Raw genomic sequence first — 144,179 nt, forward strand, 5'->3', positions numbered from 1 at the left:
GTATTCAATATGCCAAAAACAATAACAATAAGTCTCACAATGGACCCGTTACTGGTGCCCGCTCAAGCAAATCGATGAACAGCGAAAGGACAGTGCTATAGTGCTATGCTGCTGAGAAAGAAGGTCCCAGTTACGTGAGCTCACCTGATTTAGACATGGTTAGACTTGAAGAGACTCATAATGTAACAAGTGCAAGGACTTCTTACATTATGAAGTCAGGTTGAAGATATAGCAGAGAAAAACCAGGCACAATGAACAGATAGATTGGCAGGATCACCAGGGAAATCTGATCCTTCATTCAAGATTAAGGCTAAATGTAAAACATAGCCCGAAGATGATCTATGTTTTCCACCAGAGTATTTTCTAAGCTTTGTAATCTGGGCTGGTAGCCACATGTTTTTAAAATCATGGTATATGCTGCATTCTTCCACTAGAAATTGATATGCCAAACAATTTCTCCTTGAGGAGCTATTAGGTCATTAGGTTTCTCATTATAGTAATTACTGTAAAACTGAGAAAATCATCAAGATAATTCAGGGATTTCCTTAAGCACTTTTGGCTACTAGCTAGATAGAGCAAACAAGAATGGTTTCCGGGTGAAAACTAAATTGGAGTATTTTCTTACGTCTTTATTGTGACTTGGCAATACACTCACAAAACAAAGCTATCCAGAGAGTGAGTTCCTGATGATGAGGTCTTTCCCTTCTTCCCCTCATATTTTTTTTCAGATTTTATTGAGGTATGATTTATTAATATAACTGTCTCCCACAAATTATGTACATTATGATAGTCCTTGTGGGGCTGGAGAGATAGTACATCAGGCAGGGCTTTAGCTCTGCATATGGCTGACCTGTAGCTGATCCAGGTTCTATGCCTGGTGCCCCGTTTCACGCTCTGAGCACCACCAGGAGTGATTCCTGAAAGGAGAGCCAGGAGTTAGCCCTGAACACTGCTGGGTATGGATATAGGGTGACCCTCCCCCCCAAAAAATTAAAATAAAATAGTGCCTGCCTATTAATTTTTTAATTTTGTCTGACTAAATACTAAAATGATAATATTTCTTGTGTGTGTGTGTAGTGTGTGTGCATGTGTGTGTGCGTGTGCGTGTGTGTGTGAGTGAGAGAGATGACATGACTGCATTGAAATAGCTCTCAGAACTCCCAAAACTATATATCCTTACTCCATTTTAGTTTTTTCCTTCAGTCTACTTAGTACTTTATTAAGTGGAATCCAAGGTTTGTGGCAGGGAGAGTCAGAGAATAAAATGGAGTTTCAAAGTAAGGGTCTAAGACAATGTCAAGGATATGTTACAGCTGAGTTCAATTTAAATGAATTTACAGTAAGGGGCTTGATATTTTATTCTTTACAGCAAGTTTAGCACTGAATCCATTGATTCAACAAATATGAAGCAAGAATCTTCTGTGTGTATTTGAGGGTGAAAGGGTAGGAAGGTTCAGAAGACAAAATTAGTACACAGAGACTGATGTTTAGGAATTTACACTCTGATTTTACCTTATGGTAAAAACACAAAAATCAATATGGAGAAATATTGGAGAAATAAGTAAAAGAGAGAGAGAGAGAGAAAGAGAGAGAGAGAGAGAGAAAGCGCAATATGACTGGTATTTAAGGAAAGATGGTCTTCACAAGGTTATTGTTAAGAGTCAAATGTTGGTTTTCTTAGTAGATACAATATTGAATGAATATAGATAGGACTTTGGAAAACTGATCAAGGAATAGAAAGTGATTTCACTTGATCACTTGACATCCCGTTACTCATCAATTTGCTCAAGCAGGCGCCAGCAATGCCTCCATTCGTTCCTGTCACATGCTAGTGTAGCCCAATGGCGTCTGCTCGATCTAGGAACAGGAAGAGCCTCAAACCAATCCTTCAGGGTCTTGACAAAGAAGTCTGACCATCTCGTAGGTGGGCGGCCATACAATCTTTTGACATTCCGTGGAATCCAGTCGGTACTGGCTCGAGTCCAGCAGTTGTCTCCAAATCACATTACATGTCCAGCCCATCTGATCTTTGACGACTTGGCAAATGACACAGTGTTCCTGATTCTCAACTGTCGATGGAGTTCAGAACTCTGGATTCTTTCTCTCACTTGAGTGAAGCATGATACTCCAAGCATAGCTCTTTCTATTCCTCTTTGGGAGACCTGAATAGCATTCTCATTCTGTTTTCGTAGGGCCCAGATCTCTGAGGCTTATGTTAATGCAGGAAGAACAGTAGAATTGAAGAGACGTGCTCGGAGCCAGAGGTTCTTCATCCTCTTAGCTATTTCTTCGATGCTCTTGAAGGTGTTCTAAGCTGCTCTCTTCCTCCTGTGCAACTCAGGTGCTAGGTCATTCATCATGTTAACTTCTCGACCTAGGTACACATAACTGTTGCATTTGGAGATGTTCATTCCACAGAGAGTGAATAGAACGTCAGAAACGAGACTGACACTCCACTACCTCCACTACCCAGCCACCGCCATTCTCCAGGACACTCTCCAGACGCTCTGGCCAAGACTCATGCACGATTGAAGCCCCACAGAACCAGGTAAGCAGAACTCTGTGACCTTGAACTCCAGGCTCAATGGACCCGGGAACAGAGAGCTTCTGCCTGCTCCCACCAATCTCTAGCGACCAAGGGATTAAAAGCAGAAGCCCCACCCTACCCTGCCCTGTCTGCTTCCACCAACTTCCGGGACCCAGATATTCCACACAGGAGACCCACCCTATCGGTACCAGATAAATACCTCATCAGCAGACCTCCCCTACCTCCACTATCCAGCCGCCGCCATGCTCTAGAACACTCTCTGGACCATCATAAGACACTTAATAAAAGATTATCACACCTTATTTGATAGGGTTCAAATATGGTTTGAACCATGCGAACACCTGCAAGGGCGATTAGAGGCCGCCCTAAAAGCCTCTATTCCTCTTGGAGAGCCTGGCAAGCTACCAAGAGTATCCAGTCGACACAGCAGAGCCTGGCAAGCTCTCTGTGGCATATTCAATATGCCAAAACTGGTAAATACAATGGGTCTCATTCCCCTGACTCTGAAGGAGCCACCAATACAGCAGCGTTAAGGATGAGAAAGGAGAGGCTGATAAAATATCAAGGCCAAACTAGGCTGCCAAAACAAAGGACAAAAATGACTGTCTGTACTTTCAATGCATGTACGCTGGCATCAGATGCATCCATCGAGGACCTGATGGTACAAGTGTGAAAGGTCAAGTACAACATCATTGATCTGACCAAGACAAGAAGGCATCAATCACATCACGCCATTTTTGACACTGGAGAAGAACTATTCCTCGGAACATACAACAAAAGTGGCATCAGTGGTTTCGGTGTCCTTGTCAACATGAACATAAGCATTGTTTCATTTGAATGCCTAACAACCCGATTACACTTGAATAGATGTAACTCACTGCCGGCAGTTTCTATCTTCGTTGTCTATGCACCAACATCCAATTACGATGAAGGAGAAATTGAGAAGTTCTACATGGAGCTGGAGAAGTTCTATAAAGAAGACCACATCTTCTACAAGATCATTGTCTGTGATTTTAATGCCAAGATAGCACTGAGAAGATCAGCCGAAGAACTCCACATTGGGACACATGGCCTAGAAAGTGATTTATTGTTAAATAAATTCTAACATGAATATAAACTCAGCTGAGGCAAATCAGAGACATTTCCAACTCCTATATAAAGTTCCAGACCAAGAAAAAGCAACACTAGTGGTAGAATGGTGTTGGGATCTGATATTTCTGAAACCCTATTATGAATAACTTTGCAAATCACAATTATCAGTAAAAATAATAATGATAGTAATAATAATTTTCGGCTGGAGCGATAGCGCAGTGTTTAGGGCATTTGCCTTGCACGTGGCCAACTGGGGTTTAATTCCTCTGTCCCTCTCAGCAAGCTACCAAGAGTATCCTTCCCACACAGCAGAGCCTGGCAAGGTCACGGTGGCATATTCGATATGCCAAAAACAGTAACAACAAGTGTCACAATGGATACGTTACTGGTGCCTGCTCGAGCAAATCAATGAACAACAGGAGGACAGTGCTACAGCGCTACATAATAATTTTAAAAATAGAAGTTCCAGGCCAAAATTCTTATTCTTATTAGATGTCTAGGTCTTTAAAACTCCAGAACTCTTCTCTGTCATATCTCCAAAAATGTAGTCATGAGTGTTAGGTCTGAAACTAGTAACTGAACTTAATAGTGACAAGAACTTACAGTCCAGTCAGTGCTGGTCTTTTTCCTATTCCCTGGACCTTCATTCCTTCACACACAAAAAGAAAAAAAGCCAAGGGCATTTGAGATTCTAGGATCTTCTTCAAATTCTTCTGAAAATGCAAAGTAAACATTATGTTGGCTCCTTTCTGCAGTTAATTAATGTATCCTTCTTGCCAGTGTCATAAATATAAGGGTTTTTTTTTTCAGCTGATCCTTCTCTTATTGCATACACATGCTATTGATAATTACTTGTTTCTGAGTCCTTAACCACTTGTGCATGGAAAGACATCTGAGGTTTAAATGTTAGGACAATTACATTACTAAATGTCTTATTTTATAAGTGAATCAGCCATCACAAGCCCTATTCTATGCACTCAAATTGTCCTCACCAGAAGAATCCATTTACCAAAGTAAAATCCTAAAACAATCAGGCATTCCTGTAAGAAAGTTAATACAACAGTCTCTAAGCCCTCTCTGTAATCAATTTCCTGCAGCTTCTGTATAAGGGCAGCTTAGGAAATTCTATGGTTTTACTTTATATGCTTAGATAAAACAATGATGATTCAATTAGAAATGCTTCATCTTTAAAATGAATTTGAGGGAAGTCCTGTGTGGGTCTAGAGTAAAGAATGACGGCACAGGAACACTGAGAGAGTGGAATAAGGAGGTCCAGAGCAAGCAGTGAGATGAAGCAATGCACAGATCTCAACTTCCATGTTACAACATTGATTCCTGTTTCTGCCCCGGTCATTGCATCATGTGGCAGACTATTGGTGTTGGTTTGACTCAATTATGGATTTTCTGTTAAAGCTTCTAGTAAATTGGTGCATTTAGCCCGTTGACGTTGAGAGAGGTTATGGTTATGGGGTTTTGTTCCATCTTTCTGCCAAAGTTTGATATATTTGGTGGACTTATCTTTTTTGTTTGTTTGTTTTTTTGGGTCACACCTGGCGATGCACAGGGGTTACTCCTGGCTACTCCTGACGGTGCTCAGGGGACCATATAGGATGCTGGGAATTGAACCGGGGTTGGCCGCATGCAAGGCAAATGCCCTACCCACGGTGCTATCACTCCAGCCCCAGTGGGCTTATCTTATCTTAAAGTAGCCCTTTTAGTTGCTCTTGTAACCATAGTTTTGAGTTTATCAAGTTCCTGAGTTGTTGTTTATCTGTGAAACTGTGTGTTGTTCCTTCTGATATGAATGAGAGTTAAGCTGGATAAAGCATTTTGGTTGAGACAATTTCAAGTACACATTGTAAAGTTTGAACCACCAACTACTAATGTTGTTATTTTTTTCCTATGATTAAAAAATATAAGTTAATTATTAATAAGTAACAGTCCTCTGACAATAAATACATCTTTTTTGCCTTATGCAGCAATTTCCCATCAGTTTCTCATGATTTGTTACATTTTTACTTTTGAATCCACTGGAGCTTGTGGTCAAACCTTTCTCCAGCATTCATTTGCTTAATAAACTCATACACAGATCAGGAAAAGATGAGTAACAGTCTAGCCGTTGGTTAAACTATTGACATTTATGTAACAGCAATAAGGCTGTTAGAACAGCAAATATGCTTTGGTTCAAGAAGGTGTTCAAGTGAAGTACTTCACGACAGATGACGGGCCATAGTTACCTTCATAAAGCACATCTGCTGTGTTTTAAACCAGCAGTGGCCAACACAAATAGAATGAAAGGCACATACATTATGTCACATTTTCTAATATCCACCTGAAAAGAAGGTAAAAAGGAACAAGCAAGATTGACAGCAACCCACTTTATCACCCAACAGAACCAAATAGTAGACCTTGTAGAGATAATCATTATAAACTTTATTGAGATGTTGCATGTCCTGTTTGCTGAAGTGAGGCTTCAAACTTTTTGCTTTGCATTTATTGCTCAAGGCACATCTGAATTCACCTCACCATGATCAAGTGTTAGGTGGTCACTGGCAGCTGGTGGCCGCTGCAGGGAAACAGCACAGCCCTAAATAATATTTAGTGTAGCTTTCCCAAAACAATGCTTTCTAGACCTATTTCTAGCTTTAATGTTAAGGCTTTCAAAATACTGTCCAAAGAAGCAATATATATATATATATATATATATGGGAAAATAAGATAAATTTGACCCAACTATCTTATTTGGTCTATCATTGGCTTTTGTTATGTTCTTTTCCCTTTCTCTTCCCTTTGTTATTATTGTGAGCACAGCACATCATCACAAGCACACAAGCTTGATCACGGTGCTCCGGAGGAATGCTGTGGTGCTCACACACATGCTCCCCAGGATCGCACACATAACCTTAGTGTTCGGGCATCATGGATCGTGGTGCTTGCACATCGCTGGCTGTGAGCCAGAGGCCACACAGACTATTACAGAGCAGGGAGTTCGCAGTCAGCAGAACCACAGGAACCCCATTTCCCAGCGGCACCAGTGTCTAAACTCAGTGGCCTCTTAAACGGAAGAAAAGCACTTCCGCCTCTGAGCCATCCCCTGGGCCAAATTTCTAACTTAATCTCCAAGAGGATTCATGGCCTGGCAGTGAACCTCATCTCAAGACCTGCGAGATAGTGCAGGCTAAGATGCTTGCTTTTTTCTTTCTTTCTTTTTGGGTCACACCTGGCATTATACAGGGGTTACTCCTGGCTCATGCACTCAGGAATTACTCCTGGTGGTGCTTAGGGGACCACTGGGGATACTGGGAATCGAACCCGGGTCGGCCGCATGCAAGGCAAACACCTTACCCGCTGTGCTATCACTCCAGCCTCCTAAAGGGCTTGCTTTCATACAACTCACTCCAGTTTGGCCCCGGGATTGCATGCATTCCTCTGAGTGCTGCCAAGAACGACCCGGGGGCACAGAGTTAGGAGTAATCCCTCAGCACTGCTGGGAGAAACCGCCCATTATTCTTCACTCCCTCCAAAATATCCTCTTTCTCTCCCCAACACACCATCTTTCCTTGAACTTGATACTCCAGCAAATTCTTTTGAATTTGAATGCCCCCATTTTCCTGCTGTGTCTCATTCTCAGTAACTCCCACTCCACTCTGCCTTGCTAATTATTCCTCAGGCTTCTGCTCAGATGAGCTCTCCCAGATCTGCTTGGACTCCAGCTGCCACTGTAAACGACAAGGTCTGAGCCTCTCTCTCCCACCTGTGTTTATCCTGCTAAGAGTCTCTGTGCTTATCCTTTAAATGATCTCTCTTCCTTCTAGATATTAAGCTCCACAATAGCAAAAGTCATGCCCTTTCCTTTCATCTGTTGCCTGCCAGACTTTAGCAGGCCACTGGGCTCATTTCAGTGCTTATTAAAAGCTAGAAAGTTAGTACAGTGTGTAAGACACTTGCATTACACACAGCCAGCTCGAGCCTAACCCTGGTACCACATGTATGATCCCTTGAGCATCATCAAGCATGATCCCTGAGTACAAAGCCAAGAGTAAAACCTGAGCACCACTAAGTGTTACCCCAAAACAATGACAATGACAACAAAAGTGATTACTAAATTTTGGTGTGAATACACAACTAAATTTTGATTATCACTAAATTTAGTCTTAACAAAAGCACTGTTGATGCAGTGATGAGCCATGCAGTCTCTCTGATGTTCAGCAACCAAGTGTACACAAACACCACAAGCCTTGGTCACTGCAACAACTAAAAGAGAAGGAGGAAATTGAAGAAAGGGCCATTGCTCTCGTATGGTAGGTAGACAAATCCCAACACCTTTTGTAAACATGGGTTATGTGACCTGTTTGCTTTAATCTGCACCCTTCTTTAATCCTCCTGTTAAAGAACCCACATTTGATTTTCTGTTTTGACTCTTCTAGTCCTGCTCTGGCTAAGTGATCAGTTTATTCTGGTGCTGGATGAAAGGGCAGAGACGATTCAATTTGATAGCTACTGACTCCTGAGGATTCTTAAAGGAAATTGGTCAGTCCAGGTTCAAGTCATGCTTCCTAAAGATATTGAAAGTGGAAAACAAAGAAAAGACAAAGTCAAATTGTGGGCTTATTTGTGGTGGAAGAAGTTCTACATGTTGTAGCCCTTGTCTATGTCATCCACACCAATTACTGAAATTTCTGTTTTAATCGTGTTCCTAAATTATGCTTTTCCCAATGCATCCCTAAGTATTGGTGGATGGGTTGTGTGCAAGGCAAGCACTTTACCCCATGTACTGTCTCTCAGACTGCCTCCCCGGAAGCTTCCAGAAGCTTCAGCAGCCACACCCATGTCCTGCCAATTGCCACAGTATAAGCTCTTTGCCCAGTTAAACATTCTGAAGGGATATCTTCAACCTTTACAATACTAACATCCTAGTAGGAGCACATCAGATTGGATGGAAATGTAATGCAGAAGCCAACTAAGCTCAACTAACAAAAACATTAACACAGAAGGCTCAACTAGCAACAGCAGCTTAGTAAACCCTCAGACAAAGACTTAATGTCCCCATGGTGAGATTCAATAATTTCCCCAATTTCTCTTTTACTGAAGTATTTTTAATCATTCCATTAGCCATTCAGTGCTTACAAGTAATAAAAAATAAATTATTGTGTGTCTGCTATGGGGACAGGCTTGAGAGGTGGTTGGGAAAATGGTGGAGGGAAGGTGACAGTGGTGGTAGGATTGGTGTTAGGATATTGAATGCCTGTAACAAATCATCATAAACAACTTTGTAAAACAGAGTGTTTAAATAAAGTACAGAGGGGAGAAGATGGGAAAAGCATGCCTTATTTCCCAACCTTTATTGCCTTAGTGAGCTCCATTACAAATTTGAGACCTTATAAATTCTGCAGTTGAGTAGCTGCATGGACTTGAATCAGAGACAAAAGTCTAGCAAAAGTATTTGAAAAGACCATAGATGATTTTTTCCCAAATCTGATGATCAAGCTTAGCATATAGAAAGGAATATTTAGCTGATCATTGGCACCCCCTGTAAGTTAATGCACATCATGGTTTCCAATGCAGCAGAGAATTACAAAGTACCCACAATGGGTCCAGACCTTTAGAGCCTATATCACAAATTATGGGTTGTGATGTTATACAGAATTGTATCACTGAATGTGAAGGTTGGGGAGAGAGAGAGAGAGAGAGAGAGAGAGAGAAGAGGAGAGGAGAGGAGAGGGGAAGAGAGAGAGGAGAGAAAGAGAAAAAGAGAGTTCTTCTGAGGTTCAGTTTCCTTGTTTATCCTATTTTAAAAAACTGAAGTAACTCATCTTTACCACACTGTTTCAGCTGGAAAAAAATTTTAATTATTCATTTTTAGGGGCACTCCATTTTTTGCCATCGTTAAGTAGGAGGGTTGGAGAGAATTCAGTAACTGAGCGTAAATGCAATCCTTCGGGAAGAAGAATGAACACTGAAATCTACCACCAGTTTCAGACATTCTCAGAATCAAGCGACACTCTCCGTGTTTAAGTGTGAGCTGGAGCCTGTGATCTCCGCGAGCGTATCTGGCTCCAACCTGTGCACAGTGTTAAGACTCTGAAGGTCAAAGGGATTCCGAGTCGGCCACCTATTGCTTTGTACTCTCCCTCTCGCTGCTTCCTGAGGCAGGAGAAAAATTCTTGTCATGAATCTCTCTCTGCCTGGGATCTTTGAGACCATCCAGAACACGGTGAGAACAGTCATGTACACACAGGGTATAGCCCTAAGATTGGAACAAAAATTTAAGTTTTTATTCATTTTGATTGCTTGGGAGGTGTGGGGGAGGGTGTTATATTTTTGGCTTTTTGTTTTAGCGAAGCTGATCTGAATGCCTCTTGTTTGTAATGAACATTACTTAATATTCGAGGTACAGCTTCTGCAAACAATACGGAAGGCAAAGCCCTTACTCTTTTGGAACTCAGAGAGAATTCAGGAAGGAGAGGAGAAGATGGAATCTACGTTATGTAAATAAAATGATCTCTAATGAAAACATTTTCCTTGAGGCGTGAGCAAGTATACTCACCACCAATTTGTGAGGCAGCAACCTTCCCCTCCCCAGCCCAAAAACTCACAGATAATGTCAACCTTGTATAAAGACAGCTAGATTTAGGATTTAAGAATCTGTCATTTCCATGGCCGGAGTGATAATAAATACAGCAGGTAGGGTGTTCGCTTTGCACGTGGTCAGCCCCAGGTTCCATCCCTGGCATTCCATATGGTCCCCCACGCACTGCCAGGAGTAATTCCTGTGTGCAGAGCCAGGAGTAACCCCTGAGCACCTCTGGGTGAGACCCCAAAAGAAGAAAAGCAAAAAAACAAACAAATAAACAAAAGAATCTGTCATTTCCTTGATCCCACTGAACTGATTACAAGCGGGGTCCTTAAGCCCTTTTACCAGGGGCCCTGTAACTGCTATGTGGAGTGTAGATACAAACCAGAAAATAGAACCTTCTTGAAGATTCTGTCCATTTACTTTATTCTTTTATTAGAAAAAATAAGGCAGTTTCTATCTACTTTCTCAGCACAGTCCCTGATGGTCAAATATGGCTCCTGTGTGGACCTTGTCAAAGCCTCTGGGAATTATCATTATTATCAGTCATGATGTTAATGGGCTGTCATCGTTGGCTGAAGTTGACTTATTCTAGATGCTTTGTTTACTCAGCTAACAAAAAGGCAGCTTGGAATTAAAAAAGGAAACGTGCCAAGCAATTAATCCATAACTTGGTCTGAATGCTTTGGGGATTTTCTAACATTTCTTTTATTGAATTTTTGCTTAAGTGCAGTATCCTTTTTTCCTCTGAAATTTCATTCTGGAGTTTTTTTTTATTACATGCCATTTCTGCAGGAGGCACATGGAGCCACTGGGACCTTCTGGGTAAATACCACGTGTTTTAAAATATTTATCAATAATGAGGCTACTTGCTCACACATTCCCTGAAAATGCCAGGCTGTGAAGCCAATTCATTGTACAGGTTTTAAAAAGATATCAAAATGCTCATGCCATAAACATTTTTGTTACAAGGCACTTTTCTTTCGAACAGCATGCCAAAACAATAACAACTAAAATAACAGCAATTAGAAGAATGAAATATAGCTAATTCTATAGACTATAAATAGAGGAGTTCTTGAAGTGTTAGCCATCCCACACAAACTATGGGAATTTCCCTATCGAGAGAGGGTGGTCGGCCTCTATGAAACATCTATCCTAGTTGTACTTTTTAATTTTCAAAAGAGAATGTCAGCTTTGTATTTTAGCTCTGTTGATTGATTGCCAACACATATGATTCTGTCCGTAACCAGCTGCACACTCAAAGAAGAAAAGAGAAACAGAAATCTCATTGCATGATTATTCCAGAGACTATTATCTTGAACTCTTTGCTGTCCAAACAGTTTTAGGAAAAACTTAGTTGTGAATAATCACATTCACAGTGTACTGCTTAAAGAGCACCTCTGCTGCCCGTTTCTTTAGGTAGTATAAATTCACCAGTGATTCAAACTAAACCATCAGGAAACTGCACATTGGAGTTGCATTGATTTGCATCCTAAACTCGCTTTTATTAAATTTTACTTTGGCATTATGCCAGTTTGCTTTGACGGTGCAAATACAATCATCACTGGAACAATGGAACAATGGGACAACGGGATAAAATGCATGGCAGCGTGGATGGTCTTTATTGAGGTTTGTGTTGAACTCGGCATCATTCTGTGTGCCCTTTCAGCCCTCAGAAATACTACATTTCTGGTCACCTAGTTTTTGCTTTGTAATGTTGGTTCTTTTGGTTCATTTTTCTTTCTTAACCTTAGAAACACTCTGTCACTTTGAGATGATCATTTTATTACTAACTGATCACATTCCTTCTTGTTTTTGAATGTAAATACTCCAATGTAGCTTAGTCTCACATTTAAACAAGTTGCACTATAAATATGACATAGTTAGCAAACGCTAACACTCCTCTTAGACCTACTTTTATTTTGTCCTCTTCTTCTTCCTTTGCCCTGATGGTCTCCTTTTTATTACCTTGGCATTTGTCTGCATCATCTTATTTGCATTTTTTAGCTGGAGTGATAGCTCAGCGGGTAGTGCGCTTGCCTTGCACCCGGCTGACCCGGGTTCAATTTCTCCACCCCTCTCGAAGAGACCGGCAAGCTACCGAGAGTATCTCGCCTGCATGGCAAAGCCTGGCAAGCTACCTGTGACGTATTCAATATGCCAAACACAGTAACAACAAGTCTCACAATGGAGACATTACTGGGCCCACTCGAGCAAATCGATGAACAACGGGAGGACTGTGCTACAGTGCTACAGCCAATTTAAAACAACTTCAGGAGCAAAATGGGGGACAAATCAAATCTCCAAAATGGGTCCTAGACAGGTTATGCATCCAGTGATTCGTAAAAATTAGAACCAAGAACCAAAAAAAAAGTCCAGGATTAGGAAGAAGATGATGAAATGAGCCCTAAGTTTGACAGAACTCATTCTGCGGACTGGAGCAAGGGGTATGACTCAGTGGTAGAGTTTATGATCCCTGATTCCATCCCCAGCTCTGCATGACTCCTGAGTACCACCAGGTGTGGCCCCCATGACCCCTAGACCCTGCCCAGTGTGGCCCCACAACAATGAAAAGCTTGCATTCCGTAGAGCCTGCTCAGGGCTCTCCTCCTCCGGCCAGCACCTCCCTCTGGGGGATGCCTGCCAGACTCCAAGGAGTGGTGCAAGACAAATTAGAGAAGCGGAATGTTCGCAGCAGAGGGCATGGCAGAAGTATGCTGCCAAGCAATCTTCCCTCCTCAAATCCTGTGCTGAAACACTCATCTGCTGGATTTGAAAGTAACCGGAAGTCTGAATGCTCTTCTTTTGTGCTCCCATTTCAGATCCTGCAGCAGCTATTTCCAGCCCTCCCTGGTCTACTGCCTGCCACCCCACCCCCACAGCACCTGCACCTTGGCTGAGGGGCTTCCTGGAAGACTGCACCTGTGTCTGACCAATTCACCCAGCCCGGCACATTTTCTTCCTTTGACAGCTCACAAAAATAGGCAAACACCAGTTCAACCATGCTGGCTGTCAAGCTTCACGCAGAAACTCTATACATATAGTATCTTATATTTCAACTATAAGGGCGTTCCTGTTCATTATCAAAGTAGTGTGTGCATATCACAAAAATTCTTGAAAAGTGGAAAAAATAGGACATGTGGTATAATTTTTATTTATCTTGGTGTTTAATATCTTGATGTACAGCAGCTAATCTTTTTCTGTCTATAAGCTTAGATATCTTTTGTGATTCATCTACTCCTTTTATTTCATTTTTTGAAGATTCACAGGCCTGGCTAGAGAAAGAGGAATTTGAGCTCTCTTTACAAATTGTTTTGTAATGAATCATTTTGCTTTACAGGCATCTCTCCACACGATTGAAGATAGCTTGATTTACGCAATGCTATGTCTGTCTATATATACGGTGTTCCATTGTATGGCTACAGAATAATATATTCCGTCGATTCCTTATTGACTGCCATGTGGTCTTATAATTACTGTAATTTAAATGATTGTCTTTGTTTCATACATTTTATTATTTTCATAGGAAAATTTTTGCCATTCAAATGAGCAAAGAAAGTGCATCTTTGCCTGATTATCATTCAGAATGACTGCATAATTTTCGCTCCCAAAACAGAGAAGGATATTGTCTATTTCCTGACACCTTTGCTAATGACAGGACTGATCTCTATCTTGTACAACATGACATCTTAACATTCTGTGAAAGCTCAACATTGCATTTCATATTTCCTCAGTCAACGGAGGGGGGACTTAGTGCAAATGTTTGTGTAAATTTCCCATTTTTATCCTTTCCCATTCTACTATTGGAGTATTTATCTTTAGCAGACTTCAATATAATTTAAAAATAGGGTTATATGTTTGATTAATGGATGTCTTCCCTTAACTTTCTGTTTGCAGGTAGTATTTAGATGATATAGTATTTTGTTTCTTATATTTCAGTTGTGTTCTTATATTGACTTTATATGATCAGACTTATAAATTTTTTAATTATTTTTGGAGGTATCAGGGCTTTTCTACCTTTGAATTAAAAACTATTATCTTAAATCTTATTCTGTTTTATAGCTTCATTTTTTATATATGGTTTCATTTTTATACTGAAAATCATTAGTCTAATCATAACTTAATTTAGGTAAACACATAAACTAGCATTTTAAATATCATTTAGTTTTAATGATGTCACATTTTAATAATTTTAATAATTTATTAGTCTATTATTCTAATAGGCTATTGGATGTCAATTACTAAAATAAGATCATTAAGTCAATGTCAATTACTGAAATATGATTATGCTATTATAAATTTTACATACAAGTCTGTTTCTGAACTATGTATTATGGTTTGTTAAATTTTATTCCTGACTCCACTCTCAATTATCTTCTTAAAATCATCCACTACACTTACGTTCTAACACTGATTCTTAAAATAGCATCGGATCAATTGAAGTATTTTTACTTTTCATCTGCCACATGCATTGTTTTACTAGAACAAATCCAGTTATCATATCTTGTTCATTTTAATGAAGCAAACTTGACATGAGGTTTCCTCTGCAAAGCTCAAATAATGCCATCAAACCACACTAGTTTTGATCCCAAAAATGTACTCATTCTCTTCCAAGCTTTTCCTTGTTTGGTTGCAACATTTTTAAAATTGAATCTTCTTGCTTATTTGGGGGGGGGCATTCCCAACAAAGGGGGTCACCTGGCATTGTTGCAAAGCCAGACAGTACCAAGAACCAGACCTAAGTTTTGAAAGTAGATACAAGGCATTTTCAATTGAGCCATGTCTCTGACCATCCAACTGTTCTAATATCAAACCTTTTTCTTTGTTTCTCCTACTCATCTGCCTAACACCAGACCTACCTGCCCCCTCCCTCAAGCATTCTTCTAATCTTGAAGATTAGAATTTAATTCTTATCACTTACCTCTTTTTTTTACATATATCCACACACACACACTGCACTGCACGATTTCTCTTCCAGAACCCAAGCATACATTAGCTCACTTAATTCTTCCATGCATTATCTAGCTTAATTCTCCCACTTAGGTCCAGGCAGCAGGGACCTATTTACCTCCTCCTGCAAGGAGAAAGGAACAGCTCAAAAACTACCAGCCTTCTCAAAATCCCAGAATGATGACCAGCAGAGCTGGTCTCTGATCCCAGGCAACAGTACTGCTAACCATTCCTTACACCACCCCAGATTCTAGCTTTGGTTCAGCCCGCCTGGGTCCAAATCTCACAGCTACTACTTACTAGTGACATCAACAGTGGTGCATCCCCCAGTCTTGCTAAATCCCAGTAAGACTGCTCATCTGGAAAAAGATGATAATTATCAATTCCACGTGGTTCTATCGGGAATAAAAACAGAGAGCTGAACAAATTCCCTTGTGCCTGCCTAACAATGAAATGTGGGTCATTAGGAGACAGTGTTTCACTACTCAGATGATCAAAGTTTAAAAGCAGCAAGAACCTCAAAAGTTCAACACACACACACACACACACACACACATATCTCTGGTTTTCAAACAAATATAGTAGGTGGGAGTGGCTTCTCTGGAAGCAAACAATAAACTGAATTGAAAATTTCAGCCATCAACGCCACACGTGGATGGAGAAATAGTTCAGTGGGTAGAGTACTTGCCTTGCACACTGCCAACCCACTTTCAATCCCCAACACCACAGATGATCCCCAGAGCCTGCCAGGAGTGATCTCTGAGCACAGAGCCAGGAGTAACCCCCTAAGCACTACCCAGGGCAGCCCCCAAACAAACAATAGAAGCCACATTCACATACACAAGGCTGGAGGATAAAAGTTGTCATGGGGGTGGGACAGAGCTGCCGGCTACCCCGGGGATCTGGCATCCTGAAGAATCACTCAAATAGACCCCCAAACACAAAGAACTGTAGCACCTTAATAGTATTATTTTTTTTTTCTGGCTTCCGAGTTTCTGCAGGAGATTTAAAAAAAAAAAAAAAAGATAAACTGAATCTCCTTGAGGGAGGGAGCCCTGCCCTTCTGGCCCAGAGACAAACTCCAAAGGAGTCTTTAAGCCAATCGCTACAATTTTCTGATGTGTCTGTTGCTGATTGCCCAGGTAGCGTACATTTGCATTATTAACGTGCCCCAAGACACATTGTCATCTTAGAATGCAGAGAGGAGAAATCATACATGTGCATTCTAACAATACAATCATGGAAGCAATTTATTTTGAACATTACTTTGGAGTGAGGCCTTTATGCAACCAGAGATTTAATAAATACATGGATATGAGACTGCATTTTTCACTTAGGTTCATCAAACACGGAGAGATTTCCCATTATGGAGAGAGAGAGTTTGGAATCCGGCTGAGGTTTTCCTTGCAGAGATTAAAAAGACAGATGGCAAGGTGCTGTGCTCGGGGAAAAGGCTTTGATAATCAAAGAATTAGAATTTATTCCTCAATCTGGCATTTAGGTTCAGGCTCTATGCACAGGGTCAACTCATATGCTACCAAAAGATTCCATTATTTCAATTTCCTGTGGAGCATCAAACCAACATTACCAATTCTGTGAGTCCCAGGGTAGATATACTTCAGGAAATTAAAATATCTATTTCAATAGTGTCTAATTCCACTGCATAGTTGTATGCATATAGAGATATATATAGTCAATAAATGGCACTTTCAGTCCAATAATTTAGCCCTAGAATGGCACATATATCTAAATATACACTAAGCCATTTTGACAGCTGTGTAGGCCATAACTGTCATTCAGATCTGGGCTGGTCATTTGTCTATATGGGCTATTGTTTTAATCTGACCATCTGAATTTAAAGCAACAACAATTCCTTCACCGGTTCCTACAAAATATCCAATCCTATATAATATTTGATATTTTAATATTTTGTACTTAGTTGAAAAGCACAGGATCTTGGCAAGGAATCACAACCCACACTATTGTCATTTATAAAATCAGGGAGACTGACATGTCCTCTTCCTAAGTTGACAAAAGATGCTAAGGATTTGTTTGGTATGATTAATAGAAGCAACATGAGATTCTTTGAAAATGTGGCCTATTATTAGAAAGCCAATATTTCCATTTTAAGGGTCACATGCACTAATAAAAAACCATAAGGAGGAACCAAACTTGAAAGAGAAGAGCATTTCCATGACCAATTCATTGTCAGTTCAGATGTCAATGATTTTATAAATGACAATAGTGTGGGTTGTGATTCTTACCAAGATCTGTGCTTTTCAACTAAGTACAAAATACTAAAATATCAAATATTGTATAGAATTGGATGTTTTGTAGAAACCTGTGCAGGAACTGTTGTTGCTTTAAGTTCAGATGGTCAGATTAAAACAATAGCCCATATAGACTGTGGTATACCAGTCTCTGTAAAATTGGGGGAAAAGGTAGTCTCTGATTCACAGGAGCCTCTAAATCTAGTTGGAGAAATTTTGTCCATATGCCCGAAATGTTTAAGAGTTAACATTAGTACAAGTTTGTCCCAGGTGATACATATGGCTGTACTAAAACATTACAGAATGACTGAATCCTGAAATCTACCAACTGCAGAAATCATGAGGGGTCAGAGAGAAAGCACACAGAAGAAGGCACAGCAGGTAGGGCATTTGTCATGCACGCTGCTGACCCAGGTTCGATTCCTCTGTCCCTCTTGGAAAGCCCAGAAAGCTACTGAGAGTATCCCGCCCACACAGCAGAGCCTGGCAAGCTCCCCATGGTGTATTCAATATGCCAAAAACAGTAACAACCAGTCTCATAATGGAGACGTTACTGGTGCCCACGCGTGCAAATCGATGAACAACGGGAGAACAGGACAGTGCTACAGTACAGTCAACTTGGGTTCAATCTCCAGCATCCCATCAGGTCCCCTGAGCACCACCAAGAGTAATTCCTGAGCACAAAACCAGAACTAACCCCTGAGCAATGTTAGGTGTACCCCCCCAAACAATCAAACATGAAAAGAAATGATGTATCAGTCATCCTTGGGCATGGGGAGCATTTAGATGGGTAAAAGAAGAAATGGAGGGGATACCTACCCACCTGGGTCAGGAGTGGTTCAAACAAACAAGAAATGAGGGAAAAACTTTGGAATGGAAAAGGGGTTCACAGATTGATCGTTCATGTCTCTTCCAGCTCCTCAAGATCCCTGGGGTTAAGGACTATGAAACCCACCTCTTCCAGTTCTTAGGTGTGCTGTTAAAGGACGTCTTATCCATATTCTCTCCTCACCAGTTGCCTCTGTTTAGCTATGCTCTTTAATACATCAATAGAGGTTACCAGGAAACCAGAAAACCTGGAGGCCATTGCCTTTGGCATTCTCTACTAAATTCTGCCTTTAAACAGCCCAATGGGACAGAGCAGAAAGCTGTGAAGAGCTTAGGAAAACGGCCACATCACATTTTCACACAGTCATTCAAAAACTATGCCTTTGGAACATAGTTAGACCCAAAGAGTTTGAACAATACCAAATGGCACCTTATACCTTACTATGCTAAAATGTCTTCCAGGGTTGTAATGAGAAGTGAAGAGAACAGCAGCTTCTCCACACGTGGTAAGTCTTCTTGCATCAGTAAAATGAAGTCTAATCTCTGCTGTGGGTTGATGGATGGTTGGAATCCTAGCTTCTCCTCTCACCTGCTCTTTGCTTCTGTTAGATGTTCCCTCAGCATTCCATACACTTGATGGTTTATCACTGTATCACTGTCATCCTGCTGTTCATCGATTTACCTGAGCGGGTGCCAGAAACATCTCTATTCCTCCCAATCCTGAGATTTTAGCAGCCTCTTCTTACTCATCTTTTCCCAATGATTGGAGGCTCTTTCAGGGTCAGGGGAATGAGACCCATTATTGTTACTGTTTTGGGCATATCGAATATACCATGGGGAGCTTGCCAGGCTCTGCCCATGTGGGTGGGATACTCTTGGTAGATTGCCGGGCTCTCCAAGAGGCATATATTTATATATTTTTCTCTATGATTTGTTGCCTACTGTCTGAACCCCATCAAATATGGTGTGGTAATCATGGAAAATGGGCAGGAAGTGTCACATAATGTGTCCGGAAAGCGGCCTGGAATGTGGCGGCAGTTGGGTAGTGGAAGTCAGCTGCTGGGAATGGGTCCCTTGGGGTGAGGAGGGCTCTCACCCAACCCCTTCTTGGGTGCCCTGAGTGAGAACAGCCTGGTGCGGAGTTGATGGTTTATAAACAATAGAAATGTATTTCTCACAGTTTTGAAGGCTGAATCCACAAGCACCATGGCATCAGATTCAGCGCCTGCTGAAAGCCAGCTTTCTGATGCTTTCAAGACTCTTGTCTCTCCAGTCCTCACAAGATATGATAGGTGAAAGGACTCTTTGGAGTCTCTTATTTATGGCGTGAATCCCTTTCATGTGGGCTTCTCTCTCATGACCTCGTAGCCTACCAACTGACCCACCACTGTGTACCATCACACTGGGAATTGCCTTTCAAGATGTGAGTCTAGATTGGATGCAAACCTTTAGTCTGTAGCATCTCAGGCCCTCAAAATATGACCTTGGTCTTTACCTCATAAAAGTAGGTTATTCAGGAGATTCAAGAGGACTAGAGTCCTGATCACTTAATCACTTAATCACTTAACTTCCCGTTAGTCGGCGATTTGCTCGAGCGGGTGCCAGTAATGTCTCCATTTGTCACTGTCGCGTGCTAGTGTAGCCCAATGGCATCTGTTCGCTCTGGGAACATGAAGAGCCTCAAACCGATCATTCATGATCTTGATGAAGAAGTCAGACCATCTGGTAGGTGGGCGGCCATGCAGTCTTTTGACATCCCGTGGGATCCAGTCGGTAACAGCTCTAGTCCAGTGTTTGTTTTTAAATCTTATTACGTGACCAGCCCATCTGATTTTCGACACCTTGGCAAACGAGACAGCGTCCCTGATTCTTGATCGTCGACGGATATCAGAACTCCGGATTCTTTCTCTCATTTGAGTGAAACGTGATATTCCAAGCATAGTTCTTTCAATTCCTCTTTAGGAGACCCGAATAGCATTCTCATCCTGTTTACATAGGGCCCAGGTCTCTGAGGCATATGTTAATGCAGGAAGAACAGTGGAATCAAAGAGATGTGCCGGGAGCCAGAGGTTCTTCATCCTCTTAGCTATTTCTTCAATGTTCTTGAAAGCGTTCCAAGCTGCTCTCTTCCTCCTGCACAGCTCGGGTGCCAGGTCATTTGTCATGTTGACTTCTCGACCTAGGTACACATAGCTGTTGCATTCAGAGATGGTCATTCCGTTGAGAGCGAATGGGGCATCAGGAACGAGGCTGTTTCTCATAAACATTGTCTTCGTAAGATTCAGCTGTAGTCCTACATTTCCACACTCACGGTCAAAGTCGGCCAGCATTTGTGCTGCTTGGTTGATGTTTGGTGTTATTAAAACAATGTCATCAGCAAAGCGGAGGTGGTGTAGTTGCCAACCATCTATCTTCACTCCCATTCCTTCCCATTCCAGTCGTCGCATGATGTTCTCGAGGGTGGCACTGAAGAGTTTCGGTGAAATGGTATCACCCTGCCGAATCCCTCTCTTGACATCAATGATTACTTCTTTGTAGAATGGTGAGATCCTGGTAGTGAATCCGCAATACAGCTCATGGAGGATCTTGATGTATTGGACTTGAATGCCCTGATTGGCTAGGGCTTCAATAACCGCTTCCGTCTGAACAGAATCAAAGGCCTTCTTTAAATCAATGAACGTTAAACAGAGCAGCATCTTAAACTCCTGAGAAACCTCAATGAGCTTGGTTATCATGTGGATACGGTCAATGGTGCTGAATCCTTTGCGGAACCCAGCTTGCTCGCATGGTTGTCCTTCATCTAGTGTTCTGCCAATCCTATTTAGGATGACTCGAGTGAACAACTTGTAGATGACAGACAAATAGGCAGATCGGGCGATAGTTGCCAAGGTCATGGATGTCTCCCTTCTTTAACAGTAGTACGGTGCTGCTGGTTTTCCACTGGGACGGAATCTTGCATTCAGACAGGTAGCGTGTAAAGAGCTGAGTCAGTGTATTGATGAGTACTGACGGCAGGTTCTTCAGGTGTTCAGGTCTGACCTTGTCTGGGCCGGGTGCTGTTCGTTTCTTTACTGACAAAATGGCGTTTCAGATTTCAGAAGGGAAAACATTGGGAACGACATATCCATCCTGTGGAATTTGGTATGTCGGCAAGTGGACATGGCTATAGAAGAGATTTGAGTAGAAATCATGGATAATCTTCTCCATTGCCATTCTGGAGGATGTGATGGATCCATCAGGATGTCGGAGGGCAGTCATCTTGGTCTTGTAGTTGGCAAAAGACAGGCGGGAATTACGAATACTTTTTCCGGCTTCTGCCGCATCTACCAGCACTTCTGCTCTTCTCTCTTTGAGGTCTTCCTTGATCACATCTCTGCACTGCTTTACGAGCTCGGACGTTAGCTTGCAGTTGCCTGAGGCATGCGCCAAACCACGCTGGCGAATAAGCTCAAGATTTTTCGAAGACAGGCGTTTTTTTGTGGCTATCTCTCTCTTGGCGTTCCTCGCACAATCATGGAGGTGCTGAACCTGTCGATCGTATTCCTCGTCAATGTTGTCAACAATGACATCTTCCCATGTTGCAGCAATAGTGCCAAAGAGGTCCCAGTTGGTGGTCATTCTGGGAGTTCTCTTTTTAAACTTTGCAGTCCTTTCTCCCCGCTCTGTGAAGTAGAATTTTGCATGAAGGAGAAGGTGGTCCAATCCCGTTAGGAATTTTGGGACAACAGCGACATCAGTCAGGCAAAACCGTCGATTGAATATAATGTGGTCTATTTCGTTGTGGAATCATCCACCGGGAGACTCCCATGTCCAACGTTTAGATTCTGCCTTCTGGAACTGTGAGTTACCATGGATGGTCTTGGTCGACTTGATGAACTCAGTCTCTCACCCTGTTCGTTCCATGCTAGGCCATGGGTCCCAATGTGAAGTTCTTCAGCTGATCTTCTCGGTCCTATCTTGGCATTAAAATCACCCACAATGATCTTGTAGAAGGTGTGGTATTCTTTATAGAACTTCTCCAGCTCCATGTAGAACTTCTCAATTTCTCTTTCATCATAATGAGATGTTGGTGCGTAGACAACGAAGATAGAAACTGCAAGCAGTGAGCCACATCTATTCAAATGTAAACATTCGATTTGGGTTGTTAGGCATTCGAATGAATCAATGCTCATGGCCAAGTTTGTGTTGACAAGGACACCGACGCCTCCGACACCTCTTTTATCGCATGTTCCGAGGAACAATTCTTCTCCAGTGCTGAAAACGGCATGATGAGATTCGTGCCTTCTTGTCTCGGTCAGATCAATGATGTTGTACTTGATCATTCGCGCTTGTACCATCAGGTCCTCGATGGATGCATCTGATGCTAGCGTACGTGCATTGAAAGTACAGACGATCATTTTTGTCTTCCTTCGTTGTGGCAGTCTAGTTCGGCCTTGAGATTTTATCGGTGTCTCCTTTCTCATCCTTCTCAGTGCTGCCATGTCGGTGAAGCCTTCAGGGTCAGGTGGATGAGATCAGTTGTAATTACTGGTTTTGGCATATCGAATACACAACAGATAGCTTGCCTGGCTCTTCTGTGCAGGCGGAATACTCTCGGTAGCTTGCCAGTCTTTCCGAGAGGGATAGAGGCTTTTGGGGCGACCTCTAATCACCCTCGTAGGTGTTACCATATTTAAACCCTATCAAATATGGCACGGCAATTCCGGAAGATGGGTATTTAGTGTCTTATGAGGGGTCCGGAAAGCGTCCTGGAGTGTGGCGGCGGCTGGGTAGTGGAGGTAGTGTTGGTAGTGGAGGTCTGCCACTGGGGTATTTATCTGGTCCCAGTAGGGGTAGAGTGGGTCTTCTGTGTGCAATTCGATCCCTGGGTCTCTAGTGGTTGGTAGGAGCAGACAGGGCAGGGTAGGGTGGGGCTCCTGATTAGAATCCCTTTGTCACCTCTGGTTGGTGGGAGCAAGCAGAGGATCTCTGTCCCTGGGTCCATTGAGCCTGGAGTCCAAGGTCTCAGAGAGTTCCACTTATCTTGTTCTGTGGGTCTTCAGTCGTGCGTGAGTCTCGGCCGGAGCTGCCAATGCGGGTCGGAAAGCGTCCTGGAGTGTGGCGGCGGCACACAGTGTCCTGGGTAGTGGAGGTAGGATTCCCCTGTGGCACTCCCCTTCAAACCGCATGGAGGGGGCCCCGGAGTGGGAGCAGGGCAGGGCATCAGGAGGACCAGGACGGGGAGGACGAGAGTCCTGATAAAAAGAAGAAACCTGGTCACAAATACATCTGCACAGAAGGAAAATGACAGGGGCATACCAGAAAATAGCTGTGTGATCAGAATGAGACTCCACCAGTTCAGGAACCCCTCAGCAATCAGAAGTGAGGTCCAGGTGGGGTCAGATCACTCCCTAGTGCCCACAGAGGCATTGTGGTACTGCTAAGGCTGGATTTTGAACATCTATTTCAACTCTCAAAATTTGATGCAAATTTTGTTCTTCTGACCCACCCAACATGTGATTGCAAAACCCATGGGAAGTGAATACAGACTTTCTGAAAGTCCTTCTGCCACCATTGATAGATGACTGCAGTCAATGAGGAAGACCATTTTTCATAGTTCTAATGCTGTGAGTTCTTTTAGGGAAACATTTCAGGAAGCCAGAGACGCTGTGTTTCACATCACTAGCTTAAATTCCATTACTCTCCACAACAGTAAAGGATGGATGTTTCCCTAGATTTACCTCAAGTGACTGCTCAGAGAAGAGAGAGAGAGAGAGAGAGAGAGAGAGAGAGAGAGTTCTTCTGTAAGTCATTATACTGTAAAGATATTTAGTATCACACTGATTACTGAATAAAAAGATCTGGTTACCATCACAGCTAATCCTCCAGAATGGAATTATATCCACTGCATGGCTTCCCCACTTCGTTTCCTCTCATTTCGCCCATTCAACTACCTCTGACTACATTCCAGCTTCTAGCAAATGCTGCTGAAGCTTCAGTTATTTTCCTTAGATTATACAATTTTCCAGAAAACTCTGAAGTTGATTTGCTTAACAATGTGTTCATTTTTCCTCTAAAGAGCAGCATTATTTTTCATCTCGAAGAAAGTAAGCTTTATTATATTTTCTCTTCAATGTAAAAAGAAGCATTAGCCAGCTTGCATTGAATATTTTTTAAAATGTTACTCCAATTCTCACCAGAGTGAAATATTTTCTCCATGTAACCAGAAATAGTGGTAGAAAATCTTTTCCTTTCACAAAATATTTGAGCATAATTGGTAAAAAGTCTTCAATTATGGAGTAGTCTTACAAGAATCAGTCTTTCTCTCAAGAAAACTCTAATACATTCAGATTTTATATGACTCTATTAGCTGGTCCTTCTATTTAGCTAATACTATAAAATGATTTTTTGCATATCTCTTATGAATTTCTCCAACCATTTCCTCTGCTCATTATAAAATTTAGATGTAATAACATTTTGCACCTTTATTCTGTTCTATAAAAATACTCCCAAAGCAGAAAATTACAATAGTACTCTACAAATTGAACTTAAGCTTGTTCATCTACCTAAAAGAGTGATGAGATAAATTAGTTTAAATAATTAGATATTATAAAAATGAATTGCTAACACAGAAACAGTCTTAAAGACTATTTCTTCCATTTTCATATTTAATAAAGAGATTTTGCTTTCAATAATGCTTAATAGGTTGTAAATTCTCAGACATTCAATTCAAGGAATTGGGATAGGGATTCTTATACAAATCATAGAACAGAGTTTTGGCTCTAACACTAATATCCTGCAAATTCATCTTTCAAATAATTTCATCTTTCCAGAGTACTTTTGTTCTAAGCCTACAAAATAGAATAATATGTACCTTACATTATTGTTTGTTTCAGGTGAGGCCACATCTGGTAGTGCTGAGGGCTTACTCTGAGTTCCACCCTCAAGGATCACTCCTGATAGGACTTGAGGGACCATATGGGGTGGTGGGAGTTGAACCTGGGTCAGCCACATGCAGGTGCTACCTTGCTGTGTCCTCTGACCCCACTAACAAAACTCATAAAATCAAATTCAATATCATAATACATACAAAACTGTAATACTGTTGCTTTTGTACACACAACTATGACATATGTACTTCTCAGGCACTATCAAAACCAAAGTATGTCCATAGATACACAATGAATCTGTGACACGAATCATTCTCAACAAGAACTCCTCCATGCAGAGACACAGAACATACTGATCTGTGTATTTTGAATTATAGGGTCTTAATTTTACATTCCCACAAAAGCAGAGCTTGTCCTTACAAAACCCTTTAAAGGATCACACAGCCATAGTGCAAGCTTGCGATAGTGGGGTGAACCTCCTTCACAGAGAGACCTTTCCTTGTTGGATTAACTCCAGCTAGGAGAAAGCTGGGCATTGTTGTTTTAGTTTCTTGTCATCTAGGTCAGTGCTCTCTAGAACAAAGTGGGCATCCCTGCCTCTTCATCTCCCCATGGTCTTGACATCGTAAGCCACACACATCATCACATCCTATATATGGCAGCCTGCTGAAGATTTATTGACACGAGTCAAAGACAAAATAATCGAGACTCAGAAAGACTGGGTAATTCATCCCAATGATGAAAGAACCACGATTAAAATCTGAGTCTGCAGACTGCACAGCCCATATTCTTGCCTCTTCATCTTCCTTCTAAGTCCTTCTTCAAGCCAAATACTCTTGAAGCTCAGTTCCTTTAGTCTTTCCTCATAAGGATCATGTCACCTTTCTTCAAACCTGCTGTACTTACAGGACTTTCCCAGAGCCTCTGTTAAAATGTGCCCCCAATCAAAACAAACCCACATCAAAATAAACCACATAGAATGACCAACACATGGGCCAAATTTCCCAGGCAATCATAACGTAGCTCCTTGGAAGAGTTGTTCCACTGTCTCTCCCCAAAATGATGCCATACTTTCTCCTTTTCAATCTGCCTGCAACTTGTCCACTTTTCTCTCATCTGGTGGCTATGCCTCAGACTCCTTTGAGAAAACCAACCAAACCCCACTAGAGCTGACCCACAATTCTGTCAGTAAACAGGAGCTTTCCTGCAGGGCCCACACACCACTTTCACCCCTCCTGGCTTCCCTGTATTCCTCTTCCGAGCTCTTAGGTTCCCAACTTCTCCTGGACTGCCCTCCTGAAATTTCACTTTCTCTCCTCTGTACTCTTATCCTCCTTCAAAACACTGTACAAAGCTCCTGTACTCTCTGCTTTAATTTAGATAGAACATTATATAGTGTCCCCATAGGCTTCTCTCCAAGCTACATCTTTTTTCCTTTCAAGCACCCCGCCCCAACCCCATGCCGCACTTTTTTTCTTATTTGTTTTGATTTTGGGCCACAACAATGGGCCCTCAGATGCTGCATCCAGCTCTGTTCTGCTCATGCAGAGCTAGGGATGAAAGATGGGCCAGTGCAGGCAATGCCTGGTGTCATCCCACTGAGCTCTCTCTCCAGCATGGGTGCCACATGGTAATCAGCCTCGTCCTCAGCAAGCCCTGCAAGGCCTCAAACCACTTCATTTATTCTCACACACTTTCCTCCCTAGTTCCTGTGCTGCAATCAAATTGGCTTTTCTTAGTCCCAAATTTTAAAAATGATCATGCCTCGATACATCATCTCATGATGCAGGTCTTCCTGGCATATTTTATCACAATCTCCATATTTCATTTTTTTCATCATTCTCCAAAGTTGCCCCTATATGTGTGTCTCCCTATTTATTCTATATTTTCCCACTAAAATGAGAACAGGAATCTTGCTTGTCTGTTCATGGCTGTATCCTCAGTGACTAGGAAAAAAACTGGCACCTAGTGCATGCTCAGAAAATATTCATGAATGAGTGAATGGGATCGACCAATTGACCCACCATATTCTGTCATTCAGTAATGATCTTAACTCCAGCCATTGTTTTAAGCTAAATCAAATAACTTTTCAACCCTTATTTGTATCATTAAATGAAATATAATTGAACTCAACACAGATGTATGCAGTATGTGCCCTGCATAAGGCACCATGATAGATGTTGCATGTCTCTCAGCAATGAAATAGTATTGCAGTGTCTGCAACTGTTGGAAAGGAAGAGGAGACAGCTATCCAGGAATAGTGGGGATATTCTTGAAAGTTGATTCTCATGGAATTTAACTTTCATTTAGAAGCTATGGGGAGTAGAGGTGACAAATAAAACAGAGAGTAGGGCTACTAGAATACAAAACATTATAAAAAGGATACAAAACATTATTTAAAAAAGAATGATGAAAAAAGGAATGCCTTAAGAATGCCTTCCCTTCCACCCAGGATTGGAGATATGTGCTGAGAGTAGACTATAGACCAATCATGATTGCCACTCAATACCTCTTTTGCAAACCACAGCACCCAAAAGGAGAGAGAGAACAAAAGGGAATGCCTTGCCACAGAGGCAGAGTGGGATGGGGGGAGGGGAGTGGGAGGGATACTGGGATCCGTGGTGGTGGAGAATGGGCACTGGTGGAGGGATGAGTATTCGATCGTTGTATAACTGAAACTCAAGCACAAAAATTTGTAAGTCTACAACTGTACCTCATGCTGTTTCACTAATAAAAATTAAAAGAAAAAAAAAGAATGCCTTCCTTGAGGAAGGTTTTGGTAGACTTTTTTCACAATTACTTGTTTTTATTGCTGTGGTGGGCCTCACCTGCAAAGTACTGCATAGGCGGGTGGGGGTCTAGCACCTACAAGGTCTGTGCTCTAGCACGGGCCACACAAACCACACTGAGACAACTATTCTTTCTTTTCTTACTTTATTTATTTATTTATTTACTTACTTACTTATTTACTGAATCACCTTGAGATACAGTCACAATCTCTTATGATCAGGTTTCAGTCATATAATACTCTAGCACCCATCCCTCCACCAGTGCACATTTCTCACCACTATATCCCCCATATCCTTCTAGTCACCTGTCTCTCTCTGTCTCTCTCTGTCTCTGTCTGTCTGTCTTTCTCTCTTTCTCTCTCTCTCTATCAATCATTATAGTTTGCACTACAGATACTGAGAGGCCATCACCATGATGTTTGGTCCTTTATCCACTTTCAACACACACCTACCATCTAGAAGGATCCCTTCCAACCATCATTGTCATGATGGTCCCTTCTCTATCCCAACCACCCTCTCTCCCAGCTCTTGAGGCAGGCTTCCAACCATGGACCATTTGTCCTGGACCTTGTTTCTACTATCGTGGGTGTTTGTCTCATACCTAGAGGTATACATTTTGTTTTGGCAAACTTATATTCTAAGAAGAGGGAGGAAATGTAAAATGCATAGGCAAAAAGGCAGTAGGGTATGGTCCTAACACTTTCTCAGTGACCTCCAATCTCTCTGCTCATGCATAATATCTGGTAGTCCGTGATCCTGCCCAGACCACTTCCATTTCTTAAATTATCTTTGAGAGGTTGGAGCAATAATACAGTGGTAGGGCATTTGCCTTGCACACGGCCAACTCAGGTTCAATCTCTAGTGCCACTTATGGTCCCCCAAACCCTGGCAGGAGTGATCTCTGAGCCAGGAGATCACAGAGCCAGGGGTAAGCCCTGAACACCACACCCTCACCTCCCAAACAAAATTTTAAAAAAAAACATAAATTGTCTCAGGAATTTAATCCAGATCCTGGAGATGTTTGGATCTAATTTAATTTTGAGTTAGATTCAGAATTTTCTCACTCAGGAACACAGTATTTAGCTAAACATTCTCAGACACACTCAAAGCAACTCTAAGCATTATGAAATATTTTGAAGCATTAACACCACTTTGTTAATAGGAAGTAGAGTTGCTTTTAAAAGAGTAAACCAGTTTCTGTGAAAGTGTTATTAAATGGCTCCAATACCAGGGATTTCAGAGGAGTAAATTCAGAGAGATGAAGCATAGTTAATGTAATTACACATCCATTTCTTAGGATGTCTGACCATGTGAAGCATTACTAATCCCAAAACAGATACCTGCCAGGAAGACTATGGTAAACAGCTGTTTGGTCCACAAGATATGAACCAAGCGAACTCAAAGGACAGCAGGAATTCAATGGACAGGGCCGGCATCAGACCCTGTCCACTAAACCCAGGTTTTCTGAGGAATTAAAGAGGATTCCATCAAAAGGTACATTGTTTCTAACATAAATCACCCTGCCAACTCATTTATTATTGAAATAACCTCTCTCAGCATTTCTATTATTGGAGAGGACTTCTTTTCAAATGAAAAATGGCGTTGCTGATTACTTGCATGGGACTGGGCGTCATACTCATTTTGGCTTCTTGTTTGAGGAGTGAGAAGGCCAAGGAAAGGCCTTTACATCCTTGCATGCATATCGATTACAGTTAATGGAGTTCATAGGTTTATTATGCGTTAGGGAGTTAAAAAACAAGAACTGTAATGACAGAAGCTGTATCGTGCCTACGGGCACATCCAAGAAAGCTTCAAGATTTCAGGCACTAAAAATAGTTAAAATTATCTCAGAAATTGTTTACGTTTAGCAAGGATAATCATGAGTCTATAACTCCTTCCCATCATATTAGAATACTTTAATAACCTATATTTTATTTATATCTAGTCGCTAAGTTTATTAGTGCTTATTATAGGATATCTTAATTTTATGTTTTACAAAACAATTTGAATAATTGGAATTACTTTTGTGAATCTTCCTCCACTTGCAATAAGATGAGTGAATTATAAAAAGCCATTTTCTAAACATGCTAACAGGTGCAGGAAAGATTGACAGAGCAATACGAGAAAGTATTCTTAATGTAGGCTTTCCAAGATTTTAAATGGTATTTCTTTAATGAGTGCATATCATTTTTAATGGGACTGGTTTACTATTCAGGAGATGCTGAACATAGGCTATAATGGTATATTTTATTTAACAATAACCATAATCAGAGTTACATGATATATAGAGTGTGTATAAAATGAAAACCAACTAGAATCAGAGATTAGTTATCTAAAAAAAAATTTAATTGGCAGAAAAGGAAGAGCAAAAGAAACTAACAATTTTGGATTATTGAAAGAAACTTCAAATTACAGGTATAGATAGAAGTGGGGGGGAGCACGGTGATTTGCGAGCCTTCTTTTGTAGCTATAATCAAAGCCTGTCACATATTAATTCATTCAACTCTTCCTAAACATTTACTATAGGTGAGGGATTCATCTGGGGCTGTAAAGAAGAGGAAATAAGGCACAAGTTCCAAGCCATGCGAAGTTCTGTACAAAAAAGGTGGTCAGACATTATAAACCTGATCAAGAACATTCCGGGTCTCCCCATTGCCCCAGCCCTCTCTTCTTAACTAGGTTGTGCCATTTTTTAAATCACTATGAATCATCAAAAATCTTTCTGATTTCTCCCCACAGACTTCCATGCTGAGTACAGTATTACCCAAGTAAGGTTCTCAGAACTGAACTCTGATGTGTCTCTAGGAAGTGAGTCGCCTTTAAGAAGTTCTGAACATAAATTGAATTACCAAGAACTCTATTCATTGAAAAACACATTATATTGCATCATGTCCTTTTCAAATAGAGTGAAACTTGCTTATATTAAATTTCTAGGAACCCAAGGAAAAAATTTGATATAGGATGGAATTTGATATACTCTAGAAATATTACATGTGCATGTAATAGACCTGGGTTTCCAATTTGATTGCTATACACAGGGATTCAATATTGGTGGGTTCAATATTTGGGGTTTCATTGAATTTGCATTTGTGTTTTTCAGGACATATATGGTGTGCTTCCTCAAGGTGAAAAAAAAAACAGATTGATCCCTTAGTACAGGAAGATAAATATTCATAGATCAGGAATTCTGGGAGGAATTTGACCAGATGAAAGTAGTGTAAGCAATCTAGTTTTCACTTCATTCCACTTTAATATTAATTTAATTGACTGGAGTTTAGACTATTGAATTCTGGAATGGCATCTTTCACACTCTTCCTAGCTTTATAATTCTCTGGCTCATAACCTCTTTATTCCTTTCTTTCATTAAACATTTTATATTTATCTGAAAGGAAGTGTTCAAAAGAAGAAAATTACCACACAGTTTCAACATGTGAAGAAATTTTTTTATTCCTGAGAATACTGCCAGTTTAGAAAAATCACAAAAGTCAAAAAAAGGTTTTATGAAACTGAAATTTCATTATAATAATGTTAATTTGAAAATAACAAAATTCTTAAATTATAAAACAAAAAACTAGTAACATTTTTTCATACATGCTTATTTGTTCTTCTATTTTGTTTGTTTGCTTTTAGTCTGAACCTGAACACCCCAATTTTAGAAATTCATATTTGGTGGGAAGGACTAATATTATATAATCCCCTTTCTGCATAGAAGATTCTGATACCACGTGTCCCATGCAATCAATACTCATCACTGAAAGACTAAATGGGTTAATTATACAACTCCATTTAGGAACTCTTGAATATTTTTACAATGTGCTCTAATATAAAAGAATCAAAAATAATATCAAAATTCTGTTACCATATCGCTTTATAATCACCTCTAAATTCTACTGATTTCATTCAATGTAAGCAAAATATAATGAAACAAAAACATGCTTTCAGAGTCATGCCAGAATAACTTATGAGGAGATGAGAAGCTGTGCTATTTGCCACTAAACATAAGACAGGTCACACAACACACACACACACACACACACACACACACACGCACACACACACATAGAAAATAATGCCAATCTCCACCTGAGACAGTTTACATAGTTGTCTCCAACGTCAAAAAGAGAATGTGCTAGTTTTTACACAGGGTCATGCTCCAGGATCCAGGAGTTTGTAGAGAAGGTCACTGTCTTCCTTATACCACAAAGGACTCCCACAAGGGAGATCAAATCAGTTATTGACTTAGCTGACTCACTGAAATGACGAGGCTTTCTGCATGAGACCTTGGTCTCAGTTTCAAGTACATCAAAAGGAAGCAAAATTGATGCTGGAGAGATTGTGCAGAGGTTAATGCACTTGCTTTGTACATGGCAGACCCGGTTCTGTCCGAAGCACTGCACATGGTACCCCAAGCACCACCAGGAGTAATCCCTGAGCACAGAGCCAGAGTAAGCCCTGAAATCTAGGAGATGTGGCCCAAAAATGTAAAACAAAATTTTTTAAAAAAGAAACAAAAGAAACATAATCAATACATTTACTTAGTATTTAAATTTTAAAAATTGAAAAAAAATAATTCTAGATCTAATGGAGATGTCACTGAATAAAAATATACAACCTGCAAAAATGAAGCTATTGAACAATAACCATTAAAGCAAGCCTTTAGCACCAATTTCAGGAGGTGCTCCCCTAGATTCTTAACTTCTCTCCCTCCTTTGCTTCCAACACCGCATCCCATCCCACCCTGACACCCACTCACTGTCCACTGCCTGACAGCAGCAGCAGTGGCTAAAATATTGTTTCTGGAAATGCGTGCATTGACCTAATTATCCTGTTTCTCACAGGAAGCTCTTAGGGAGGTCGGGGAGCCACATGTTCCACTGTGAGTAAGAGTTTGTGCTTTATTGTGAACAACATGTGACTTTGAATCTAAGGACACAGCCTATTGTGGCAACAGGTGGAGGGAAATGGGAAGAGGAAAGGTGATTAAGGAGATGGAAGGATGGAGGGCCATGGAGAAGGCCCAGGTTAGAGGCATTGGCGTTTTGTGGGTGTGCGAGGCTGTCTGCCTTCCGGAAGAACACAGAAGAGGGAGCAAGAACACACAGCCCCAGCAGCTCCGTTTTGCCTGCAATTGCTCTGCTGTCTGGATAAAAAAAAAAACCCTCCAGTGAGATCAGCCAAGTGTCTATGGTGAGTACCGGGGAAAGAGGGGCACTGGGACACAAGTGCAGAATGCCTGTGGGGCTGGTTTGGATGCAGATCTCTATGATCAGCACATCATTTTCATTTAAATTATATCAATGTTGGAGGTCAATGTGCCCCCAGGCTTCCTCTTTGCCCCAACCCTCCCGCATGCCTGCACACACACACACACACACACACACACACACACACACACTCTAACCACAAAGTGTGACAAAAGGCCTTTGTTCCCAGTAAGGGACAGAAGTGAGTGAGGTAGCAGCTTTAACACAAGCCCCATCACGGGGCTGGAGCAATAGTACAGCAGGTAGGTCATTTGCCTTGCACACGGCCAACCAGGTTCGATTCCTAGCATCCCGTGTGGTCCCCCAAGTACCACCAGGAGTAATTCCTGAGTGCATGAGCCAGGAGTAACCCCTGTGCAATGCCGGGTATGACCCAAAAAGCAAATAATAATAATAATAATAACACAAGCCCCATCTCCTGTGTCATTTGCTACATGACCAGCAGGGCAGCTGCGGATTCTGTCCCCTCCTTGCAGGCAGGCTGTGCTCTGCAAAGAACACTGTCAGGCTGTCCAGCTCATGGACTCCTCCTACTTCTTAGCATTCATCCTGGGGTACTTAAGGTTCCTGGGAAGGGTAGTGGGTAGCATCTTGGAGAAACCCCCCCCCACCCTGAAAGCCTGTTCCTTCGAGCATCCTAGCCCTAGTCTGCACCTTCTTCAGCCCAGACACAGGCAAGCACCCAGCTGTAGACTGTCTTTCAACTTCTTTAAGGAAACTGCATTTTCAGAAAATAATTTATCAATGAGCATCTCTGACCCACAATGCCCTGGATGCTTTGACAGTCACCCCTCCCTGGAAACAGTGTTTTTTTTTTTTCCAAAAGCAGCAGGAACTCAGCTCTCATGAACACAAAAATCTGTCCTGATAGGTACTACTCCGCTCTTAGCCTTCTTAGTCTGTAAGACTATAAATTGCCTTTTAAAAATAAATAAATTAATTAATTAATTAAAAACCTTGAGAACAAATTCTTTGCAAATACCCAAGAGCAATTTACCAAAGTACGCATTCCTTCCTAATTTTACCAATTAGAAGCTTCACCACTTCACTAGTATAAGTAGTGCTAGTAATTCCTTTTGTTTTCTTTATTTGTACATGTATATATACTGTTTAATTATGACTATTATTAGTCTCTTTCATTTTGTCCATTGATAGATTTGGGGGGAACTTTAATAAGTGGTGAGGGGTGCTGGAGGGCCCTCCCATTGGTTCCCAGCCATCTGCACTTACAGTTCAATTCCCTTCCATGGCTGCGGGAGGCCGTGCTGCTCAGACGGTGCCCGGGTGATGGGGGTGCTTCACCTGGTGGTGCTCCAGGGACTGTGTGTGCTTTGGGTCAGCTGCATGAGTGGACTCAAACTCCTGTACTATCTCTCTGGTATGTGCTGATGGACTCTTCATGACCATTAGACACTCTTGCCATTACCTGGTTTGTTCTATTGAGAAACAATCAGATAGCGGGACGGGAGCTATAGTACAGTGGGGAGGGGGTTTACCTTGCACACATTTGACCCAGGTTCGAACAACCTGGCATCCCATATGGTCCCCCAGTACACCAGGAGCAATTCCTGAGCACAGCCCGGAGTAACCCCTAAGCACCACCGAGTACAACCGCCAGCCGCCATCCCCCACCCCCAACCCCCCAAAAATCAGATGGTAGCTTTATGATCAGCCAGTGGTTTCCCTGCACACAGGCCAGAGAGGCAAAGCCCCCCGCCCTCCACCCCGCCCAAGGGCAGCGTTAGTTTCTCGCCTCCCCCTCCCCCTCAACGGTCTTGGCTAAGGTCCATCGCTTTTAGCACCAGGAGGGGCTCTGAGCAGAATGTGTACAAGCCCCAGCCTCCCCGAAACTTCCAGCTTCATTCTGTCATCCGTTATCGAAAGCCTTCGAGCCAGCTCGTGCTCGGAGCCTCTGGCTGCCAAGGCTGGGCGCCTAGCTATACTGATTCTGCAACGCAAGCCCCTGCCCTCACCTCTTGATCCCACGGCAAAAACTCCCCAAATGCCTTTCCGAATCCAGCAGTTTCCCACATCCTTTCTTTCCCCCATCCTTACTCCAGAGCGAAGCAGACCCTGCAGTACAGAGCCCCCAAATGAAATACACTAGCGTCCATTAAGAATCACCTAAAATGTCAACACAATTTGAAAGCAGGCTATTAACAGTGCATATGTGAAGTTGACAGTACTTGTGATAAGCAGGAAAAACAACAATGAATACTAATGTCTTATATTTGTATAGCACCTTTGAGTTTTCAAAGTGCTGTCATAACACTCTGTGGAGATAAGCAAAAGGGGTATTATTTTCCCATTTTTGCACATGAAAACACGTGAGTTAGGAAGGGTTAAAAGAATGAGGCAAAACAAAGAATCGGATTCAATTCTTGGATCCACAAAGTAACTATTCTGAGCTCTTTATGGAGGTTTCTGGGGAAAGCCATTTAGTAGGTAAAGGTAGAACAGGCTTGGAAAGTCGTCTTTGAAATACTTTGGGGAGGTATAGAGATAGCACTGGGGTTAATCTGTCAGACAGCACAGGGGATGGGGCCTTGCCTTGCAATCTAGACCCCCAGGGTTGGATCCCTCAAGCCACATATGGTCCCTTATGCCCCAACACCAAGAGTTACCCCTGAGCACCGAGCCAGAAATAGCCCCTGAGCACCACCAGGTGTGGACTCCAAATCCCAAATTTTTTTTAAAAAATCAAATTTAAATATAAATTTAAAAAATAGGGGCTGGGGCAATAGCACAGCAGGTAGGGCGTTGGCCTTGCATGCAGCTGACCAGGGTTTGATTCCCAGCATCCCATATGATCCCCTGAGCACTGCCAGGAGTGATTCCTAAGTGCAGAGCCAAGAGTAACCTCTGTGCATTGCCAGCTGTGACACAAAAAGAAAAAAATTTAAATAAGTAAAATGCTGTCATTCTCAGGGTGGAGGGGACACTTTGGTGATGGTCATGGTGGAGCATCTTACTCTTGAAGAATAGTGAAGGAAAAACAAACCCTCCTGAACCATACAAAATGTGGTAAAAACAATGCTACATTCAAAAAGTAGAAAAACAATTATGCAAAGAAATAATATTATACAAGTATCCCTGAGTTGTCAGTAGAATCTCCGGTGTGGTTTTGAACCACAAGCATCAGCCATGAGGGGCTACTTGACGCTAAGGCATTACCTAAGGTCTTGTGCCCACATACAGAACAGGAATAAGGATAGGATTTTTATTTTAGCTTGGGTTCAAACCCCTGTAGTGAGACAGGCAGAAAACATTTAGAGAAGGTCCCAGTTTAAACTTGAGTTTCTTAGTTACACCATGCAAAGTGAGGAAATGGGGGGAGCATTAACTCGGGCTCCAAGATGCAGACAATGGTCAGGAAGGCATTAAGTCCTCCTCCTTGAAGCCAAATAATGTTCAGAACAAGGCCACTAGGGACAAACTACATAGGATCAAACCCACATTCTGCCACTTGATGTGATGGTGAGTAAATCACTCTCTCTGTGACTCGGTTTTCTCATCTGTACAATGGAGACGATAAAAATAGGGAACTTATATACTTCACAGAGTTGTGAGAAGAAATGAGTGTATTGCACTCAAAGCACGCAGAACAGTGCGTAAGACAGTAATAGCTGAAGAAATATTGGCTACCAATCGCAAAGGACTCCCTTTTCTTATTCTAAATCTTGAAGCTGCACACATTGTTAAAAGTCTAGGACTTGCCATGGTATTTGGTACAGATTCGTTGAATAAGTACATGATATAGAACAATTCGCTTTTAAGTTTTCTTAACCCGTATGGACAATTAATTAAAACTGAACCAGATGGAATAAGGCATCTGCTCTTTGGTCCTCCAGACCAAGCCAATTTCCAAAACCTTGCAAGTGTGTGCTGAGGTGAGGCAAACTCCGTTCTGTGAGTTCGTTTCTTTTTGTTTGAACAAGACTTCCTGTGAATTCCAGATGAAATCAGCGTCATTATCCTTTCTGGAACAGAATGGGGAGCACTGCCTGCTGAGTAGTGATTGTCCTGAGAGCCCTAGCAAGCCTACTCCCCCTGACCTCTTCCCCCCCTCCCGTAACTGCAACCCAGTCTTTACAATCCATCTTTGCTGCCTTTGTCCTCTTAATTTAGCACCATCCCTTAGATATTTGAGAGAGCAATGAGCGAAACAAAATTCTCTAGAGGCTATTCGTTTGCTCATTGCTCAAATACTATTTAACTACAAAAGGAAGTTGATAACTTTTGAGTGTTTCTCAAAGTTAGTGCACACAGATGAGTGTACTCAACAGTATTTTAGTCATCTTACTGTTTGCAAAAGCATAAAGAAAAACTAGCACTCTGCACATGGTGAAAAATGGCAGCCATTGGGAGCCACCCATGAAGATGTTAAGACTGAGCTCTTGGAGAGCAGTAGATATTTTCAGCATGGGCAGGAAAGAGCAAGTTCTCCTAAAAGAAAACACATTGACAACAAGGGAACAGGTTTCTTCTATTGTCAATGCCCTAATGACTTTCTTAAATTAGCTTTTTATGGGAAGCCTTCCTGCATGCTTGATGACGCTCAGACCACCCAAGTTAATTTGATACAAATGTAATTTAAAAGATTCCATGTGTGTCTTAAAGAAGACTAGGGTATGTGGGGGGTTGAGGGTTTCTTGTCTTTCTCTTATTTTCTTGGTTTTTTTTTAACTTGCTACAGTTCTTTAACATGTACATATCTTTGAACATGAGGATTTTCTGCTTGATTATTACTTATCATGCAAGATAACATTTAAAGTAAATGGATTATCTAATCTTCATTAGCATCAAATTCAATAAAAAAGTTAGCTCTTCTGTTGAAGACATAATTTCAACTGTGGCTCATCGTGGTCACTGAGCAGAGGTCTTGGAAAGTAGATAACATACTCAGTGTTTTATCTTAGGCCAACCAAGAAAATTAAAGAGAGTTATTTTATAGAAGGTGAAGAAGGAATTTGAGTTGTTTAATTGCAACTTTTTCTTCCGAAGAATGAAGAAACACAGTCATCAAGGTAATACAGGAATTAGGCACTAGACTCACATGCAGTCAACCCAGGTTCCATCCTCTGGACCAGATAACCCCCCAAGCATCACCAGGGACAGTTTTGGAAGCCCTGAGCACTTCCAGAGATGACTCTATAGGTCTCAGAGCACCGCTAGGAATCCTCAGCCCTTTGGGGTCCAAGCATTACCTTTTCTTTGTCCCGTTGGGTTGGTTGGCTGAGAATCTCTGGAAGGCGCCCAAGAACTTCCTGAGCACTCAGTTTGGGAGCCCCTCACTCCATTAAAAAAAAAAGAGGAAAACGAAGACTACAACCATGTATCCATGACTCTGGCATCGTGACTTTTTTTCTGATAATTAAATATAATATTTAAATAGAATTATAATATCATAAGAGAAGAATTTGAGGACTGGTTTTGCTAAGTCCATTTTTATTCATTGCTTCCAACTTATTTTCTTGCATACAATCTCAAACTTATCATGCAAACATTAAAGGGGATAAAATGATTCTAGATTTTCCTGAATCTCCCATAAGTTGAAATGTGATTATCTCCTTGAAATAGTCAGAGAGAAAAAGAGGAATCCAGGTGGTGGAGTTGGTCATTTGAAGGTTCAAATCCGGGGCTGAAGCGATAGCACAGTGAGTAGGGCATTTGCCTTGCACGCAGTCGACACAGGTTCGATTCCCAGCATCCCATATGGTCCTCTGAGCACTGCCAGGAGTAATTTCTGAGTGCAGAGCCAGGAGTAACCCCTGAGCATCGCCAGGAGTGACCCAAAAAGCAAAAAAAAAAATGAAGGTTCAAATACTAGTTCTAACACTGCTTCTCTTTGAAATTCTGGGGTTTAACTTCTCCAGGTGAAAAACTGAAATAGAGTTATTACGAATCTTAAGTAAGTAAACTTTTTTGTTGTTGTTGGTTTGGGGGCCATACCTGGTGGTGCCTAGGGGTTACTCCTAGGTGTGCACTCAGCAATTACTCCTGATGGTGCTGAGGGGACGATATGGGATGCCTGGGATTGAACCTGGGTTGGCTACATGCCCTGCTTGTTGTGTTACCACTCTGGCCCTAACTTTGAGTAAACTTCGAGAACTAAATACATCATTTTAAACATATAGTAGTGGGTAAAGAGAGTATTTTCTGCAGAAATACTCACTTGTGCTGAGTTTCCTGAGGATTCCTCTCTTCCCCACTAATTACCCAGGTTGAAGCTTTTATTTCAATGTTTCAGAGCAAAAGGAAGTCAATTTCTCCACCAATACTTTAGACTACTTTAACAAGAACGAGATTGGAAGAAATAGGTGATCTCAAGAAACAGAGTTATGGAGAAGAGAGAACATCAAATTTGGAATTTCATAGTTTCATTTTATTCATTTTGAATGTATGTTTGTGTACAATGTAAAGGTCTAATTATAGATAACCAGTTTTTCCTGTACCATAAAAAGAAATTCTCCGTTCCTCACTGTGTATTCCGGGAACCTCTTTGAAAGTTCACTGATACAAATACTTGTATTTATTTCTGGACTCTCAATTCTGTTCTATTAATCTATGTTTCTTTTTATGCCAGCTTTATATCATTTTGATATAAAGCAAATATAGGAAAAAATAATCTACATCAAATAATCTACATTAAGCTTTTTCTACTTATGATCTCTACTTTCCCAAGAAATGCAACATGGTTGAATGATGCCAGAAACACCTCAAAATTATTACGAGTTGATTTTTTAATTAATTTTTGCTCACAGAGCAATCAGAAGTCATTTACTGTGGACAAATTTTTCACACCCCCCATGCTCAGTTACACAACTCGATATGGGGCCATGACCCACAATTTAAGAAGCTGGGCTTCACATCATTGATCAGCAGAAAGATGCAAATCAAAGCCACAAGGAATATCACTTCACACCTGTGAGGGTGTCTATTGTCAAGAGGACAAGAAATAACAGATACTGGTGAGGAAGGAAAGTAGGTAGTAGCTATTGCCAGAGCCTAAGGGATGGGTAAACTAGGAGATGTTGATTAATGGGTTCAAAATTTCATTTTATGAAAAATTTCTGAAGATCTAATGATGAGTACAGTTAATAATACCTGTTGTATTATAAAATTCCATTAGTTGAAATTTCCTGAGCCTAGAGTTTAAGCATTCTCACTAATAATAATAATAATAAAGAACATAGTATATTATTGTATATAAATTAAACCCAATAAATGAGAACATTATAATTACTAAATAAGTATCTCAGTAATCCAAAACTTATTTTCACAGAGATCATTTTGTTTCATATCTATGATTGACTCCCATACTGCTATTTAAATCCTCCTGACTCATAGCACAAAGGGGCATTAGTAATTCAATAACATACTAATATTTTCTCATTTTTGAAGCTCTTAATGCAAGTTGTGCCTCTTATTATAGATTTTTATTTCAATACTTTTTATCTATTTTAAACTTTTTTTTCTAAATTGTGTCTGTAGACTCATCTCTCTCTATGCTTCCTCTTTGCCTTATATCCTGACCCTTTCTGTTAGCTACATACTGACCACATCAAACACATCATTTCCAATTCATTTACCCCTATCTCTTATTCCGTTATTCGTTTGTTGCTCATTCTTGTTTTTGTTTTCCGGTCTTCAAACTTCTCAGTCCCAAAATCCCAAGACAATAAAAGAAACTGAGAAGGGGAAGTAAAATGAGGTGGATGGGAATGAACAGGGGAACAGGTCAAGAGTCTCGGGCATATCTGTCTATCCAAATCACAGAATCACCAACGCTGAAAGCGTGATATCCAAACTACAGCAACGAAACTTAAAAATGTGCCTGTAAAGAAGGCAGGCTGAGGACAAAGGGAACTTGGGGACACTGAAATTCAGCTATGAATAACTTTGTAAATCACAGTGAAAAATTAAATATGCATTCATTAGGATGCTAATGAGCTTTTGTTTATGTTGATTATACCTATCAGTTCTTATCATACTTAAAGTTAATGCAGAAAAAATAAAATAGTATTGTTATTTAACAATACAGTTAATAATTGAATGTTGAAATAAATACATTTGACAATAGTAGGCCAAGCTTTGCACAGTGGCAGTATCATAGCCAACGAGGTTTATCCAAGACTCTATTATTTCTAATTGAAAATAGTAGTCAAATCCTTTTCTACGTTAATATAAATCACTATACTCTCAAAACAAAAATAATGAAAGAATAATATTGTTTTAAATTTTTGCAAATATCTTTGGTGTCTGATTTAGTGAAAGACAACTTGAGTATCAGTTTCTACATTTAATCTCCTAAAATGTGTCATATTGCTTGATGTAAATTAAGAATATTTAGCCTTAAACCCTTGGAAAATGGGGAAGTGTTTTCATAGTTTTTTCAGATAAGTGTGATTTTCTCCTTTGACTTTATACAACACTTACCAAGTGTCGTTTTTTAAAGGTCAATTGCAACATGATATATTAAACTATCAGTCAAAATTTTATAATCTATTACATTAAAATCTATTGGTCTATCATCCATGTTAAATGGATCAAGCATCCAGGCATGAATTTATATTGTCAACGTTAGTCATTTGGAAAATATCAGTTCTCCAAGTTGTATAGATGCCCCAAATGTTGACACATTGAGTTATACAATATCAAAAAATCACATTTATAATATCATCACCAATATCATCACAAAAGTCTTTAAGTATTGTGAAGCTGTCAAGTTCATGGTGGTGGAGAGAAGTTTTCCAAAATTCTAATTTTCATTTGAAAGCTCAAATTCTTTATCATAGTCAAGAAACACTGTCAGTTGTTTCCCTTGAAGTGACAGGTTCTTTTTTTTTCCCATTTTGAGAAAGTGTCTGCCAAATACACAAATCTGAATAACTAGTTTTTCTGCCAGTCATTCTTTCAAGCAAAAACAGTTCCCATGAAAAAGATCAGTTCACAACTCAGTCTCATTAGTACTTTTCCTCGAGGTCACCATGGAACATCAGTAACCAGCAGAAGTACTTTTTTTCCCTTTGTTTTTTGTTTACGTTTCTTCAGTTGGGGGTGGGGCTACACTCAGTGGAAATTGAGGGTTTCTGCCAACAGTGTTTGGGGAACCGTGCAGTGCTTTACTTGGGATCAAACCTGGGACACTTGCATGCAAAGAATACGTTCAATATTCAAACACCAGTCCCACTGGCCCACTGAGTTCTCTTCCTATGAACTTGTCGTTTTGTTTGAATGCAATAAATATTTTAAATATATATCAAGTGGGGAATGGAGCAATAGCACAGCAGATAGAGCGGTTGACTTGCACGCCAACCCGGTTCGATTCCTAGTATCCAGTATGGTCCCCTGAGCATCACCAGGAGTAATTCCTGAGTGCAAAGTCGGGGGGGGGGGGTAACCCAAAAAGTAATTATTATGTATATATATATATATACATATATATATATATCGAATACGTCACGGGTAGCTTGCCAGGCTCTGCCGTGCGGGCGAGATACTCTCGGTAGCTTGCCAGGCTCTCCGAGAGGGGCAGAGGAATCGAACTCAGGTCGGCCATGTTGGCCGCGTGCAAGGCAAACACCCTACCCACTGTGCTATCGCTATATATATATATATATATATATATATATATATCAAGAGCCAAGATTTAATAAAATTCGTTTTTTTTAAAGTGCTCCATTAAAAACATTCTTCACAGAGGCAGGAAGGTGAAACCACTCCCCATCCCAAGGGACCTAGCCCCAGCAGCCAAAAACCTCCAGAACTCAACCACTGTCGTTCTCACGGCCACTCTCCACACGCTCTGACCAAGCCTCACCCACAAGTGAAATTTTCCTGAACCGCAAGGCTGCAAATGCAGCTGCATGACACTTCATAGATCACACCCTACCCATACTCCAAGAGCACTGCACCACATTTGATGGAATTCAAATTAGGAGGCAACCAACCTTAGAGGGAAATATTATATTTTTCGAATCTGCTTTGGGGCAGGGATTGGGGTTCAGAATGGAAAGACCCGAAATATGGTGGTGGAAGGTGTAATGTTGGTGAGACTGGTGTTTGAATATTGAATGTAATCAAATATTGTGAACTACTTTATAAAATTCAAAAAAAAAACCCACATTCTAAGGGGTATGGTGCCACCAGCAGGTCAATCTGTACCTGTGAGGCGAGTGCATCAGCAGCCTGATGGCACCATCAGACATTCAGATACTCCAAAATCGCTGCTGTGCCTTTGGCCAGACCCCAAAAATTTGGGGCAAAGTTTACCAAGAAAGTAAATGGCCAAAAGTTATGTATGTGGGAGACACACCCACAAACCACCTCCAGCTCAGCTATATAATTGGAGGCATGGCCTCTCTGGTTCCTGATCAAACTGCTTAATGGCCATGATCCCAGAGACTCAGAAACGAATCTCAGAACCCAAAGGCTTTTGGCAAAAATACGTCCTGTTCCTGCATAGGTTACTGGCGCTGGGCCACTCCAGGTGGGAATAGATTTTGTGCCTTGGCCTGTTCCCCTTGGCGGCCCGGTGACCACTATCCTCCAGAGGCCACAGGACAGTCAGGTTTGGGCCTGCAGTGACGAGACACACGGGGTCTCACCAGATAGGGGTGGAACTGACCCTTTCCTCCCCATCGCAGCGAGACCCCGAGTCGCCGCCTACAAACGGCCTCTCTGGCTCCTGATCAAGCTGATTAATGGCCATGATCCCAGAGACTCAGAAAAAAATCTCGAAAACCAGCAACTTTTGGCAGAAAAGTATCTGGACCACATACAAGGTGGCCGCAGCCTCAGAGCTTATTAGAAAGCCAGGTATGAGCCGGTGGTGATGGGGCAACTGCAGTCTCATGGGAAGGGGGGTTGTACCGGCTTGTCCTTCATGCCCTACCGAGGTCACGAGTTGCCCCCCACGAGCAGCTCTCTGATACGGCCATAACACCAGACACACAGAAACCAATCTCGTAATTATCTGGCTCTTTGCAGAAATCCAAAATTGCGGCCACATGAGACTATACGATTCTCATAACCAGCTATAGAAAACAAAGTATTTCACAATGCCTTTTCAGCAATTCTGATTGTTGGGGGGGGAGGGGGTAAATTCTAAACAATAGTGGTGCATCTTTTGTTGAAATAATGAATGTAATCAATGTAGAGAAGAGTTAAGTGTAAATCATCTGCCTCACAGGCATTGGGAGGGGTGAAGGGGGGGTATATTGGGGTTCTTGGTGGTAAAAAATGAGTGCTGGTGAAGGGAGAGGTGTTTGATCATTGTATGATCGAGACTTAAACCTGAAAGCTTAGTAACTTTTCCCACAGTGATTCAATAAATAAATACAAGAAGAAAAAATAAAATTATGAAAAAAAAGTAAGGTGGAGTTCATGCTCAATTCAATCAGCTAATCAGTGGCTGAATAAATAGCAGTACTCCTACATAAAAAAAAATTCTTCACTTGCCACAAGTGTGTGGGAGGTGGAGGGCAATTAGGATAGAGAAGGAACCAGTATGACAATAATAGTTGGACATGACCTCTCGGGACAAGAACTGAGTGTTGAAAGTAGGTAAAGGGATATATGTGATAATCTTTCAGTTTCTGTATTGCAAACCATAATGCCCAAAAGGAGAGAGAGAGAGAGAAACAGAGAGAGAGAGAGAAAGAGAGAGAGAGAGAGAAAGAAAGAGAAAGAGAACCTGCCCTAGTATAGAGGTGGGGATGAGGGGCACACAGAAGGGAAACTGAGGACATTGGTGGTAGGAAACGTACACTGGTGATTGGGTGGGTGTCGAAATATTATATGACTGTAATCCAATAATGAACAACTTTGTAACTGTGTATCTCGCTGTAGTTCAATTAAAAAATAAATTAAAAATTAAAAAAAGAATCTTCGGTGAACTGACTTGTTTTCCTCCATAATGCATGTGAGTAATAAATACAATAAACTACCAATGTGGTTTTGTTCCACTCTCTTAATTCCTGTTAGTGTCAACAGCATTTTCCATACTTGAGAATCACTGCTTCAGATGTCTCTACACACTTTTTAAAACCACAGTTTGCTTTCTTGATGAGAGCTTTCAGCACATAGATTTAATAAAATTGTTTCTACCTGCCTTAAACTTGTGCATATTGATATATCCCCAAGTCTCTCCAGATTTATATCTTGCCTTCATATTTTATATTTAAGTATTTATATGAAGCAGTTAAGGGATGTAAACTCTTGTTGATTACTTGATTGATTTTTTAAAAGCTTTGAAAATCAACTGCACATTTACAGATTAGAGTACACCTGGTTTAAGAGTTCTGAGTGGCTGACTCATTAAAGAGGATGCTGGAAAATGAAAGGGCATCCAGGATAGGTCAGCCACGTTAGCAGGATGACTGAACCCACACCTGACTACTACCTGTTGGAATAACTCAGGCAAAAGTTCTTTGGAGAGGAACAGAGAGGCTGCCAAGAATTGCGTTGTGGGGGCTGGAGTGATAGCACAGCGGGTAGGGCGTTTGCCTTGCACACGGTCAACACGCGTTCGATTCCCAGCATCCCATATGGTCCCCCAAGCACTGCTAGGAGTAATTCCTGAGTGTAGAGTGCAGAGCCAGGAGTAACCCCTGTGCATCACCGGGTGTGACCCAAAAAAGCAAAAAAAAATTTGCCTTGTGAGGAGAGGAACCAAAGCAACTTCCTAGTACTTTCAGGAAGGAACCTGAGAAGAACCACAGAATACAAACAACTTCCAGAGTGAGAACTCTCGTTTAAAAAAAAAAATTGACATATTTTCTAAGGATTCCCTTAGTCCACTAATGGAATGGGTTATATTGGAAGTAACAATCAACATACTTAATAGAGGGTTGGAGATATGAGGATATAGAAAAGGGGACAGAGATGCCATACAGAAATGTGTTCAAGTTTATGACACCCCTTAGGAGCACAGCAAAGACCCCCAGATGGGTGAGTTTGAGAGTCACGGACAACTTTCAAATTCTATCTTTCCATATATCTTAGGCAGGTCTCTTTTATTTTTTGTGGGAGTAAAAGAAAATGTGATGAATTAAAACCTAAGTGGCTCATTCTTCTGCATGACCAAGTTAAGGTCTCTGCTATTAGAAAGTGCAGAGGAAGGAGAGGCTCTCTGCTGCTCTGAATCCAAAAGGCTTCGCAGTGTGGAAGAAACCTGTGGAAATTGGAGTAAGCCCCTGAGAGATTTATTAACATGTATGTTGTCCCAAAAATCCTGAACTTCACTTGCAAATTATCCCAATGTGTTCCATCCCTATCCCCCCCACTCCACACACATAGAAAGTGAATAAAAAGTGACAGTTTTTAAGAAATAGTTGGGGACATTTCCCCTTGCAATAAAATTCTACCAGACCAAGGCTGAGTTTTATTCCTGTGTACTTGAAATCTTGCCTCAGGAAACTATTTGCTAAAAGAAGTGAGAAATTAGCTGGGCAAAGGAAATGTGGCTAATTCTGTGTGATTAACACAGTGTCTCATTATATGTTGTTTGATAAATTCACTCAGATTATCTTGGTTATGACTTGTGACAGGGACCAAAGAAAAAATGGTTTGAAGGCCCTGAGGGCCAATGTGACAGTAAATGGTCTCTGAGTTGTGAAAAAATCATGGGGTGAGATAGGGGCTATGGAGGAAGGAAATGGAGGCTTTATGGATTGATGTTTGATCTGGTCTTATTTAATATCTTCATTAATGATCCGGAAGAGGGGTAAATAGCCTGTTAATTAAATTTGCAAATGAGACTAAATTGGGAGATGTTGTAAACACACTCAAGGACAGAGAAGTAGCATGAAGGCACCTTGAGAAGCTGGAAGGATGGATCTGAAAAGAAAAGGCGGAAAACATGTGTGTAGTCTGGAAGGAAATGATGGGCGAGATGCAAGAGAAGTCCTCTGCAAGTGTTCTCTTGTGCCCGTTTTCCTCCAGGCATTTACTCCACATTTACTGTAGCAGACACAGTCAATGCCTCCTCTCCAAACCTAGAAGGTTACTCACTGATGGTCTTTGGGCGTTATTCTGGTCAAAAGAATAACCAGGAAGGTAAGAAAGGGAATGTTCCAGCTCTCAGTCATGAGGAATAGGAGGGTGGTGGAGAGATAATCTGCCTTTTTTTGCTCATTTGAGGTCATTCCTTTCTCTAGCGTCCACTTGTAATGGACGCACCTCCAAAATACTTTATTTTTACTTAAATCATTGTTGTGGTCTCCTTCTGGTAGAACCCAACCTAGGGCATTTATAAATAGCATTTATTTACTTTTTACGAGAATATAACATAAAAATATATCTCTATATGTTATAGAGATAAAGTGTTATCACAACATACTGACTACCAAAATGCCAATATCATTATCTGTAGGATTCCTTCCTTTCCGTCCCTTCTCCATCCCCTTAGATAACCTCAATTCTGTGATCAGAGTCCTGAGATCTGTTTTCATTGGCCATTATCCAATGTTTTATTTTAATATTCCACTCCTGAGAGAGATCTTGGGGTATTAATCTATCTTCATGTACCAGATAGGATGAGATCTTTGCCTTCATGGGCAAGCTTGATTGTCTACTTGGGTAGCAAATGTCAAATCCTCTCTCTGCCATAGGATAACAGGAAATCTTGGCTTGAAACGTTTGTCCACTCAAAAGTCACAGAATATTGCCTTCACCTCCCACTTCATTAAGTTCTCTGCTGTATTTAACAGTTTTCATGCTCTTCTTTTCCACGTCCACAATCATCAGAAATCTCTAGCCTCCCTAATACTTCACGTTTGACTCTGACAAAGTCTTCCAGTCCCACAATTTAATTTTCTCCCTCACCCAGCATTTTTTAAAAAAATGTAGCAGTCTTAAGACAGTACCTCTTTTGACTCATCATTATGTAACTCAACCACATGTCCCTGGCATCCTCAGCAGTCACTGGAAGGGCTAATTGGTTTGTTTCCTTGTATTTCTTATGCTCAAAAGAAAGGCATCATGTCAATGTCCCAATGTCCCAGCCACAGAACAAGGCATTCTAACCTCACCATTTGTCATGTGGCAAGCAACCAAATGTCACCTCAGTCAACATTAATGGAAATAAATGGACTAAAGAAACCAAAAACTCAAGGGATATATGGAATTATCCCAGACTTCATGAACAATGGGTGATAATGATAATAACCCTATGTTAGAGGGGAGCTTCTCAGAGAACAGAAAACATTTTACAATTAAGTGCCATGTCACTGCTAAATTTATTAGTGGGAATTGTATAGAACCTTAGCAAAGCTCAGGCTGGACAAGACTGCCCACAAGACTGCCCCTACCCTCTTCTTCCCATTACTGCTAAGCAAACCCCATCCCCAGTAGCATCGTCCGTGAGAAAATACAGCAGCCAGATCGAGGTTATCTCCATCACTGCAAATAAAATACATCTATCGTTCCATAGTATAGAAATATAATCCACATCCTAAGATGTATTTAGTTTCTTAGAATAACAATAGTTTCCGTGGGAGTGCTGTTTCATGCAGTGGAGTTCAAGCATCTTTTTCAAATATATTCAAAACTCAATGCCTAGGGCATTAAATTTATCTCTGTGCTTGATTCTGAGGAATGCTTGTGAAAAATACATAAATGTGGTTTAAAAGGTCCATAAGAATGCAAAACACGTCATTCTATTATGGTATGATATGAGAATGATAGAATATCAACATGATAATGAAGCAGAAGAAAAGGGTCCATCATCCCTGGCTTATAAAACATTTAACAAATGGATGTGGATAAAAACAGAACTGATTATAACAGCACTAGGAAATGAAAGAAATCACCCAAGCAACATTTTTGTTTTCCTATACCTAAGTGGTTAAATTTGGCAATTTATATTGAAAACTAAGAAAAAATCCTAGAAACTTTCAACTTAAAAATGGAACTGAATAACAGCTCAAGACCCAACGCTATCAGCCCTCTCACTAAAATACCTATAAAGATCCATAACAAAACACAGCAATAAGAAAAATGTGATTTGCAATGAAATCCTGGAGAATGTGTAACTAATTAAGAAGCAGATCAAACCAGACTGGAAAACCCACTTCATAACTTAGCATTTCTGTGTTTGATTGAAAAATATTCCCCTCCTGTCCATCAAGATTCAAGAATTCAACATCTGTGCCAATCATAAATAGGACAGCTGCCTTTCCATCACATCGGTCCTTCTTTACAAAGTTGGTAGTGTACTATTTCACGGCCTTCACTCCAAGCCATACCTGTCTTTAAACTTTCATTCAAATATAGCAGTAGGCATACTAACAATGACAACAGCAGCAGTTAATATTCAAAATATGTTATAATTCACTGTACTAAATGCTTTTCATTTCATTTTCTCACTTCAACCTCACACCACTGCATGGTTATAATATTAATATTACCAGTATTATTTATTACTATCTTAGTTTTAAGAAAGTGAAGATCAAGTACATGAAACAAAGTTTCCTAAACTGATCAGAAGTAAAACTGGGCTGTTTTATGAGACTCTCAGGAAAGTAATGATTACATGATACCACAGTCTTACAAGCAATTTTCCAAGAAATACAGAGATCACTAACAGTGTTACAGAAGAGTTTCCAGATTATATGGAGGACAGAGGGGCAGAGACCAGGAGAGCTTTTGTACTACAATAAGCTGTGAATTTTCATTTTTGTGAATTTCATCTTTTCAGGGAGTGAGGGTTAGGAAGCATGAAAAGAATTTCTATCTCAGTCCTGAAAAGTCTTCCTGGAGATGTACTCAGCAAGACCTCTGAGAAGATATGGTCAGCAGCAGAGAGGAAGACCAAGGACAAAGTGAAGCTTCTTTCCAATTTCAGGACAAAACCCAAAGAAAATGGCAAACCATGAAGAATAGTGGGAACTTGAATGAACTTGAATGGGGGAGGGGGCATGTATCATCATCAAAAAATTCAGAGAATGAGTAATTTGAAAAATATATATCATTAAAACTAGGATTGGGGAAAATGGTTTGAGATTACTGTCTCAACTGAGACTGTGTTGGCCTCTGTACAGCAAAACAAAAAAGTGTCTAGAAGATAAATAAGGTAGGTGAAAGATCAACAGGGTGAAATAAAAGTGATTCCATTGACAACAGTAAAAAAAATAATTGATGTTCTGCTCTTGTTTGTTCATTGCAGCACTGTTTACAATAGCTAGGATTAGGAAAAAATCTGAGTGTGCAAGAACAGATGACTGGTTAAAGAAACTTTGGTACATCTACACAATGGAGTACTATGTAGCTGTTAGGAAAAATGAAGTCATGAAATTTACATACAAGTGGTACCACATGGAAAATATAATGCTAAGCAAAATGAGCCAGAAAGAGAGGGACAGACATAGAAAGATTGTAATCATCTGGGGAACATAAAGTAACAAAATAGGAGACTAACCCCCAAGAATAGCTGTCATAAATACCAGGAGGTTCACTCCATGGCTTGGAGCCCAGCTGCACATTCTAGGGGTAAAGGCAGCTCAGATAGAGAAGGGAGTATCAAATAAAGGGTATTGGGAAGATCCACCCAGGATGGGAGATGTATACTGAAAGTAGACTATAGACTGAACATGATTACCACCCAATGCCTCTTTTGCAAACCACAGCACTCAAAAGGAGAGATAGAACAAAAGGGAGTGCCCTGCCACAGAGGCAGGGTGCGATGGAGGGATGGGGGGGGAGGGATACTGGGATTGGTGGGGGTGGAGAATGGGCACTGGTGGAGGGATGGGTATTTGATCATTGTATAACTGAAACCCAAGCACAAAAATGTGTAAGTCTACAACTGTACCTCATGGTGTTTCACTAACAAAAATTCAAGGAAAAAAAATAATTGATGTTGCAGAAAATCCATCAATAATATAGAGAACAAACTAGTTCTCCTAGAATTCTGACAAAAAATTAAATGAAAAAAATTGGTTTAAACACATAATAGAGAGCACAGTTTGGAACTTGAAACATCAAATATGCACAACATCCAAAGTGAGTTCAAATGAGAGTTAAGGAAACACTGGAGAGTGTCAAGGAAGAAAGGGGTGGTCACAAGGATGAATCCAAAGTGTTTATATATTAAGATAAAGTTTTAGGTGCTAACATTTATAGTCAAATAGAATGCTTGTTTATACACAAAGAAAAAAATCTGGCCAGCCTCATTATTATATAATACTAAATGTTGAAAATTTAGCAACAACTAACACAGTTTGAGGACAAAGTTACAAACCCTGAATATCATACCCAGCACGCCATGATCTTTCGCACATTGGAGAGATAAGGAGTCTGGTGATAGAATGCCATTTTCCTTGTCTTTGAAATTAGAACTAAAATTAAGAGTTCAACATGAGGGGAGCCACATCCTAAATGCTCTGATTGACTGTCATGTGTGATCTCACCTCAGAAAACTACCCCTGAACAAACCAAGGAACCCCCAAGAGCTGGGACAGGTAGACTTTCTTTCCCTCTGGACTGAGCTTCAAAAGATACTTTGATCACAAATTGTTACTACTAAGTCTTCACATTTGAGAAGACATAACCAGAAGATTGTTCATGTTTCAAATAAGTATAAAAATCCGTTATGCAAAAGTCAAAATAAAACAAATGACCAAGTAAAAAATACCCATCGCTTTCATTTGAAAGGAAAAGGGGGAAAGAAGTGTTGAGGTCATCATTAATGAATAGAATAGTTCTTTTATCAAGTACCACATTTCCTTCAGGAAATTCATATTATTTAATTAAAATAAGAAAACCAAAAGAGAGAATGTCACGTTCAGAATCCATCTGACTTCCTCTAAAAGGATCGATCTCGTTGGCTTTGCTCCGCTGGCTTAGAGCTTTCCAAGTATCTATTTTAGAGAAGTAGGACAGTGCTTCTGGCTGCTCCTGTTCCCTGCACATTGGATGGTGTGTGAAGGGGATTGGCTAGATGACCTCTCTGGTTATTATTCAAAAATGCAAAATGCAATAACTTTTCTGTTCCATGCAAACAGCAACCAATCCTGCTGGTCAGATTGGCCCTGAATAGCCAGTCCTGAAGACTGATGCATTTCAGAAACTTTCTTCCTTTTTTTTATTACTCTTTTTTTCTTAATTACATATATTACCATGCATGCCATGGAAAATTTGGAAAACTCAGACCTTAGGGAAGAAAATAGAGACTCTTCCTTTCTCTCGTGATTCAGAGTCCTGATTTTTCCTATCTGAGATAGCTGGAAGGCATGTGATTTAAAGGCAGGACATGAGTCCCAAAGCATGGTTTCCGTGACTCTGCTTTGCACAGAAGACAGAGGGGTCCGGGTGGGCGGATGTGAGAGGAACTGAGGGTGCACATACTGAGCAGTCCACACACTCGAGGCTGAAATAAAATCCACAGGATAACACCCACAGACACACTTTATAAACTCTCCAGGATTATACAAAAGGCGCTTGTAATTATTCTCGGGAGCAAACAGGTTGCTCTCTAGAAGTTGTTGTGATCGCACAAAGGGGACTTGGTTTCCAAGGAGTGATTTGTAACTATCCTGCCCTTGGAAGCAATGCTGCCAGTCTGGCTTTTCTGCATGGTGGCAGGCTGCTCTCTGGCACATTCATCTCCCACAAGGATCTGGCAGGGCCCATAGTTGATCCTGGCAGGCACACACCTTGTCTCAGGAATTCTCTGCGCTGCTCAGATCTGTTCTGACCCAAACAAGTTTGCACCACTTCAAATGCACCACTTTGTTTTAAAGCTCATGACCCGTGCCAAGACTTTCCTCTCAGAAGGAAGCAGAGTCCAAGGCACTGCAAGCACATGCCTCATGGCGGACAGACTTCCTTCTTTTATGGTGCACGTCACTTGCTCATTGCCCCATGGATGATGATAGAAACAAAAAATCTTGAGGGTGGGAGAGGACTCAATGGGCTGAGTGCATTTGGGAGGCCCAGATTTGGGCCCTGCACTGTATGGTTCCCAGAACATCACAAGGAATGACACAGAAGCACAGAGCTGGGAGCAGCTCCTAAGCATCATGGAGTGTGGGAAAGAAAGAGATGAGATAAAAGGGAGGGAGGGAGGGAGGGAGGGAGGGAAGCAGGGAGGGAGGGAGGAACTGTCAGGCCGTATGTGTTGGGGTATACTAGGGGGTTGTGTTTGTATGGACTCAGTTTGCATTAATTTTAGTGGAGTGTGTTATTGTAGCTGCTTCAGCTACTGCTGTGTCTGGGCTCATCCTTGTTGCAGTTCCAGGGATCACATTCATGCATTCAAAGCAGATGCTCTGCCAACTGAGCCACCTTCCAGCCCCCCAAGTATATAGGGAAATTTTCATCCCATCCCCGAGGTTCATGTCCCCAAATAGGACTCCAGATTTGTCATCCCTCTCACCCATTCTTCTGGGAACACTCTTCTAGAATGGCCCCCTCCCCAGCCATTCCTTCCTCATTTCTTTACTTACTCCTCTGCTCAACCTTTAAATGTTGGCATGGTCTCAGCCTACCGCTTCCAAAGAGCCAGGCTCTCATCTGATGAGTTATCACTGTACCCTCAGTGCAGGAAATAATGTCTGCCACTTAGCAGATGCTCACTAAATATTTTTGAGTGAGTGAATGAGTGAATAAATTGCTGACAAATCCTCTATTTCATTAACTCAAATTTCCACATACTTCTAAACAATTATTCTCATGTCCCTTGCCCCAGGCATAGCTGAATTAAATTCACGGTCCACCTATGACTCAGAACCGTGAACCTACATGGACTCTGGGTCCCTCCCTCAACATCAGCTCTCCACAAAGTACCATCTCCAAGGTCTTCCTTATTCTTGGGAATCCCTTGCAACTAAAAGGGTGAACATGTCTCTCTCTCTCTCTCTCTCAGACCTATTTGCCCAACTCCAGTTAAAGGAAGCTCACATCACCCTAAGTTACCATTCACTTTCTGGGAAAGTCTTCTAATAAAACTATTCCTGGTAAAGTTGCTCCAGATAAATTTGCTCCTGAAAAATTGTTCCTCTACTAGAAAACTACAATTTTCTCTAGCATGGAGTGGTGTAAAATTGCAAGTTTCAGAAGCCTACTGTCACCTGAGAGAGCAGTAGACTAGAAGGCGAATTCCTTTTTCTCAACCTTCTCTTCTCCAAGGTGGGTGTGATACAATAGAAAGGATTCACAGGCATGATACTGTAGAAAGAATTCATGGAAATACTGTACCACAGAAAGGCCTAGAGAAGTAGTATAGGTCTTAAAGTGTCTGTTTTGCATGTGGTATTCCCCATTGAACCCTTGGCACCACATATGGTACTCCCAAACATCTTCAGGAGAGATTCCTAGATGCAGAGCACTGCTTGGTGTCGCCCCACACACACCAAAAACAAATTTTTTTTAATAACACTGACTAATTCTGAATTTTACCATCCCCCATTTTCAGAGTTGTATTCTCCTCCTCTCTGGGAAGAGTACACAAAATACTAGAAGTAGGTTCAGAAGTTGTCTTTGGAAAAAGAATTAAAGAATTTTTGAATTGGTGGGAGAGGTAGTGTTCCCTGAGGCTGACAGCATCCAACATGCAGCCAGAGAAAAAGGGAGAGAAGATGGAAGACAGAAATGGTTGGAAGCTTGCAACAAGAGTGTGTGGGAGGGCTGGAGTGATAGTACAGTGGATAGGGCGTTTGCCTTGCACACAGCCGACTTGGGTTCGATTCCCAGCATCCCATATGTTCCCCTGAGCACTGCCAGGTGTGATTCCTGAGTGCAGAGCCAGGAGTAGCCCCTGGGCATTGCCAGGTGTGACCCAAAAAGCAAAAAAAAAAAAAGTGTGTGGAAAGTAAAGGGCAGTTAGGATAGAGAAGGGATCAGTATGACAATAATAGTTGGAAATTATCATTTTGATCACTAATGCATAGGAACTGAGTATTGAAAGTAGGAAAAGGGATATACCTGATAACCTTTTATTATGTGTACTGCAAACCATAACGCCCAAAATGAGAGAGAAAGAGAGAGAGAGAGAAGAGAGAGAGAGAGAGAGAGAGAGAGAGAGAGAGAGAGAGACCCTGCTCTAGTGGCAGATGAGGGAGAAGTGGGGCACAGTGGGCGGGTAGGAACCGGGGAACATTGGTGGTGGGAAATGTACACTGGTGAAGGGACAGGTGTTACAATATTACATGACTTAAATCCAATCATGAACAACTTTGTAAATGTGTTTCTCACTATGATTCAATAAAAAACAAAATTTTTTTAAAAAAAGGAGGAGAAGAAGGAAGACAGAGAAGGCAGCAGTAGGGTGTGATCTGTGTCTTCTCCCAGACCCTCATCCAGAGGAACCTCAGCGGGCTGAGAATATGTTTCCAGATGATTCCAGAGTCCCTCCAGAATTCTACACCTGGCCAGTGAAGTCGCGACTCTCCCAGCAGTCCCCAGCCTCTGGCAAAGACACTAAAACTCTCCTGGGCCTCACCACAGAGCACAGAGCAGCACCCACACCTTAGCCTCGAAGTTTCAGGATGCACAAGGGCCACATTCAGCAAAGAATGGGGGCCAACTTTCTCTCCAAACCTCCCGATGAATATTTTGTCACCAGTTGGCAGTGGAACAAATCTGTCCTGGGTTTGAGATTTCCCCAGAGTGTTAAATACGCTCCCCCAGCAACAAGGCACAGATGTAATTGCCTGGGAAATTCACAAAAGAACGCACCTGGCTTGGGCGGTCCACCTGAATGTAGGTAATCACCCAGATCACAACAACCTTTCAAATTAATGAAGATGGGGGTGCTCTGCGAGAGAAGAAAACTCTAGCAGAAGAGAACAGCTTCCAGTAAAGGACGTTATTAAGAACCAGTCACCCAAACATTAGGAAATAGAAATTTCCTCTGGGCCCCGTTCCTTTGTTTGATGAATTTCTTAAATATATGTCTTTGATGAGTGAGACTGGACTTAAAAGTTCCATTAATTATGAATTCGAATATCAGTATATTTAAATTCAAAGCAAGAGGAGACATTCTCATAGTCATGGTTTTCTTTTAGGGTGGAGGACAGAGAGACCCAGAGGTGTGCATCATTGCTTCAAGATCTCACAGAAGAGATGAGGTAGAATCCAAAGCATTTTCTTCCAGAGAGATTGTTTTCTCTGTCTGCTTACCAATTCAATATCACTCACTTCAGCATTCTTCTGCACATTCTTGCCTTACATTAAATGTAAATGGACGATCAGGGTCACTTGTCATAACTAAAAGTCCTCACACACATAAATTGAATTAAATTGAAACAGGGCTCACTTCTAAGCGCAAAGGTTCTGAGACCACTTCTGCGAAGAAAGTGTTGTTAGTAATGGAATAGCCCTTCATAAGGTAAGAAGGAACAGCGTCAGTGTGTCAAAGCCACTGGAAGGTCGTGTGCCAACTGCCATGCTGCTTCATTCTGGACACCACCGCCCTGCTTTTGAACTGGGCAAGCTCCCCTGCTCCAGGCGGCCCACCAGATTTGCAGGGAAAGGTGCCTCATTTGTGGACCAAGAAGCACTTTCTCGGAGCCGACACACTCTTTCTTATTGTCTTCTTTGGAAACTTGAGATCCATTGTTGAATTTTTGGTGAGAATGTGCTAATGGGACTAAAGACACATTAGGAAAGGAAACTCACTCTTCTGCCCATAGTGTCCTAGCTAAACATGGAGTCCATAACCAGGGAAATCAGGTTCCTATAAAAGAAACAAACCTTCGCTGGGAATAACTATGGTTATCGTGTTTCCTCTCCTAAGAGTCTTAGAAGGCAAAGGTGATTGACTCCCCTTCACATGGGAGAAAATTGAGTCACAGCGATGTTAAGGAACTTGCCTCAAGACACACAATCAATAATAATAGGATTCAAATCCAGATCTCGTGCCAACTCTGGGCTCCCGTGATAATCTTCCTGGAACTTTAATAATCGTCAGAGTCAGAGCTTCACATTGATTCTGTTAAATTAATCTGACATGGAGGCTTGTCATTGTTAGTCTTCATCCAGAAACTCTGACTTTGCACCATTACTTTTGTCTAGTGTTATTTGCACATCATGGTTTCTCTTATTTGCAAACTTTGCTTTCTTCGATTTCCTGATTAGTTTCCTTATCATTTCCTAATGAAATTACAGCAAGCAAAAGAGTCCAAGTCTGGAAGGAGTCAGAGCCGTTGCCCAGTGGTGGCGAGTGTCAATATCTCCGCACTGATCCTCTAAGAGTAGAGAGTCCTGGACCCCAGCCATTCTTCTGCCCTAATTCGGCTGAGAGAAGAGGCAAAACTCTCACCCTTGGTTTCCTCGTCCACAACTTAACGGCTTGGACTAGTCAATCCATGGGCCCCTTCGCAGCAGAGTATCTGTGACCTGGCTCCAAATGATCAGAGCCAACTACAAAGAACTGCAGGATACAACTATCTGTGTCTAACTCCTCTGCTTCCTACTTCATTCCACCACTTCTACTCTTGGCTGTTGGCTCAAGCATGCCCTGCCCTTTCTCTAATTCTCATGGTCTGTGTTGGGATGTCAGGTTATTTCAACTCTGGGAGCAGAGTTTTATGATGAATTTGCTCTTACTTTTGAATTTGCTCCTACTCAGTTCTAATTCCCTACAGGCTACAAAGATTCTATGCTATAACCATACCACCTCCCCCACACAAACCCTCCCAACCCCCACCAATCAATCTTTCTTAATATAGAATTGTTCACAGTGCAGGGCGTGACAAGTTCATGATCAGATTCATCCCAAATTTAAGCAAAAGGAAAAGTTCTAAGGTGTGAGGGCACACACACACACACACACACACACACACACACACACACACACACACACATTACACTTTTAATTTCAAAATTCTTTCCATAATTCCTTGTAGTCTTAATCAATTTTCTCTTACACATACTTAACATGGAACAATGACTTTTCGAATAATAACTCCATCTCATGGAATTCTTTTGTTATTGTTGTAGGACCACACCTGACAGTGCTCAGAGGCCCGCATGGTGCCATGGACTGAACCCAAGCTTCCAGCACACAAAGTGCATGCACTATCTCTCCAGTCCCACTGCCCTAGGCTTCTTTTATTTGTTTCTGTTTGTGCATTTGTTATCTTGATTCTTAGACATATGGGTCTCATGATACATCACCAAGAAACCAGCTAGAGAGATGCAGAGCACAGGCTGAGACTTCCCCTCATCCTATATCCCTGAACCTAAATGCGTGAATATTCAGTTTCAGAAATCAGAGCTAACGCCACGGGTTGCTATGAGCTGTTTGTTGTGCCTTTAGGGGACTTCCTGTCACTCGGGGTATACCTTGTCTCAGCATACACTCCTTTCTTCACCAGCCCCCAATCTCCCCAAGCTGAAACAGGCCTTGGAGAATTTTTGACATTAATTGTGAGGCTGATTATGACAAAGTGATGCTCAGGATTGTTTTGGAAATGACAGACTTCTGGAAGCATTTGAACAGTTCTATGTCCAGAGGAAGGAAAGACAAATCCAGGCTTTGCCAGAACAGAGTAAGGGGGGCCCAGCAGTTTTTTAAAGGAAAGGATTCTGTTGAACCCAATTTTGCAAACAGCTACTTAGTTTTCATAAGTTGCAGTCTTTTGAAATCTCCGAACATCAGTTTTACATTTATCCTTGTTGTTGCTGCTTTTTATAAGTGGAACGAATAATCAGACCTTCTAAGGCAAGTTTATTGTTCAGGATACAACTGTTCCTCATCCAACGCTGTACAACTACCTTCCTGCTATTAGATGGGAAGAAAAATCCTCGGTTCCTTTCTTTGTTCCTCCTTTGTCATAAAACCTTTGGTCTGTCTTTGCTTTCCAGAGAGAAAGGAGAGTGGGTTTATGGTTTTTGCCTTTATTTTTAGACTGTGTTCTTCAATTCTTCTAACAGTGTATATTGTTAAAGCAATCACAAGTTCTAATTTATTTATTGTTACAATGCTCATTATGCATTTGCCTTGTTTTTATTGAAACTGAATAAGTACAAAGTTAAACTAAGAAGGTTTCCAAAGATTCCATTGATGTCAAATCAAGTCTGGATGTAAAATGGAGTCTTAAGAGCTGAGGAGATATACAGAGGTGAGGGCACATCCTACTTCAATCTCTGGCACCAAGTCAGCCTGTGTATTCGAGGATGGCCTTGGTGGTCCCCAGAACTTCAGAGCTTGAGCAGCTCCACATCCTCAGGCCGTCACATTAAATTATCTGACCCAGTCAGCTGAGAATCACAAAGAGTGGTCAGGACATCCCCCACCCCACCCCCCCCACACACACACCACCACCACCACCACCCAATGCTAAATCTGCAAAGAGCATTCCCAGAAGGTCTGGGATTTTAGACCTAAGTGGTCCCTTTTGAAGGAGGCACCATTCAACACCATATAATATTATTGTACTGGTTGGTTTCTTTCCCCACTCCCTAAAGGGCAAATATTTTTTAAACAAATGAGATAGCATTGGTTTATAGCATTATGAAAACTTCAAGTACACAGTGTTACAATTCAAGACCTGAGCAACTCTAGCACCCTCCCAGCCTAAAGTCCACTTCCGGTTCACCACAAATATTTGACCCCCTTTACTCATTTCGCCAGTCCCTCAGTTCCCTTCCCTTCTGATTACGACGATCTGTCCTCTGCAACAAATAATTTGTTTTGACTTTGTTTTGTTGGTTCACTGACTTTGTGTTTTTATCTTCCACTTTTGAGTGAAATCGTAAAGCATTTGTCTTTCTCCTTCCTACTTCTTGCTATAGCCGCTGCTCTGAATAAAAGATTCTAGGGTCCTGGGACTGGAGAGATAGCACAGCAGGTAAGGCGTTTGCCTTGCACGCGACAGACCTGGGTTCGATTCCCAACATCCCATATGGTCCCCTGAGCACCACCAGGAGTAACTCCTGAGTGCAGAGCCAGGAGTAACCCCTGTGCATCGCCAGGTGTGACCCAAAAGAGCGAAAAAAAAAAAGATTCCAGGGTCCATCAGGATATGGCCTCATGATGCCCCACCTCCATGTGGACAGGAGCAAAGACAGCTGCTAGGGAAAGCTGGGATTCTGCAGCCTGGGCAGTAAGTGTCAGGGTGGCCTCAGAACCTGCAGGGTCCACCCACCGGCTGTCTGCTGGGCCACAGTGGAGGAGTTGAACAAAACTTGGAGGTTCTTCAGCTCAGTTCCCCAGCTGACACTGGTGAAAACAAAGGCTCAAGTATAACCACTGGGGCTGGAGCGATAATACAGCCGGTAGGGCATTTGCCTTGCACACAGCAGACCTGGGTTCGATTCCCAGCACCCCATATGGTCCCCCGAGCACTGCCAGAAATAATTACTGAGCGCAGAGCCAGGAGTAACCCCTGTTTATCGCTGGGTGTGACCCAAAAAGCAAAAAAAAAAAAAGTACGGCCACACAAAAGGGTGCCAACACTCTGTGAGATAGTCCCACACACTTGGCAGCTTTCTTGCCTCTCCAAACAGCTCTCTTTCCCAAGAGAAGCTGACCCTCAGGCACAGAGCAGCCAAGGGTGCTCGATTCTGTGCCTACAGGCTCTGAAATAACCACAGTGCCTCCTGCTTCTTTTCCCCTTGTTTATTTTGTGTTTAGGGCTGGAGCAATAGCACAGCGGTAGGGTGTTCGCCTTACAAGCGCCAACATGGCCAACCCGAGTTCGACTCCTCCGCCCCTCTCGGAGAGCCCGGCAAGCTACCGAGAGTATTTGATATGCCAAACACAGTAACAACAAAGTCTCCAATGGAGACGTTACTGGGCCCGCTCGAGCAAATCGACGATCAACGGGAGGGCCTTTACCTTTACCTTTACCTATTTTGTGTTAAGGGGCCACGTGATGACATTGATCAAATCCAAGATCTCACGCCCACCCGGCCTCAGCTCTACCTAGGAGCCACCTCTCTGGCCCAGCCTCTGTTTCTTAATCCTCTGGCCCATGCCCTGCTCTACCCATCTGATCTCATTTAACTCTCCTAACCAAGGTAGTATCATTCAGCTATTTCAACTATGAAGAGCCGGAGCAATAATACAGTGGCAGAGTACTTGCCTCGCACATGGCTAACCTGGGATCGATCCCTGACACCCTATATGCCTCCTACCCCCGAGCCTGTCAGGAGTAATCCTTGAGCACAAAGTCAGGAATGAGCCCTGAGTACCACCAGGAGTGGTCCTAAAACAAACAAACAAACAAACAAACAAATTCTTCAAATGTAAAGCCGAGTTAGGGAATTTGCTTTTTGAACTAAGGATGGTGAGCAACAGATCCTGAGTTCAGCTTTAGTTCTTCAATCTCCATTGCCCATGGTCCAGCCTGTTAGATGAACTATCTCTTGTTACAGCTTCTCTCCACTCTTTGTTTTAGAACATCAGCACATCCCACAGACCAAATAAATACTGCCTATTCATGCCCTTATTTCCTGACTATAGAACTCTGAGAATAGCAAACAGAAATCCCTAAATCCTGGGGAGGTGAGTCTCTCCCTGGCAGTGGGAAGTAAAATGATGATTGATTTAACAATTCATTGTGGTCCCATTCCTCTTCCCCCTTGACTGGTAGGATCTTTGTCTGATTCTGGACAATGAGAGATAAACGGAGAATTCTCAAGATTCTCTTCAATGTCTAAAAACACGGGACTTCCCTTAAGCTTCTGCCTTTTGTTTTGGATGTTATGATATCTGGAGCTAAGGCAGCCATAATAAGAACATGAAGTGACAATCAAGAGGTCAAGAAACCAGTACACTGAGGAAAGATACTGTCAGGAAAATTTTGAATCCTGGGTGTTTGACAACAGTTCTAAATCATTCTACTGAACTAAAAGTGTCTACCTACATATTTCTTGTTTAAAGAAAAACAATAATGACTTTTTCAGCATTATTATTTCATAGATCCCCATTGATTAAATTCTCAGTTCCTGGAAGCCAAAAGCACTTCTACCTGATAGGACGCCTTGGTTCAGAGACGTGGGATTTAAGGATCACAATCCCATGCACAATACCATGCCCAGTTTCACCTTCTCTGTCAAGCGTGAACTAACCAAGTGCCCGAGAACAGATGAGTGGATAAACAAACCATGGCATGTCTACACGATCGAATACTATGCAACTGTTAAAAAAAATGAAATCATAAAATTTTCCTATAAATGGATGAATATGGAAATTATCACACTGAGTGAAATGAGTCATAAGGAGAGGAACATATATAGAATGAGTGAATTTATTTGGGATATATCAAAAGTATATTTAATAGAAGAATAATATCAATGGCCAGGGAAAAAGGGGTTAGGAGGACTGGTTAATGGTCGGAATCTAAACAAGTGTGTATGGGGTGGAAGGTAGATAAGATAGAGAAAGGATCACTAGGACAATAATAATTAGAAATGATCAAGCTGGACAAGAACTGAGTAGGTAAAGGGATTACATAATAACCTTTCCGTATCTGCTTTGCAAACCACAACGCCCAAAGAGAGAGACAGACAGACAGAGACAGAAGAAAAGTGCCTGCCACAGAGGCAGGCTGGCAGGGGAGGAAGGTCAGGGAGATTGGGGGAGAAAGGAGGGAAACTGGAGACACTGATTGCTGGGAAGTGTACAATGGTAGAGAGGTGGTTGTTGGAACACTGTATGACTGAAACCTAATCATGAACAGTTTTATAAGGGTCTATCTCACAGTGATTCAATTAAAAAAAGTATTTAAAAAAATTTAAGTAAAAAATAAATTTTAAAGAAATACATGGGCTAACCAGAATCCTGCCAAGGTTTTACAAAAGGGTGTTATATTCAGATTATTTTCACATAAATCTGGAACCAATGTCATAATGCTAATTAACTATCATTTAGATATCTGGTATCTAAATGAAAATTTTCCTTGGACTAAGCCACAAGAAAAAACAATTCTGGTTCTTCAAATATTGAATTTAGACACATACCCAACCTAAGTGTACACAAAGTAAAAAATTATTATTTTATATGTTACGGTTTGGTCATGCACATTATTCTTTATTATTCAATAACAAATTCATAATGGTTCAAACAAAATCCAAATCTTAGTCTTTTGAGTTACATCTAAGCCATGTAAAATCTGTACACCTAAGTCTACAAATCAATCAATCAATCACCTACAGAAAGATTTCTTCAAAGGTGTGGTATTCTGTGAGGAAGACCTGAGATCTTACATAGGTCCTTTTCTTAGAATGTTCCCTGCCTATATCAACAGTTATTTGTCTTATTTAACCTTCCCCTCACTTTAAGTAGATTCTTGATTTTATTTTGAATACATTCATAGGCACAAATTAGAGTTACTTATTTTTATCTAGAAACTATATTATAATAGGTTCTGGCCTCTGAACCTCTTGTAAGATGCTGTGGTTCCACATCATCCCTACTTTGTCATTTATTTAGTAAACAAATTCTGATACATTCTTTATTGAGAACTTAAGAATCAGTTCTAAAAAAGTGGGAACCCTTCCCTCTAAGAACAGGAACAAGACAAGGATGTGCATTCTCGCCACTTCTATTCAATATAGTATTGGAAAAACTTACCATAGCAGTTGGGGAAGAAAAAGATATTAAGGGTATCCAGATAGGCAGGGAAGAAATCAAAAGAAACAGTGACTAAGATATGAAGACAGCCTGGGTCAAATGGAAGCTCAATTTTTAATTTTTTGAGAATTTTCCATACTGTTTTCCAAAAGGGCTGAACCAGTCAGCATTCCCACCAGCCGTGAAGGAGGGTCCCTTCTCACCACATCCACACCAACACCGGTTGCTTTTGTTATTTTGGATGTGGGCCAGTCTCTGTGGTGTGAGATGATTTCTTGTTGTTTTGATCTGCATCTCCATGATGATTAGTGATACAGAGCATTTTCTCATGTGCCCTTTTGCCATTCAGATTTCTTCTTTGAGAAAATTTCTGTTCATTTCATCACCCCATTTTTTGATGGGGTTGGATGTTTTCTTCTTGTGGAGTTCAACAAGTACTTTGACACCAACCCCTTGTCTGATAGGTATTGGGTGAATATCCTTTCCCATTCTGTAGACTGTCTTTGTTTTATGGTCACTGTTTCTTTTGAGGTGCAGAAGCTTCTTAGTTTAAGATAGTCCCATTTGTCTATCTCTGTTTTCATTTGCTTGGCCAGTGGCATGTCATCTTTGAAGATACCATTTGTTTCAATGTCGTGGAGGATTTTGCCAACCTTGTCTTCAATGTACCTTATGGATTCCGGTCTTATGTTGAGGTCTTTAATCCATTTTGATCTTACTTTTGTACATGGTGTTAGGCAGAGATCTGAGCCCATTTTTTTGCATGTAGCTGTCCAGTTTTGCCAGCACAATACCACTCCTGGGAATATATCCCGGAGAGGGAAAAAAGTACAGTCAAAATGACTTCTGCACTGCTATGTTCATTGATGCATTGCTCACAATAGCCAAAATTTGGAAAAAACCTGAGTGTCCAAGAACAGATGACTGGTTGAAGAAACTTTGGTATATCTACACAATGAAATATGTAGCTGTTAGAAAATATGAAGTTATAAAATTTACATACAAGTGGTTCTACATGTAAAATATCATGTTAAGTGAAATGAGCCAGAAAGAGAGGGACAGACATAGAAAGACTGCACTCATCTGGGAAAAGTAACAGAATGGGAGTTGAACACCCAAGAATAGTTGAGATAAGTACCAGGAGGTCTGCTCCATGGCTTGGAAGCCGGCAGCACATGGGGGGGAGGCAGCTCAGATAGAGAAGCGAACACCAAGTAAAGGATGTTTGGAGGAGTCACTTAGCATGTGAGATGCGTGCTGAAAGTAGACTATAAACTGAGCACAATGGCCACTCAATACCTCTATTGCAAACTACAACACCCTAAAGGAAAGAGTGAGCAAAAGGGAATGCCCTGCCACAGAGGCAGGTTGGGATGGGGAGGATGGGAGGATGGGAGGGCTACTGGTATTATTGGTGGTGGAGAATGCGCACTGGTGGAGGTATGGGTATTCAATCATTGTGTAACTGAAACCCAAGCATGAAAGTTTGTAAGTCTACAACTGTACCTCATGGTGTTTCACTAATATAAATAATAAATAAATAAATAATAGTAATAATAAAGACAGCCTAAGGAATGGTAAAGGTTATTCAGCCAGTATCCTTCTAGTGGGTATGGATGGAGGGTGATGGGAGGGAACCTGGGGATACTGGTGCTGGAAAATGTACACAGGTGAAGAGATGGGTGTTGGAACACTGTACAACTGAAATCTAATCGTGAACAGTTTTGTAAATGTCTCATAGTGATTCAATAAGAAAATACAAAATATTTTTTAAGCGGGACCCTGGGGTTTGTTCTTCTTAAGCAACAGCACAGGTCAGAGCAATCCCAACAAGAAGATGAGCCTCTCATTCAGTCCCAATAATTTCACCGCCGGCCCTGAGAAGGGAAACCACAACTGTTACTACTCTTTATTCTATCTGCTCTACTGCTGGGAGAAGAATCCATATAAGCAAAACATCTTGCTGACATACCCTAAGAGAATTGTATCTCCATCTTGACCTGGTCACTCTCCTGAGACTAGGACGGGAGAGAAAATTGGAAAGAATAAACTGCCTTCATCCTTTCTTGCCTTACCTTTTGCTTTCAGCTGGTCCTGTGCAAGAAAAAACAGATAATTATAAAAAGATGAGACAACATTTTGTTAAGACCCCAGAACACAGGCTAGTGCTCAATACAAAGCAGATAACAGGAAGCATATGAGTGTGTGATAAATAAATGAAACACAGTGCTTATCATCATTAATATTGGGTTTTTATTATCATTATCATCATTGCCATCATTTTAGATAGTAGACGTTAGCTTTGTACTTCATTAAGGATACTGTAGGTAAAGATATGTGATCTCTAATAAAACAGAGTATTCTAGGAGCGCAAGTGAAAGTATAGTGGTTAAGGCATATGCCTTGCTCTGGCTCCCAGAATGCTCTGTTTTATTAGAGATCAATTCCCAGCTTTCCATGTGCCCTGAACATGATCAAGAATAATTCCTGAATGCAGAGCTAGGAGTAAGCCCTGAGTACTGCCGGATGTGGCCCATTTCAAGGTCTAGCTACAAAAGCATCACAAAATGTAGAGCTATGTCTAAGTGAAATCTTGTTTTAAACTTGCATTTCAAAGCCATGGAATAATCCTCTAAGTCGGGTGGGTCTCAACCTGGTTGCGGGGAAATTATTAGGTCCCTAGTGAGTAGACTCTGCCGTGAACACACAGGCTTAAAGATGGATTCGTGATGTTGGGTTCGCTTCAAAGCCCCCAGGAGGAACAAGCCCCAAGACAAAGCACCTGATTTTCTGATCAAGCATTGTATTTGTCAGAATAGATGATTGGGGCAGCACTGACAGAAATTTTATCACATTTAACATTTGTTCATTTCACACTTCAGGCTCACATCTCGATCGCAGAATCCGTTTCATTGGCATTTGTCATATCTCGGCTATCTTCTCTCACCACTTTGTAGATGGTGGCTTTTTTAGGCGACTTTTTTCTGAGCTGAGGATTTTTTTTCTAGGATGCCAATCCAATCTGGTATTTCAAAATGCCAACACCATTGGCCCTGCTGGAAACCGATTAAACAATTTCTATGCCTAACAGCTCTTTTCAAGTTGCTGAGTTTTTGATTTTCATTTCTTAAGGCTAAATTTTCACACACACAAAAATTGCCCACTCTTTGCATGCAAATGAAGCAGTTTAGAAATGGAAATTCAAGCACAGTGAGCCCTGCATTAATTTACAAATCCATGGCATATTTAAAATATTTTTTCAAATTGCTTCACACGTTGGGGCTGTGTGACGCATCCATCGCCATTTCACTTAGTCAAAGTTATTTTACTGATAAACTTTAGATAAGTCTAAAGAAGGCATCTTCGGGGAAACTTTATTATCTATTCTCTTGCGCTTTCTCATTCTGATCAGATGGGATCAAACTGGGTGAACTAGTGCTCTGCAAAAATCAGGACTTGCTCACCCAGGTGAGGTTTGGGAAACTAGAGATTAGAGGCACACTGAAAGTAATGTCCTCGGGGTAGTAGCCCATGAACGTACAGATGTATATGTCAGCGACTTTACATTTCAACTGCTCCCTTTCTGGTTTCTATAAGAAGGGAACCACATGTATCTTCACACCTCTGTAGAGATAAAAATAGGTCATCACCACTAGTCTTCAGCAAAGTATATCCTAGCTTTCTGTTGTACATTTGCAAAAGAATGTACATTTGGCTCCAATGGGGCTATTGAAGGAAAAGACTTTTTTATCTTTTCATTTTCTTATGGTTCTCAATGCCAGCACATTTTAGATTTGACATTTCTGAGATTTTTGAATTTAAAAGAAGTCTTCTATTTATCTATCAGCCGAGTCCAGACCAATTCTGATTCCAGCCAGACTTGAAAACGATAGTGTGCCATACCAGATAAGAATAATTATAGAGTCGTGAAAAATAAGATAGTGGCACTGGTGCCGAGACAGAAAAATAGTCTGTGGAATGGAAGAGAGCCCTGACAAGACCCACACGTGTGTGGAAGATGTGACATTACAAATAAGAGCAAAGAATAAACCCTCCGATACTGGTACTGGGGCCGTGGCTTAGCAACACGGAAAAAGAAAAGAAAACATCTGCCACGCCCGCCATTCACTGAAACTGATTTCAGAGAGATCAACTGCATGAAAGAACTATTTTACAATATTTGACCCCAAAACAGAGCAGCAGCTTTTTTGTTGTTGTTTTAGGGCTACACCCAACAAAGCTGAGGGGTTACTCCTGGCTTTCCGCTCAAGAATTACTCCCGATGATCATTGTGTGATTGTAACCCAAACATGAAAGCTTGTACCTATCTCACGGTGATTCGATAAAATAAAAAAATAAATTAAATAAATAAAAGAATTACTCCCAATGGTGCTCAGGGGATGATATGGGATGCCGGAGATTGGACCCGGGTCAGCTCCTTGCAAAGCAAGTATCCTACCTGCCAAACTATCGCTCTGGCCCCAAAGCATCATTTTATGACTTCATAATAGGGAGATATTATTAAACCTCACAACATATGCCCCCATAAAGTCATAAAGAAAAAAACAGCAATTGCTGTAAACCCCTTACCCTCCATCAGGACACATAATAAAGCAAGTATAATCAGGGAGATCTCTGCAATTATTATGATTAATGAAGGATTACTCTTTTAGAACAGAAAAAACAATTAAGGGGAAAGAAATGTAACTGAATGACAGAACATTTGTCTTACCTGTGTGATGCTCTTGTTTCAATCCCCAACTCTTTATGATCTCGTGAGCACTGCAAGGAGTAACCCTTAAGCACCAAGTTGGAAGGAGCCCCTGAGTACTGCTGGGTGTAGTAAAACCGGGTAAGAAAGATAAGAGATAAGCAATATAATGTAGAGATATTATTCAAAAGCATCACTGCTATTTTTCTTCTTTATTTTTCCATTAGGGGCCCTCCAAAAAAAATATTACCACCTCTCTACCTTAACCCATTGTAGTTTCTCTTAAATATTAAGTGATTTCCCAAACAATGCTCCAAATCTTTATAGATGCCTTCCAAGTTACATACCATGACAATAACATGAACTGGTAAAAAACAGCATTGAGGAGGCAAGTAGATGCCCAGAAGCTCTTCTTGGAGCTACTGTGTGGTTTTTCCCACAGTCATCACCTGTTTTGTTTAACTCTCCATCACTGTACAAGCTGAAAAGATGCAAAGGTATTTGATGATTGACTGCCCTGCCCCCCAAGCCCCATTTTTTGCAACTATTTCAAAGGTAACATTTGAAAAAAGTTCCCACAAAGAATCTTGTTTGGAGTTCCAGCTGAGTACTTTGTGGGAAGAGGTGCTAAGGAAGTATTTTCTGGGAAAGACTAAACAAATACATTCATTTCACCTTGTACGTATTTGCTTAGTCTGTGATTGTTAGACCACACATTTCTGTGTGGTCCCCAAAAAATAATAAATATATATTTCCTCAAATTTTAAATGCGCTTTTTGTTTCTAATTCAATATCTCTGGTATCAGGATGCATTTGCAAGGACATAATTTTATCTTCACTTGACAGGTTAATAGCATTTTTTTTTCTTAGAACACAACTTAGAGAGCCAGAGTGATAGTGCAGCAAGGTGGGTATTTGCCTTGCACAGGGTTGACCTGGGTTCAATCTCTGGCATCCCATAGGGTCCCCTGAAACAGTGTGAGCACTGTCAGGAGTAATTCCTGAGTACAGAGCCAAGAGTAACCCCTGAGCATTGCTGGGTGTCATTGTCTACCCCCACCCACCCCCCAGAAAAAAAAAAGAACATAGATGTAGATTGACTGTTCCTTAGATTCTCATATAACATGGAGACCCCTAATAATTGAAGATGAGGCAGAAGGAAATCCAAAGCTAAGATCAAATGCTGGGGTGCTCTTGTGGGAGGAAAGGTCGGGGAGATAGTCCCACTAAGTCAAAGTATCAGTAAACATTTGCCTTCATGTGTCTGTGCATTTGTTTTTAATACCACGTACACACACACACACACACACACACACACACACACACAGCCTTAAATCTCAACTATTAAGGATCTCCACGAAGCTCTGACTTCAGGAAGCTTGCTTGACATGTAGCTCAAAATATTCAGTCAAGAAAGACACAAGAAGTGCTCCTACAAGGTAACTCCCAGTTTGTAACTCTTCCAAATATGGTTCTTCATCTACTGCAGGAAGAATGAGAACAAGCTCATTCCAGGCACTACCAAAAGGCTTCAAATGTGAACCAACATGTTCCCTGGCTAAAATTAAAGAAGGGAGTAAAATGCATTTTCCCCATCCTTAATTTAAAGACTTGGAAAGCAATAATAGTCCTCACCTTATACTTTCTTTGCCTCCAACTGCGCTATTTGCACCCCAATAAATGACAAAACTTGTACAGAATTATCACACTTAAACAGAACAAACTCCTTAGCTTTTCCTACCCTGTAACCAGTTCACTAAGAGCACAAAAATCATTTCTTAAACACCAGCTTCAGATCCACCATCGGGAGCTCAGAAGTGGACACAAAACAGAGTGAAGAAAATTTGAGAAGTTTTGATTAAAAAAGAAAGCAATTACTTAGAGGACATTTTGCCATCCACAGTGCTAAGACAAAAGAAGACACTCTTTATCAAAGGCTATATCATACTACCCAATGGTCTTGAATGTGTAACTGGAAAGAGGAACAACAAGGAAACTTGAATATTATCATATATCGCCAGGAATTGAAAAATCAAAAAAAAGCAAATAAGTCAGTGAATCTATATATTTTTTATCCCCCTTCACCAACTATCCTTACCCTGTCCAAACTTTTATCTCAGTAACCCAGTCACTAATACATAACATCAGATTGAAGATTAACCAAATGATGTGAAGATATGTTAATGATTTTAGATGTCCTTAAAAGACTTGTTTTTACAAATCCCCTGAGCATGTAAAATATCTTTGATGATTTGATAGATTGAAATTTAGGAGTTACATTTGTGAGGTTGAACACTGATTTTCTTTGAGGTATCAACATGAGATTCTTTCCGGTTCAGCAGAAATGGCTGAACTTGTGGAAGTAGCTAAGGTCATTTCCCATCTGCTGGGGACCAAGCTGCCTTAGATCCACAATGCCCAGGACACCATGCACATTTGGTTGGATGTGCTGTGGATAGAGTCAAGCCAACAGTGGACACACGTGGCACTGAGTAGATTACAGCTTGCTCTGAGCTGTAATGGATTGCATGGAGGCAGGAAGGAAGAGCAGAACCAATCCACATGCACTAGGCTGTTGAGAAGAACCGGCAACCTCTCTGCGAGCTAGCCTACCACAGCCCGATGTGGCCCAAACTGCTGGCACTCAAGTTTGAGGTAACTGGATCCCACAGCCCTCAGGGAAATCAAGATTGAGATCCCTCCTGCTTGCTTCCCTGTAAAGGAAACTGAAACAAAGAATAACTGAAGGGTAAAATGCCCGGCTGGCACATGAGTAGCTCTTTGCCACCTGGCCACTGAAACCTCTGGGGTTCCTGCCAATGTCACGCTTTCCTTTCGCTCCATGAAATTCAGGACTGGAGACAGATGCGAGGGAACAGTCTGCCTCCAGTGTGCCCTGATATGGGATCATTTCCTGCCTGGCGCTTTTCTTCTTATTTGGCATTTGAACTTTGAAATGACTCAGTGATGAACGCTCCGATGCCGCTGGTGATGACTGCCTTGGCAGAAGAGGGTGCCTTTGTTCTTGCCCACTCACCTTTTCTGCGGAGTTTCCCACTCTTGTTCCCTTATTTATGACTTGTTGACGCTCCTCTATATTTAGCAAGTGTTTTTGCTACTATCCAAGGAGTCATCAAAGGTGCAGCTGCTTCATCTCTCCAGGAAACCCCCGCTTCAGGGGGCCTGCTCTCCTCTAGGAAGATTTGCTTGGGAACATTCCTCTGCATGAAGATGAGAAATGCGCGTCTTAACTTTTAAATTAGCTGCCTAATGCTTCTTCTCTCTTTTCCCCCTTTTTGGGAGCTCTATGAACTCATATGTTATTTTTGGTTGGCTGTCAAAGCAGTGAGGATGTTTTTTGATCGTCTTTATGTAGAGTTATATTTGGTTGTTTTTTCCTCCCTTTCCAGAGACTTCTTTCTTCATTGTGTGGACATGTGACCTTGTTTTGATGTGTTCAGTGTCCCAAGCTTGGAAACTTGTGATCATCACTTCCTGTTCCTTCCTGAGTCATGGTTTTGTGTGTCAAGTACATGGCTTGCTCCCTCCAAGTCCTCAGAAAGGCGATCTTTTCTGGGTACCCAAGAAGCCCCCTACAGCTGCCCCTCAACCACCCTATGAATGCTGCAGAAGGGGCCAAGAGAAGACACGTCCTTGTTGAAACCCACCCAATCAGGTTAATGAGCAGTGTACTAAATGCCAAACATTCCAAAGCCATCTCACAATACAACACTGTCACATGGTCTTCCCTGTATTCTCAGCTGATCTTTCCAAGAAATGCTGGAAGATGTGTCCCTGACTCTCCTCATCCTTATAAACACAATGGAAGTCTTGCTATATTCTTCTGGTCACATGTTTTAAAACTGAAAGTTTAAAAATCACACTTTTCATATTTATTTTCACCCCCATTTGATTTTTACTGAGACACCTTGATTTACAATACTGTTAATGATAAGTTTTATGCATATAATATTCCAGCACCAAACCCACTACCAGAGAATCAGCTTTCCTCCCCTCAAGACTCCCTCCCCTTCATAATTCCTGGTTGACTCAGTTCTGTAGTTCAATACTCAGTGTCTGTTGTCATTGGGCATTTATTATTTTCTTACTATGTTTCTTTGTATGATCCACACACAAGAGATCATTCTACCTCTCTTTCTCCTCTCTCTCTCTCTATCTCTCTCTCTGACTTCACTCAGAATGATATCTTTAGTTTCACTCACATGGCAGTAAATTGCATGATTCTATTTTCCCTTATAACTAAATCTATATACCATGATTTTGGTATGTACACTGGGTTGTTCTTCATCTTGGCTATCGTGAGTAGCATTGCAATGAACATAGCAGTACAGGTGTCTTTTTGAAATAAGGTTAGAGCCTTAGGGTAGATGCCGAAGAATAGAATTGTTGAGTTGTATGAAGTTCAGTTCTTAATTTTTCAAGACATTTCCATGTTGTTTTTCATAGAAGTTGAACTACACAAAATTCCCAGCAACAGATTATGGGGATTCTTTCCCCCCTCACAATCTATACCAGTACTGTTTGTTTCTATTCTGTCTGGTATCTGCCAATCTCACTGGTGAAAGGTGATAACTTTTTTTCTAAAGTAAAACCCATTCACAAATAATATTACATTCTGGCTCAAAGAACTAAACATTTATTCTAAATATAGTTCACTCACTCATTTTTAAGTTTTTTTAACATCTATGCAATAGACCATTATAAAGCTGTTCATGATTGGGTTTTAGTCATACAATGATCTGACACCCACCCCTCCACTAGTGTACATTTCCCACCACCAATGTTTCACATTTCTTTCCCACCATCCCTCAACACCCTCCACACCAGACTGCCTCTATGGTAGGCACTTTTCTTCTTTCTCTCTGTCTTTGTGTGTTATGGTTTGAGGTCACTGTGTTTGTTCAGAATGTTCAGTATTTTTATAGGGAAGTTAAAGCTGCAGTAGCTTTTTAAACTGGGTGGCAGCTCTGGGATGTAGACATGACAGCCAAGGCTTCTTGAAGGATAGGAGGTAGCCCATCCTAACCCGAGATTTCAGTCACAAAATCCACATGTCCAAATTTTCAGCAGATTATATCTCAGTGAGTTCCATCCTGAGACGGTGGAGTCTGGCCGGGGGCATGACAGTGATTTTGGATTGTGGAAGCAAGCAGTTGCCAGGGGCTCTGCTTAAACAGGCACCAGGATAACCAGCCCCCCCTCCAATTTCCCCCAGTATGTTTAGCCTTGTACAGGTTCGAGATTAACTGTGGCTTTTATCTCTTTCAAGATTTGTTTATGAGTCTCTGAAGCAATAGAAGAGTTTACATGGTGATGCTGGAGTTGGTTTGTGGGTGTGACTGCTGGTGCTTCTGGGAGTGCAGGGAATTGGGGGGAGATAGTCCATCCCAACCTTGAGAAAGCCTGGAAATTTCAGTCTCAAAAACCGCAGACCTAAATTTTCAGCAGATTATATATCAGTGAAATCTGTCCTGAGTCATTCGGGTCTGACCAGAAGCACAGCAGCAATTTGGGCATATTAGGAAGCCTGAAGACTCCATCAGGCTGCTGATGCACACTTGCTCTGTGGGTACAGGTTGACCTACTGGTGGCACTAAATACCCAGGTGATAACTTTTGTTGTTTTAATTTGTATATTCCTGATGAGGTGATGGAGAGCACACCACACACACACACACACACACACACACACACACACACATATTATCTTATGTTTGTTTTTTTGTCTGTTCTGTTCTTCCCAATCTTTGAGGGAGTTGTTTGTTTGTTAAATTTTTCAAGCACTGGATGTATCTTGGATACTAAGATAGGGATGATTAAATATTTTCCCCCTGTCTATACGATGTCTTCATGTTCTAGTTATTATTTCTTTTGTAGTGGAAAAGCTGCTAAGTTTGATGAAATCACATTTGTTTATTCTTACTTCGGTTTTGTTGGCCGACTGAGTCACTGAAGATGCCTCTCAAGTCAGTGTCATAAAGAGTTCTGCCTATGTTTGCCTTGATATAATTTATGGATCCAAGTCTAAAATCAAGATCTTTGATCCATTTTGGGTTGTTCCAACATAAATGATGAGATGCTAATTTGTTATTTAAAATGCACAAAACCCCTTAAGCAAAGTAGGAGTAAGCATACCTTTCTTAATCTAGTACAGGACAACCATAAGTACCTTGAGTGAGTACCATACTGTATGCCATATGGTGGGAGGTTTTTCTTATCCTTTAAAACGCTACTTTAATGCTTCTTGCAAAAATGGTTTCAAAGCTATGAATTTCCTAAGCTGTTGCTTGTCCATTAAGCTCTGTGCGGTTCCTTCAAATCTGATTAGTAATCTAGATGGTGAGAGGATTCTTGGTGAGGTGTTCATGTCTTTGAGTTTTGGGATTGTAGAATCTCACTTGATAGATCTACTGTGAATCTTACATGCTTTCTTTTATATGTCCGTTCCTGTTATTTTTAATATTGCTTTCAATATTTTACCTCTGTCTTTGGTTTTTGTCATTCTGAAAACAATGTGTCTCAGGAGAAGAAAAGTGTCTGCCAGAGAAGTAGGCTGCTGCTGCTAGGGGCTGGGTAGAGATCAGGGGGAATTGGTGCTGGGAAATGTACACTGGTGAAGAGATGGGTGTTGAAGCATTGCATGACTAAAATCTAATTATGAATAACTTTCTGTATCTCATGGTGATTCATTAAAATATTTTTTAATAAAAAAAATGTGTCTCAGAGTTTTTTTTTCTTGAATCAATTTTTGCTGGGAACCTTCAGGGCTCTGGTATTTGATTGCCTATATTCCACAATTCTGGAAAATTTTTATTTACTAGTTCTTTAACTACTGGTTCTTTATCAAATTTAACTTTAGGTCTCAGGACTCCAGTGATTTTACAGTGTTCCTCTTGAACTCATACTATAGTTCTCTGCTGCGGTTCATTTCTTTTCAGACATGTTTCCAACCTTCTGTTGTTTTCTAGAGATTTTCTGCATCTCATCTTGGAGCTCCTCGGTCTTTCCCTCAGCTGCTCTTATTCTATGCTCGGATCTTCTATTCCTTTTTTTGTTTGCTTGAATTTGGGCCAGGCCTCACCCAAAAGTGTTTAGGTCTTACTCCTGGCTATCACTTTACCTCTTTTCAGTACTCAGTTCTTGTTCAGAGTTATCATTTCCAGCTGTCATTGTCATGGTGGTCCCTTATCTGACCTAACTGCACTCCCCACCCAACTTGTGGAAAGCTTTCTCTACCATGGCCCTCGTTTCTACTGTCTTTGAGTATTATTCTCATGTTATGATTTTCATAGCCCACAAATGAATGTAATCATTCTATGTCTGTGCCTCTCCCCCTGATTCATCTCACTCAACATGATATTCTCCATATCTATCCATTTATAACTGAATTTCATTACTTCTTTTTACCTAACAGCTGTGTAGTATTCCATTGTGAAGGTATACTATAGTTTCTCTATCCAGACATCTGTTCTCAGGCATTTGGGTTGTTTCTGGTTTTTGGATATTGTGAATAGTGCTGCAATGAAAATAGGAATGCAGGTGACTTTTCTGCATTGTATATTTGGGCCTCTAGACTATCTTGCCAGGAGCAGTTAAGCTAGGTCATATGGAAATTCAATTTCTAGTTTTTTGAGAAATGTCCATATTGTTTTCCAAAAAGTTTGGGCCTGTTGACCTTCTCATTAACAGGGAATGAGAGTCTCTTTCTCCCTATATCTTTGTGCCAGTATTGATTCTTCCATACTCTTATTTCTATCATTTCTGATTATAGTTTTCTCATTTGGCTCTCACCCTTTCTTGTGCTTCGCTGACTTCATGTGCCATTACTTCCTTGAGCTCATTTAATATTTTTACCAGGATGTCAATAAAGTCATTTTCTTAGGATTTACAGAGTTGATTTGTGTTGGTCGAGCCTTCCATGTTACTGTTTTTGCTCATTGAATTTGGTGGACTTCTATGCATCTTCTCCATTATGTTTTCAAAGTTGGGTAAATTTTTGTATTTATACCCTTTAGGACATTCTAAAGGATTAGGCTAGGAGTTGGTCATTCCTTTTCTGCCACTCGTCACCCAGTGACAGGAAGTAAAATAATGAAATTTGGTGAGTAGAATGTGCAGATGATCAGAAGATGTAGCAGTAGATTCATTAATTTGATGAAGGTGGGGTGTAGAGGCTGTAAAGCCCTCACCAGAAAAGAAGGGATCTGCCTTCATTCTAAAAAAAATGGTTAGAGATGTCAGCTGAGAGATTATTTTTACCTGGAAGGGTGGGAAAGCAAGTGAAGGTTTAGGAGATGTGGTTCTGGGCCTGTTAATATGGCAGAGGTCAGGTTTCTGGGATCTAATCAGAAGGGAAGAGGATCTGTGTCCCTTCAGAAAACGGTTCAGAGATGCTTTGGTCTATCTTAAATTGACTTTTGCAGATGATGTGAGATAGGCATTTGAGTTCCATTTTTTACATATTAGCTCACTAGTTTTCACAGAAATATTTACTGATGAATCTTTCTTTTCTCTACTTCATACTCCAACATCTCATATCAGAGATAAACTTGTGCATATACCTGAAAAAAAATGGAATACTTCACATATGATCCATGCTAATTTCTAATTTTAATATGTGTATTGCCAAAGTGAGCTCTTGAATATATCTTAAGGAAAGTCAAGAAAACAATTTTTAATAAATTAATAAATTTCACAAGCCTTTTTAAAATTGATGAGAATCCATTAGAAAAGGCAGGTGCCTGGGTCACACAGGGAAAGGAGGTGTCTGCAGTGTGATGTTCCTTTGACTGTGGTCACTCTACCCTGTATCCTTGTACTTGTGGCACAACAGATCACAAAAACAAAGACTGCCATTCCCATGCAACCTACTCATTAATGCTTTTAGACACAGATTGGAGATAATGCAGTGTACGGATTGAGATTGAGAAACTCAACCCAGGTTCATATACTGTCTCCACCACTTAGGAGATGAGCTGTAAACTGATTGCTTTAACCACTAAGGGCCTCAGTTTTCACATTGCACAATTCGACTCAAATATCCTGAGTGTTGGGGCTACGTGTTACACCAGAACAAATCATCAGAATACCACAATTTAGTAGGAATCCAGCTCATTGGAATGACACTAGATTGGGATCACACACTAGACAATTACTTTGAGCTTCATTCAAACCTATTTCCCAGCCAACAATAGAGCAATGTAGTTCACCTCCATCATGGACATTGGTGGGTTAGGATTAGAAATGTGCAAGTAAAAGACATTGACCCCAAGAAGACTGCTCACACTCACTTCCAAGGCTAATAACAAAGACAAGGGGACACAGATTAACTGGCTACAAATCCAGCGGTTCCCACATCCCTCTCAGGATTAGCAATTTCCTGGGAAGTTTCGCAGAATTCAGTAGAGTGCTGAAGTCACACATACAGTCACTAGGAGCAAAGGAAGATAATCAAAGGGCAAGATCTGAGCGGGGGTGGGATTGGGGTTGGGACACTGCATGTCTGAAACAACTCTATTATGAACAACTTTGTAAATCACAGTGTCTTAACAGAAATTAAAAGAGAAGGAAAAAATACATCTGAGTGGTCCTAACACAGGATGTGGTGACTCGTCCCCACAGAATAGGGGAACATTTCCACCCCTCCACATGGGCAATCACCTACCCAAAAGCTGGTCAGTTTCTCTCAGCACTTCCATTAAATGTACCCAGTTCTTTAAATCATGGGTCACATAAGAGGATTCAATCTTTTGTCCCCTCCCCAGCTAAGATCAGGTCTCTGATCACATGATTGGTCTTGGGGTGACCAACTCCTATCTGAGTCACCTTGACAGCAGACAATCAGATGTGATTCAAGGAGTTCTTAATAACAAAGACAGTTGTTGGAGTGTTGGGGATTTCTTTTATTTTTGTTTTTTTGGTGGGGGGAGGAAATTCCAAGAAAAGAGAGTCACTGGTCCCTGAGGCCAGATAACAGTCAATGGGATTCCTTATTAGACAGCCCCCCTTCCCTGTCACATATTCAGCCTCATGAAGGAAGGGCTGGAGGAGATTGGCAGACCACATCTATCTTCTGCCAGCTGGCTCGTAGGCTTTGCCAAAGGGGAGTGAGTTGGTGATGGGAGGGCAGAGGGAGGGAAGAGAGGCTGGCTCTTGCATCTGCCTCCTGTTTTCTTCATGTTCCTTTCCTGGATCTCCAAGCATGTACCCGGCCACACATTCCACCCCCACTGTTCTAGTTTTTAGTTTTCGATTTCCCAGGAGTCGCCTTGCCATCCCCTCAGGAAGACATCAAGACCTGGGAAGACCTCAACAGCTCCCTGGCCTACTCAGAGCTCTGGAGTGCAACCCAGGGCAGTGCTCCACCCAGCTCAGAGGCACCGCCTCTCCCTCAGAGGTCTACTTATGTGCCAGCCCCACAGATTTGCACTTCCAAGGCCAAAGAGACTAGATGAAGCCAGCTGGTGCCCTCTCCTCAATTCTTAATTTTTTTAAAAAAACAAGGAAGGTTACATTTTCAACACTGCCCTCCACAATCTTCAACATGCATTTTCATAGTTCTGTTTACATTGGTTTGTTTTCCAAACCCTGGGGAGGATGCTGTTGTCTCCCTTTGCCTTACCTTTCCCAGTATCTCCTCAGTACATCTTTATATTTGATTTATTCTGTGAAGAAAACTGTTTGAAGGCCAGAGGATAGTTCAATGGGCTGGAGTGCATTTTTGCCTGTAGGAGTCTCAGGTTCAATCCTCAGCATCAAATGGCCCCTAGGAGTGACCACCAATCACTGAGCCAAGAGTATACTCTGACCATTATTGGGTAGGATCCAAAAGCAAACAAAATTAACCAAATATTAATAATAATAATAATAATAATAGAGACTAAAGGGGAACCGATGGGGTGATATTAGGAATATGGCCCTAAAAAAAGAAATTACTGGAATAAAATGTCACATGATATCCTATGGATGATCTAGGCTCTTCTGGATGAATAAATAGTCTGCAGGACCAGATACCAGAAATAATCATCTCATCACCCTCATCTCTTTTGTGATGGTTTTCTGTTTCTGTATTTGACCACAGGCTACTATACTGGACACAATGGCCATTTAACTGTATTATTACCTCTCTCACACAGAACTTATTCTGCTGGTTTTAGACAGCATCTTGTCATATGACAAACCTTCTCTTGTCCACTGTCAACTCCATTAAAGGCCATCTAGGTCACAATACCTGGATATACATCAGAGGAAAGTACTTATCAATAGTCTATGACCTGAGAGTAGTGTTCAGGATGGACAGAATAAAACTGTCAGGGCAGAGGAGATAGCCTTAGAGTCTGGAATAAAACTATGAAACAAAAGACTTACTTCCTTGTTCATTCACTTTCCTCATCTATGAAGTCATTTTTTTTACTGAGATTCACTGTTACAAATATGTTCATGATTGGGCTTCAGCCATATGATATGTGAAATAATTTCTAAAGGAAATAGGCATCATACAAACACTGACAAAGATAATCTCAGAGATAAAGATTTATCCTCCTTAACATTCTCTCAAAATGTGGTTAGTACCTTAACATTCTACCCATCTTCTTAATCAACTAGGTCTTTGGGCTAAGAATACAAAGTTTTCTGAGGGGAATAAAAAAAATTTTAAGAATGTTTTCTGCATTTGGCATGAAGAGAAGAATGAAGGAATCCATTTCCTTCTGTCATTTGTTTACCCAAATGATCACTTAACCAAGGGGTACTCTACAAACATCAAGTGCCAGGCCAGAGAGATAGTAGACAGGTTAAGGCATCTGCCTTGCATTCCATCGACCCTGGTTCAAATCCGCAGCACCCCATATTATCTCCTAAGCACTATCAGAGGGTCACTCCAGAATACAGGGCTAGGAATAGCCCCTGAGCACCACCAAACATGGTCCTGTCACCCTCAATCAGGTTCCAAGCATATATTGAAATTATATAAATTGAGTGTTTCGTAACCTCTCTCATGGTACATTAGACTTCCCTTTATAGAATTTACTATAACTAAGTGTCCTACAAATTATAAAATTACATTTGTTGCATGTTCACCCAACCAGATGGTGGAAACCAGGCCTGTCTTTTCACACCTGCCTTCTTAGTTGAATAGCAATACATGTAGTAGGTAATGTTGTATCATTTCTAATAAATTAAAAGAAAAAAATGTCATGAAGCATTTCAAGCATTAGATACCAATGACATACCTAAAAATAATAATTCCTTTTCACAGATTCTCTTAAGAAAATTGACACCCAGTCAGGTAGGTGGCTCAAAAGACTAGAGCAACTGACTCAAATAATTTCAGGTAAAGATGACAGTGAGGCAAGGGCATGGCTTATGAATTAAGGCAGAGTCCCCTAGTACCTTTGGCTGTTGCTTCAGGGGGTTGTTGGGGACCTCCTGAAGTATATATACTTCTCTCTTTCTACTAGTACCCCAATCTCGGAGCAGGGAAGATAGAACCAACCTCTTCCTTTGAGCTCTCCGTACCTGGGCTCACAGAGCAGAAACATTCTGACTCTTCTTCACCTCTCTGTTCTCTGCTTCCCAGCACACAAGCATGTTCCCACATAACATGTGGAAACCAAACACATGTGCATATATGCACACAATAGATATAGGCATGCACGTGTGTACACAATACTCACTGGTGTGTTCAATTTACACCCATACCCTGGTAAGCTGCACACACACCCATACCCTGGTAAGCTGCACACACACACACATACATATACGTACACACACATCCATGCAAGCACAGAGATATTGTTTATACATACATGGATCCATGCATGTGCACAAATACAGATTTGCATGTGCACACACACACACACACACACACACACACATATCAGCAACAGCATCTCTGTCCAGAAACCTTGTCAGCATAATCTCGTTAAAGGAAGGGAAAGAAAATTCTCTTCTCAGAGAAGATCAAAGATCCCTCTTCTGAAAACGCCTGAGAAAGAGGGAGAGGGAGGCAAGGAAGTCAAGCCAGAGAGATGCCAAGAAGTGCTCTGTGCCTGCCCTTCCTACCTCCATACAACCTGGAGCGCAGCCCAAGTTGAGAAAGTGCCAGTGGAGGTGGATTCTACATGTCTGAGGACTCAGGCAGTATAGGTGTGGCTGTTTCCAAGCGATTTCAAGCCCCTAATCAGCTCTTTTGTCAGTGTTAGGAGAGCGATCCTGGACAGGTCCTATTTGTAATATAGGAGCAAATGCACTTGTATACAAACCCTCCACTGAGAAGCCCACACGTATTTTGCAGGCTACTAGGGAAATGGTTTTTAATAGCCAGTAAAGTATATATTAAAAATCAACTTCAGTGCTATTTGAAATATGTGCTCACTCCTAGTGGAATGCTGGTGGCATGCTCTGGAAGGGGGAATCACACATTAACTTTTCTTCCACAGTTGTCTCCCGGCTTTAGCCAGGAGGTGCTTTGAGATCCAAAGTTGCAGAAAGGAATTATGAGACCGCCTAGCTTAACAGACTTAGACAGACTCACCGTCTTCTTCCCTCGCACATGCCAACTTTCACTGAGAAGGTGAGAGTTTTAGAGTTTGGGTTTGGACACAATCCTGACAATTTCCTATCTCAGGATCTGCTTCTCATTTCGTTTCCCCAGATCAAAGGGTTCCTGATTGCAAGGGGGTAGGAGACACTGGCTGCAGTCAGATGAAAATATCCAATGTGTGTATCAGTGATTGATGGAGATGCAGAGAGGCGTTGTGATTTTATGGACGGGAATTATTTCCCCTTCTGTTTAATATGTAGGCCCTGTCTTCAGAGTGCCTTATCTTTCTCCTCCTACTTCACACTTTCCATGAGCCTTCTGGTTTCACAGCGGACACATTGTAAATCTTCTCCTTCTAAGTGTCCCACATATGTTTCATTAAAAGTGTTTGTTTCTTTGATCAGCTTGATGTTTCTAATGTGGAAAAAAAATAATAACTTGGTTGCCTGACACTTGGAAATTTACAAGCCCCAAATGACTGGGGGGTTGGGGTGGGGGGTTGGGGGAGCTCCCTACCCACTTACTCACTGGCAAGCAGCAGAGGCTTCAGCCTCTGCTAGTTGAACTCTCCAAACATGTGGTTCTGCTCCCCACAAGGACCAGGTTGGCAAAGATGGAGTGAGATAGGAAATGATGCATCTTAATCTACTGTGGCCGCCATACAGACTCCAGATCGGCGGACTGAATGTCATGGAAATATTGTCTCCCTCTCTTGAAGGGTGTCCAGAATTAATGTGCCTACAGGGAGAATTTCTCAGGAAGCCAATCTCTCTTTGGCTTCCAGGGGCCTATCTCCTCCCTGGGTCCTCACACTTACTTTTGTTGTTTGTTTATGCATGTCTGTGTCCTAATTCTTCTCTCTTAGACAAGAGTCATGTTGGATGAGAGACCATCCTAATAGCCTCCTTTCAACTTAATTCTTCAGAGACTTCTCTGATAAGGAGGGGGTCCCTGAGATATTAGGACTGAGCACTGCAAACTGTGAATTTAAGGGGGATTACTTAGCCCCTGAGGTCTAGTGTCTGAAAGACTTTGGCAAAGTACATAAGGAAGAGAGGAAAAAGGGAGTCAGGGAGAAGTGACATCAGGGTCTTATTCTTCTTGTGCCTCTTTTTAGAATATTTTCAAGTTTACTTCAAAGTTGAGGGAAATGTACAAAGATCTCTCCAATGTCTTACAGGCAGAACCCCCTCCATAATCCAATGCCCCGGGAAAGTAATCTATCTGTGACACGGTCAGTATGTATGCATGCAGTCATTCCTCAAAAAACCCTAGGTTGACCTGAGCATCATCCTTAGGTTGTATGTCCAGTGGTCTTAGGCAAGCACTTAGGCATATGTATCCACTATGACAGAGAATTTGCACTTCTGATGGACTTTTCAGGGGCTTCAGACGCCAGCTGTGAAGGGACTTGCCCTCCCAGAGAGCAGAAGACCAACAATCAGCAGGAAAATTAAGCCATCACAGAGAGGGCAAGGAGTCCTCTGAGTCATGGATGGAGATCTATTTGAGCCCATTTCACAGCAGGGGAGGAATAGTTCAGGCTATGATAAAGCTGATAATTTCCCCTCCTCCGCCTCCTCCAGGCCATCATTGCCAGGGGTGATCTCCAATCATCTCACACTCACCACCATGTACTTGTAGCCCTTGGCCCCAGGGGTCCACATGACTAAACTTCCATTAGCTCCAGAAGCATAATTTTTACCACACAAAAGGGCACATCACTGAAGCACTCTGTCCCCAGAGGGTTAATTAGTGTGCCACCCCTTCCTCCTTCAGGGTGACTTCCTTCAGAGCACTGATTCCTTCGCCTCACATCAGAGTCCCTGAATTCCTAGTTGGGGCCTCTCAAGGGTTCACCAAGGAGCACATGGAACCCTGCCTCTTGATCACTCTTTTTCTAGTGTCTTCCCAGACAGTCATGGCCACACCAACGCTGTCTTCTGCTTCAAAAGCAGAAGAATTCACACAGAGAAGCAGGCTCTAGTGACTGTGTTCAACTCAAGTCTCCAAGAAGCATCCATCACAAGTGAGTTTGATTCATCCCTCTGTTCTAGCTCTAAGTTCTACATTCTCATCTTGGCTCTGTACCTCAGAAGCATCCTCAAGGATTCAGAAAAGCAAATGATATCAGTGTGACCCCTACCCAGAGAAAATCTGGGTGCATGTTTTCATAAAAATAGGAAGAGGGATAATGTTAAAGAAAGGGTATTTTTTTAATTAAAATTGACACACTCCACCTCCAGCCTCTGGTCATAACCTTTCCTGTCATTGTCAGTTGTGTCTGCATCTGCTTCTGCCCATCCTAGTTGAAGCAGCAGCCACTTCCGGGGAGAGGAAAGCAGAGGTAGAAGAAAAAGCCCTTCTTGCTGTTTTCCAATTCACAACTCCTCTCCTCCACCACTGAGAAAGACTCACTTCACTTCTTTGTTCTGTAAACAAAATCACCATACTAAATAATTGCATTCATTCTACCCTTTCTCTATTAATGGAAGTCATTGCAAACAAAGGAAAAGTTGATGTGTGTGTGTGTGTGTGTGTGTGTGTGTGTGTGTGTGTTTGGGTTTGTTTTTTTTTGTTTGGGTTTTCTGTTACACGAGATCCTCTGATGCCCCATAGGCAGACTGATGACCTGAAGTACTGTGACTGGGAGCAGGACGGTTCCCCAAAGAGGGCAGATGTGGATAGAACCACGTCAGCCCAGTCGGGGAAAGAGGGTTCTAAAGGAAGAGTACAACTAAAAAGCTTGTGACTGTTGCCAGTAAGTTTTCTGCTAGTAGAGAAGGAAATCTTTATGAGGCAATGGCATCTAAGCACTACTACTAATTTGTTATAATCCTTTAATAAGGCTTTTGCTCTCTAGGCATGTAGATGTATGAGTACATGATCTCCAGAAGACTTGTGGATCTCACAGGATCTTCTTAAAGGTAAAGGTAAAGGCCCTCCCGTTGATCGTCGATTTGCTCGAGCGGGCCCAGTAACGTCTCCATTGGAGACTTTGTTGTTACTGTGTCTGGCATATCCAATACTCTCGGTAGCTTGCCGGGCTCTCCGAGAGGGGCGGAGGAATCGAACTCGGGTCGGCCATGTTGGCCGCTTGTAAGGCGAACGCCCTACCCGCTGTGCTACTTTATCAAAATGTCAAGTTTGAACACTAAGATCAACTACCAGAGTAAAGAGAAGAAAATCACTGACTTGACCCTCCCCACAAAACCTCACTTAAATATCAGAAATAACAGTGCCTTATGTTGCTAAATAAGATTGCAAGTGTAAAATCACAGGAGGTATAATGATATATCTACCTACCCTTTTAAAGCATCTTCTACATACAGTGTATTATAGTAAATACTTTATTGTGGCCATAATGTGTTTCTGTTCTGTTGATCCCAGACTTCCTAGTGAAGATATTTTCTTTACTCAAATTATTCCAGTTTCTACTAAAGTCTGAATAGATAAAGATAATGGAATATTTACACATGGGTAAAATGCAACAAAATGGATCATACCTTCAAGGAAAAAAAAAAGCTCTAATAAACAGAGTCATGAAATAGTAGCCACATAATATTTTTTTTAAATACAGAAAAGATGGAGATGAGAAGAAATCAGAAAGAAATAAAAGATCAGGACAACAAAGGTCAGGTAAGGACAATGCCAAGGGGGGGGGGGGGGGGAATGCAATGGCAGATGTTTAATAAGCATTGAAGACCATACAAAATGGGCCTAAACTTTTAGAAAATCAACTGAAAAAAGAGTGATTGTACGTGCTAGCATGCTTCTAGAATTTTCAGGCAAATAACATACAGGGGAAAAATTATAAGAATAATGACAGGTTTGACCATCGTTCTTTTTTGAAGTCAAAAATCCTTGCAGAAAAGGCAATAGCTTGAAAATGAAGACTTCATGAAGACAAAATTGTGAAATTTTCTTTAATCTGAATAAGCAATGTAATTGAAAGAAGTCACAAGGCTAACAGCAAAATTAGGAATATACAATCTAGCTCTTCTGCATGTAAGGTATATACCTTACTACTAAACCATAGTAATTCCTATCCCCTAGGAAACAGCACTGCTCTGTGAGGCAGGACATCTGACAAGCACCACAAGCAGATATGTGTGGGTGGGACCTCACACATGGCAGTTACAACATCAACAAAAGTGAAGAGAAGTGGGTGGTGGTGATAAAAACAAATAAGTTGGGGCTGAAGGGACAGTACAGTGGATAAGGTGCTTGCCTTGCGCATGTCCAACCCAGGTTTGATCCACAGAACCTGATATGGCCTCCCAAGCACTTCCAGGAATTATTCCTGAGCACCACTATGACTGAAAAGTAAACAAAATGTAATTAGAAGAAATAAATAATGGTAAGGGAGACAGCTCAAAGGGCTGGAACATATGCTTTGCTTTGCTTGGGGGAAGCCAGGTTAAATCCTAAACATGACAGCTTTCCCCTGAACCAGCAGGAGTGACCCCCAAGCAGAGCCAAGAGGAAACACCGAGCACCACAAGTGTGGCCTTAAAAAAATAGTAACATCTATAAATGTCACTGTCACTGCCCTCCCGTTGTTCATTGATTTGCTCCAGCGGGCCCAGTAACATTGTGAGACTTGTTACTGTGTTTGGCATATCGAATACCTCATGGGTAGCTTGCCAGGCTTTGCCGTGCAGGTGAGATAGAGGGGCGGAGGAATCGAACTCGGGTCGGCCGTGTTGGCTGCGTACAAGGCAAATGCCCTACCCACTGTGCTATTGCTCCAGCCCATTTATAAATGTATGCATTTAAATATATATTTTGTTTTGGTTTGGTTTGGGGGCCACACCCGACGATGATCATGGGATCTTCCTGGCTCTGTACTCAGGAATTGCTACTGGAGGCATTTGGGTGACCATAGGGGATGCCAGGGATTAAACCTGGATCGGCAATGTGCAAGGCAAATACCCGACTCCCTGTACTCTCTCCAGCCCCTACTAAAATATCTATTTATTATATCCAGAATGTACTTAATAAAACTGACCAACTGACCATTAAACTAGTCAAACTTCAAATTTCATTTTCATTTCATTTCATCATCCTGTTATTCGTCGATTGCCTCGAGCAGGCCCCAGTAACGTCTCTTTCATCCTAGCCGTGAGATTATATTCAAGGCTATTTAGGAGAATGAGACCCATCAAAAAAAAAAGTCAAACTTCAAAAGTAGAAAAAAATTCTTTGAATCTTTTTTCTTAGTTTTGGGGTTACAACTAGTAGTTCTCGGGGCTTAGTTCTGGCTCTGTATTCAAGTATCACTCCTAGCAGTGTTTGGGGGACCACATGGGATGCTGAAGATCAAATCCGGGTGAGCTGCATGCAAGGCAAGCATTATCCACTGTACAATCTTACCAGCCCCAGAAAACTTCTTTTATAATGATATAAAGGACTGAATTTTTGTTTGTTAATGTCAGGGGTGACCAAGTTTAGCCCCAGTGAAGAGGTCCAGAGGAATGCAGCCTTTTCAAACTGGTCCCTTGAGTTCTGAGTTCTACAGAAGTGAGGTAGAAGTTCCAAGAAGGATCAGCACAGGCTGTGCTAAAGCATCTGGGTTCCCACCCCCCACCCCCAATAACAGTAGCTCCATGTTCATCTCTTTTTCATATCAGAGTTCAGCAACATTTTGCTGGAGGGGAAAAATTTCAGCTTTTGAAAAAAATGGTTTAAAAACTTTAAAAAGTAGAAAGAGAAATATCTGGGTTTCTATCACTTGTTAGCTAGATGGTGTTGAACAAGCCGTGAAGCTCTCTGAACTTCAGTGATAAAGATGCTACCTTGGAGGCCTCTTGTCAGGAAAAACAGAGATGAGACCGGAAAACAATGCCGAACATGCTCTGATGACTCCACTGGAGATGAACACATCCCCAGCAGATGTCACAAATGGCTTGTGCTCTTTGCTTAGCATGAGCTCACTGGCAGTGCCTGTGAAGCTCCTGACACAAGCCAGGGCTCAGTCAGTATGACAGCCTGCCTCATGGTGGACATCCCAACCCTGCTGACCTTGTCACCCACATAGACTGTTACTTGCAGGTGAACAGGAAACTGCTTCTCACCTAGAGTGCTCCGGCCACTCAGTCCTCAGCCCACCACTCAGCAGAACTAGGAAATAACTATCTGGACTCACTTGGAAACCATTCATGACAGACCAGTAGGGAAGTTCTGAGGTAAAGACTCTTCATCTAGAAAGTTCCTTCAGCTAGAATGGTCTAGACTTCACTGTACTACCAGATTCCCTGAGGAAGCTACAACTCTTTAAATTTCTTGTCATAGTTTCCAGAATCCAGACCTTGCAAAGTTAATTTCCACACAACAACCTCACCTCCCAGCCTCCTCAGAGGTCTCCCACATACACACATCATCCACAGGTAGCATGCACTCAGAAGATGCTCTGTTGTGCAAACTGGTGCTAAGGATCTCCACAGACAGTGAGACACTCTCAGTCGTGAAGAAATTCCCAGTCTTGAAGAAATGACATTCTTCAATACTTTATCATTAACACAAAAATGTCTGTGCTTAAAGGGCAGAGGCATACAATTTGAAATTATAATCTCAAATTGTGAAGCATGCCCTCAGAAAAAAATATTGAAAGTAAATAGTCCTGACTTAGTGGTGGTTTTCTCTGAGTGTTGAATCATTTTTTAGTTGTTGAGTCACTTTTGTTCTTTCAGTATTTTTAAAAAATATTTTCTAAAGCAAAAAAGCATTGCATCTTTTTTATGAGGTGGAGCTTCTATCATGCACACAAATCTGAAGTCTCCAGCTCAATGAATATTCACCTTTGCTCACACACAGGTGGCCGCCATCCAGGTTGAAACATTTTCCATCTCCCAGCGAGCTCCCTCCTGCCCCCTCCCAGCACTGATGCCACTGAAAGTAATCACACTCCCCAGCTCAATCATCAGGGTTGGTTTCTAAAAAGAGCTATATAATATTTGTATAATGGGAGGAATAGTCAACTTTGCTTAATTACAAAACAAGATAAATGATTTAAACAACAGAACATCAGTATCTTACATGAATGCAGAAATGGGCTCTTCCTTCCTTCGAGTGTTGGCTGATATTCATGATTGTTCTGTGCCTGTAAAATCGATCTGGAAAGGGGTCACCAGGCCAGAAACAATCCATGTGGTAGGTTGAAGGTGAACCTCGAGGGCTCTGCAGTTGGGTTCATCCTGGTGAGTTCCTTCCTAATTGGCACACATAAAATGCAAATATTCATATGAGCTTGCAGACTTTTTGGGTTCCTCCCGAGAGGCCCTGCATGCACAGACTCCCCTTTGAGATTTCTGATAATTATCAATTCTCAATGAGCGGAACTCACCCGCTCTAAGTGCCTTCCTTCTAAATATAGTTGCCTAGGTGTTTTGCCTTTTCAGCCCGGCCAAAATCTAAAGAAGTGAAAGAAGGCCCCATCCCCCCAACACACACACATAAACATACTCGCCCTACCAAGGAATCCAAGAGAGCTGAAAAGATACCATTGGAATAGTTTCTACTACTGAACACTCTCCAAAGGGGTTTCCACAGCTGCCCTTCAGGTCTAACCACCATGGTGGAGAAGTCCCTCCTCCTTCTATGCTATCAAGATCAAGGTAGCAGGCATGGGGGTTGGCATTTCTCTCTGTGTCTCCTTCCCATTTCTACTCAGGGCTGTCAACACGCTCCAGTCCATAAACTTCCATATACCTGAAAACAGTTGTCCGAGTTCCTCCTCTGGGATTTCTTATTAAGCTGAAAAAATTTCTTTTTCTAGCTGTTCATATGGAAGTGATTTTAAATAACTTCAAACATTGTAGACTCCCTCTCAATACTCCATATGGAGGGAGGTGCAGACAAGAGTCAGAGTGTGAGAATGTGAGCCGTGCCCAAGTAGAGAAGAGAAGGTTCCCATTTGCCATGTGCTTCTCGGTGCTCCTTTGCGAGCTCTCACTCACTGCCCTCCTCCGTGACCTTCATTCCACCAAAGACCATCTCGTCATGAACATGTGCTTTTCTGGATACTGTTATTTCTGGAGTCTCAACATCCTCCCTCCAAACCCTGGGCGATCCCCAGAGGAGCTTCTCTTCCTTTCCCTTGTCTCATGCTAGTTTCCTTTTCCAAAACATGTTTGGGCCAACATTTTTGTTCTGTTTTTCAAATCTGGCCCCTTCATCCTGTTGGAGGCTTGAGCTACACCCACCTCGGATCCCTGATGGATCATTCAAACTGTGTCCCTATCCTACAGGGCAGTGTTCTCTCAAATCAATGTCCCCCCACATCCAACAATCCCCTACACCCTTCAGCAGCCACTGTTCCACCTGCCATCTCTAGCTCTATAGCCCAGGACAGCTCCACCCACACCCTAGGGCAGTTTTCTGGACATACATACACACACACACACACACACACACACACACACACAAAGTGGACAACATGATTTTCTTTAGTCCCTTTGAGATGTTCAGTTTTGTCTCTGGGCAATATCCCGCCTACACAATAGATCCCTGTTCATTGTAGCAGGTTTATGTCATATATGTAGTGTTTGTAGTATTTTGCCACAGAAGAAATAATCTGTGCTTTGAAAGCAAAACCAGGCTTGGGTTCAAATAATATTGAGGTAGTGACTTTCCAAATCATCAGTTTCCTTATTTTGAGAGAAAATACTGAAAAGGCTACTTACAGGAAATTTGGTAGGCAAAATGAAGTATAAGTTACATTTGCACATAAATCTTTATGAATATTGGCATACATAGGTTCTCACAAGTTCTCCCATACAGTGTCTATGTAATACATGTCAAGTAATCCACAGCAGCGTTCTTCAACCACTAGTCTGCAGAGTGATGCCAGCCCACAGGTGTAGAAAGGTTGGAAATCACTGGTCTGCTCTCATAGTGTTAAGTTTTGATCCATGAACCCATATGCAGGACAGGTCCTTGGGTGTAGAAAGATTGAAGAACGCTGGTCAATTGTGAGTCTAACTATATAAAGCAATGTCTGGGACCTCCAAGGCAGTGTTTTAAAACTAGTCCTATGTTTGAGGCCAGACAGATAGTTCAACAGGCTGAAGCACATGCTTTGCACGCGGGAGGCCTGGGTTTGAGCCCTGTCACCACCTGGTGCCCCAGCACAAACAGGAACAACCTTCAAGCACAGAGTCAACGGTAGCTCCAGAGTGTTGCCTTGTGTGGAACAAAAACAACGAAAGCTAGTTCTGTGATCACATCTTTCTTTGCTTTTCTTCCCAAACAAAATGTTGTTGGGGTGTGTGTGTTTATGCACACGCACACCCATGCACACATACACATTGGTATGAACCAAGACTAACCCTGGTTAAGCTGTCTCTCCTCTGGGATGCAAACTCAATTTCAGAGTGCTCTGCTTAAAGATGCCATCCACCACCATCTCACATGCCCTGAATAAAAAGCGCCTGCCCCTCCAGTCCCACCCATAAGACACCACCATGTGTTCGGGTCATTTCTTGACTGGACAACTGTAACTGTTGTCCAGATGGCCTCTCCTCCCTCTGTGCTCCCCAAGTCTTGTAAATATTAGAGGCCACTGCCAAGAAGCGCTCTCCTACTGGCCATTCTGAACCTAGTTCAAGTCCCAACTGGCACTTTTGAACTTGTTTTCCACCAAATCCATCTATCTGCAGTCAGAAGAGAAAGCAAATGCTTGCTCAGACACACAATTCTTTGGATGTTCTAATTTTTTGTCTTTTAACAGGATGCCTTTACTGCTTCCCATTTTCGTCTTGCTCATTCTTCACCTACCACTTAGACGACCTCTGCTTATGCTATAAACTTTCCATTCCACCTTCCAAATTACACTCAAGCTCCACGTAAAAACCCAGTGATAAATAGATTGTGAGATAGCTAGTCAATGGATGTAGATCTAAAGTCATTATTTTGATGTAGAAAAATATCAAAAAGGGGTATAAAGGAGTACGTAGCATTTGGTCCATATTTTGGGGTCACACCAAGTGATGCACAGGGGTTTCTCCTGGCTCTGCATTCAGGAATTACTACTGGCGGTGCTCACGGGACGATATGGGATGCTGGGAATCAAACCTGGATCAGTCTCGTGCAAGGCAAAAACCCTACTTGCTGTGATATCACTCCAGTCCCTTGATCCATTTTAAATCTACATGTATAGACCTAGTGAACAGAAAGGTTCCAAGGACTGTGGTGATGAGCACGGTACAGTAATACTGGCTTCCCTAAGTCACAGAAATAATTACACTCTTGAAAACCAATACAACTCTAACTCAATAAAGGATAATTTTGAAATATGTATATATGCACATATATATCTTTGTACATATACCCATATACAAACAGAAAGACATTACATATTTTCTGCAAGAACAGAATAAATTATTTTAAATTATTTTACCTTAGAGGAGAGAGGTCACTTTCTGCTCTTTTGAATTTTCCAGCTTCATTTGCTTTTCTAACGTCATCAGGAATTACCTGGGAGGTAGGACTCTGGGTAATATTATTATTTTTACTTGGGGGGTGAGCGGCTCCTCCCATTACCACAGAGCTTAGGGGACCGTGTGGTGTCTGGGACCAATCCCAGGCCTTCTGGATGCAAAATTTGTGCTCCAGCTCTTTCAGCACCTCCCCAATCCCATGAACATCTCCCAGTTATTTTTCAGTTTAGGTTTGGCTTCATTTGGGGGCCTCTGCAGTGTTCAAGGGCACTCGGGAGGCCATGCAGTACCAAGAATCAAACTTGAGGCCCTACATACCACAGACTTTGGGCCACCTCCTGGGCCCAAGACTTTTGTTTTCTTTAGTACCCAACACATTAAAATCTGGGAAATATATTTTAAAAGTGAAAGTGTTTATCTCCACATTCCAGAGACACCGGATTAAAAGGATCTTGAGAAGAAGAAGCCACAGGCACTAAACCCAAGCACTGGAAAGAAGGTTCAGAGCCTTCCTGGGCCCTGAGGTCTTCTCACCCGACAGCACCCGGTATCCAGTTTGGGTTCTTACAAGCAAGGCCATTCCCCACACCCTGTTCCATAGAGTCTGTGGAGAAACTGTGTCATACCCCACACGTTACACAGGCCTGGAACTCCCCTGGCAGAACATGCTGGTCACAGGGCTGGGCTGGGAATTGCAGGGAGCCAAGGTCAGAGCTCAGTCTGTGGGCAGCAGGAAGTGGGTGCAGAACTAGAGTTCAGGGGTGCCAATTGGAGGCAGAACTGCCCTGAGAATGTGGGGACGACTGAAGAAGAAAAATAAAGAAGGCTGGATATGGCAATTACACTGGGGCACAAGAGAAGGTGCCATCCTCCAGGAAGGAGCCAGCTGCCACACTTAGGCTTAGAGGCACAGAGATAGCATACGGTTCAAGCACTTGTGCTGCATGTAGCCTCTGGCCCCAGTACAATCCCCAGCGCTGTCTGGTCTCACAGGCACCACTAGGAGTGACCCTCAAGTACAAAAACCAGATTAGGAAAAGGAAAAAAAAAAACAAGAAAACATTTATCAGCTCAGGAACTGAAAGACCAATAAGGAGTTCAAATTCTTTGTTCTGGGGCTGGAGTAATAACAATATACAGCCAATAGGGAGCTTGCTTCGCATATAGCCAACTCAGTTCGATCCCCAGCATCCCAATTGGTCCCGTGAGCACCACCAGGAGGAATTCCTGAGTACAGAGCCAGGAACATCCCCAGAGCATCCCCAGAAACAAAAACAAAAGGCAAATCCCTAATTCCTCCTGAATTGGGGCAGGAAGTGAGAAAGAAAGTGGATCAGGAGGAAGTGGTAGGGAGAGGGTGCTTGTAGGAGGTACACTGGGGATCTGACAGTTGCTAAAACAGACCTAGCCCTGAGGTGCACATAAGGAACACAGTGTGGTTTTCTCAGTCATGTATGACATGAGCTCATGTATGCTCACTTGAAAAAGCTTTACTGGGCACCTGACCACAGTGGCTTGTCACACCTTCAATCAGGAGGATACACTCTGATACCTACACAGATACAGTCTATAACCCCCTTCAAAACACACACACACACACCAAGATACCAAGATATCACAGGGCATGGATAAATATCAGAGCTCTACCAGGGAGTCTGGAGTCCAACATGACAGTGTGCTTCTCTGGTCCCAGAATTATCAAAGGAGAGACAGATGGAAATTGAGTTAAATGGGGGAACAGTGAATGAGATACGGGGGTCAAATGGTAGAAGAGGGGAGTCATGAGAAGGTAAAAAGGTAGGATGGCATAAGCACTGCCAGAAGATGTGAGGAGGAGGAGGAGAAAAAGGAAAAGGAGGAGGAGGAGGAGAAGGAGAAGAAAGAGCAGGAGGAGGAGGAGAAGGAGGAGAAGAAGGAGGAGGAGGAAGAATAGGAGAAGAAGAAGAAGAAGAAGAAGAAGAAGAGGAGGAGGAGGAGGAGGAGGAGGGGGAGGAGGAGGAGGAGGAGGAGGAGGAGGAGGAGGAGGAGGAGGAGGAAGAAGAAGAAAAGAAAAATGTGGGATTGACACCATCTTCAAAAAAAGGTGGATTATTGGGCTAGACTTCACAGTAGCTTTCCCAAGAGACTGTGATGTGGTTTGGGGTGCGGGGGACAAGGGTCAGATTTTTTGAGTCACACCCAGTGGTACTCAGGGACTGCTCCTAGATCAGTGAACTATATGTGGTGCTGGAGAACAAACCAAGGTGAGCTTTATGCAAGGCAATCACCATAACCCCTGTACTATCTCTCTGACCCAATGGAGCCTCATTCTATTTATTTTATTTTAATTTTTTTGAGTCACTGTGAGATACATAGTTATAAATGATCATGTTTCAGTCATACAAAGATCCAACACCCATCCCTCCACCAGTGTACATTTCCCACCACCAATGACCCCAGTTTCCTTCTTACCACCCCCCTTCCCCCCAGCCTGCCTCTATGACTCTCTGGCAGGCACTTTCCTTCTCTCTCTCTCTCTCTCTCTCCCCTTCTCCTCCTCCGCCTCCTCCTCCTCCTCCTCCTCCTCCCTCATCCTCTGTCTGTCTCTGTCTCTGTCTCTCTCTGTCTCTCTGTCTCTCTGTTTCTGTTCTCTGTGTCTGTCTCTTTGTCTCTCTCTCTCTCCTTCTGGGCACTACGGTCTGCAACACAGATACTGAGAGATTATCATGTTTGTTCCTTTCCCTACTTTCAGCTCGCATTTCCTATTGAGAGTGATCATTTTCAACTATCTTTGTCATAATGGTCCCTTCTCTATCCCAATTTGGAGCCTCATTTTAGTGGAGAACTCGTAGAGTTGTGATGTCTTAAACCAAAGGGTCAGAGCTGCGGGTATAGGAATGGAAAATAATCTGTTGGTCTAGTTGGATGGAGAGAAGGAATACAGAGAGCCTTACACACCCATGAATTTCCATAGAAAAGGGAGTGTTTTTATTTTTCCTATGAAAACAGGGATCCTGAATTTCCCAGATTTCAAGAAGTTCTGTGAATATCCCTGCCCCATCAAGGAGGCTATTGGACTATTTACCAATTTCCACACAGAATGGCTCCCTCTGAGCTACTTTTGAGAGAAGTGGTTTGTTGTTGCAGGGCATCTTCATCAAGCCCACAATGCCTTCCAGAAAGGCAGCCAATACTAGCCAGAGACATCTCTCCACATCAATCAACAGTGAGGGTTGCTGTGCTTACAGAACATAGAGCATTGATATTGACCCCAAAGTACCAGCAGAGGAACAAAGGCATGTGGGTCCCGGGGCTGAGATCTCCAAGCCTACTCGGATCAGGGTTGAGCATCCTCCACCCAGATCTTCCAAATTCCAGTAGGTGGGAGTCACACCCACCAACTGGCCCCCGGGCGCCATGTAATCCCATCAATGGCCAAGACTCAGAGACTATAAAAACCAGCTCCCGGAAGCGAGCGGCCGCGAATGACATCTTGTCATCTCCTTCCTACTTTGGACAAACTGGCACCTGCCCACATGGCAGAGTCTGGCAAACTCCCCGTGGCACACCCAATATGCCAAATACCAGTAACAATGATGGGTCTCATTCTCCTAACTCTGAAAGAGCCTTGAATATGACACCTTTTTAAAAAATCTCAGGGCTAGGACGAAGAAGACGTTACTGGGGCCTGTTCAAGGCAATCAACAAATAACAGGATGGTCATGATCATCGTGATCGTGATTGACCCCAAAAACTCTGCTCCCAAAAAACCATTCCAAGTCAAGCGTCCCCACAGATTCTCTTTTAGATCACCACTTGCTTGGAAAGTTTTAGTTGTCATCCTAGCAGAGGCATCCCATAAGAGACTTTTCAGCCAAGCCCTGGACCATCTACCTAGAGCAACCAGTCGGAGTGATATCCATCAAGCTGGAGTTGTCCCATGCCTCCATGAACATAAGTGCGGATGGTGAACACCATACCAAGGACTGTCATAGTGTATGGAGTCTTGGGAATGTGTGGGGTTGCTCTGAGGAATCCATCTACAGAAAGTGGGGACGGTCCACTCTTTCCAGGTGCAGATCCCCTGAGCAATGAGGGCAAATGCCTTAGCTTCAATCTCATCTAGCTGGTTTCTCTCCACCTTCTTCCTTGCCTGGCCCTTCCCCTGGGGACCAGAAACCTTGTTCTCATCATTGCATTCCCAAGTAATAAGTGCCTGCACCGCAGCCCCTATTCTTAGTGACAAATTTTCCTAGTGTCTAATTAATTATTCAACACCAATGTTAGTGAACTTGTAGTGAGTTTGTGCTGCACCACACTCTGCTGTGGTGTCTCTGGTATCTCATCCAAACATTCAAGTTGACCTGGAAATCTCTGGTCTAGAAATCCAAGATCTCGGCAACTGTTCACCAACTAGGTCTTGAAAGGCAGCAAAGGTTGTCTTTATTGTCCATATCATAATTCTTTTGAGTCCTAGTGAGCATCCAACAAAATCCTAAGACAAGTTTTGGACAGTGGATTGGGCTGGACAGAGAAATTCCTTTCTTTTAGATGAACTCTATCAACATGAAGGGGAGAGAAGAGTGGGTGAACTCTACTAGGATTGATGTCCTGGGTAAAAGAACCAGAGCCAGAGGCAAACCAGCTCTCTGACCTATCCCAGTCCAGCCATTGGTATTACATATTTCTATATTGAGGGTGATGTGCATATTTGTAGTAAAGCGTACTAACCTTAAGAATGTAGACAAACACACTTCTTTGTATAAAGGCACTTATATACCATACTAATCAAGATATGTGTTCTTTTGGAGCAGAAAAGTGAAAGGACTATGCGTTAATCCAGGCCATCATGTCTGCCCGGAGGGGAAAGGGTGTTGCTCCCTTCCGCCCTCCTCCCTCTGGAAAGAAAGATGGCGGCCACATGGGAGCCTTGTGGACAGCAGGTATGAGCCGGGAGTGTGGGGGCGACTAAAACCTCATGGGAAGGGGGGCGTTTCGCTCCGCCCTTCACGCCCTACCGAGGCCACCGGTTGCCCCCCACGAGCGGCTCTCCAGCACAGCCACGGCCCCAGAAGCACAAGGACTTAATGCAGAACCCAGCAGCTTGGAGCAGAAAAGCGAACGGACTATGCGTTGATCCAGGCCATCAAGTCTGCCGGAGGGGAAAGGGTGTTGCCCCATTCGCCCTCTCCCCTCTGGAAAGAAAGATGGCGGCCACATGGGAGCCTTGTGGACAGCAGGTATGAGCCGGGAATGTGGGGGCGACTAAAACCTCATGGGAAGGGGGGCATTTCGGTCCGCCCTTCACACCCTACCGAGGCCACCAGTTGCCCCCACAAACGGCTCTCCAGCACAGCCACAGCCCCAGAAGCACAATGACCTGATGCAGAACCCAGCAGCTTGGAGCAGAAAAGTGAAAGGACTATGCGTTAATCCAGGCAATCATTTCTGCCCAGAGGGGAAAGGGTGTTGCTCCCTTCCGCCCTCCTCCCTCTGGAAAGAAAGATGGCGGCCACATGGGAGCCTTGTGGACAGCAGGTATGAGCCGGGGGAGTGGGGGCGACTAAAACCTCATGGGTCGGGGGGCATTCCGGTCTGTCCTTCACGCCCTACCGAGGTCACCAGTCGCCCCCCACGAGCGGTTCTCCAGCACGGCCATGGCCCCAGAAGCACAAGGACTTAATGCAGAACCCAGCAGCTTGGAGCAGAAAAGTGAATGGACTATGCGTTGATCCAGGCCATCAAGTCTGCCGGAGGGGAAAGGGTGTTGCCCCATTCGCCCTCTCCTCTCTGGAAAGAAAGATGGCGGCCACATGGGAGCCTTGTGGACAGCAGGTATGAGCCGGGAGTGTGGGGGCGACTAAAACCTCATGGGAAGGGGGGCGTTTCGCTCCGCCCTTCACGCCCTACCGAGGCCACCGGTTGCCCCCCGCGAGCGGCTCTCCAGCACGGCCACGACTCCAGAACACAGAAACCAGTTTCTTAACTATCTGACTTTCAGTAGAAATACTTCCAGGGTCAATAGGTAAAATAGCAGAAATCCAAAACCAACATTTAATTCTTGAACCCAGCTGTAGAAAGCAAATCACTTCACAATGCTTTTTCAGCATGTCTGATTTGGGGGGGGGGGGTAAACTCTAAATAATAGTGGTGAATCTTTTATTGAAACAATGAATCTAATCAAAGCAGATAGAGTGTTAACTAGAATTCATCTGCCTCACAGGGACGGGGAGGGGTGGGGGGTGGGGTTTTATTGGGGTTCTTCATGGTAAAAAATAAGTATTGGTAAAGGGAAATGTGTTTGATATTTGCATGACTGAGACATAAACCTGAAAGCTTTGTAACCTTTCCCACAGTGATTCAATAAATAAATTAATTAATTTAAAAAAAAAGATATGTGTTCTTTTCATCTTCACCCCCTCAGATGATGCCATTTTCAATCAACAATGTTCTTCCTCCAAGGTGAACCCCATTCTAATCTCTACCGTCATTCATTACTTTTGCCTTTTTTATTCTGCCTAAATTGAACTGAGTATGAGTTCACTTATTTTGAAACTTTATTTTTTGTCTTGTGCTGAAAATAATGTACTGTGTTCTAATTTGTTCTGATGGATGCTTGGTACTTTGTTCTGTAGAATTTCCTGAGCTTCTGAGTCATAACTATTTTCATCACAGAAACATAGAATTCTATTGAAAGAATGCAAAAAAGACGCATTCCTCTGCTCTCAGGTTGAAGACACTTGCTTTGTTTCCTGATTTTACCATTGTGAAGAAACTGCTAAGAACATTCATCAAAGAAAAGAAAAAAGAGAAGAGAAGAGAAGAGAAGAGAAGAGAAGAGAAGAGAAGAGAAGAGAAGAGAAGAGAAGAGAAGAGAACATTCATCTACATGTCTTTGTTAATATGCATTTGCTTTTCTTGTGAAAACACAACACATATCTAGGAAGAAGTTCGGAGAATTCTACAAGAAAACATTTGCATAACATTTCAAGATACTAAGCAAATAGTGTTCCAAAGTAGTCTAACCCATTTGTACTCCTTCCAGTTGGAGAGTTCTAGATATTCACATCTCCATAAGGGCCCAAGCTTAGTGTGAGCCCAACTCCCATTTCATGTACAATAAAGACTGGTTGGCTTCTTTGCCATAAGACTCTGAATTAGGTTTTCTTTTAAACTTCATCTCTCTTCTAGAAGGAGAGTAGGAAGAGTTAATCTTTTCTACCAAATAAAGAATGTTTTTCTTACTTTTTCAATCTACAAAAGACTTGAGTAGCTTATGTAGCGGCAAGGACCTAAGGAAAAGAGAGAAGGGATACTAGACCTCAGTAAAAAGTCGAAATGACACGTACAGCTTAGAAAAGTGTTCTCATTCAAGATGCATCTCCTGAGCTGGCATGGACCCTTCTTATCTAAAGGATTATTCTTTGTTTGGAGAAAGCAGTGGTCAAAAGTGGCAATGCAGAGAGAGGAGCAGAGAACTAGCCAGTGGGCTGGAGGAAAGACCAGAGGGTCACCTCTCAATCTACCCTTCTGCCCATGGATGGGGAAGAAGCCAGCTCTGTGTTGCTGTTAGGAACCTCCCTCCTGTGGCTAGTCAGGAGTTTCTAGTGAAATGTTTCTGATGTCTTTAATGAAAGATGATGTGTATTCCCCTTTGTTGAAGGCACTTCCTCCCAGGAAGATTTTCCAACACGTTGCATTGTCACATAACATGAAGTCTAATAATCACAGAGAGACTAATTCCAGGAGGAAAATGACGCCCGAAGACCAACTTTCTCATGATAAAAATGACAGCCCGGTGCCCAATTATCGGCTTGCTTAAGTAAATAGCCTGGGTCACCTTGTTCTAGCATTTTTTTCACATTACAAGCCCTGGAAGAGGCAAGAGGCTCTTTGATCCTGGAAGGTGCTCAGGGAGAGAGGAAGTGCTCTGTCATTCAGTGAAGTCAAATTATAAGTCTAATGCCCAGTGTTCATGAGTGGGACAGAAAGTTACAGGCTTACCTACATCTGTACCTTAATCCAGTCCTCACTTTCTGACAACATCAAAATTCTCACACTGTAGCTCTGACACTGCATTCCTGCAGCCAGGGCCTGACCCTGCCCAACTCAATTTCTCATATGGTCTCTTCTCACCAGCCACCCAACTCCCAACGGGGCCCCATGCCCCCACCCTCAAACCCTATTTTTTCCCTTAGAATGATCTGGAGTGATAGCACAGTGGATAGGGCATTTTCCTTGCATGTGGCCAACCCAGGTTCAATTCCTCCTTCCCTCTCAGAGAGCCTGGCAAGCTACTGAGAGTATCCCGCCCGCATCATATTCGATATGATAAAAACAGTAACAAGTCTCACAATGGAGACATTACTGGTACCTGCTCAAGCAAATCAATGAACAACAGGAGGACAGTGCTGCAGAATGATCATTTAATTTTATTTATTTATTTATTTTACAGATTTATAAACTTTCATGCATACATTTCAGTCATACAATGACTACCCTTTCCTCCACCAGTGCCCATTCTCCACCACCAATATTCCCAGTATCCCTCCCGCCGCCCTTCCATACTCCCTCCTCCCACCAGTGTGGCAGGCACATTCCCTTTTACTCTCTCTCTCTTTTGGGGTTCAAACCCTATTTAAAGAGGTAGCAAGTGATCTTTCTCCTGAACACAAATTTATAATTCTTCAAACCATTTCTCTTTCCAGTCATAAAAAAGAACAGGTTGCACATTGGGAATCTCTACATTAATTTAAAAAAAAAGAAGAAGAACAGGTTACAGGGGTTCATTTGGATGAAATGTCCAGACCGGGCAAATGTATAGAGGTCAAAGTAGGTGAATGATTTCCTGGGACTGGAAGGGTTGAAAGGGAACAGGATGATCAGCTAATGGATTTGGGGTGTTTTTTTTGCCCAGTAGAAAGATTCAAAATATATCATGGTGATAATTTCATGTATCTGGAATGTTCTGAAATCCTCAGAACTGAGCACTTTAAAGGGGTGAATTGTGTGATAATTGAACTCTGTATCAAAATCAGTTCTTTTTATTTGTAGTTTGCTTCCCAAATAAAGAAAAATCAAGCATTGAAAAATTGGTGAAGAAATTTGGGAGCATAGATAGAAAGAAGTAAAAACTTCAGAACCCCTGAAATCATTTATACCCAAAGATCAAACAAACAAACACTGTCCTCCCATTGTTCATCGATTTGCTCGAGCGGGCCCAGTAACGTCTCCATTGCGAGACTTGTTACTGTGTTTGGCATACTGAATACTCTCGGTAGCTTGCCAGGCTCTCTGAGAGGGGTGGAGGAATCGAACCTGGCTTGGCCAGGCTGGCTGCATGCAAGGCAAACGCCCTACCGCTGTGCTATCACTCCAGCCCAATCTCAGTAATTCTACCCAAAATGGGGGACAAGATCATGTTGGTTATTCATCGGTGTTACTCCAGTGTTTTTAACCTATGACTATTTGAAGGTGGCCAAATAGTCACCTATTTGCACCAAAAGCAGGGCTCAAAAGCACAGAGGTCATTCCCAGTGATTCAGCCAACTGTCCAGGTGGCCCACAGAGACAGGGTGTTGCTTAGGTCCTGCAGTGACAGGGACCACCAAGAATACCGTGGACAACACCAGGGAAACACCTGGCTAAAATTGAGGGTCCATGTGGTAACAGGGATAAAACTCAGGTTTGGGCATATGCTTTGATTGGTGAGTTCTCTCTCTCTACCACCCCTGAGACTATTTTTAATAAACATTAAGGTCTTGTGACTTCCTCCGAGCAATTTGAAATCCCAAAATTAATTGAATATCTCAATTGCAAGCCAAGAAAAGCAACTTCTCAGAGGTGATACTACAGAATCACCATATAGACAGAATATAATATTTTGTTTCTAAAACATCAATGACTTTCTTTTCCTGTTATTGTAGTGGTGAAAACAACTTGAAGATTCTCTCTTACAAGAACTAAAGGGAATGTCCTGCCACAGAGGCGGGGTGGGTGGGGGAATGGGGTGGAGGTGGTGGGAGGGATACTGGGATCATTGGTGGTGGAGAATGAGCACTGGTGGAAGGATGGGCACTTGATGATTGTATGACTGAAACCAAGCACATAAGTTTGTAAGTATGTAACTGTACCTCACGGTGATTCACAAATAAATAAGTACAAAAATAAATAAATAATAAAAAGTCAAAAAAAAGATTCTCTCTTTCTCTTTAAAGTTATAGATCTGGCAGACTTGTACATGGAACTGGACTCAGAAAGGACAAGGAGAGGATGAAAAGCATGGACAGAAGAGTAGAAATTGGCAAATTGATAAAAGTGAAGTGTAGTACTTTGTACTGAGTGTTTACTTGCTGATGAAAGGGATCAGAAGCAGAGAGAAGTTCAGGTTCAGATGTGTTGATACCTGAGGATATTATTCACTGGGACTATTGCATTCACTCACACACACCCTCTGGGAAAATAGGAAATTTCATATAATCTATGTAATTGGTGGTATTAGAGAACTCATTAGTTTTTATAAGCTTGATGATACTAATGTGCATATACTTTTTAAAAAGAACTCTGATCTTTTAGATATTTATGCTGAAATATTTATAAGTTACCTTCTAAAACAGGTGGAATTTGTTTTAAATAAATCAAAGTCACCTCTCTATGCTGAAGGGTAGGAAGCTAAAAAAATGGAACATGAGTTGATAATTGTTAGGAGGTTTTTTTATTTTTTTAATGTTCATAAGCGTTGATAATTGTTGAGGCTGAATGGTGGGCACACATAGAAACCATCATATCAAATCTATTTATATGTCTGCTCAAAATTTTCTATAATAATAAAAAAGTTCTGAGATAAAGCAAGCTTCTAAGAACATAAAATAATAGGCTAAATTATCCCATTGCCTTCAAAAAATTAGGAACAACTGTCTTTAAACATTAAATATTAGTCAATTCATCTAGGGAAGCAAGCCAACTTAAGTGCCTCTAAAATGATCCTAGCTTATTCCTTGAGACAGTATTCATGCTATTAGTGTTAAGGTATAGAAGGAAAAACCCCTAAAGGAAGTTCAGTATTCTCATAGCCATGGGAGAGAAAAAAAGACTAGCGTTCAAGGAAACCATTGGTATTAAAGAAAGTACCTTAGGAAGAATCAAAACCAACCAGATAGATTTCCAATTGAAACATGGATCCGGACAATTCAACAGAATGTACCAGGTGTGCCTGAGGGTCTCTCTTGGCCCACCCCTGTTGCTCCATCTCTGAGTATGTTGCTCCCTCTCTGTCTAGAAAGCCTTTGTCTTTCCTGCCCTAGAAAATTGTTCAAATGTCTGGAAGTGTTAGCTGCTCTGAAAGGCCTCCCCTTGCCATCCATCCTCTCATCCCCAACCAGCCACTCATAGCTTCTTTCGAACTCCACAGATCACTACGTGTTACCTGTCACAGTCTGATAGAATTTCCAGGGCATCCCAGCCTCACACTGTGGACACGTGGGCTTCCTTCTTATTTTGGTAAACAATTCAATTGCCTTTGTATGAATCAAGGTTGGCTAGATGGGAACCCAAGTAAGACATCTGTGAGGACACTGGACAAGTCTCTAATCATATTCGTTCTCGATTTATTTATTTGTGGAATGATCTCAAAATCATCAAGGAAAGAAAAACTTGACCTGTTTTCTACACATGAAAAATGAGATGGTCTTTGTAGCAGTTCTCCAGGGAAATTAACCTTAAGTTTGTCAAATCCATGTTTTCTACAATTTTGATGCAAAATGGGGCACCAATAAGATGTTCTGAGAATCAGATGAAGTTAATAGTGGGGAAGTAACCAAACAGAGCAAGAAGCTGTGTCTTTATTAGAGTCAGATAGAATAAAACACATACACATTTTTATATGATAATAAGTTAAATGCTCTCAACTCTCATTTGCTCTATCTACTATCTTATACACTTAGATTATATCAGAGAAAGTAGTTCCATCTGCTATTCTATTCTTTATTTTAAAATAAGGAAATACTACGAGCAAAAAGCATCAAGTTAGAATAATATCTCCTTGCCATTTATAAACTTGTTCCTGATTTCCTTTGCTCTCCTTTCCATTTATAATTGCTCAAGTAATCAACATCCTGTTTATTTGAATATGTAATAATGTTTGGACCAGCTCATACGTCTCAGAAATAAAATTCTAGACAAAAGTTGCTAATTACACTTAAAAGAACATTTAACATCTATATCTCTAAATGGAGCTTGAGAGTTAGTACAGCAGGTAGTCTGCTTGCCTTGGACACAGCTAACCTGGATTTGATCCCCAGCACCATATATAGTCCTGAGGGCCCATCCAAAATTATCCCTGAGTACAGAGCCAGGAGTAAGCCCTAACAACAGTCAGGTTATAAGTAAATAAATAAATAAATAAATAGTAAAAAATAATTTGATTAAGAAGTTTGTTATGAAACTAATGAAAGTATAATTTCTGATTTAATTGTTTTAGAATTTTTTACATGTGCCCTCCTCCATCTCTAAGTCAGCTTCTTTTTGAAAGCAGAAAATTGCATTTATTCTTATTGATTTATTGCTGATTTACAATAGTGTAGACTATCGGGGGATAGCTTCACACTTCTATTTCTAACTTTATTTTAAAATTTACCCTTTTCTCTACATCCATTAAGCACTGCTGTTCTCACAATATTTAAAAGAAATGTTTGGTTGTTTTTTAATAGCACTGTAGCACGGTCCTCCCGTTGTGCATCAATTTGCTCAAGCAGGCACCAGTAATGTCTCACAACAAATTGTGAGACTTGTTACTGTTTTGGGCATATCAAATACGCCACGGGTAGCTTGCCAGGCTTTGCTGTGCGGGCCAGATACTCTCGGTAGCTTGCCGGGCTCTCCAAGAGGAGCGGAGGAATCGAACACAGGTCAGCCATGTGCAAGGCAAATACCCTACTTGGTAACAACATTTATTCTTACTTTTCTGATTACTAAGAACTTAAGTAATTTTAAAATATTTTTCACTCTTTTTAATGTCTGGAATTTTTTATAAGAAAAGTTATTCATTTTATTGGGGTTTTTTTTGGAGGTTTGAGTTCTACATTTATTTTTTATTTATTTTTTTTATTATTAGTGAAACACCATGAGGTACAGTTATAGACTTACAAATTTTTGTGCTTGAGTTTTAGTTACACAATGATCAAAAACCCATCCCTCCACCAGCGCCCATCATCCACCACCACAGGTCCCAGCATCCCTCCCATACCCCCATCCCACCATGCCTCTGTGGCAGGGTATTCCCTTTTGTTCTCTCTCTATCCTTTTGGGTGCTGTGGTTTGCAAGAGAGGCATTGAGTGGCAATCATGTTTGGTCTATAGTCTACTTTCAGCATATATCTCCCATCCTGGGAGGATCCTCCCAACACTCTTTATTTGGTGCTCCCTTCTCTATCTGAGCTTCCTTTTCCCCTAGCACGTGTGGCTGTCTCCAAGTCATGGAGCAAAATTCCTGGTACTAGTCTCGGCTGGGCTGGAGCAATAGCACAGCGGTAGGGCATTTGCCTTGCACGCAGCCAATATGGCCGACCTGAGTTCGATTCCTCCGCCCCTCTTGGAGAGCCCGGCAAGCTACCGAGAGTATCTCACCCGCACGGCAGAGCCTGGCAAGCTCCCTGTGATGTATTCGATATGCCAAACACAGTAACAACAAAGTCTCCAATGGAGACGTTACTGGGACCGCTCGAGCAAATCGATGATCAACGGGAGGGCCTTTACCTTTACCTTTAGTCTCGGCTACTCCTGGGTGTTAGTCTCCCATTATGTTACTTTATGTTCCCCAGATGAATGCAATCTTTCTGTGTCTATCCCACTCTTTCTGACTCATTTCACTTAACATGATACCTTCCATGTAGTACCACTTGTATGTAAATTTCATGACTTCATTTTTTCTAACAGCTACATGGTACTCCATTGTGTAAATGTACCAAAGTTTCTTTAACCAGTCATCTGTTCTCGGGCACTCAGGTTTTTTTCCAGATTCTGGCTATTGTAAACAGTGCTGCAATGAACAAACAAGTGCAGATGTCACTTCGACTATAGTTTTTTGCCTCTCTGGGATATATTCCCGGGAGTGGTATTGCTCGGTCAAATGAGAGCTCAAATTCTAATTTTTTGAGAATCATTTATACTGTTTTCCAAAAGGGTTGGACCAGTTGGCATTCCCACCAGCAGTGAAGGAGGGTCCCTTTCTTGCCACATCTGCACCAGCACTAGTTGCTTTTGTTCTTTTGGATGTGGGCCAGTCTCTGTAGTGTGAAATGATATCTCATTGTTGTTTTGATCTGCATCTCCCTGATGATTAATGATGTAGAGCATTTTCTCATGTGCCTTTTTGCCATTCAGATTTCTTCTTTGCAAAAGTTTCTGTTCATTTTCTCGCCTCATTTTTTGATTGGGTTGGGTGATTTCTTCTTGTGGAGTTCAACCAGTACCTTGTATATCCTTGATATCAACCCCTTGTCATATGTGTATTCAGCAAATATCCTTTCCCATTCTGTAGGCTGTCTTTGTATTTTGTTCACTGTTTCTTTTGAGGTGCAGAAGCTTCTTAGTTTAAGATAGTCCCATTTGTCTATCTCTGTTTTCACTTGCTTGGCCAGTGGCGTGAAATCTTTGAAGATACAATTAGCTTCAATATCATGGAGGGTTTTGCCAACTTTGTCTTCAATGAACTTTATAGATTCTGGTCTGATGTTGAGGTCATAAATCCATTTCGATCTTACTTTTGTACATGGCAGAGATATGAGCCCACTTTTTTGCAAGCAGCCATCCAGTTTTGCCAGCACAATTTTTTAAAGAGGCTTTCCCTGCTCCACTTCACCTTTCTTGCCCCCTTATTGAAGATTAGATGATCATATGCTTGGGGGGAGATGTCAGTATATTTAACTCTGTTCCGTTGGTCTACAGCTCTGCTTTTGTTTCAGTACCACGCTGTTTTAATTATTACTGCTTTGTAGTAGAGCTTGAAGTTAGGGAGGTTGATTCCTCCCATTTTCTTTTTCCCAAGAATTGCTTTAGCTATTTGTGGGGCTTATTGTTCCATATGAATTTCAGGAGTGTTTGCTCCATTTCTTTGAAGAATGTCATGGGTATCCTTATAGGGATCTCATTGAATTTGTACAGTGCTTTGGGAAGTATTGCCATTTTGACAATGTTAATTCTCCCCATCCATGAACAGGGGATATTTTTCCATTTCCACATGTCCTCTTTTATTTCCTGAAGTAGCGTTTTGTAGTTTTCTTTGTACAGGTCCTTTACTTCCTTAGTTAAACTGATTCCTAGGTACTTGATTTTCTGGGGCACAATTGTGAATGGGCAGTCTGCCCCCGTGCCTGGCTGTTCCTCGCCAGAGCCCGTTGGAGGGGAGCGGGTTGACCTTTCCTCCCCGCCCCGAACAGGGCTCCGGCAGCCGAAGACCTCCAGGACCAGCCACCACCATGCTGAGACCACTCTCCGCACACATGAAGGTACTGGCAGAGGGACAAATCTACGCGGGTTCCGGGGCCGAGATCTCCCAGCCTACTCAGATTGGAGTCGAGCATCCTCCACCCAGATTCTCCAAATTCCAGTAGGCGGGGGTCATACCCACCACCTGGCCCCCTGGCGCCGTGTAATCCCATCAACGGCCAAGACTCAGAGACTATAAAATCCAGCTCCCGGACGAGAACAGTCCTGGACGAGACATCTTATCAGGACATCTTTTATGACATCTTATCATCTCATTCCTACTTTGGACAAACTTGCAGGCTATCAAATGTAGCCTGCCCACAGGGCAGAGTCTGACAAACTCCCCGTGGCGTACCAAATATGCCAAATACCAGTAACAATGATGGGTCTCATTCTCCTAAAGAGCCTTGAATATAATCTCAGGGTTAGGATGAAAGAGACGTTACTGGGGCCTGCTCGAGGCAATCGACGAATAACAGGATGATGAATGAATGAATGAATGAATTGTGAATGGGATTGTTTTCTTCATGTCACTTTCTTCTTTCACTATTTGCATATAGGAAAGCCATAGATTTTTGGGTATTGATTTTATAGCCTTCCACTTTACTATACAAGTCTATTGTTTCTAGGAGTTTCTTGGTAGAGGTTTTAGGATTCTATAAGTATAGTATCATATCATCTGCGAATAGTGAGAGCTTGATTTCTTCCTTCCCTACCTGGATGCCCTTAATATCTTTTTCTTGCCTAATCGCTATTGCAAGAATTTCCAGTACTATATTCAACAGTAGTGGAGAGAGTGGGCATCCTTGTCTCATCCCTGATATTAGCGGGAAGGCTCTCAGTTTTTCCCCGTTGAGGATGATGTTTGCTGTAGGTTTGTGGTAGATGGCTTTAAATGTTTGGAATTTTAGAACAAAATCTTTGAGGAGATGGGACTTTGTATCTGTTTTGTCTTTGTAGTTCCTTGATGAATCCCTATCATGTAGATAAGACCTATGCAGCAGAAGAGAATTCCTGGGCCATAAATGATGGAATGAAGGAAGGACTCATACCTCATCTCAAAATTCCCCCTTGACTTCCTCTGGGACCATCTGACTTCTGAGCTGGGTTTAGCTATGAACTCCACTCTTTGATTCTGTCCTCCTGATCTTTCTAAGCCCAATATGTTCATAGATCTCTTGCTTTTTCCTATCTTTTGTGATCACTTGCAATAGACCCCAAAGATGACGAGAGCAGGGAAACTAAAAGAGTCTCTCACTCTTTGGGCAAAGAGACTTCCTTTACGGATTGACCTATTTCCCCTCATAACTTTTCAGTCATCATTGATTCTGAACTCACATGCCATTCTTCATTTTCTGGAAATGGAGAATTCATCCATGCATTCTCAGGGTTTTAGCTTTGAGACTACCCAGAAGCCCTATTGCACTACAAGCTGAAATCTCCCATGGGAAAGCTAAACACAGCCTAAACCATAGAAATGCAGGGACACTGAAATCTACTTGCTCTGTCGTAAAGTCCAACTGGTCGGCTGATCAGACAAGATCAGAGAAATTTTCCAACAACAGTGGAGGATGTTTTGCTGAGCCAAAGTAAAAGCCTAATTAACCTCAAGACAGACTGATCTCATTTGGGGTGTCTACAACCCACCACAAACTTTCTGATTCAGGAGCTTCCCAGACAAGGAACCACAAGGATTTTTGGAAGACACACATGGAAATCAGTAACAGAAATATCTCCACATTGTCTTGAATTCTTTAGTATCTGGAAACCATAATGACAGAAGATATGTGTTAATGGCCTAAATGGAAAGCTTTTCAAAAATACAAATGGGTGTGAGTGAATCAGCTTCTTTTTAAGCGCCTGGCACACAGGATACCAACCTTGTCTGAAATGCCACTCAAAGCTGCCAAAACAGCATTTCTATTAGTTACTGATAATGATATGAATTTACCAAATACCATTTCCAAACTTTGTGCCTACCCATATTTTTAGTGTGATCATACAATCCAAGATGAAAAATTCATCTTCACAAAGTTATTTGGTTCCTAGGGAGTCTGATTGACTTCTAATTCGAGAAGAGCACTTTATACCATGTCTGCTGGGAAAATAAAAAAGAAAATCTCCCATTTTCCTCAGAATATGGTTCTAGGCTGTAAAACAAAGAAACTGCAAAAGGACTCTATAGGTGCCTGAGATGTAGAGAAATGTCCTCCTTTCCTCTCTGTGCATTGCTCATGAGGAACGCAACATGAGATGACTTAAGAGGGTCTTTAAAATTATTGGCCACAGAGCCCCATGGCAATTCAAGAAGAAAACACTCTTTTCATTTACTCTGCACTAAGCATTTTACTGCCACCCTATATCAAATGAAATAATACATATTCTTATAAACTTCCTTTGAAAGACAAGAAACGAGGTTATCTTGTACAGCTATATATTCTATGGTTCACTGGTACATTCCTTACCCCTTTTAGGTGGTCTGCTCTGGATTCCAACTAAATAAATATAGAAGAAAATTGCAGCAAATTATCCAAAATGGTGCCAGGATTTTGTGTTAGTATTCATTTACCTAAATTTTCTTTAAAATATGCTTCTGTAATAATAAATAACAAAAATGAGTAATACAGGAGTCTAAATCCACTTTCCAGACTTGCTTCCCCTCTAATATCTGTAATAGAACAATCCTGAATTAGCTGCTACTTTCCATAATTCTTGTCAGCAAAATCTATCAGTAGTTATAACTCTGATTATACACGCTGGTAATGTAATTAAATGTGTTTTAAGCCTATCTCTGATGTCACAGCTTCAAATATAGCCACATAAATTTTAGCTATGAGTATTTCATGCATAATTTATATATACAAATGTGTTTGCATGTGTACCTGGATTAAGTATAATAAATGTAAATTATATAATTTATATCTATATATGTTTAACTGTGTTTAGTTTCAATCAGACAATGGTTTGATATATATTTTTAATGAGGGAAAATCCTACTGCAATATTAAGATTTTGTGTTTTGCAGACTTCACTTCTTAGTATTTTTTTAATTAAAAAGACAAATAATTTCAATGTTCCTTTTAGTAAATGTTATGCTTTCTGTTCCAAAACAACCTTAAGTTTATAAATAAGAGTTAATGAATCCAAGAACCATGTTATTCCATGAGCTTGCGAACAAACAGTTTAAAGTCAAAGTAGAATTCCTTCCAAGTTGGGTTTTCATAGGGTAGAGTTTATAAACATGTTTTGGTGGTGGAGGGATTGGTCTCGTCTTGTTTTGTTTTTCTATATTTTTAATAAACAAAATTAAAATTCTGCCTTTGAAATGACTTAAAGCCTAACTAGGTTTCCAACCCATCATTAAAATGAACTTGTGTTAAACTTGGGGATTGCTCAAGCCATGAAATCCCCCACCTGCGTTTGTTTTCTGCTTCAAGGGTGTGCTAGATGAGCACATGCATCGCTCAGAAATCATTAGCTGCATCACTGGCGAGGCCCTCGCTGAAGGAAGAGCTCGCCGGCGAGACAGCCCTGACGAAGACCTCGATCAGAAAGAGATCGGGAGAGAAGTCACACGAAGCTTGGACTCCCTCGCGCTTTAAATTGTCTCTTTTGTCATTGTGGCAGACACTCCCCAGGTTCTCTCTTCCCTACCGACTCCCATGATCACTTTATCCTTTCTCTCTTCCCCTGCCAAATCGAGTGGAGTTCCCGGAGTTTTGACACCTTGTAAAGACATTCCAGTGGATTCTAGCACACCCAAGCAGATGGTGTGAAGGGAATCCAGGGGAAGAAAACAGAGACCTCTGCCAGATTCCCGTGTATTCTAGGTAACACCGCATTCCGGGAGAAGAAAAAAGAAATAAGAAGGAACTGATAGCATTGTTCCCGCCTGCTTCCTGAGCCAAGCCACCATGCTCTGCCAAAGATAACGACATCTTTAAGATGACCACAAAAACTCTTAACATGATGTAGGGAGAAAGCTCTAGACCTAGGAGAGACTAGATGTGCCATCTGTATTATTGTGATACTTCGTTACATTGACATTTACGTAAAACTAAGAGGCTTTTTTTTTCTTTAAACAAGAAATGAATGACATGCAACTCAAAATTAACCTCTACGTTTTCTTGTGGGGGATGCTGGAAGTCCAGCATCACTTCCCCAGGAACACCAGGACAAAGCAAGTCAGCATAGCATTGAAGGAGATATCCAGGCTTTCTTGCCCAGATACAACCAGCAGACCACCAATATGTGAAAAGATGTTCCATACCATTTGTTCTTAGGAAGACCCAGGGTTAAATGCACAGGGAAGTACTATTCCATGTCCCCCTGAGTGCCCAAATAAAAAATAGTGGCAAAACACAATTTTGCTGTGGAAACAGTCTTACATGGCTGGTGGAAATGGAAAATAGAAACAGTTTGAAACTTCGGAAAACTGTTTGGCATTCTCTTTACAAACTAAACTAGCAACTACTATACAGCTCAGCAATTATACTCCTAGGCATCTATCCCAGAGAAATGAAAACTTATGTTCACACAAAACCTTTATACAAATGTTTATGGCAGCTTTATTAATAATAACTCAAGCCTGGAAACAGCCACATGTCCAAACTGTGAAAATTGTGGTTCAACAAACTGAAACATCCTCACTGTAGCAGGAAGGTAAGCACAGCTACAAAAGGGCACCTGAGGTATCTAGTGAAAGGAAGGTTCTGGATCTTGACTGTCTTCCTTTCAATATTCTATTATAATGTACTTGAGTTTTGTAAGTTATTACTATTGGAGGAAACTAAGTGAAGGACAGTTTGGATTTTTCATTGCATTTCTTTTAAGTAGGTAACTTTCTAAGTACCTCAAAATTATAAGCAACATTTTAAAAATAATTTCCATTACCATAAAGATAATGTCTGCAAAGACAAAAGAAAATATGAATCTCCTTAAAAGAGATATCATGGAGCTGGAGTGATGGTACAGTGGGTAGGGCGTTTGCCTTATATGAGGCTGACCCAGGTTTGATTCCCAGCATCCCATATGGTCCCCCGAGCACCACCAGGAGGAATTCCTGAGTGCAAAGCCAGGAGTAGCCCCTGAGCATCGATGGGTGTGACCCAAAAAGAAAAAAAGAGAGAGATAGACATATCAGAAGATACTTGTAATCAGCCCATTCTTTTCTGAATCTCCACTTTATAAGTGATTATGTAATATATGTCTGTGTCTATGTTTTCTACATATAAACAACAGACTGCTTTGATTTAATGAAGAAAGGAGGCACTAGTTTCCACATGTCTTCTTCAAATCACTCAAAGATCTATCTCAGAGAAAGAAAATCATGGGTACTTTACCAAGGGAAGTCACAAATAAGCAACACATTAAAGCTACAGTATGCTCTCTGGTGCACTAAGATAAAATCCATAATACCTAATGCCCTGCCATAATTTTGACTTGTCCAGTGGCCACACACACCTTCTCAGGCCTGTTACTTTGTTCCAATGACATGAATTATTGGATGGATATACAAAAGTAAGGTCTAGAATATTATTTAGAACTGGTATGTGATCCACACAGATGTAAAATTCCAACCTGACCTTGTTTTATCAGCTGATCACACACATTTCATTTTGAAATGCTCAAAGGCCATAGTATAGATTAAGGAAAAAAATTCTTGCAGTGTTTGGTTCTTGAAATGTACACCCAGATTCTCATGTCCATATCTAATTGACATTTGTGTTCTTTCTTCAAATCTGTTTCTATCCATTCCACTCCTTTCTCTTCCTCCCTTTATTCTCTTTTCTTCCATTTCTCCCTTAATCCAAAGTCCTCTGCTAGCCCAATCTTCTCTCTTTCCATTCCCAGACCTGGCCTCTCTCTAGCTCAACCACCCCTGCTCAGCTAATGTTTGCTCCTTTGCATTGAATCTCCTTAATCCACCACTCTGTCATCGAGAACTCAGCTACACATAGGCTTAGAAGGAAAGAATGTACTTTGTTCTTTGATGTTTTTAAATACAAACAAAATTGAGTTGTTATTTTCTTGACTTGCACATGACTTTGCCCTCAACTCTCTAGAACACAGTTCTGCTCTGGGATTTCGGCCCAGAAAGGGTTGATGAGAGCATGTCTCTCCAGCTGCCTGCCCCACATCTGTCTGCCTTCTCTCTTTCCTTCCTATTTCTGCCCGACCCAGACCTCCCTTATGTAAAACTTCATGGTTTCATGTTTCTTATGCAAGTACTTTACCACACGTTTTTGTTGGAATTGTATATAGGAATGCATGTACATGCTCGCACACATGTGCACATTTGTGCATTCGTGTGCACACACACACACACACACACACACACACACACACAGCAAGAGCAGAAGCAGAAGATTTATTTTCAGGTAAAATCAATGAATGATGACCTTCTGTGCTACATTTGCTCTCAATTCTACCTCTGTGCAACAAAGCACATACTCCCATGCCCTGGGCTCTGAAAATATTGCATAAATGACCTGGAGGGGGCGTGTCTCGTAGGAACTATAGTACATAAATCAGTTTCTACAAAAGAAAGTTAATTCAATTTTATTGTTGGCCCTGGCCATCAGTCCCAGGCCTGTAGCCTAGTCATTGATTAACAGTACCAGGCCAAAGGGGGAAAAAAAGGAAGATCACTGTTTTTTAACACAAACTTTTAGGCAGACAAGTCCCGACTGAATCACTACTTTCATTGTTTTACTTTGTTTTACTTGTCACCCAACCATTTTATAGTCACTGTTATAACGCACTCCAAACAAGATCACTTAGGAAACAAAATAACCAATAAATCTTTGACAACTTTTAAGTGTAAATTTGACCACTCCTGACAATGAAGCCATTTGTTTTTTTCACTCTGTATTTCTCTGCCTGAACGAAACTGGTAAAATTTTTTGTGAGTCAAGAGAAAGGCAATCAATTAGTCACTCACATGATCATCTTAAAGTTGGAAAAATCATAGCAAGAGCTCACTCTTGTCCTGGGCTCACCTGAAAAGTGAGTGTGTGGACCACAAATGACCCTCACTTGTCAGCTGGTGTCATGTGTGCTTTCTGTGTGATCCTGAGAACCCAGTCTGGAAGCAATTACATTAAATGAGAGGCAGTGAGGAGATGGCTAAACAATTAAGAAATAACTAGACTTTTGAGTTACATATGGGAAATCTAAGAAATTTGTTTTATCTACAAATACCTGTTGGATAACATTTCATTATATAACAAGCCTAATTGTTTAAAATAATACTTGGGGCTGGAGCAATAGCACAGTGGGTAAGGCATTTGCCTTGCACACTGCAGACCTGGGTTCAATTCCCAGCATCCCATATGGTCCCCGAGCACCTCCAGGAGTAATTCCTGAATGCAGATCCAGGAGTAACCACTGTGCATCACTAGGTGTGACCCCCCCAAAAAAAATACTTCCTTATTTCTCACAATTCTGTAGATTGGCTGAGCTCAGCTGTATAGTAATATATAGGGGAAGATCACTACATGGTGTCATTCAACTGAAAGCTAGGTTGAAAATGAATCATCTAATCAGGCCTCTTATCTTTCAGAATCTCTCCTCTATGACCTCTCCTCATTTTCCAGTAGAGCCAGTGCTTCCTCTTTATGCAGCAGCAATTGCATAAAAGGGAGACAAGGGCCAAAGTAGGAATTACTAAAGTCTTTAAGAGTGGGACACTCTCATTGATCTCTGACTGGCACCAGGTAATCACATCATCAGCCAACATCCAGAGTCACATGTCCTTCTCTCCTGGAAGCTGGAAGGGAGCATAACATGACACTCGACATAACTATCCCCCAGACTCCACGCCAAGGTGTTTCACTCAGGGCACCCTCCCCACCCCAAGGGGTCCAGCCCCAGAAGCCAAAAACCACCAGAACTCCACCACTGCCATGCTCACAGCTGCTCTCCATATGCTCAAGCAGAGCATCACCCATGAGTGAACCTATTCCTGGACCTCGTGGCCGCAAATGACACTTCATACCACACACCTTACCCATACTCCAGGAGTATTGCACCACATTTGATGGGGTTCAAAGTAGGAGGCAACCAACCTTAGAGGAAAAAAAATTTTTTAAGCACACAAGTCTCAACCTTTAACAACATGTTAGTGATCTCAATGGCTCAATGGCCCCTGGGTGAAATACAACAATCTTCATACTTTTTCCCCTAAGGAAACTTTTTTGGTAGCATTTTCAGTGGTTTTTCACAACAAACAATACAAAATATATTATTTCAGTTCTGCCTTGGCGCAGAGGTTGGGGCTCAGATGAAAACATCCAAAATTTGGTAGTGGGAAGGTGCAACAGTGGTGGGATTGGTGTTTGAATATTTGTAATTTTTTTGTAATTTGAATATTTGTAAATTATATTTGTAATCAAATATTGTGAACTACTTTATAAATCAAAATTTTTTTTCAAAAAAGAGTGGGGCGTTGATGGATGCAATGTCACTTAGCTACAATTGCTACAATTTTTTTATCAAAATAAGTCAGGGCAAGACCAAATTAGAAAGAGAAAGATATCACCTCCTGATGCAATGAGCAGTAGGCACATTCCCCAAAAGGAGACAATCAAGCACCAGTGAGCAGGACAAAATGCAGACAGCTCCTCCTACAAGTGTTCCACATTTAAAGTAGAGAGAAGATCAAAATGATCTTGCTAATCATAAGAAGTCAAGAAAATTAATAATGCTTGTTTCCTTATGGTCAACATTACCAGATTTTCTCTAAGATTGTAAACAAGAACCCCTTAGCAACTTGCTTGAGCAAGGGAATCATTCCTTTATGTAATACTACTTTCAGAATTCCTTCCTAAAAGTAGGAAAGCCTCTAGCATTGATCCAGGGTCAATGCAAATTCCTTTGGGTGAATCTGAGATTAACAAGGAAACCAGGGCAAGGTGTTTGAAATAGAATTCTCACGCCCCAATTCATGATTGGTTTGGGGGTATCTGAAAGACCTTGACATTACCTTCAAAATATTGGGGTTCAGCATTGTTCATTATAGTCAGAAACTGGAAACAACCTGAGTTCCCAAGAACAGATGACTGGTTAAAGTAACTATGGTACATTTACACAATGGAATACTATACAGCTATTAGGGAAAAAATGAAGTCATAAAATTTGCTTATAAATTGGAGACATGGAGAGTATCATGCTGAGTAAAATAAGTCAGAAGGAGAGAGACAGACATAGAATGACACCAAAAAGCTTAAGACTGACTGTTTGAAGGCACAGTCACAAATAAGTCTCACTTAGTGAAAATGTAAAGCTAACAGAATTCTTTTTGCTGTGTCCTTCACAATGGAGCATTTAACTATCCTTTATTTCAAGGACTTTGCCTCTGTCTCCTCCACCAATTAAGTCTCTATGGAAGAAGAGCATATATTTAATACTTATGTCCTCCATAGGACAGAACTTTTCCTGCATACCCAATGTCTACCTGATCTAGTACATAAATCCTGTACCTCAGACACTTTCTAGAGTTATGTGAGAGCAAGAAGGGCACACTTGGGGGAAGACCCCCTCAGTGGATTTGACGGGACATACTTGGTGGAAGATGGGATGGGCTTGACCTTGCCTCTTCCTAATGGAGCAGCTTTCAGATGTATAACTATGCTTGAAGAGTGAAAAGGCTGAGATTATTAAAGAATTCAATGCTCAGCTTTTTCCATTTAGGAAATCACTGTCTCCCTCCCCCTTCTCTCTCTCTCTCTCTCTTTCTCTCTCCCTCACCCCCTGAGTGTGTCTGTCTGTATGTCTCTCCCTCTCTCTCTCTTCACATTCCTTTAAATTTCTTTTAATAAAAACTAACATGCTTGAAACATTAGATGACTAAAACCTAACCATGAACAACTTTGTAACTGTGTATCTCACCGTGATTCAATTAAAAAAAATAAAATGAACAAAGCTATTTTGCTTAGGCTTGCTCTTCAAGCCCATGTTCTCCCTTAAATAGTATCTCACTTGCTTGTCTCTATGTGTCTTTGCCTGTCTTTTTCCACTCTGAGAAGCTGGTGTTCTCTCTTGAACACACACTTCTCTCTTTGTCACCCCTCACATCTTTCTAAATAAGTTTCAATAAAAACTAGCCTCCTTCACAAAAAAAAAAAACTATTTTGCTTCATGAAAAAAAATTTTTAAAGAAGGTCTCTTGAACGTAGCCAACCAGGGTTTGATTCCCAGCAACACATATGGTCCCCCAATCACCACCAGGAGTAATTCCTGACTGCATTGCTGGGTGTGACCCCAAAAAGTAAAATATAATAATAATAATTAATTAATTAAAATAAAATTTAAAAAGAAATAACGAACACAATGCTCTTACTTTCCAAGTGATAAACTGGTACAGGGTGGATATAATTTTCTCAAAGTCTAGAGTCCAAGCTAAACTAGAACTGTAATTTATGGTTTCCTAAAACTTAATTCTCTAAGTGTTCTAGTTTCTACCATCTTTCACCGGTTCCTACGACCTGCTCCACCACCTGCTCCAAGGGCAGAGTATGTTCTCACTAAAATCAAATAACTAAAGCTTTTTCCACAATATAATCCCATCTATCCCCTCACCCCCAGCTCTCTCCCCTTACTCCTCCCAAAAACTTAAAAGGATTCTCTGGAGTTAGAAAAAGCTAAAACAGATTGGCCTGAAGGCTGTTATTTGGAGGGTGTGAACAGCTCTCCCTGTGAGAAGCCGCCTGACCACATTCCTTTGGCTGTGATTGGCCCAAGACAGAACCTTAAGAACACTTTGTGCTAAGGACCCCTTGCTGGACACTAACCAGTCTGTGGAGACCAAGCAGTAGGGCCCTCCTTGACCTCCATCAAGGACCTCCTTTCACCTCATTACCCTACCAAATGACATTTCTGTACATGGAGTGCATGTTCACACTCTCTCTCATGGATAGGCAAGAGTTTCCTGGAAGCTGTGCTACAATATGCACAGCCCATTATGTCAGCTTAATCCTGCTGGGCCTGTAACCAGACCCAACTTCCTCTCTTCGAAGCTTGCTCTGGAGCCCGTGCTGTCGGCTATCCATCCCAACTCAAGTTTTCCTGCCAGCAAAAGTCCCTCTTTCTAGCCATCATTCCTGTGCTTTTCAGGAGGCATTCCCCAGCAACCATACATGTTTTCTCCCAAAGCCAAAATCGTCCTGTAATCAGGAAACAGTCATTTCATTGACCAGAAACGTTGGAGGATCCCAGAGGGAAAATATTCCAGGAGGAATAGCAACAGAATGGATCATGGGATGGGACAAAAGGAGAGTTTTGGAAGAGATCATCTATCTCCAAGCCGACCCCATTATGAAGCAGTAAAACTGGCCCTGTAGGAAGCTGCAGCAATCTTTTCCACACAAGGATGAACAGGAAGTCGCAACAAATTGCATTCTGTTCTTCTAGTATAATACAATACACTCTGTTCCCTATCACCTCATTCCTGGCAGCTACAAAGTACATTTCAAAGTCAGACACCATCTTCCGAGTGTTCCAAAATGCCTACAGGAGAAAGAAACATGAGACAAACCCCAATAAAATTATGGGTATGGATTTCTATCCTTGCAATGTTAATGGGCCTTGACTAGGACCACTGTGATTTTAATACACTGTATTGTTTTATCCCTACTGTATTTTCAAATAGAAAGTCTCAAAACAATTAGATTAATTAAATATCCATGGGGATGCAGGAAATGTTTTCTTATCACACTTGGGGACTTGACCAGCTCGGCTCTTCCTGTTTTTTAGAATCTCTTAATGAGAGATTCTCACTCCATCGGCCTTGACAATATTTCAATCTGTCATTAGGAAGCACATTTCAGTACCTGGAAGATTGTAAGCCTTCTCGAGCCTTAAATTTGCCAAGTATAGCTGTTTCGTTTGGGGGAAGCCATCCTTCCCTCTGAGTGGCACACTTTCCAGCCCCGGGCTTATTGTCTGAGAATGCAAAGTGGCTCGTGGTCTTGGGGAGTAAAATACAGGTTAGAAAGGTTAGAAAAAGTCACTGAGCAATTTTTATTGTCTATGTTTCGTCAAGATCCTGAAAGTTGAAAATTTCACCCCGTGCTAATAATACAGTATTAGTTACACTTGACTGCCTTGTTGGAGCCAAACCAACCTCACTACTGTTCTCTCAAGCCTAAATTCCGAGAGCGGCCAGCTTTTTAAGAAAACAAAAGCTGCCATCATCTCTAGTACAGGCTGGTGTCAAACCACAGGAGTTCTAGCAAAGACCACATATTATCAGGCACTCCAAACATGAAAGAATTCTGTAGAATGACAAGGCCTAAGAAAGAAACTCTTAAAAGAGACTCATTTTTCTGCACTATGTCAGCTGCAAGAATAAACTAGCAATGAATAAGAAAGAGGTTGGGGGTTAGAAACGAAAGGCCATAAGTTCCTTGATTTCCTGGCCAGCTCATTATGTAACCTTGGAAAAGGCTTTTCCTTCATCAAATGTCTGGGCAGGGAGATGCACTGCGGATTCCTTTTGTGAGTGTGGCGCTTACACTCATTTGTGGTTGCACAAATAGCAGCCTCGACTCTGCTAGACGGCGAGGGGGAGAAGGCAGTACAGACAAGCTTGAACCCTGATAACAGAGCTCCACGCCCTTTTTCCCACACAACTGGTGACCTCAGACAAACTGTGCTAACTTTATGTGTTACAGGTGAAATGCATAGAGAAAATACATCTTTCTGCATAGAGAATAAGTATTTAATGCATTAAGGGCTCAGGAGATGACTCAGTTGCTTAGAGTACCTGCCCAGCAAGCATGATGCAGAGGGCTTGGTCACTTGTACCACCACATGCACCAAGCATAGTCCTAATAGCTCTACTATTTTGAATTCCCGCCCCAGTGCTCCACACCAGTGTACAAACTCCAGAGCTACAGTCAGATGTTTTTGAACACTTCTCCTGAAAGATATGTCCCAGAAAGCACCAAAACTAGGAGATATGAGAGCCACATTATATAGTTACAAATATATATATATTGATGATCATGACCATCCTTGTTGTTCATCGATTACCTCGAGCAGGCCCCAGTAGGACATCTCCTTTGTCCTAGCCCTGAGAATTTTTAAAAATTGCCATATTCAAGGCTCTTTCAGGTTTGGGAGAATGAGACCCATCATTGTTACTGGTATTTGGCATATTGGGTACGCCACGGGGAGTTTGCCAGACTCTGCCGTGTGAGTAGGTTACATTCGGTAGCCTGCCAGTTTGTCCAAAGTAGGAAGGAGATAATAAGATGTCCAGGAGCTGAGTTTTATAGTCTCTGAGTCTTGGCCATTGAAGGGATTACATGGTGCCAGGGGGCCAGTTGGTGAGTGTGACCCCCGCCTACTGAAATTTGGAGGATCTGGGTGGAGGATGCTCAGCCCTGATCCAAGCAGGCTTGGAGATCTCAGCCCTGGGACCCGCATGCCTTTGTTCCTCTGCCAGTACCTTCATATGTATATATCACAATAATGTGTCATCACAACAATGAAGAGAAAGGGACAAATTAAACATACTTATGAGTTAAATCATTTAGAACTGACTCGACTCCACAGAACCTATTAAAACTGTCCTCAATCTGGGTCTTCTACTGCTTAAGCCAAACTAACCAAATGATTCTCTTTCAATTTTTAACAGATAATAGTTGTCACGGACTCCTTCAGTCTGTCCCTGTTCTTCTGATGAATAATCCTCATTTAGGAAATCCTACCTTTAAGTGGAGATAAATCTAATTTCCCTTTGGAACTTCTGGCAATTTTGTTGCACAACATAACAGCATTCATCCAAGAACTCGGGTCAGGGGAAAATTACAGAGAAAGACTAATTCCTCCATTTCTTTACTGCTTACCTATCTAGAAACTCTGAACTTGAGTGATCCCATAGTTTTAGAAAAGTCGACCTCTGGAGTGACCGAGGAGTTCATAGCATTAAAGAAATTAAAAAGAATCCTGAGACCCATATGATAGTAGTGGGGAAAGCACTTGCCTTGCATATGGCCAACCTAGGATTGATCCCTACTATCCCATGTGGTTCCCTGAGCCTGGGAGGAGTGATCCTTGAGTGCAGATGAAGTGGCCCCCTCCATTAATGTTATGACCCTCTATCTGACAACAGTGCCATATTGAGGCAGGAAGAGCTGCTGCTAAGCTATAAAGCCAATCCAGTCTTCCTGTTACAAACTGCCCACTCAGTGCCCTGCTTACACATCAACCACCTTTACTGAGTCTTGTGCTGCCCAGCAGCCTCATAGGCCCAAACAGGTATTGTTGACCAGTGGAGTACCGGGCATTCCAGGGCCTTCTGGGCCAAGAGAAGCTTTCCTGGAGATAGGTAAATGACTAATGTTTTGAAATCCCACCCGTGAGACTACTGTGGAGAAAACTCACTGTGCCTGGGTATAGGACCCTTCCCCAGTCCCAGTCATCCCCCTTTTAACTTAAGTTTTGTTAGAACCAGGCTGCGCTTTCTAGGGAATATCTCTCTCTCTTTGTCTCTCTCTCAGTCTCTCTCTCTCTCTATCTCTCTCTCTCCCTTTCTTTCTCTCTTTCTTTCTCTCCCTTCCCCAAATTTTTTCAATGAAACTGTTGTTCATTCTCCAACAGAACTCAACTTTTCTTCCTTCTAGTTTTTCTCACTAAATAAACTACCCTTGTACTAAACCTATTTCTGTATTTTTTTTCTGAAATGGAAAATGTGAACCCAAAAAAACAGGGACCTCCAGTTGATTCTATGAGAATCCCTCTTTGCCTACCTCCTTTGTTTTCTGATTGCAACCATTCCTGCCTCTCTTACTTGAAATTTAAAAACACGCATCTCTAATCTGTGCCACATCTCTGTTGATGAAGCTGAACAGCTGGACACTCCCTGGACATCCACCGGACTCTGACTTCTGACTGCTATCCCTGAATAGTAGGCTGCTGTCTCTCACCTTAGAAATAAATCCACTCCCTTTGACATGATACCTGAATAACCATCACAATGTTAGGCTGAGAGCAGAAAGCGAGATAAATAAAGTTCCGGAAATTCACTTGATTTTTGGTTACATATCAATAGATAGGGACAATGTGTCTAATAAGCAGCCCTACAAATTTCACGATGGAATTTGATATATTATAGTGGGGATGCTAGGGAAAAAATGGGATAGCATTTAAAATTCTTATTTTCCTATCCGTTTATCTATCTGGGTTTTACTTATTTTCCTATTGGTTTATTTATGAAGGTTTTCTTTCATTGTCTTTAGTTAGGCTCTAGGGGAGAAGATAATTCACGGAAGCCAGGATGTGAAGCCACTCCTCAACCATAAACTTGCAAGAATCGCCCAGTGATGCATCAATTGAAACTGCTCTCCCACTATGGAATAAAGACAGTTTCACATCTATTTGTGTAAATCATTTTGGCATTCCTAATTACCTATAAATGTATCAGGTCTTTGAATACTACTTGAAGTTGGCATAATACTTTATTTGAACAATTCTGGCACTCTCATTAATCAAGGCCAAACAAAAATCTTTGACATGTCCATTTTATATTTGTACAAGAGTCATAGTATCTTCGTTTTGTTTTGTTTGAGGGCCACTGGCAATGGCCAGGGGTTACTCCTGGCTCTGCATTCAATAATCACTCCTGGAAGAGCTTGGAGGACATATAGGATGCCAGAGATCAAACCCAAGTTGGCTGCATGCAAGGCAAACACCTAACCTACTATACTATCTTTCCCACCCCATAATAATTGCCTTTTTAAAACAGCATTTAAAAACTGGAGGGCTACATGCAAAAAAGTGGGCCCAGATCTCTGCCTAACGCCATGAACAAAAGTAAGATCGAAATGGATTTATGACCTCAACATCAGAACGGAATCCATAATGTTTATTGAAGACAAAGTTGGCAAAACTCTCCATGATATTGAAGCTAATGGTATCTTCAAAGATGTCACGCCACTGGCCGAGCAAGTGGAAACAGAGATAGACAAATGGGATTATCTTAAACTAAGAAGAATACACATCCGACAAGGGGTTGATATCAAGGATATACAAAGTACTGGTTGAACTCCACAAGAAGAAAACACCCAACCCCATCAAAAAATGGGGCGAGGAAATGAACAGAAACTTTCGCAAAGAAGAAATCCGCATGGCTAAAGGGCACATGAGAAAATGCTCTACATCATTAATCATCAGGGAGATGCAGATCAAAATAACAATGAGATATCATTTCACACCACAGAGACTGGCCCACATCCAAAAGAACAAAAGCAGCCAGTGCTGGCATGGATGTGGCGAGAAAGGGACCCTCCTTCACTGCTGGTGGGAATGCCAGCTGGTCCAACCCTTTTGGAAAACAGTATGGACGATTCTCAAAAAATTAGAATTTGATCTCCCATTTGATCCAGCTATAGCACTCCTGGGAATATATCCCAGAGAGGCAAAAAGGTATAGTCGAAGTGACATCTGCAATTGTTTGTTCATTGCAGCACTCTTTATAATAGCCAGAATCTGGAAAAAACCTGAGTGCCCAAGAACAGATGACTGGTTAAAGAAACTTTGGTACATTTACACAATGGAGTACTATGTAGCTGTTAGAAAAGATGAAGTTGTGAAATTTACATACAAGTTGTACTACATGGAAAGTATCATGTTAAGCGAAATGAGTCAGAAAGAGTGGGATAGACACAGAAAGATTGCATTCATCTGGGGAACATAAGCAACAAAAAGGGAGACTAACACCCAGGAATGACTGAGATTAGTACCAGGAATTTTGCTCCATGACTTGAAGGCCAGCCACACATGCTAGGTGAAAAGGCAGCTCAGATAGAGAAGATAGCACCAAATAAAGGGTGTTGTGAGGATCCTCCCAGGGTGGGAGAAGCATGCTGAAAGTAGACTATAGACCAAACATGATTGCTACTCAATGCCTCTCTTGCAAAACACAGTACCCAAAAGAAGAGAGAGAGAACAAGGGGGAATACCCTGCCATAGAGGCAGGGTGGGATGGGGGGGGTGGGGGGTGGGAGGGATGCTGGGACCTGTGTTGGTGGAGGATGGGCACTGGTGGAGGGATGGGTACTTGATCATTGTATAACTGAAACCTAAGCACAAAAATTTATAAGTCTATAACTGTACCTCATGGTGCTTCACGAATTTAAAAAAAAATAAAAAATAAATAAATAAATAAATAAATAAAATAAAAACAGCATTTAGTGGCAATCATGTTCGGTCCATAGTCTACTTTCAAAATGCATCTCCTATCCTGGGAGTATCCTCCAAACACCCTTTATTTGGTGCTTCCTTCTCTATCTGAGATGCCCTTTCCCCTAGATTGCCACTCAATGCCTCTTTTGCAGACCACAACACCCAAAGGGAGAGAGAAAACAAAAGGGAATTCCTTGCCACAGAGGCAGGGTGGGATGGGGGGACGGGGGTGGGAGGGATACTGGGATCCGTGGTGGTGGAAAATGGGTACTGGTGGTGGGATGGGTATTTGATCATTGTATAATCGAAACCCAAGCACAAAAATTTGTAAGTCTACAACTGTACCTCATGGTGTTTCACTAATAAAAATATAAAATAAAATAAAATAAAAACAGCATTTACTGAGTTGGACAAACAGTGCAGGGATTAAACTACTTGTATTACATGCAATCCACCTCAATTTGATTTCTCTCCCTGCATATGGCCCCCTAAGCACTGCCAGGAGTGAGTGCTGAGCACCACCATATGAGCCCCACATACACACACACAAAAAAACAATAAATTATCCTTACATGTCTCCGCATATATAGATAAATGTATGAAAGTCTCTTTGACTCAGACTCAGACTCACAGGGGGAGATGAAGCTCTTTGGTTAAGCTCTGTCCAAAGAAATATGGCTTTACTATTTTCGAGCTTATATTATTAGATAATATTAAGAGGCATTATCTAATAGACATCAATATTTGGTAAATTATAATTATCATATCATTTTTCTAAACAAGTTGATGTCTCTAAAAGCATTTAAACATGGTAGCATATTTTAAAGGTTTTTATAATCATCATCTAATCTTATTCTTTCTTCTAAAAGGATAAAGAATATGTGCTATGTGATGAAAGATTTCAACCCAATTATTTCAAACTACTAAACTAAAACTAAGGATTCCTGCCAGACACAGTAACAACAAAGTCTCCAATGGAGACGTTACTGGGCCCGCTCGAGCATTTCAAACTACAAATTAGTGAAATCTTATTTCAATGAAATTTTACATATGTAAATTGATATAACATTGATTCTTAAGAATACTTGCAATTGATGAGATTTTGACCTAAATAATTAAATAATACAATGCAGGAATTCCTTCTAAATTGATCTTACTGGGTAATCAGCCAGCCCTGTATGAACACATATTAACCAGGAGCTCTCCGTCTTTAGAAGAGCTTTGTCAAAAGTTTGTACGGTAAGAATATTTCCTTGTAATTAATCAAAATATCCCTCCTTAAACATTCACCATTCAGTTTTATCTTCTTTTTTCTTCTAAGCATATCTTATCTTCCTTTAGGGCTTCTTTTGGGGGCTAAAATAAGCCAAGACAACTATCAAAAGCCAGGTCTCCTGCACTGCTAAAAAAATGTGAATAGTTAGCAAGTATTTGCTATCCAAATCATCCCCTCAGACATATAAACTTAATTACATGGGGGTAATTATAGTATTGCTTTCTCTTTGTGGATATGTCTATAAAAATTCCTTTGTTTAAAAAATAGCTGAACCTTTGCTTGATAATAAAAAAGTATGCTATGGCCAAAGCACTAATTCTTTCAAAACTACAACAAATAACAATAAATCAAAGCATTTCTCCAATCCACCATATCATATAATTGCAAGAATATCCTAAAACCAGTCCTTTTTTATGAGAACAGTTTTTGCCAGAAAAAAAAATAATAACCAGCCTGATATTCCTTATTATACAATGACACCAAATGGTACAGAAAAATCTCAGGCTCTGATATCTCCATATAATATCAATGAATATTAAAAATAATTTATAGCTTAGCATTAGGACATCTATGGTTTACTATATAACTTTCTCCTTTCATTTATTTCTCTCTTTATGACTTAATAAGCTGACAATAGGACTGGGAAGAGAGTCCCTATGTGGAGAAAGACAATGCGTGAAAGAATACTTTCCCCCTATATTTGTAAGAAGAAAGAAGTTCCTGCACTTCCTACGGATTATTTAGCTAGGGAATAAAGAAAATATTGCCATTTCTCCTATGTCACATGTAAAACTGAAAAGCATAGAGGAGAAGAATGGGGCCATAAACTTGATATAACGTATTGCAATCGAGTTTCATCAGATAAGCTACGGAGACAGTTTCGATGATGCTCTTGTCAGAAAACACATGGTACGATACACTGTATATGTGCCAGATAGCTTCTGCACTTTCAGAAATGTCATTTCTAAAAATGTCTATCCATTTGGAAAATAAGTATGCAATAAATCTGTAAATATTTATTATAAAAGCAATAAGAAAACAGTAAAGAATGAATGCAGCTTCTGACAACGCTGCATAAACTGTTAACAACAGACCTTTGGAGCCGACAATTCTGTGTCTGGATGGGGGGCCAGGGCCCAAATGTTGCAATAACTAGGGCCATGTCAATGCATTCCATCCCCACCCTCCTGCCGCAGGAGGTCCATCTAATCAAAATGCCAAATGATGAGATGTGAAACGTACAGATCTCATATTTCTGAATCCATATGTCTTGCTTAATCAATGAACCAAAAATAGCTACTCTTTGGAAAGGGAAAGCTGCAAGAATTGGTTGCTGTTCATTTTTGTTCAGTCTTCCAGGAGAAGTCTGGAGATAAGAAGAGGAAGTGCCCCTCCCATGAAAGAGAGAATATTCACATGTGTGTCTGACCTGGATCTCACAAACAGAGTCCTGGAAAGGCTCTCCTTCCCTCTGGCAACAGCCTCTCAGCTTTGCTTGGCAGCTTGATTTGCCGAGGGACAAAGGTTGGGAGTAAGGGGATGGGGACAGGAGTTATGAATTATCTCTTCTTTTCTTGTAAGAAAACCAAGTTTCGTCTTGGCTCACCGTCTCTAAATAACTGTCTCCTGGACAACTCAGCTCAACACTTCTTGACTTAATCCTCAGAATTAAAACATCTGCTCCAAATCGAAGACTTACAGAGGGAATTATACCTACTCCATCTAGAGATTGTTTGCCTCTGATGTCATTCTTGATTAGATGATTTTGGAATTTTGATTGCTTCACATTAGAACATTATGATTTCAAAATGCAGCTTGTAAATGTATTCAGTTCATCAAGAGCTATAAATATAAATCTTCAGCTAAAGACTTCCCCTTTGCTTAGGTCCTCTTAGATGTTCTCAGGTACATCATGGGAGACCGAAAGAAATACCTTCAAGAAAAGGTGAGAAACTCCTACATAGGAAAGAATCTTCTAAACATCTGGTCTCATATTCAGAAGTCTGATAACAGTGAGCCTGTTCTAGTTTTAAATTTAAATTAATGACTATGGGGTAATGAAGGCTGACTCAAAAAAAACAGATGTAAAAAATTTAAGGTCTACCTATGCTCTGTTCAGTAACTACATGATTAGGTAATAAAAGTCCTCTAGATTTTTCTACATGGTTTTGGGTTATATCTTCAACTCTCTGTTCCAAAGGAAACCACCCATTTTCTATATCTTCAGTTCTTTGTAATGTAATGAGATCTGGCTCTAACATGGTAGGGTGGAGGGGTGGGAGAGAAGCATATATTTATAGAAAAAATATATATATTTCAAAGGTCTCAATTTAAAGTTAGATTTCATGTATTTTAAGACCAATGTTCCCTGGAAGTTGACTCGCTTCTTGTTTTATTTTAGTCAACTATACATACTCTAGAATTTTCAGATTATATGATTCTACAAGTTTTATGTGAATTCTGCATGAAACTGTGTCAACTGCCACTGCTATTTCTGTTAAGCATGATAAGAAAGAGGAATTTTTAAAATGTGCATCAGAAAGCTGGTGGTCAGTTTGCAGGGAAAATTAAAATAAGGATCCAATTCAGCGTGGAAACCAGCTTCTTCAACACACAGTTTCATGTCATAAGTTACAGCAGCAATTAATTCTCCAGAACAGCAAGTGACCTCAAGAACCCCCGGGGATTCAGGTGGTTAGCTCTCAACTTTGACACATCCCCACGTCACTGTGGCTTATTCCTTTATTTATCCCACATTGAAGCCAGAGGAGTGGTCACCTTTTTCTTGCTTGCCTACTAGCAACTTTTCCCATTTCCTGAATCTAGTCTTTGATAAGGAAATCCAGCATTCCCCAATGGGATGAAACCAAGCCTTTTTTTCCTCTCTTTGTCAGTGCTCCTGTTGGCCTCACAAGGGAGGGAATAAGCTCTATCATGTCAGCTTCCCATTTCAGGGTCACTTCCTTTTGTTCCCCTGGAATATTCCGAGAGTTGACACCCCGAGACCATGACTTGGCTCATTCATCCAGCCAGCCTATATTGATGACTGCACCGACAGCTGAGGCGAGGAGACTAATTATCTGAGAAGGGCAAGAAGAAAGGCAGCAAATGAGTAAAACCAGAGCCATAAATCCAACGGAAGATATGCTTTCACAGGAACACCCATAAAGTCAGGCTGCTTCCTAGTGCCTCAGTCTCTGTGTGGCCTCTCTTTGGATCTGGCAGACACCCCAGGGCCACCCCTGATGAAATCATATATAAAAATTTAAACATCAAAGAGGTGTCATGTTATAGAATATAGGACTCTTCTATGTACTTGGCAGATGGGAACAGTAAAGAAAACCCAGAAAGAAATTCTCACATCATGAGCACCTTGTCTCAGAGAAGAGAGAAAAAGCAAATCAGGTCAGTGGTAGCTGATAGTTGTTTGTACACTGGGTCCCACTAACTTAAACCAGCAATTTTGGAGAAATCATTTCTGCTGCCAGATGGCAATTCAGAAGTCACTCTCTCGATGATTGAAGAAAGTTGGTCCCACTTCCTTCCTCAACATTCAGGATGCTGCCCCCTTACTTTGTCCTTACAGGCTAGTGACAGTGTGGTGAAAGACACCAGACAGTGATTAAGTTACTTAAGTCTTTAACATGACTTCTTCAGAAAGCTTTGCAACAGTAGCTGTAGGTACCCCCTTCACCTCAACACACACACACACACACACACACACACACACACACACACACACTAGTGTTCATCAACAATGAATCAAGATAATCAGGGACCGTTGAAGGACATACCCACAATGGGCAGGAGAAGAGCTGTTTGTGACCTGTAGTGATACTCAAAGTAACATTTCTAAATGCCCTTTGGAGAACTGTGAGCCTCCCTCAGAATCAATCCCTGCCATCCTGCTAGTTACTCAGTTGAGACCACAGACTTCTGTCTACCCACATGTCTGCCATTTGTAATGATGCCCGCATCTCAGATCAAGTCACTAGTGGATCCAATTCTGGCTCCTCAGGATCCCAGCGTGCTTCCAGTTGTGACAGGCAGTGAGATAGAAGCAACCCCAAGCTAATCCTGATCCATTCAGAATGAAATTAGTTAAGAATCAGCAGCACATATTAAGTGGTGATTTCGAAGGAATATGACCAAATGAAGTAAACGCAGACTGTCACAGCCTTTTGCCTCAAAAAAACCTAGGCATTAGTCACATAAACATAAGAAGTTGTAGGGAACTACTATTAGAGATTTCTTTTATGTCTTCTCTAGTTTTGTGGGCAAACAATTTTCCAATAAATAGTTCAGGAATTAAAGGTGGAAAAAACCACACTCATTTAAGTGTTAACTTATGTCAGACAATACGTGACCATAGATAGCATTGTATTTTATTCTTCAAACAACCTTATTTGGGAAATACGGTAGATCCAAGAATACTGTCATTGTTGGGAGGTTCGAGGGATGCACAACCAGTTATACTCAAGAGCTATCTTAGCTCTGTGTTTAACAGTGACCCCTGGCAGTGCTTGGGGTCAGAGATTGGAAGCATGCAAGACCTTAACCCTTAATCCTGTATTATCTCTCTGGCACCAGTTAAAAAAAAGTCATCAGGAACGGATCAGGGTTTATTTCCTGATTTGAACAGCGGCATCCTATGGTATAGGAGAGCGTCCTGTTTTGTAGGGCTTATAAGATATTTGGAAATATGTATTGGGGTAGAATATAGAGTTGGCAACTAACCCTATGATGGCTCAGAGTGAAAAATTAGAATAAAAATGTAATTAAAATGTAATACTCCCTGAACTACCCAGGCATATCTTTGTTTAAAATTATTGTAAGAGAATTATATATTTTTTTTAATCTGAAAGTAATTTGAAAGAAGGTGCTGATGGTGAGGATCCCTGAGCTGGTCTCCCTACTTGGCTTTTCCCTGAGTATTGTAGGAATCCCCTCAGGCAGAGCATCCCAGGAACCCACCCAACACTAAGAATGTCACGGGAATGTAGCTCCAATGTAGCTGCCCAATTCCTACCCCCACCTCTTAGAACTATCCGCTCTCCAAGGGTCTTCATGGAAAGTTGAACCTTTCCAAAGCAACTTCTCCTTCTTCCAGAGATTCCTGAGTATGTGCTGTCTTTTTCTTCCTGACCATTTTCATACCTTCTCACTCATGACCCCCAAAGCTCCACAGTATCTTTCTAGGTCTCCTCCATTCATCTCCTTGAAAATTCTGGGTGCCAGAATACTGCCCCCTATACTCCTGCTCTCCAAACAGGCCTGGGGAACTTCTACCCTCCTCTATTTTGAAGAACGTTCCCTTCCAAGGCCTCCCCATCCTTTAGGACCCATTTCAAAGGTTGCCTTCATCTGCTTTTTTGAGTACCCCTTTAACCTACTGTCAAAGATGTTTTACAACTTCACCTCTTTTATTCCCACCTGAAAATTGACAAGAACTCCCTGAGATAGGAAAAGCTAAGCAGATTGGCCTAAGCCTTGTAGTTTGGAGGGTGAGACAAACTCTCTCTCTCTCTCTTTCTCTCTCTCTCTCTCTCTCTCTCTCTCTCTCTCTCTCTCTCTTTCTCTCTCTCTCTCTCTCTTTCTGGGAGACACTGCCCCCTGCATGATATTGGCTCTGACTGGGCCAAAGTGGGATGTTAAGAATACTGATAGGCTGATAAGGACTGACCAGTGGATTCTGCACCGTAGAACGTAGTTTCAACTATAATTTCCTTCCTCTTTATTACCACACTAAAGGGCACACCCTGTAGGATAATACTCTTTTGTCCTTCCTCAGGTAGCTTAGGTTTGTCAGCTCACAACCATCTAAGGACACTGAACTTTTATTGTAAGCAATGTCCTTTCTGTGTGGACACAGGAAGACAGTTAATATTATGCTTTGTAACTTGGGAGCTGATTGACTCCGAATAATATTTACTCCTGGGCATCTGATTTCTTGACTCAGTTGCCCTTAGTTCCTAGCACCCCAAAAGCAGGGTCCCGACAAGGGACTGAATGGACCCAGGGCAAGCAGTGAGCTACCCTGGCATCGAAATGGGCCAGGCCAAAGAGCCACGATACTCAACTATAAGTTGAGGGCATGATCATGGACAAATGCTGTCATGATCCAAAAGTAAGTAACAGTGAGACTAGGACCCTGCTGGAGCTAGGAAGATTAACCTGGCCTGAGGACTGCGAAATGTATAGTGAGATGTTCTCAGGAAGAACCAAACTAAATTTATATCTCTTACTCGGCTCATACAGAATGACATTGCTAGAAATATTAGAAGTAGATTTATTACAACTGTTTAAGTAGATTACTAACTAAGGGAAGAACACACCCTTGTTGGGATCCCACCCTTGGATGGATCTCCTAGTAATCTGAAGTAATCTCTGTAGATGAGATTTTATCCTTGAGTTAATCTCCTGGAGGAGTGGTCTTACCTCTCTTTGTTGATTCGTCAGTATTCAACCCACCTTTATGTCACCGCCTTATGTGACTGCTACATAAACTAAGACGTAAGCTCAGAAAGGGAGTGAGAAGCGAGAGAGCTCGGGCTCCAGAGATCCAGAGTCAGAGCCAGAAGGAGAGAGGTTCCAAGATTGGGGCCCAGGAGAGAAGGAGACAGAGAAAGACAGGAGTGAAGAGGATTGAAATAAACTACTATTGATATAGACCAGCCTGGCCCTCGTTTCTTCTTCCGTCTGCCCTTGGCCAACAGCCGTTCCGATCCAGGCCACTCACAGCGGCTCAAGAGCGCCAAACGCAGGCGGTGAGACAGTGCCGTCCAGTGAGCCCGTGAACACACAACCTTCGGCGTGATAAGATTTTACAACACCCCATGACATTTCTCTTCATTCTCTGTACATGTGACACGTTCTTTGTATGTCCCTTAATTTCACATGCCTGCCATTCATCCTCATGAATATGTGGGCGTTTCCTGAAGACCTATTAGAATATGTTTATATATGCTATTACATCACTCTGTCTCCGCTAGGCATAAAACCAGACCCCCTCCTCACTTTTTTTTTGTATCTCCATGAGATACAGTTAAAAAAAACTTTCAGTTCATACAGTCTTTCAGTTCATACAATCCTCACTCTCTTTGAAACCGCTCTCCAGACCAGGCTGGTTGACCGCCTTCCAATTTCAGTTGTTTCACTGTCAGCAAAACCCCCCTTGATTCCACTGCTCCTGTGCTTTATCTAGGATGACACCACTCAGCCATCAGGTGAATGTTAGTTTGTTTATTCGGGTCTCATTTGGTTTTAAACACACCTGGCCTCCTATTGCTGTTACCCTTCTCTGCAAAACTTCTTATATTCTGCATTGGGTGAGGGAGTTTTAGAGAGCAGGCCTTGCTCCTCACAGATTTTTAGATCTCCCCCAATACAAATACCTCCTTATCCCCGGTGACTTCAGAAAAGTCATTTTTACCCTTTATTATTGTCACCTCCCTTAGGCTTCTAATATCAACTGTGATCAATTATTGGGGGGTACACACACTCCCAGTCAAAATGAAAATCTAAAAATAAGTCTTCCTCCCTGTAATTCTCATAGAATCAAATAAGATCCGAATTGATCATTCCTATATTTAGAAAACAAAGCAACAACAGTTCATCGATCCTTCCCCCCTGTTTCAGTCTGTTTTCCCTGGAAAGGGGAGGGGGGGAAACGTTCTTGGGGCTAAGGACCCTCCCACAGTCATGTAGCCCCTCTCCTTCCAACACAGTTACTCCAGAAATCTGTCTCCTAAAAGGGTCTACTGTTGTGCTAAACTCTGGCTGAAACTGTATTTGGTAAGATGAACAGCTCCCCGGGAAGTTGAATACTGAAAGGAAACTAAGGCATGAAAAATCTATAAAACCCCATCAGTGGGGGCTCTCAGACAAAGAAGCAAGTGGCCACTTCAGACTACAATGTACTCCACTAGTTTCTTCCTAACACTCTCTTCCAGAGCCAGTCGCTCATTCAAAGTCAACTGGCAAAAATAGGAGAAGGCGAGGAATCTATTCAGAAAGCAGCCCAAGCAAAAACAAAAATAGGGGATGGCGAGTCTTTATTTTTTATTTATTTATTTTTATTTTTTTAGTGAATCACCGTGAGGTACAGTTACACACTTACAAACTTTCATGCTTATGTTTCAGTCATACAATGTTTGAGTACTCACCCCTCCAGCCCATTCTCTACCACCAATGTTCCCAGTATCCCTCCCACCACCCCCACTACATCCCCCCCACCTCTGTGGTAGGCACTTTCCCTTTTACTCTCTCTCTCTCACTCTGTCTCTCTTTATCTCTCTCTCTCTGTCTCTCCTTTTGGGTGTTGTGGTTTGCAATACAGGTATTAAGAGACCATTATGCTCAGTCTATAGTCTACTTTCAGCACATATCTAGGGATAGGGAGTCTTTATTAATGCTTAAAGTCTTAAACCTTCCCTTTCCAGTATTTCTGAAGAAAAAAAAGTACGATTACGTAGTTGAGATTGGTAGGATAAGGGTCTACAATGAACCTGGACTCCCTGAAAAGGGGGAGATAAAGATGAACACAGCAGTGGGAGACCCCCAGGTCAGAAAGATCCTAGGAACGCAGCTGTCCCTTTTGGCAGAGGGCAGCATTAGCTAACGCCATCTTCCATATCTATGATGCTAACTCAGGACTGCTCAAGGAAAACCACCACATTCGGCCCCATCTGTTGTTTACATCCCACAGCTATATTCCTTGTAGATTTATACATAATAGCTGTACAAGGATTATTTTAATATGGCAAAGTCATTTTCAAAGAGTCTTTGCCATGCTCTCGATTTATTTGATGATATTTAATATGTGATTGTCCAAATGATAAACTTATGGACCTGGGAAGATATTTGGTTAGATACTGACATCAACTAGCCAGCCTTGGGGGTGGTTATGAACTCTCTAGCCTTCTGTTATATTTGAAAATCCTTTTTAAAATTGTGGCCACTGAAAAGAGTTCAAATGGCCTTACAGAAACATTGTCAAGTGTCTTCTGCCCATCATTTTTGAGCCTGTGCAAGTGACACCAAGCACATTCATGTGGTCCCCTTAGTATCTTCATGTCCCCTCCACCTCTTCTTACCTCCATATTTTCAGGAGAAAATCGTTATCCATTCATTTCCTCCCCATCAGGAATGAGTTCACGTTGAACAACATCACCACAGGTTCAACTGACACAGGAATGATTCCTCAAAACCTGAAAAATGCTTCTATAAATACCAGAGATAGTACAGCAGGGAAGGCACTTGCCTTGCACACAGTCAACCCGGGTCCTATCCCCAGCATCCTATATGGTCCCCTAATCACCCGGAGTGATTCCTGAGTGCAGAACCAGGAGTTACCCCTGAGCATCACCAGGTACGGTCCAAGCTTTTCCTGACCCCCCCACCAAAAAAAAAAAAACCTAACTTCTATCTACATGATCTTATTTGAGCCCACATTGCTCTCCCAGGGATAAGATAAAAAATTAATATTTATTTTTATGGAGGATTACTGCTATTTATTCAGCCACTGATTAGGCTGATTGAATTGGGCGTGAACTCCACCTTACTTTTTTTTTCATTTTTTATAATTTTATTTATTGAATCACCATGAGACCAGTTACAAAGCTTTCGGGTTTAAATCTCAGTCATACAATGAAACACCCATACCTTTACCAGTGCCCATTCTCCACCACCAAAACCCCCAGTATACCCCCATCACACACCCTCCCCCTACCTGTGGGGCAGATGATTTCCACATTACTCTCTCTCTCTCTCTACTTTGATTACATTCAATATTTTGACACCTGACCCACCATTATTATTTGGGATTTTACCCCAACACTCAGATCTGCTTAAAAGGGAACAGTAGACAATTTCTTTTCTATTGCTGGTTATGAATAACATATGATGTCACGTGGCTGCAGTAGGGCCATGTGATTTTGAAATTTCTAAATTTTAACACTTAAATCTGGAGGGATTTCTGCCAAAAGCCACTGGGTTTCTAGATTTGCTCCTGAGTCTCTGGGATCATGGCCATTGAGCAGCTTGATCAGGAGCCAGAGAGACTGTTCGTGGAAAGCGACTCACGGGTCTCATTGGGATGGGGATAAAAGGGCTGGCTCGACCCCATCCCATGAGGCCCTGCATGTCGCATCGCTGAGGGCCCAAACCTGACTGTCCAATGGCCTCTAGAGGATGGTGGCCACCAAGCCGCCAAGGGGGAGCAGCCGGAGGGACAGCACCCCTTCCCCCCTTGGGGTGGCCCAGCGACAGTAACCTACTGTGGACGTATTTCTGCCAAAAGCCGCTGGGTTCCAAGATTTGTTTCTGAGTCTCTGGGATCATGGCCATTAAGCAGTTTTATCAGGAGCCAGAGAAAAATAATCAATATTTAAATGATACCCAACAGAGCACTCCGCTGGACAAAATATGCTTTGTCACTCATTCAATCCTTATAAGAATCCCCCCAAGAAAAGTGTTTAAATTCCCCTTGTAACAGATGAGAAAATTGAGATTCAAAGAAGTAACATGTCCACCATGTTCCACTGGCAAGTAATGGGTAAATCGGGATTCCTGGTTAGGTCATCAGGCCTCAGCAAAGCCCACACCTTCCTCCTGGGCCATATGCAGGCAGCAGATCATGATAATTTTCCCTGTTTCACTGTTATGTGTCTTCCTCATTCCCATTTAATATAGACAACAGTAGAGGTTCCCAGACCTTCAAGATCTTCTTCTCATTTCCACCTACATTTTTCCAGTTAGGAGTGAGGAAGAAACAGAAGTGCTGTCCAAATAACAGAATGTCAAATTTTGTGAGCAAGGGTGGCCACAGTAAAGGAGAGAAAAACATAGTTCTGTTAAGCAACCAACTTTGACCCAGTTGTCATGTTTTGAGGGGTTGTATCCTCAAAACCACGTCACTGTTCCCATGTAATGCCTTTACTATAAGGCAGTATTTCAAACCTCGAAAGAAATCTAATACCAATGAGATATTCTTTGTATATTTTATCATTGAGGACATCTGTAAAAATTACTTACATTTCAAAAACATAGACATCTGCTGCTTTAAAATATAAATTTAAAACATGACCTAGGGAAGCTAACCCTTCAGCTTCTGCTTCCTATAGAGTTAACCTTTGGGGGAGTCTATCAGTTTGCTAGCTAGGGCTTCTTTCATGGAGTCCCAGAGGCCAGATGGCTTCAACAATGGAAATTTGTTTCCATAAAGTTCTAGAGACTAGAAATCAAAAACCACAGTGTTTGTTTGGGCTTTTTTTGTTGGTTGGTTGGCTTTTGGGGGGACCACACCTATTGAAGCTGGGGGGTCTACTTCTAGCTTGGTGCTGGGGGCCACACCCTGTGGTACTGGGAAGAACCAAATCTGGGAGTCCTGCATGAAAAATTTGTGCCCATAGAGCTCCCCCTACAGCCCTACTGGGTGCTTTTGAAGCCCCTCTCCCTGGATTGTAGCTGTCCCTCTTCTCCATTTGTCTTCAGAGGATCACTTGGGATATGCGTTTCTGTTCACACTTGCTTTTCTTATGAGAAAACCAATCGTATTTGATTAGAACCATTTTTACAACCTCATTTCAAATAAATTACCCAAATAGTGTTTCATTCCAAAGGACAAGGTGTTAGGACTTCAACATCTAGAAAGACATAATTGGGCTAATAACAGTCAATAATGTGTGACCTTGGCCCACTCTTCGAGCCCCAGTACATCATCTGTGGCCCATTAAGAGAAACATGATGTCTTAACTGAGACTTAACTGAAGGAATAGGAAACTAACTCCTAACCATTGAAAGACATGACAAGAACAACTCTGACTTGGAAACTGTTCACCCCTGCGTAGACATGTGAGAGAAAGGGACCCTTCAGGTGGAAAGGCATAACTTTATTGTGCAAATTTTTCATCAGCCAGGATCAGTTTCTGCACATACCTGTAAATCATAAAAATAGACCTAAAATTCTAGCCAAATGCATTTTCTCAGCATAGATCCAGTATTTTCCATTCTACATACTCTTTACAAGGGGGTTTTCACCTTTTGTGTTCTCTCTCCTTGACTCTCAGTGGGGAAGTGATGTTAAGTGACTTCAAGTGAGGTCACAGAAGGCAGTTCAGCTTGCCCTTGATGCTCTCAGGGCACAAACCTAGGGAGTGTGGCACCCTCAGGAAGCAGTTTGATAGCCCTGAGGCCACTGGAAAACACAAAGCAGGGGTCCTGACACTACAAAAAGAAAAAGCTTCCCCGCCAGACACCAGTGCTCCGGGACCAAGCACTGGTTGCATGAACAGAGAGCAAGACATGGAGCCCAAACCCCTGAAACAAGCCACCTCCTGGATTCTTGAACACAAAATCAGCAAGTGTAATGTTGTTATTTTAACGCACAAAGTTTTAAAGTAAATTGCTCTTTAACGCAAAATTGCTAGAATAAAAAATATTCAATTTGATCTTTCTAATGCTACTTTGACTTTGCTTCTCCAAAAGTAAATCTGAGGTCAAACAAATAGTACGGCAGGTTGGGCGCTTACCCTGCAAGTGGCTGGCCTGGGTTCAATTCTCAGCACCTTGTAATGATTCCCTGAGCTCCATCAGGAGTGATCTCTGAGTGCAGAGCCAAAAGTAATCCCTAAACACCACTGGGTGTGCCTCCCACCCCCCAACAAAAAAAAAAAAAAATCAAAAGTAAATCCCAGTGAGTAAAATGATCATTTCTGTGAGAGTGTCTATAGGTTTTCTACTGTGCATCTTCAGTCCCTGCAAATACCAAGGCAAAATGACCTGTCATAAGTAAATGACCAAGTATAAGATCTGTCCCCTTAAATTCATATGCGGAACTCCTAATTCTCCATGTATTTGGAGATGAGTCCTTTGTGGAGGTAAATAAGATTACATAAAACTAAAGAGGTAAGGGACTAATAATAACAAGTCTGGTGTCTCTATAAGAAGGTACCCCAAGGGTGCCTGAGACCACAGGACTGCACAAAGTGAAGGAAAGATGATGTCAGGAGGACACAGGGAGAAGGCTGCCATCTCCCCGCCAGGAAGTGAGGCCCCCGCAGTGACTAACCCTGCCAGCACCTCGATCTTGGACTTCCAGCCTCTAAAACTGAGAGAAAATAGATTTTCTGTTATTCAAACACCCCAATCTGTGTTATTTTGTTATGGCAACCTGAGTTGATTAATGCAAGATCTTTCCAAACATTGTAACTTTAGGCATTTTTCAATGATTGTGTTTAAAATACAAATAAACCATTAGAATCGTGAATAACTTTCTAGGCATCAACCTGTCTAAACTTTTGCAGGAAAGGACTGATTTCATTTAGGAGAAAGAGAAAGAAAAGTTAATATAAGGAAAAGCCAGACAGGGGATAAACTGATAAAATTTCTACAGATGTGGGGCAGGTTGAGGGTGGGGAATAGTTGGAAGATCAAAGTTTTAATGCAAAGGTACCTGTTTTAACTTTAAACATTGATTTTTTAAAATAAGTTTATGTCTTTGTGAAACCACCACAATCTAATTAAAGAATATTTTTGTCATTCCCCCAAAGATTCCCTTTGCAGTGCCCACAACTTGACCACTAAACACACACCTTACCTGATAACCTTTCAGTACCTGTATTGCAAACCACAATACCCAAAAGGAGAGAGAGACAGAGACAGATACAGAGAGGAGAAAAAGAAGAAAAGAGTGCTTGTCATAGAGGTGTCGGGGATGGGAGAGAAAATTGGGGACATTAGTGGTGAGAAATGTGCACACTGGTGAAGGGACAGGTGTTGGAATATTATATGACTGAAACCCATCATGAACAATTTTGTAACTGTGTTTCTCACTGTGATTCAATTAAAAAATTAATTCATTGAAAAATAAATAAACTCACATCTTAGCAAGAGACTCGACAAAGTGAAAGATACTGGTGAGAAGCACCAAGTAGTTTAAACGGATATCACCACTTTTTAGAAAAATTTGTCACATAAAATTGAAAATGTTCATACCCAATGTTCTAGGAATTCCTATACTAGATATATGCCCAGGAGACTCTCTCATATCAGCACAGAGACTCACATTTAAAATTATTCAGGGGCTGAGCAATAGCACAGTGGGTAGGGCGTTTGCCTTGCATGCGGCTAACCCAGGTTCTATTCCCAGCATCTCATATGGTCCCCTGAGCACTGCCAGGGATAATTCCTGAGTATAGAGCCAGGAGTAACCCCTGTGCATCGACGGATGTGACCTAAAAAAGCAAAAATAAATAAATAAATAAATAAATAAATAAATAAATAAAAATAAAAAATAAAATTATTCAGGACCATAAAAAAACAGGGCTGGTGAGATGGTCCAATGCTTTAGGCACATGCTTTGCACACAGCAAATCCCCTTTAATCTCTGTACCACTGGGTTCAAGCAACACCACATCCTCACATCATCTTCATCTAGAACTCCTGGCCTGGTTGACTGAGAAACACAAGAAAGGACCTCAGGGCTTCCTGAGAACCAGCTGGGAAACTCCTCAAAATCAATTGATCCAATAAAAATATTCGTTGTGTCGTCAATTGTGAAGTGGATATTTGGAAAGAACACAAATATCTATTGTTATGAATAGATGAATATTCAAAACCACATGGGAAAATTGGGCTGCCTGTGAGGATGAGGAAGCACTGGGCTGTGAAGAACCCCAGAAACATGCTTTCCTGGAAGTGAATTACTGATTTTCTCTTTCTGTAGTGAGGGCAGCTTTGTTCGTCCCTGCCTTCTCAGTTGTGTGATCTCGTGGTGGCTCCCTGCAGTGACACATCGTGCATAGAAAGCTCAGCCAGGCATGTTGGGTCTAATGTGGTCTGGGAGCGTGGCCCACGGTGGGAGAACTTGACAGCGGGAGTTGTGTGAGAGAAGAGGGGAGTGAAGGGCAGGGGATAGGCCCAATGCCAACAGCAGTCATGACCCTTGCCGGACTTCCCCCAGCAGAACTGACATTGCCCACAAGGCAGCCCTTCTAATCCCCTCTACTGACTGTCCTGAGGACCTGCCTCTGACTTCCTTGGGCCTTTGATCTTATTTAACTTTATTCTGGCTTATGTTTTACAAAAGGAGTGCATTTCCATGTTCTCCAAAATTCCAAGGCACAGTGAGGAATTTGGTAAATCTGTCCTTTGACCCCATGGCCACCGGACTCTGTGATAAGCTGTTTTCAGTCAGGGTGCCCCAGAGGGGGACGGGTGAGAGCCCTCCCTATCCCAAGGGACCCAGCCCCAGCAGCCGACCTCCACTACCCAACTGCCACCATGCTCCAGGCCCTGCTTCCTGGATTGTGCTGCCAACACATCATAAGACACTTTCTATCCATTTTCCAGAATTACCACACCATGTTTGATGGAGTTCAGACAATAGACAACAAATCATAGAGAGAAACATATATATATATGTTTCTCAAAATAATATATGCACACCTATGTTCATTGCCACACTTTGTACAATAGTCAAGATATGGAAACAATCCAAATTCCCAACTATAGACAAAAAGGATTAAGAAATTATGGCATATATACACAGTGGAATACTATGCAGCTCTAAGAAAGAATAAAAACATAACTTGCAGCAATATAGATATAATTAGATAACATCAAGCTGAATGAAGTCAGTCAAAAGGAAAGGGATAGATACAGAATGATCTCTTTCATATGTGGGACTTAAAGATACAGCAATCTAGCAACAAAGGTCCAAAGGCAACATAATGGGAGAATTGATCCACACAATTATTGATTTGGAGGTTGAGGGTGAGGGAAATATGTTTGGGAGGAAGGGATCTTAAGGTCCTTGAGGGAGGGCCATGGAATCCTTAAGAGAGTAAGAGGGTACACTGGTGATTGGTACAGGATTGGAATTATGTGCATGGGAAACTATTATTAATAGCACTATAAACCATGAATATAATTTTTTTAATTTTTAAATAATAACAAAACACATCCTTCTCCTTTGTGACAGTTTTGCTCCAATGTTTCTCATCCTGGTTAATACTGCTATCTAATAAAATTTAAATTGTGCCGCCAGTCAGAGATATAGCTCAGTGGTAGAGTACAAACCTCACAGGGATGAGCACATGGATTTGATTTTTTATTAGAAAAAATAAATGCCATGGGGCTGGAGCAATAATACAGCAATAACACTACTTGCCTTGCAATGTAGACAACCTGGGTTCCATCCCCACCAGGAGTGATTCCTGAGTGCAGAACTAGGAGTAACTCCTGGGCATCACCAGGTGTAACCCAAAAATAAAAAATTAATAGGGACTAGAGAGATTGTACAGCATATCCAGCACTTGTTTTGCACTCAGCCCACCCAAGTTCCATCTGCAGCATCTCATTGGTCCCGATGTCCTGCCAAGAGAGATTCCTGAGTGCAGAACCAGGCAGTACTAACTCGAGTACTGCCAGGTGTGGCCCAAAATAAAAAAAAATTTTTAAAAAGGAAAAATAAGCAAACAAAAGTTGTGACATGTATATAGACTAATGCTGAGATTTGATAAAGCATAATATTAATTTCTAATAGTCATCTTTGTGATTTTTCCTAAAATAGTATCAGAGATCAAAGAAAGTGTTCCTTAAAATTACAAAAGGGGGGGCTGGAGCAATAGTACTGCGGGTAGGGCGTTTGCCTTGCATGCTGCCGACCCAGGTTCGAGTCCCAGCATTCCATATGATCCCCTGAGCACTGCCAGGAATTCCTGAGTAAAAAGCCAGGAGTAACCCCTATGCACCTCCGGGTATGACCCAAAAAGAAAAAAAAAAAGAAAATTACAAAAGGAGGTAGCCACAAGGGCTGTACTTCTTTGAGTTTGCTTGTCCTTCGTGGACTCTGTCAGTGTCTTCAGGCCTGTGCTCGACATCACCAGGCTGCCCACAGCCTTGTCGCATTTATGCAGACCAGCTCTCCTGGAGTCTGTTTCTGTATACTCGGCAGCACAGCCTTCTGCTGCTTACATCCACCCCTGCTGGGTCCTTCCTCCTCCAGTTCAACAGATGAATGTCCATGCATATGGTCGCTTTGTGTATGTGCAACAAAACCTAGGACTGTTGGACTCCTGAAGAGATAATGAAACCTTGAAGGCAACAGGAGGGGGGAAACACAGCGTCGTGCTGGGAGACTGGCCGATTCTACAAAATCCTCAGGCCAGACAGAGATGGACTGAAACAGCTTCACCCTGGCGGGCTTCTTTCAACCTGGGTTTGTTCTCCATCTTAGAGTTCTACATCATTCTACATCAACACAGGCCCCTATTCGCATAAGGGGAAGCATCCTTTTCACAGTGTGGGACACTGGCCTCTTTTTGTACTGAGATCCAACACTGTCATTGAGCCCTTGGATCCTCAGGAAAATTATTTTCCTGATATTCCCTCACATTTCTCACAGGGGAAAATCCCTCGCCTCTCTGGTTCTTCTCAGGGTGGTCTAAAAATTAGAACTACATCTGATGGGTCACAAAGAAAAAAAGCAATTTAGCAACATACATGTGAAGAACATGAACAAACATGGACCTCCATGAAAGAGATGCATCAAAGGAGAAGGAAAGGGGTAGAGATGTCATGGGACAGTGAGGGTGACTCTACTTACAGTAAAAAAGGGTTTTTCAAATGGAGGAAAGTTCACTAACAAATCTACACCTGAGTTATAACGCCCCCCCCCTCGCCAAATAATATATTTTAGATCACCAGAAGGGGGGGGGGGGGGGGCAATGACTGTCCCTAACTAAAAAACAGTGGAAGAAGATATGATATGATAGTTTAAAAACCCTAAAAACTCCCAGAAAAAATAAGCATGCACAGTTAAGTGG

The sequence above is a fragment of the Sorex fumeus genome, unplaced genomic scaffold (genome assembly GCF_029834395.1).
Source record: "Sorex fumeus unplaced genomic scaffold, SorFum_2.1 ptg000128l, whole genome shotgun sequence".
Lineage (NCBI taxonomy): Eukaryota > Metazoa > Chordata > Mammalia > Eulipotyphla > Soricidae > Sorex > Sorex fumeus.